General features: G+C 51.3%; 8 protein-coding genes and 1 pseudogene across 15 annotated transcripts; 5 read left to right on the top strand and 4 right to left on the bottom strand.

The window, feature by feature from the left end:
• The first annotated feature begins 435 nt into the window (after positions 1-435).
• LZTS3 (leucine zipper tumor suppressor family member 3) lies at positions 436-6,039 on the top strand. 5 transcript variants are annotated; one of them, XM_053926008.2, is made up of 4 exons: positions 436-773; positions 1,534-2,003; positions 2,315-3,181; positions 3,521-6,039. In XM_053926008.2, the coding sequence occupies exons 2-4, from the start codon at positions 1,545-1,547 to the stop codon at positions 4,217-4,219; spliced, it is 2,025 nt and encodes a 674-aa protein (XP_053781983.1). In that variant the 5' UTR covers positions 436-773; positions 1,534-1,544; the 3' UTR covers positions 4,220-6,039. The 5 variants fall into 5 exon arrangements, with proteins under 5 accessions (XP_053781983.1, XP_053781982.1, XP_053781984.1 ...); XM_053926007.2 differs by lacking the exon at positions 436-773 and adding an exon at positions 888-985; XM_053926009.2 differs by lacking the exon at positions 436-773 and adding an exon at positions 888-1,026 and having other exon boundaries at positions 2,315-3,118.
• Positions 6,040-7,537: 1,498 nt separating this feature from the next.
• On the top strand, positions 7,538-39,112 carry UBOX5 (U-box domain containing 5). 3 transcript variants are annotated; one of them, XM_071221777.1, is made up of 6 exons: positions 7,538-7,653; positions 27,104-27,264; positions 30,610-30,704; positions 31,857-33,054; positions 35,812-35,973; positions 38,418-39,112. In XM_071221777.1, the coding sequence occupies exons 3-6, from the start codon at positions 30,651-30,653 to the stop codon at positions 38,624-38,626; spliced, it is 1,623 nt and encodes a 540-aa protein (XP_071077878.1). In that variant the 5' UTR covers positions 7,538-7,653; positions 27,104-27,264; positions 30,610-30,650; the 3' UTR covers positions 38,627-39,112. The 3 variants fall into 3 exon arrangements, with proteins under 3 accessions (XP_071077878.1, XP_053782584.1, XP_053782585.1); XM_053926609.1 differs by having other exon boundaries at positions 38,351-39,112; XM_053926610.2 differs by having other exon boundaries at positions 38,356-38,628.
• Positions 7,548-17,760, top strand: FASTKD5 (FAST kinase domains 5). 2 transcript variants are annotated; one of them, XM_053926608.1, is made up of 2 exons: positions 7,548-7,653; positions 15,030-17,760. In XM_053926608.1, the coding sequence occupies exon 2, from the start codon at positions 15,067-15,069 to the stop codon at positions 17,515-17,517; it is 2,451 nt and encodes an 816-aa protein (XP_053782583.1). In that variant the 5' UTR covers positions 7,548-7,653; positions 15,030-15,066; the 3' UTR covers positions 17,518-17,760. The 2 variants fall into 2 exon arrangements, with proteins under 2 accessions (XP_053782583.1, XP_024415309.2); XM_024559541.4 differs by lacking the exon at positions 7,548-7,653 and adding an exon at positions 13,648-14,174.
• Positions 39,113-57,880: 18,768 nt separating the features above from the next.
• LOC112303673 (vasopressin-neurophysin 2) lies at positions 57,881-59,914 on the top strand. The gene is made up of 3 exons (XM_053926723.2): positions 57,881-58,045; positions 59,360-59,561; positions 59,710-59,914. The coding sequence occupies exons 1-3, from the start codon at positions 57,926-57,928 to the stop codon at positions 59,877-59,879; spliced, it is 492 nt and encodes a 163-aa protein (XP_053782698.1). The 5' UTR covers positions 57,881-57,925; the 3' UTR covers positions 59,880-59,914.
• Positions 59,915-64,763: 4,849 nt separating this feature from the next.
• Positions 64,764-65,770, bottom strand: LOC128781209 (oxytocin-neurophysin 1-like). The gene is made up of 3 exons (XM_053926773.2): positions 65,441-65,770; positions 64,944-65,145; positions 64,764-64,819 (listed from the first exon to the last, which is right to left on the bottom strand). The coding sequence occupies exons 1-3, from the start codon at positions 65,558-65,560 to the stop codon at positions 64,764-64,766; spliced, it is 378 nt and encodes a 125-aa protein (XP_053782748.1). The 5' UTR covers positions 65,561-65,770.
• A 14,580-nt stretch (positions 65,771-80,350) lies between these two features.
• AVP (arginine vasopressin) lies at positions 80,351-82,396 on the top strand. The gene is made up of 3 exons (XM_045194523.3): positions 80,351-80,531; positions 81,844-82,045; positions 82,194-82,396. The coding sequence occupies exons 1-3, from the start codon at positions 80,412-80,414 to the stop codon at positions 82,361-82,363; spliced, it is 492 nt and encodes a 163-aa protein (XP_045050458.2). The 5' UTR covers positions 80,351-80,411; the 3' UTR covers positions 82,364-82,396.
• Positions 82,397-87,160: 4,764 nt separating this feature from the next.
• Positions 87,161-88,041, bottom strand: LOC112303674 (oxytocin-neurophysin 1). The gene is made up of 3 exons (XM_053926775.1): positions 87,910-88,041; positions 87,413-87,614; positions 87,161-87,286 (listed from the first exon to the last, which is right to left on the bottom strand). Exons 1-3 carry the CDS (start codon positions 88,027-88,029, stop codon positions 87,231-87,233), a joined length of 378 nt encoding a protein of 125 aa, XP_053782750.1. The 5' UTR covers positions 88,030-88,041; the 3' UTR covers positions 87,161-87,230.
• An 8,578-nt stretch (positions 88,042-96,619) lies between these two features.
• On the bottom strand, positions 96,620-99,119 carry LOC112303676 (ATP synthase F(0) complex subunit C2, mitochondrial pseudogene; annotated as a pseudogene).
• Positions 99,120-99,894: 775 nt separating this feature from the next.
• Positions 99,895-101,752, bottom strand: MRPS26 (mitochondrial ribosomal protein S26). Its single transcript, XM_024559551.4, has 4 exons — positions 101,500-101,752; positions 101,264-101,410; positions 101,060-101,183; positions 99,895-100,396 (listed from the first exon to the last, which is right to left on the bottom strand). The coding sequence occupies exons 1-4, from the start codon at positions 101,709-101,711 to the stop codon at positions 100,262-100,264; spliced, it is 618 nt and encodes a 205-aa protein (XP_024415319.1). The 5' UTR covers positions 101,712-101,752; the 3' UTR covers positions 99,895-100,261.
• Between the last annotated feature and the right edge of the window lie 1,742 nt (positions 101,753-103,494).

The following is a 103,494-nucleotide window of genomic DNA, read 5'->3' as shown; positions in this document are numbered from 1 at the left end:
CCCCTGCCATCTCTGGCACACGTGTCTGAGCGTTTACACCAGGGTAGGCACTGCCTGCTGCCCCTGCCAGGCTGGATTATTCAGATCTCTGAGGCAGGTGTACCCAGGTGCAGGCGAGACAAAGGAACCAGGAAGCAGGGCCTCCCTGAGCACAGGTAACCCGAGGCCCTGCTCGCCCTGCTGGCCCTGTTCCTGTGGGCTGGCCTTAGGGGGTGGGGGCGCACACCCACTGAGGGGCGCCGAGGACTTCGTGGTGCACTGAGAAGGGTCAAGGTCCAAAGGGAGTGGGAAAGGGAAGTAATCCAGGAAGTCTTCCCGGAGGCAGTGAATTCTCACCGGGGGTTGGAGGGGGGTGCTGCTGTTGGAGTTAGGCCGGCGCAGAATCTTCCCTCGGGCGCCGCTGGGTGCGCAGGCCCCGCCCATCCCCGCCCACCTGTGGGAAAGGCAGGCCCCAAGGGAGGCTCGGCGGGCGCGGGCTGCTAAGCGGCATTGCGTCCTCAGCGGGCTCGGGGGCCTCTGCCGAGGTACCGGCCGCGGGGAGGGGGCCCTCCGTGCCGGGTCCCCCATGCTGCCCACTTGAGAAGACATCCAGGAGGGCTCCTTGGTCACGCGCCGCAGCCGCGGTCCCAGGCGGGCCGCGGGGACCGAGGCGTGCCCGTGGTGGCCCTGAGGCGCGCTGCAAAAGCAGCTCCTGCCCCTGCCGCCCAAGACTACCAGTCCGCTGCTTGGCACCTTTCGCCTGAGAGCGCCTGGCATCGTGGCAGCTCCGCGAGGTAGGTCCTTCATTCCTCCCATTTCACAGAGAAGAAAACTCAGTCCGAGATGGCCCTGTTGGCCCTTCCAAAGTCGCGAAGCTGGTTCGGGCCGAGCCCCGACTGCGAGAATGAGGCACCTGGCCCCTGCAGACCGGGCCCCGGAGGGTCCCAGGCTTGAGGACCTTCGGTCCCCCACCCCCTTGGAAAAGCAAGGAGAGGAGCCTGCGCTGGTAGTGAGCCACCACTTCTGCCCTTGACTGCAACATCTTAGGTTAGGGCGCTGGGAAGGACCCCATCCACAATTTTTGGGTAGGGGTTGGTTTCACTCCCGACTTTAACTTCTGAGGGTCCCTCTTGGATTCAGATATTACTGTCTCCTTCCAACCCCATCTCCCTGCCCATGAGGTTGGGATGTTGGGGCCCAGACTCAGGGTAAAGAACCCTAAGTTCTGGAGGCTGCAGTGAAGAATTGAGGGGGCCACTGAGTCTGGAAGGCCCATGGGGGAGGTGGTGTTAAGGAGGGGAGTGCAGAGCCGAGCAAAGCTGGGAGGGTCTGATGTGCCTGCTGTCCTGGGCTTGGGCTGTGTCAGGTGGGCCACAGGCAGCCCCCATTACCAAGTTACCACTTTTACCCCAGCCCCATTCCTTCACTTTGGGTGTCTGGGAATTCTTGTATCAGTTGTAGGGTACGGGTGGTGCTGGGGCTGGCTTGCCGGGTGTGGTGTGGTGGGCACAGGTCTGACCCATCTGATCTCTGCTTTCGCACCTATGCCCACAGTGACCTTAGTCATGGCGAAGCTGGAGACGCTGCCTGTGCGCGCTGACTCGGGGCGGGATCCCCTCCTGGCCTTTGCCCCGCGGCCCTCTGAGCTCGGACCCCCTGACCCTCGCCTGGCCATGGGAAGTGTGGGCAGTGGGGTGGCCCATGCCCAGGAGTTCGCCATGAAGAGCGTGGGCACCCGCACAGGGGGTGGGGGCAGCCAGGGCAGTTTTCCCGGCCCCCGAGCTGGTGGCAGTGGGGGCAGCAGGGAGAGGCCAGGCCGCTACCCCTCTGAGGACAAAGCTCTCGCCAACTCCCTCTACCTCAATGGCGAGCTGCGGGGCAGTGACCACACGGATGTCTGTGGCAACGTGGTGGGCAGCAGTGGTGGCAGCAGCAGTAGCGGTGGCAGTGACAAGGCCCCACCACAGTATCGTGAGCCCAGCCACCCCCCTAAGCTCCTGGCCACCTCTGGCAAGCTAGACCAGGTCAGTCCCCAGGGCCTTTTTCTGGGGATGGGAGGTAGTCCAGGGAGGAAGACGAAGTGGGCTTCTTGGAATTTGGGTTTTAGGTACCAGGATGGAGGCTTGGCTTGGGGGCCAAGTCCAGCTGGTGGGTCCAGGGCAAAGACTTGGCTTGGGTGGGCCATGAGGTAGAGACCCTGCCCTGAGTGACTCCTGGGATGGAGATCAATGGACATGGGAGGTGGGGCTGAAAAGTCTTGGCCAAAGGGAAGAGGCTGGGGTCAAGGCTAAGGCCCCATCCTGATGGCCATTTCCCCTTCCTTGCTTTTACACAGTGCTCAGAGCCACTAGTTCGGCCTTCAGCCTTCAAGCCTGTTGTACCCAAGAACTTCCACTCCATGCAGAACTTGTGTCCCCCACAGACCAGCGGGACCCCTGAGGGCCGACAGGGACCTGGTGGCCTCAAGGGTGGACTGGACAAGTCTCGGACCATGACCCCAGCGGGCGGGGGTGGGGGCGGCCTCTCAGACTCAGGCCGGAACTCACTCACAAGCTTGCCCACCTACAGCTCTAGCTATAGCCAGCACCTGGCACCCCTCAGTGCCTCCACCAGCCACATCAACCGCATTGGCACTGCCAGCTATGGTAGTGGCAGTGGCAGTGGCAGCAGCGGTGGTGGGTCGGGCTACCAGGACCTGGCGACCTCTGACAGTGGGCGGGCCTCCAGCAAGAGCGGGTCATCCTCATCCATGGGGCGGCCTAGCCACCTGGGGTCGGGAGAGGGTGGAGGTGGAGGCCTGCCTTTTGCGGCCTGCTCACCACCCTCGCCCAGTGCTCTGATCCAGGATCTAGAGGAGCGGCTGTGGGAGAAGGAGCAGGAGGTGGCAGCTCTGCGACGGAGCTTGGAGCAGAGCGAGGTGGCGGTGGCCCAGGTGCTAGAGGAGCGGCAGAAGGCTTGGGAGCGGGAGCTGGCTGAGCTGCGGCAGGGCTGCAGCGGGAAGCTGCAGCAGGTGGCCCGCCGTGCCCAGCGTGCCCAGCAGGGCCTGCAGCTGCAAGTGCTGCGGCTGCAGCAGGACAAGAAGCAGCTGCAGGAGGAGGCAGCCCGGCTGATGCGACAGCGGGAAGAGCTCGAGGACAAGGTGGCCGCCTGTCAGAAGGAGCAGGCCGACTTTCTGCCCCGGATGGAGGAAACGAAGTGGGAGGTGCGGGTTGGGGGCTTGGGCCTTCTCCCTGTCTCCTCTTCCTTCTGTCCCTCTGGAGAAACCCAGCGCAGTAGGCCACCATTCTCACAAGGGGAGTGAAAGTTGTGGGGGGGCGGGGAGGCACAAGACTGATTAGGAGTGTCTGTGAGGACTGGAGCTGCCCCTGCGCTGGGTAGGGTTGGCCATATATGCCCTGAGTCTGAGAGGGCCCTGTGTGTCGCTTCTGCCCAGTCTGATGCCCTGGAGAAGCTTGGTGCCTCTGGGGCTGGATATGGGGGCTGGGCTGGCGTGAGCAGAGCTCTGCCTTCACCCTGGCTTCTCCCACCCAACCCTACCCAGGTGTGCCAGAAGGCTGGAGAGATTTCACTCCTGAAGCAGCAGCTGAAGGACTCGCAGGCCGATGTGTCCCAGAAGCTGAGTGAGATTGTGGGGCTGCGCTCCCAGCTGAGGGAGGGCCGGGCCTCGCTGCGGGAGAAAGAGGAGCAGCTGCTCAGCCTAAGGGACTCCTTCAGCAGCAAGCAGGCCAGCCTGGAGCTGGCCGAGGGCGAGTTGCCAGCTCCCTGTCTCAAGCCGGCACTGACCCCCGTGGACCCCACTGAGCCACAGGATGCTCTGGCCACCTGCGAGAGTGATGAGGCCAAGATGCGCCGGCAGGCTGGGGTGGCCGCTGCCGCCTCCTTGGTCTCCTTGGATGGGGAGGTGGATGCTGGTGGGGAGAGTGGGACAAGGGCCCTTCGGCGGGAGGTGGGGCGGCTGCAGGCCGAGCTAGCAGCTGAGCGGCGAGCTCGGGAGCGCCAGGGGGCCAGCTTTGCAGAGGAGCGCCGCGTGTGGCTGGAGGAGAAGGAGAAGGTCATCGAGTACCAGAAGCAGCTACAGCTGAGCTATGTGGAGATGTACCAGCGCAACCAGCAGCTGGAGCGGCGGCTGCGGGAGCGTGGGGCCGCAGGGGGTGCCAGCACACCCACCCCCCAACATGGCGAGGAGAAGAAAGCCTGGACCCCCTCCCGTCTTGAGCGCATTGAGTCTACAGAAATCTGATTCCTGACCTGGGCATTCGGACTTTTGACAAATGCCCTGTCAAAGGCCAGAGTCCCCAGTACTCCCTCCCACCATCTCTCTTCCCCACCGTTCCCATATCCCCAGACCAAAGAGGTTCTCAAAGCAGCTGTGACCAGGTCCCTACCCTCCCTGCACTGAGTGCCCTCCTAGCTCTACCGCTGCCCCTTTGGGCAGCCCACTCCCAAGGAGGGAATGGGAGGGCAGAGCTAGTGGGGCCCAGGTTCCCTTTGTTGGCGCTCCCTGTTGGAGATAGAGGCAGCAGGTCTGCAGTGCCATGAGGTGGCCCAGCCCCTCAAAGAGTCTGGGCTGCTACTGTTGGTGTGTCCAGTGATGCTCTCGTGCTCTCCTAGGCCATGTAGCCTGAGGGGACCTGCGTGGGGTCTACTGAAACTGATAAGACCTTGGGCTCCTGGCCTCTCTCCTTCCTGCACTATTCTCCCTCCCTGGGCAGATTGGCAGGACAAGTGGGAGCAGATGGCCTGGCTGTGGTTGAGAGGGCTACCTGCCCAGCCCCTCCCCGCAAGGTCTCTTGGGTTCAGGCCTCAGAGCCTGACTCAATCCTGAGTGTGTGCCCATATGTACGTGTTGGGGGAAGGAGGGGCTGGGGCTGGAGGCTCAGTGCCCAGGAAAGATTTGCCCTCCTGTTTCTGGGAAGGATCACCTGGAGGCTTCTAAGCTCCCCCCACCCCCCACACACAAACACCCTCTTTTCTGGCCAGGATCCAAGGGCAATAGCCTCATCTGCCTGGCTGACCCCACACCCAGGGCCACTATCTGGTTCTAACTACAGCTATTAAGTGCTACCTGCCTCTCAGGCACTCCCCTCACGTGTTCCTGAGGTCATGAGTGTCTGTGATGTCTTCCCCACTCCATCCCCCCAACCTCCTGCTTTCAGCTCATTGTCCCAGGCCACCTCTCCCCCCAAACCTCACCTTTTCTTCTGATAGAAAATTCTGCTTGATATTTGGTGCACTGCCCACTTCTAAGCTCCACTGGCCCCAAGCCTGAGCCCAAGGCCCTTGTTTTGGGGGGTACAGGGTGGGGGAGGCTTGTGATTGCCCTTGAAGGACAAGACTGACCTGAGAGGAACACTGGCTCTTGGGTTCCCCAGGGCCCTAAGGTAGCTCACTGTTTGCCCAGGGGAGGCCTGGCATGGCCATCAGTGGGGGTTGGGACAGCCGATGTGACTTCCTCCTCTGTGGGCCCTCTCAGAGTCCATCTCCCCAAGATAGGAAGGGAAAGGCAAATTTCTAATTCACCAGCAATAAAAATTGGAGGAGGCTTGGCACTTAGTCCTCATATTTCTCTCTTCACTCTCTTCCTCCCACCCCCAAGAATAGGTTTGGGGGCAGGGCAGAGAGAGCTGGCAACTACTGTGAGCAAGTCCCCTAACCCCTGGCCAGCCTCCTCCCATGACTGGTGACTGTTTCACAAGCTGTGCGTCCCCCCATGAAAACAGAAGTGTCCCCCTGTGTGGCCTCTATCTCTTTGCACAGCCCCTTCCGGTGGCCCTCACCAGGTCTCTGAACTGGGTTGGGGGGGCCATCGTGGCAATCACTGCCCATTCCACTCGCCCCTTAGTGCACCTGCCCCAGGACGTGGGCCTGGGCCAGAGGGGCAGGGGGAAGAGAAGGCATTAGTAGGAAAAAAAGGAGAAAAACAAAAAATATGAACAGACTCAGCTTTGGGACTTCCCACCACAAAAGAAATTATATATAAATATATATATAAATATATATCTCTACCATATGTGATGGAAAGACTTTGTTTTCTTTTCCCAAAGAAATAAAATTGAGAAAGCCTCTCAAGTGGCATTCTTTGGCCTGTTTGTGTCTGCAGGTGAGGGAGGTGTGGAGGGCAAAGCTGGAGTAAACATTTCCCAGAGGAGGCATGACCCTGGAGGTGCTCATTGGGCCGTGCCCGGAGGTTGGCTCAAAGCCCAAGCTCCTCCATGTTACCCTGGAGGAGTCACGCTTCCACATTTCTGCCTAGCGGGGCCTTCTCTTCTGAATGTCGCCCAAAGTGTTTCAAGCTGGTTCCAGCTCAGAATCTAGACTCCAGGCTGCTGGCCAGAAGACAGGTGATGCAGGGCAGCTAGATGCAGCCTGCAGTGGCCTGAGCCACCTTACAGCAATAGGCTGATGTTTGTGAGAAGAACACATAGTAATGAAGACTGAGAACTGGTTTGTAATTAGTGGTGAGGCTGAAAAGGCAGAAAGCTGCAAGCAAGGAGCCATCCTTTGGGGGTAATTGCTGTCCTTTATGATAGTTTCTTCTGTCATCCTTACAAAGCCCCCAATCAAGAATGTATTCTGCTACAAGTAACACAACCTCATTTACAGGACCTTGAAGAGTGGCTTCTTTTTTTCCTCACCTGACAAGTCTGGTAGGCATCCTAAGTGTCATAGGTGTTGGTTCATCAAGGACCTAGACTGTTCATCCTCCTGCTTTCCCATTCTTAGCATGTTGTCCCCACCATGCCACAAGGTGGCTGCCACAGCTCCATGAAGACATTGAGGCAGCACTACTTTATCGTGAAAGTAAAAGCTTTCCGAGAACCCTATCAGCACGTTTCCCTTTAAATTTCGTTGGCCAGAACTGAGTCACATGTTCTTCCCACTTCAAGGGAGACTAGGACACTGAGTATTTGACAAAGAAAAACAGGATTGCCATGGATGCCTAGGTGCAAAGTGATCCACCCCCTGGGGATGGGCCCTCTCCTACCGGGCTCGTCCTATCACTAACTCCTGGCTACACTTTATGATTACATCTCTATTTTTATTATTTATTTATTATTTTTAAAGATTGTATTTATTTACTTTTAGAGAGAGGGGAAGGAAGGGAGAAAGAGAGGCAGAGAAACATCAATATGTGGTTGCTTCTCGCCACCCTCCTACCGGGGACCTGGTCCCCAACCCAGGCATGTGCCCTGACTGGGAATCTAACTGGTAACCTTTCGGTTTGGTTCGCAGGTCGGCGCTCAATCCACTGAGCCACACTAGCCAGGACACATCTCTATTTTTAAAAGCTTATTACTTTTATTATACAGATGAGAAACTGTTTCTGTGATTTCCCAAGGCCATAAAAACCCTGACTGGGGGTTGGGGTTCGAACCTGTGACTTGGCTATCCAATTACTTCCAGAGGACCGTGTCCGTGGCGGTTTTTCCCCTCCGCAGGTCCTAGATTCCCCCCGACTCTTCAACATTATCCTTTAGTGGAAGACGTCCTTGAAAAACGCTGACAGAGTCTTTTGAGCCTCGGCCGCACCCGTCATTCGCGCAGCAGCCGGAAGTAGCCGGCGGATGGCCGGAAGTGTGGCCGTGAGCTCCTGGTGTAGCTGGAATTGAGGTGGCGTGGCGAACCGCGAGATCCGAGGTCGCCCGAAGCGGTGCCGGCGCGGGTCCGGCTCAGGTGAGTGACAGCAGCGGGGGAGAAGGTCGCCCCGGCCGCTCCGTGCCGACCTGGGCCGTGGCCTGCACGTGCTGGCCCGCCGAGGGCCCGCGCGCACCGAGGTCCGGCGCTGCGCTTTCCGGTCCGGGTGGCGGGCGCCTCTGGCAAGTCCGGCTCTAGGGAGAGCCTCGGCGACCCCACTCCGGAGTCCTGTGACCTTGGGCGAGCGGCTTATCTGAACCTTGATTTTTCAGCTGTGAGACAGCTGTCGTGAGAACATAGCGAGACGCACCCCGTCACGCTCTAATGTGCATATGAATCACCCAGGCATCTCGGAGATTCGGATTCTGTAGGTCTGGGGTGGGGCCTCAGGTTCTTCGTTTTTTAACCAGCTTCCAGGTCAGGCCGATGCCGCTGTTCTCAGGCCACCCTCCGAGCAGCAAGGCCTTACAGTAGTTTGCTTCGTACCTGGGATGGGGTGAGATTTAAGTAAATATTAATACGATATCTTTTAACAGTTTCTGGCGTCGCAAGCCTAAGGGTAGTAGTATTGATGTTCCCCTTTTCTCTCTCTCTAGGAATAAGAGGAATATTTGCCTTTTCTCTGTATGTACAAATCATGACACAGCTCTTCTGTCCTGACCCAGGAAGCTTTGGGCCCTCTTATACCAGTTCGGTTAATCGACCTCCTGAGATAATATTTTCGCTGCCCACTCACTGTAGACCCTTGGAGAGTGCTGCGTCTGGTGGAGCTGGTAGCTGAGTGCTTTAGCACCAAATGGCTCCTGTTTGGTGCTGCAGTAGTTTGTGGCTGTGGTCATCAGAATTCATGTTTTCTGCACTTAGGACACATTTTGAACAGTTACCAGATTCTGCAACTCACTGCTCCGAATGGCTTCGGGAAAGCTCTGGGGTGAATTTACCACTGCCTCCCAGACCAAAGTAAAACCTGAACACTCAGGGCCGCATAATACAACTGGGAAAGTGAGGCCTTTGGCAATTACGCAGGTCTAATTTGTCGGTTTGGTTTTCTTCCCGGTTCATTGGTTTATTTTTCTGTTTCCCAGTAAGGCTTTGTCATTCATCATGCAAAGAAGTCATCTTTGATGTCAAAAGAATTTTGAAGTCCTCCCTTCCCTTGTCTGAAGTATATTGTGTGGCCTTGCAAATCTAGGAAAACAGATTTAAAACCAAGTGTTTTGTGGAGTTAACAGTGGTAGGTACTTGGACCATTTATTTGGGGATTTTTCCACATGACTGTGGGTACAGATACTTCTCCTTACCTGCCTGGATTTTGTCAGTCCTCCAGTAGTCCCATTTAGACTACTGGGTTAACAGGACACGAGTTTCTGCTGTTCCCTGTAGTCAGAGACTTTCTAACGACAGAGTCTTACCAGACCCTTTAAGAGCAGTGGCTGTAACAGAATCACCCGTGGGGCTCTGTCAGACTGTATCTACCCAGGCCCTCTTGCCATTTTGATAGAGGAAAAGCAGAGTCTTAGAAGGGGAGGAGAGGGCTATGGAAGCTAAAAAAAATTCCCCAGGTGATTGTAATGGTCTGTTGTCTCTCCCATACACATGGAAATTAGGACGAAGTAGAGGGAATGGGCCATCAGACTTGATTTTGGTTTGACTTAGCTCTCTGGGCAGTACTTATCTTGACCTAGACACCTTTAGGCCAGTGCTTTTCTCGTAGGCTGTGCTCCTTTGTGGGAATAAACAGACGAGTCTAGCCCAGCCAGCATCTGTATTAACATCCAGGGGTTCATGCTGTCAGCCTCTAAACCCTCACCCTGGGCTTTAAAGCTTACTAGGGTCTTGTCAGGAGACTCCAGCACCTAGAGAAAGGTAGGGGTTTGTTTGTTTGTTTTTTAATTTTTAGAGTTGCCCAATAAATTATTTGCCAAAATAAGAATAGGTTTTGAAGTATCTATTTGTGGTAATTTTGTCAGGACACAAGAGGGTGAAACCTTTCTAGTAGAAAGATCAGAAATCAGAATTACATACGATGAAATGGGGTGAAATCTGGTCACTGGTAAATCGCAAATGCTGAGGGTATTATATACTTAATCTACAGTTAGCATGGCTGCCTTCCTCCACCTGGCTCTTCTCTAACTTCTGGGCTGTAGTTTAAAACGAAGCTATTCCATCTTGCTCAGACCTGTGCCTAGAAGGTAGAAAGGTAAGATTCCTCACTCCTGTGAAAGCACATGATTCAGGGTGGTTTGGGCAGTGTCTTTCAGTACAGCCAAGCTCCAGGGGTCTCAGAGGTTCTACCCTGCTTCGTAAAGACCCCTAAAGAGGAGGGGGGAGCAGGGTATACTCGGGGCACTTAAACTAGGAAAGGGGCACCCTGGCTGGTGTGGCTCAGTGGATTGAGTGCTGGCCTGCAACGGGAAAGGCTGTTGGTTTGATTCCTGGTCAGGGCACATGCTGGGGTTGCAGACCAGGTCCCCGGTTGGGTACGTGTAAGAGCCAATGGATCTCTGTATCTTAGAGCCAGTGGATCCCTGTATCTCTCACACATTGATGTTTCTCTCCCTCTCTTTCTCCCTCCCTTCCCCCCTCTCTGAAAATAAATAAGTTAAATCTTAAAAAACTAGGAAAGGGCTTTGTGAAATGATGCCACATATCTTTGAACCTTTATGGAAGGCATCAGGAGTTACTGGGCATCTCAGAGTGTTCTCAGCTGTCTTACAGGTTTTCTGGGAGTCCTTAACTAAGGAGGAATGAACTCTCTCTCAGCTGTGTTTTCTCTACCCGGGCATCATATCCTTTCCTCCTTTTCTTCCCACTTTTTGCTTTATTGGTTGTGTATCTCGTGTTTCTTTCCTTTCCTTTTCCACAGTATTTAAGACCCAACTTCTGAAGTGGTTATATTTAATGATGTGGTGTATGTTTATGTAACACTAAAAGATCCATGATGAAAAAGTAAGTAGCTCCTGTTTGCTCTTCGCAGTTTGGTTCTGCCTGTGTCTAAGATTGTTTTCGTCATCCTTTTTGCCCACTCTGGGGCATTCATAAAGCAGCCCTCCTGCAGTTGGAAGTACTTGCACTGGGAATAGCTTTTTAACTTTTTTTTTGAATATTAAGGTTAATTCTCTATTCACTGATTGTCTTCTTGAAGAATACCTGAATTTCCTGTTACATTTTGTAAATTTAATTTTTATCAAAGTTACACCCAAATAGAGTTTGCACAGGTAAACAGTTTGATAGAGCTTATAACACTAAATATTAATTTCCTCTCTTTTCTCCCTCTTGGTTCCCTGGAGGCACTTTCAACTGTTTGTTTCTTTTGGCATTTATGAGTATATTTCTGAATAATATATTTCTGTTGGTATTTTTTGATTTCTGGGAGATAGCGATATCAGTATCTGTAAAAGTCTTGTGACCTCCCTATTGTGGCTTTCACGCTCTAGGTCTCTTCTTGTATTACTACCCCAGATCCCCTACTGTCTTCACCTCCCTTCATCCTTCTAATATAGTTGCTGATAATTTTGGGGTAGGTTGATAGTCGAGGTTTATGTTAATAAGATTATGTACAGGGATTAATAAGATTATTCACAGAGACTGTAATACCACATTATTTGTCTGTACAACTTAATTTGTTTTTCTGGAGTTAATAATTTTTGTAATTATTCTTGGCTTGGTTTTCTGACTACCTTACCCCAGATTATCCATTAGAAGTGTAAATCTCTCCCAGGTAATAACTATCTCCTCCAGCATGCACTGGTTACTCTTTTTTTAAAAAAAAATTATTGATTGGATTTTAAAGAGAGAGAGGAAGAGGTTGGGGAGAGAAGCATCGATCTGTTGTGCCACTATTTATGCATTCATTCGTTGACCCCTGCATGTGCCCTGACCAGGATCGAACCCACAGCCCTGGTGCACTGGGCCGATGCTCCAACCAACTGAGCTGGCCAGGGCTGAACTGGTTACTCTCTCTGTCTGCTCACGGCTCTAGTTCTGTGATATTCCTTTGTCATTATCCTGGGATTTCCCCCTCGCTTCCCTCCTATGTTGAACCCTAAATTCTGGGTCCCATATCTCTCTTCCCAGCTTTCAGGTTTGCAAATGTGATAGATCTCTTTACCTTGATACTGGGGCACCCACTCCTTTATGTAGATTTCCCTCTTTGAGGTCTTCTCTTTGTTCTTCCTTTTTAAGTAGTATAAGCTAACCACAGTGATAGTTAGGATCCCTGACTATTAGAGGTGGGTGGGGCTTTTGACTTCATCAGGTTCTAACCCTCCAGCTCCTTGGCACCCTGTGGGTTGTTCACTGTCTTCCCCGTTTCCCTGTCTGGGATCTGACTCCCCTTGTCTCTCCAGTATATCAGCAGTGTTAGTTTTGGAATGAATCAGACAATCCTCATGTCAGACCCCACTTTGTGCCTTGGCTGTGTAACCTTTAGCAGGTTTCTTAATCTTGTGAAGTCCTTTATTCCTCATCAGCCGTAGGGAGATAGTAAAACCCACCCATGTCATAGAAATGTTGTAGGGATTGGAACTAACACAGATAAAATAGCTCATACAAGGCTTGGTACAGAGGAGGCCCGACAACAATTGTAGCTCTTGTTATTCCCATTTTGGGACTTGGCCTGCATTTTTACAAATGAAAAAGAGCCACATTAATTCAAAACGTGGGATCTACACCAGTCTGACATTGATTTTCTAGGAAATGATTCTTATTAATTTTAAGACCATGCATAGTAATTTTAGTAAGTATTGTTAGCTGGTGTTCATTGAAGTACTGGCAGTTTAACTACACTCTTAAAATTACATAATTTATAAAGGTATTTGTTAAACTAATCCATATATTCTTCTGTATTAACACTTTTAGCCCCAATTAAAATGGGAATAAAGTTAATTTATCAAAGATATAACAAAGTCTCCTCCACAAAGAAGCTATATAGCTACCTCCCTTCTGTGTAAGTGCTTTTTAGGTGATGTCACTCATTTGTGTTCTGTTTGTTGCACTGGTATTTGTGTGCACTTTTTCACGTGTTGGTGCCCGCTACACACTTACTCTGTACACCAGCCGCCTCCTTGTGGATGAACATTTTGTTTTTGTTTTCTGGCTTTTGTTGTTTACATAGCACAGCTATTTTGGTAAAAGCATTATTTTTTTCTCTCTGTTTTGAAGCTGTTTCTTCAGATCTAGTTCCCAAGATGAGATGAAGGGCGGCAGATCTGAGTAGTTTATGGCTGCAGCTGCACGTCGGGCTGGACTAAGTCTGCATTCCAGGGTGCGACCCTGTTCTGTCAGCTGGAGAGTCCCATTATTTGCTCTGTCTTTTGTCTCCACCCTGCCTGTGCTGCAGTATTAACTGCGATTCAGTTATCATCTAAACATTAAACAGTAAAATTTAAGCATTATTTTCTTAGTGTTTTCTAACTTCTTAAAGTTGGCCATGTGCATTCACAGGAGTAAACAAATGGTGTATAATAAACTTTCCTTAAAGGGCGAGATAGCACCGCATTTTTCAGACTATAAGACGCACCTAGGTTTTAGAGGAGGAAAATGGGGGGGGGCGGGGAGAACACCCCACTCCGCCGCACCCCCCAGCTAGGTTAGCTACGTTTGGACTATAAGACGCACCCCCCCCATTTCCTCCCAAACGTGGTGGGGGGGTGTGTCTTATACTCCAAAAATACAGTAAATATTTTATTCTTTGCAGGCCATATATTTTCTGCCACAATTGCTCAATTTTGCTTCTCTGACAAGAAAGCAGCTAAAAACAATAGTAATGAATGGCCTGGCAGTGTTCCGATAGTACTTTACTTACAAACACAGGTGGAGGGCTAGATTTGGGCCATAGTTTGCTGATAGCTGGTCTGTGGCATCTGGACCCATGGATCGCAACTTGGTGTGCAGGATGGGTCCGCAGGCCATAGTGAGAACCAGGTGTATAATGATTTCATGTGAAAAAAATTCTGCTCTAGTGCACAAAGAAAATGGGGTACACATTCCTGCCATCCAAGAAGCCTTACTAGCTGAGTGACCAGAACGAAGTCACTAACCTGCCCTGCGGTCCCCTGGTTCTTATGCTGTGGGCTCCAGAAGGAAGGGACTGATGGGAGGTGGGCAGGCATTTCAGAAAGTCACTCTGCTTCCCTCAGAACCCTCAAGGGATTTTCTGTAGCACCAGCCCTATCTGGTTCATATCTTGGCACCTCAAGTCTCCCTGGACTTTGCTTGTCAGATTTCGGCATTTCTCAAGTGGAAGGAAAGACAAAAAGCATTTATAGAAAGCCAGGGTACAGCAGAGTCCATTTAATAACCTCTCATTCCTTCTACCATGGGAGAAAAAATGGGACTTGTGCTGCTCACAGGCAGGAGAATCAGCACCTGACTCACGGGGAAGCATTGCTAATCCGCTGCCGCTGGAGGAACGCTGTGCTGCTCGTCTCGCATGTCAGCAGGGCGGTCGTGAGCGTTGATACTCCCTGCACCCTGAACCCGGCTTTGAGAACCATTTTGCTTTCCACCCATGAATTGACAGTGAACGGGGCCTTGGCCTTCTGCCCTCTCACACCAAAGTGAGTGAGTCTTTGAATATGCTTCCCAATTGCATGACTGCTCTGCAGTAGTGGTCCAAACTCTTGTAAGCCTCCTGGAGAGGAGACTAGGCATCTTCTCACAGGTATAGGAACAGCATTAGAGAGACAATGGTGCAATCAAAGTTGTGTATTTGGGGAATAAGGAGGATTATGTTGAGGACAATGAATTAAAATTTACACCAAACTCCACTTTTTAGTTTGGGTGTTAGCATGGCAGCTTTTACCAGCTTTCTCACTCTCCACGTGGTCCTTTATGTGTTCATAGATATCACAGAGATGGAATAGGTTGCTCACTTTTGTTTCCAGCTTTCTTGTTTTTTTTTTTTTTTAATTTCTTTATTTACTGATTTTAGAGACAGGGAGAGAAAAAGAGAGAAACACCGATTCGTTACACTTATGTATGCATTCATTGGTGGATTCTTGTGTGTGCAGGATCGAACTCGCAACCTCAGTGTATTGGAACAACCCTTGAACCAACTGAACTACGCAGCCAGGGCCCCAGCTTTCTTTTTGAAAATCTGCCTTCCTTTCCTGTTGGAAGTTAGCAGAGCAACTGTCTCTTCTCTAACCATCACTGCTTTCCTGCTACCGTAAAGGAAGGCCATGCAGAGGTCAGAGGAAATCCAGAAGGGAGTCTGGTTTTGAGGTTTTCTTGTGTCTTTATGCAAGTCACCTGGAGTTTATCCTCCATGTACGCTGTCTTATGGTTTGGGCATTCACTAGTGTTGAACTTAATTGAGTGGACAGTAGAGTTTTAATCCATTTCTTATAATATGTAAATTGTGGTATTGTGATAGGTGGAAGCCACTTATTCTTCATCTACCCTTTTTTCAGTATCTGGCACCAATTCTGGCCCAGTCATTTGTGATCCATGGCTCTTGTGGTATGCCGAAGATTTCCAGGCAGTTTCTGTGGAACGCCTCCCCGTCCAGCTCTAAGCAAGCACCATATAAACAAGAAATTGCCTGGTCAGACCTGTGAGGACTGTGTCCTGACTGCCAGAGCGATCTGTACTGACACCAGAATGGCAGCCACTCTCAAGTTCCTAAACCCTTTAGGATATCGAGCGTTTTGCCGTCCTTTTGTCTGCAGTGCACCCCAAAGTGTGACATGTTGGAATGTGGGAAGCTGTACACGGCACAGGGGACAAGACCCTTCAGAACACAGTAGTCTCTGCCATCCTGCCAAAAAAGTTGAGAACATTCGTAGCGCCTCCTCTTCTCAGAGGGTCCTGACAACCAGCGGTGCCCTTCTGAGTTTGGAATTCAGCAGGGCTTCTGCCTCTAACGCCGGCACGTTGAAGCTGGGCTCACCCAGGGCCATGAAGGTTGATGAAGAGAATGTAGAAGTTTTTGATTCCTTTGAAGATCCCCGAGTTTTCCTACAGCTAAGACCAGAGTACCAGCTTCACAGCTATAACAGATCTGAGCCTTGTGAGCCCCTGTCAGTGTCAGAAGGTAAACTAGTCTTGCACAAAGTCGCAGTTTATCAAGATAGCCTCCAGCCCCAGGTCATCGCCGACTGTTTCTGTAAGCTGAGCTCTGTGCCTGCAGAGCAGCACCCTGTTTTGCTTTCTAGTGCCAGCTTTTCTGTGCTCTGCCAGCTGAGTGTGAAAAACATACAGCTCTTCGATACCCCGGATCTGATCAGTATTTTGAAAGCCTTTGTCAGCTTAGGAATCCCTCATTCCCATTCAATGCTAGATGTGTATGAAGCCAGGTTTTGCCATAAGGTATGGGATATGAGTCTGGATCAACTACTTTTGGTGGCTGACCTCTGGCGGTGCTTGGGCCGCAGAGTCCCTCGGTTTTTAAAAATCTTCTTTAGTTACCTTAATTTGCACTGGAAAGACCTGTCCTTGTCCCAGCTGATTCACTTGATTTATATTATAGGTGAAAGCCGTCAGGCACCCCAAGACCTAATGCAAAAACTGGAGTCGTTGATCCTCAAGCATATAGATTGTATCATGTTGGAGGAAGCTGGTACAATCTGTTTGGGGTTCTTTAAATCAAGTAGTAGTCTCTCAGAATTTGTCATGCGGAAGATCGGAGACTTGGTGTGTGCTGACATGCAGCATCTGAGTAGCTACGCCTTAGTGAATATTCTTAAAATGTTCCGTTTCACTCACGTGGATCATGTAAATTTCATGAAGCAATTTGGGCAGATCGCTCCTCAGCGAATTCCTTCCCTGGGCGTTCAAGGCGTCATGCACCTGACTCTTGCCTGCTCTGCCTTACGCTTCCTGGATGAAGGGGTGATGAATGCTGTGGCTGCTGCTTTGCCTCCTAGGGTGGCACACTGTCGAAGTAAAGATGTTGCCAAGTTTCTGTGGTCATTTGGAACTCTGAATTACAAGCCACCCAATGCTGAAGAGTTTTATTCTAGCCTGATCAATGAGATTCACAGAAAGATGCCTGAGTTCGACCGATACCCAGAACACCTGCTCACTTGCCTGCTAGGCCTGGCATTTTCTGAGTACTTTCCAGTAGAGCTCATCAATTTCACTTTAAGTCCAGGGTTCATCAGGTTAGCTCAGGAGAGAAGCAAGTTTGAACTCACTAAGGAGCTGTATACACTTGATGGTTCGGTTGGCATTGAGTGTCCAGAATACAGAGGCAATCGTCTTAGTTCTCACCTTCAGCAAGAGGGATCAGAAATACTGTGGAATTTAGCTAGGAAGGATATGATCTCAAAGCCTGAATTCCTAGAAGCTCTCTTTTTACTTGAGACCATGTTGGGTGGGCCCCAGTACGTCAAACACCATATGATTTTGCCTCATACCCGATCTTCTGACTTGGAGGTCCAGCTTGATGTTAATATGAAGCCATTACCATTTAACAGAGAAGCCACACCCACTGAAGATGTAGCCAAATTAAGGCTCAAGCATGTGGGAATCAGTCTTACAGATGACTTGATGAATCAGCTCCTAAAGGGGAAATCAGGAGGGCATTTCCAAGGGGAAATTGAGTCAAAGACTGGGCAGCAGCCCATGGAATTAGAGAAGAAGGCAGCCGTACCTTTGGGGGCCTCCCTTTACAGTGTGGCAGACAGATTGGGGGCCATGGAGATGGCTGGCCTGTGCTCGCCAGCCTGCATGCAGGCACCACAAGTGAAGCTGGCTATTCAGTTGACAAACAAGAACCAGTATTGCTATGGTTCCAGGGATCTGCTTGGACTGCACAATATGAAGAGGCGGCAGCTGAATCGGCTTGGGTACCGTGTGGTAGAGTTATTCTACTGGGAATGGCTCCCACTACTGAAGCGGACTCGCTTAGAAAAGCTTGCGTACCTCCATGAGAAGGTGTTCACCTCTGCTCTCTGAAGGGCCTTGGGGCATTTCTGCTCACGAATGCTATAGGTACCAGGTGTTGTGAAACAGTTACAAAAGCCAGAATGTAGGTTTGTGATAAAATGATCTGCTGAGGAGACTTGTACTCTTGTTTGTGGCAGATTAAGGTAGTGTATGCTATTGTGAATTAATTGTAACCTGGTCCAGTTGTATTAGTTGCTGCTGATGTGTACAGGTAAATAAAAAAACATCTTAAAATGTCCTATTTTCAAATAATTTCTGTCTCATTTTTTTCTCTGTTTACCAGACCTACCTCACAGTTATTTTGAATTTTTAAGATAAAAGTAGAGTCAGACATTGTCTAAAGGCAGTTTTTAAAGATCGGTTTTCATATACTTTGTTATAAAATAAGAATCTTGTACAACCTCATTTACATTTCAGGATTTTCCCCCATGCATGTTTTTTCTTCACACCCTCCAAAATTAAAGTCTTTATTACTCTTTATTTTTACTTTTTAAATCCTCACCCAAGGACATGCTTATTGGTTTTAGAGAGAGAGGGAAGAGAAAGAGAAACATCGATTGGTTGCCTCTTAGGCATGCCCCAACTGGGGACCATACCAGCAACCTAGGCATGGGAATTGAACCTGCGACCCTTCAGTTTCCAGGATGATTCGCCAACCAACTGAGCCACACTGGCCAGGGCAAGTCCTGGTTTACATTTGGTTGGTTGTCCTCAGTTGCTGATGCTTCCTGCTTTAAAAAGCCATTTCAGAGTTAGTGAGCTTAATATCTTCCTCTTAGCCCCCTCTCTTCTGCATTTCTGCTTCTTTTGCACCCCTGGTGTATTTTCTCCCTAAAGTTGAACTTAGAGAAGAATAATTATAGGAGTGCCTGTTGGGCCAGTGGTTCTCAAAAATATGATGACCAGGCAGAATGGTTTTCATAGCAAGTAACTCAGATGAGAAGGAAACTTACTACTGCCCATACAGGAGGTCTAGTGGGCTTCAGGTTTGGTTGTATTAGAGCCACAGGTATAAGAGGATTGTATATACGTCACCTAGAAGTAGCACTGTAAGTATCTGGGCGTCCATGGGAGTTTATTTAGAAAAGGATCCCTCCCACCATTATCTAGGTCTATTCTGAAAGGTCACTTTTGAAGAGAGGACTTCCCCATCCATGCTAACTAAAACAGTGCCCTGTTGACCTTTGGTCATGCTCTGTCACTCTCTCCAGCTTCACTTTCTTCACTGTCCTCAGCAGTACTAGAAATTACTCTTTATTTGTTTACTTACTGTTTTCTCTTTTGGAAAGTAGCTTTTGAGTTAACTTTGTCTAACTAGTTTATTTCCAGTGCCTAGAATGGGTCCCATAACAGACAATGTTTAGTGAGGGTGGTTGGGCATTGTGGGAGGGCTGGGGGTAGAAGGAAGGCAGAGGGTGCTTCTAGAGAGGTAGAGTATCTGGGCCACAAAGGCCTATGACCTTGCCTAACAGCTTAAGTTTGCAGGGCTGGGGTGGCTCTAAAGGGATCTAAGTCAGGGCCTAATTGGGCGGAGTGGTGTTTTAGAAATGTTAGGTGAAACGCAGGGTAGAACTAGATTTGGGAGAGGGGGTGCGTGAGATGAGTTGGAGGATATTTCACGTATATGTGAGAGCTCGTGTGGGAGATGAGGGCTAGAGCTATAGCGATGGAAGATTTGAATTCTAGAGATGTTTGGAACGGGGAAAGACAGGACTTGGTGGCTGATTCAATTGGGGAATGAAGATTCTGGTCCCTATAGTGATAGAGGTCAGCAACTAAAATAGGAATCAAAGCAGAAAGGAATTTTGGGTAAAGGGTTAATGAGTCTGCCTGGGCCATGCTGAGATGGCCTTCAGGCCCAAAGGGTCAGGCTGGGCCTCACATGGGGATGAGGACAGGTGGCAGTTCCTGTTTTGCTAACACTTGTTATTTTCTCTGTGTGTGTGTGTATGTGTGTGTGTGTAATAGCCATCCTGGTGGATGTGACATGGTTTTGATTTGCATTTCCCTAGTGACTAATGGTATTTAGCATCTTTCAGTCCTAACAATATTAAGTCACCAGCCCATGAACACAGGATGTCTTTCCGTTTACTTAGCTCTTTTTTAATTTCTTCCATCTACATTTTGTAGTTTTCAGTGTCCAAGTCTTACACATCCTCAAATTTATTCCTAAGTATTTTATTTTTTTAAAGGTTTATTTATTTATTAATAGAGAGAGAGGAAGGGAGGGAGAGAGGGAGAGAAACATCCATGTATGAGAGAAACATCAGTTGGTTGCCTCTTGCGTGCCCCCAACCAGGGACCTGGCCCGCAACCTCAGGCATGTACCCTGATGGGGAATTGAACCAGCAACCTTTGGATTTGCAGGCCTACGCCCAATCCACTGAACCACACCAGCCAGGGTGTATTTTATTCTTTTTGATGCTCTTATAAATGAGGTCGTCTTAAATTTCTCTTTGTTAATGTATAGAAATACAACATTTATCCTGCACTTTTGCATAATTCTTTTAATAGCTCTAATTGTTTTTTGTATGTGTGTGGATTCTTTGGGATTTTCTATATGTAAGATCATGTCGTTTGTGGATAGAGATAGTTTTACGTCTTCTGTTCCACTTTGGATTCCCTTTATTTTTCTTGCCTAGTTGCTCTAGCTAGAACTTCTAGTGTGGAATTGAATAGCAGTGAGGAAAGTGGGCATCCTTGTTTTGTTCCTTATCTCAGGGGAATGCTTTCAGTCTTTCACCATTGAGTTTTTAAGCTGTGGGGTTTTTCTAATAAATGCCCTTTACTGTGTTGAGGAAGTTCCTTTCTGTTCCTAGTTTACTGAATGCAATAATTTTTTTAGTGTATGTCCCAAATAGTACCTGGAACATTCTTATACTAAATGAAAAAAAAGTCTCTTTTTTATCCAATTTTCAGATATAAGTGGGCATTAAATTTTTTTTTTTTTTTTTTGCTACGTTGGCAACCCTGGAAGAAGACAGCACCAAGGTAGGGTTTTTGACAGGGCCGTCAGGGACAGAAGAGTCTTGAATGTTGATCCATGTCGAGGAAAGGACCCAGGAGTCAGATAAGTTGAGGATTCAGGAGAGAGGCAAGAACAGATAGAATAAGGCCTGAGCGGAGGAACGGAGTTAGGTTTGTACGGGAGAGCCTGGCTGCCTCAGCTGGGTTCGCCTCGCATTTTGCTGACAGCGCTACTAAGGCACTGATTAAATGGTGTTAAGACTCTGTCCATGGCCTTATTTTGAGTTTCTGGGTCTCTTAAAAGTAAAAATTATACCCATATATGTCTTGTTCTGAGTCTCAGAATTGTTAAAATGTGTCTGTCTGTGCCTAGCATAGTGTCTTGCACACATTAAGCCCTTGAAGGGTAAGTTGGCTCCAGGTGTGTGAGGTTGCGAGCTGCTTTGGGGCCCACACCTATGTTCTGGTCTCCTGTGCTCCTCTGACTGTGAAAAAGCTGGGACAGCTGTCTTTCATTCTAACCAACTCTAAGAAGAATGCACATAAGTCACATTTTTTTCAGGGATGGACAAGTAACTCAATTTAGAAATTATAAGAAGTATTGTACTCCTTTAAAAGCTGAAGTGCCCAATTTATAAAATCGCTCAGTGCATTGGTATTCCACCTACTCTTTGAGGTTAAATGCTTTTCTCTTATTTGACAGGTAATCTTTTCTTCTTCTTTTTCTTCCCTCTGTAACCCGTTTGAGCCTAGTCTTTAAAATATGTGGAACTGCCAGAATTACTCTCCATAATACATTTTCGTGAGACTCAGAATCAGATTGTGTAGCTCTAGTTATGGCACCTTCTTTGTAGGCCAAATGGAGGTGAATACTCAGGTGTTCAGAAAGTGCCATGGTCACCTTATTCTCTTCTAAATTATCCCCCCATGCTTCCTCACCCCAGGTTCTGAGTCCTCGACAACAAAAAGGTTTGCTTGGCTGCTTCAGGCTCCAAAGAAGCACAGACAGAAACCTTCCAGGGAGGATGACCAGCTTGTCCCAGTTTGCCTGGGACTTTTACCTTTAGCACTCAGAGTTCCACATTCTGGAAAATACCCCAGTCACGGGTAGACCATATGGTTGGTCACTCTGCCTTTGAATCTCTTCTTAGCCTTTCTCTTGCTCTTGTCTATACTTAGCCTGAGTACAGGGAGGCAAAGGAGAAAGGTCCGTCTCTTCTCTGTCTGGACATCCAGTTCTGTGGGGCTGTCAGCTGCAGGAAATACAATGAGCATGCATGTAGAGCCTCGTTCCTCCTGGCGTCAGCCTTGGACCGCGAAGGGTCCCATCCAGCCCTTTAACTACTTATGTCAACTTTAAACATATGAAAAGAAAAAACAACTTACCACACTACTCTAATACATTGCATATTTTAAATTTCTGCTTGTCCACCATTACCTTCCAAACTCTTCACGAGTACATATTCCTAATACAGGTTTTCAACAAATTGTGGTCACAATTCTTCTATTTTGTGTTCTTCTTACATATACTTTTGCATTTATTTTACATAGTCATATTTATTGGTTAAGTGACAGATACACCAAGGATAAATGTGTCACTCAAGTTTGTTTCTTACAGTATGGGTAGTGGAATTAACTGGAGTCTTCAGCTGAGGGACTTATAACTTTGAGACTTGTGTGGTAATAAGAATATTTGGACTTATAAAATAGAAGGCTTTTTTTTTTTAAGATTTTAAAAAATTTATTTTTAGACAGAGGGGCAGAGAGGGAGAGAAACATCAATGTGTGGTTGCTTCTCATGCGCCCCACACTGGGGGAACCTGGCCTGCAACCCAGGCATGTGCCCTAACTGGGAATCAAACCAGCGACCTTAAAATAGAAGGCTTCTTAAAGCGCAGTGCAAGGCATTCTTGTGAGAGAACTGTTTTGTATCTGGACTGTGGTGGTGATTACACAAATCTGTGCATAGAGTACAATTGCAAAGAACTAAATACATAGGCACACAAAGGAGTGTGTGTAAAACTTAGGAAATTTGTCCATCTCCTGGTTGTGACGTTATACTATAGCTCTGCAAGGTGTTAACTTTGAGGGAAACTGGTTAAGGATACATGGAATCTCTATTGTACGACTGTACGTGAACCTACAGTGATCTTAAAAAGTTCATTAAAATTTTGAAAAAGAAAAGATTTTTTTCTAAGGTAGCTTTGAAATCCTTGTGAGAGACTCAGTAATATGTCATACATAGTCTATTTTTCTCCTTTCTCATCTTAAAAAAAAGTAAAGGAAGAAAAGGTCAGGAAAAACTGAAACTGCTAGTTTATTTCTAAGTAGTTTGTACTTGGATACTCATTTGATGTCTTCAGGAAGTCATTTGCAAGACAGCCCCTCCTGTAGTGCGAACAAAAGATGGTAGGAACTCATCAGCTAGAGGAAAGGGAAACCCCTTGAAGGGCGAATTGCCTCTTAAGTGGTTCAGAATTACTGTTATCTAGGAGGTTAATGACAGACTTTTTATTAGTGTCATCTCTTTTCCTGGTTATAAGCCTTCTAGGACTTCCCTCTGATCAGTAGCTTTCATTTTTTTTTTTTTTTTTTTTTTACGACACCCTTAGGAAGAAAGACCTTTTACATCAAAACCCAGGAAGGAAGGTAGGAAGAAAGATTCAGATACCTATATGTATTTCTGCAACAAAAGCTTCACAAAACACTGTTCGTTCTCATGTGGGCTGTACTCTGACATTTTCTGTTTTTAATTTTTTTAAATGCTGATTATGGCTCAGTAACTGGAGTGCACGGTTCTTTTTTAAAAAATATTTTATTTATTTTTAGAGAGGGGGGGAAGGGAAGAAGAGAGGGAGAGAAACATCAGTGTGCGGTTGCCTCTCCCATGCCCCCTAGTGGGAGCCTGACCTGGCCAGCAACCCAGGCATGTGCCCTGACTGGGAATCCAAACAGCGACCCTGTGGTTCGCAGGCTGGCACTCAGTCCACTGAGCCACACCAGCCAGGGCTGGAGTTCATGATTCTTGATCTGTGGTTTGGGAATCACTCCCTCAGCCCACCCAGGACAGTATCCTGAAGCCCCAGGGCATAACTTTCGAGGCCCTCTGCCTGGTTCCACCTGCCTTTCCAGCCCCGCCTCCTCCTCCCTCTCCAATTAAGTGGGATATTCGCATTTCCTGAACCTTCTTCCCCTTGTCCCATCCCTCTGCCTTGATTCTTAACTGTCCCTCTCCCTAGTAACCTCCCCTTCCTGTTCTTTCTTGGGTCTTGGCGCCTATACTCAAACACGTATCATCCATTGTACTGTCAGTATGTAATATCTGTCACTTCACGATCGCCCGTGAGGTCAGGCATGTGTCCTAGTTGTCCCCGTTCAAATGTTACTCCTGTGAATTCTTCCTGACTTCTGGATATACTTTCGGCCAGTGCTTTTCAAATTTTTTCCTCGAGAGTCACAGTAAGAAACAGATTTTATATTGGATCTGGTATAGGCATTTGTTTACGTATTTGTGTGAAATGGAAACAAAAGTTTCATGACATGATGCTGTGTGCAATTTGATATTTTATATTCTCTTTTATTTCTTTTCTTCAACCCATGACTTGATTTCAAAACCACAAATTAAAAAACACTGATTTAAGCCATCCTTCCCTACTCTGAATGCCATCCGCAGAAAGCTCCATTAGAACCCTTTATATTCCATAATCACCATTACAAGTTAAAATGAATAAACTGGACACACACATTTCAACATAGAACACCTTAAAATAATAATGCTTAATAGAAAAGCAAGGTATAAAACTATGGTATAGTATCATTAAGGTATATTAAAAATACATAAAACTACGTTGTCTATGGAAACATATACCTATACTGATTTGAATGAGAGACACTTTAGATACTGCTTCTTGGTAAGAAGGGAGAAGAAAGAGAATTGGAGTTGGTTTTTATTTATGTCTTACAAATTTTGCTCTTAACACTGAAATGAAAAGCAAACATGGCAGAATGTTAACATTTGCTAAGTCCAGTTGGGGAGTATAAGAGTATCTACTATATTATAATCTTTTATCTGAAATATTTTGTATTAAAAAGAAAAATCTAATGAAAACTTACATATCTACTTATAAACCTCTGTTATCTTGCTACGTTATAATGCCTTTATTACCTGTCTCCAAGCTACTTCACTGAACTGCAGGGCATTTTAGCCGTGATCCGCGGTCCCCAATTTATAGTCAGACCTAGTCCTTCTTGTATTTAGACCCCAAATTTGGAGGAAGAGGCTGTGATTTGTAAGTTTATTGGACAGTGTTTGCAAAGAGTTCAGTTAGCCCTTGGCCATTTCCTAGGCTGGACTGGAGAGGTGGCCTTCCTGTGCCAGGCTGTTTGCATTTTCATATGGTGAGCTTCCCCCCGCACCCTGGATTAAGCATAGGCAGGAGGCACTTAACCTTTAAAGTTCCAGGGGTGTTGGCACCCAAAGCGCAGTAATAGCACACGGAAACCCAGATGGCAACCAGCCCCATAGACCCCTGCGGTGTTTGGGCATGACTGTTTCCCAAAGAAAGATACGTCATCATTTGTGAGATATTTTTAAAACGGTCTGCCACACTTGTTCTGTAATGGCACGGTCACTGTTTCAATTTGATCTCCGGTCCTAATTTGTTTTCAGTCACCTTTTCCCCAATTATTCTTTGTTGTTGTTATTACTGTTATTATCATACTCTTTTTTTTTTTTTTTTTAGAGTGGTTTTAGGTTTACAGAAACATTGAGCGGAGCGTTCCCATCTTCCTCTTCTCCCTTGCCCACAGTTTCTGCTCTTAACGAACACCTTGCCTTACCTTGGCACATTCGTCACGATTGAGGGGCTGGTACTGATGCATTGTTACTAACTGAGGTCCTTAGTCTACAGTAAGGTTCACTCTTTGTTGTATGGTTCTGTGGGCCTTGACAAATACATAGTGTCAATGTAGACATCACTGTGGTACCTACAGAATAGTTTCACCGTCTGACCATTTCTTCTTTATGCTCCTGTGTCTAGCACAGGGCTTGTAAATGTGCGGTAATATTTCATCTAAAATTAAATATGAGCAATCAGATTTAGTACAATTTGAAAAACATTTAAAGCCCTTTCGCCATGTGAGGACATAGCAGAAGGACGGCCTTCTATGAACCAGAAAGTGGGCCCTTACCAGACGCTAAATCTTGGGCTTTTCTGCCTCCAGAACTCTAAGAAATAAATGTTTGTTCCTTAAAAAAGAAGGACATTTAAAAATAAAATCTGCCTATCCTAGGAATAAAAGTAAGGCTTAAAATTAGAAAAATGTGTTATATCTCATTAGTCTGTTAGATAAGAAAAGTAATAAAAGTCAACATATAGACAAAAGCAGAGTACAAAACAGTTTTTTCCTAAGAAACTGAAAATTAGAATACTTTGTTAACATAAGAGTATTTCAATCTAACGGTCAGCATGTTCAAAGATGAAGCACTAGAGGCATCTTCTAATGGGAACAAAACAAGCAAAGCAACTTCATGTAATTCTGGAAGTTCTAGCTATGTAATAAGAGGAGAGACAAGTCAGAGTTACCTTTTTAAGAAAGGGCTCATTTATTACTGAGATTGTGGAATCCTCCAAAAAAAGCCATTGAAAATCTGTTCAACAAGAGGGGGGTGGAAATGGGGGAGGGAGGCAGGGAAGGCTGAGGTGGTGGAGAGGGGTGGGGGGAAAAGACAGAAAACTGTACTTGAACAACAATAAAAAAAAAGAAAAGTTAAAGTCAATTAGTTCAGTGAGACAATGGAACACATAATAAAAATATCAACATGAAAAGCTTTCCTATATGTAGGAATAACTTTATAAAAATTAATGGGATAAAAGGATCCTATTCATAAAGAGCAAGCTTAACAAGAAACATGTAGGACCCCTTAAGAAGAAAAAGTCAAAAATTGTACTAAGACAAAAATCTAGTTAAAATTTCTATCTTAATATACTAGTGTAAAATCTCAAACAACCTAAATGTCCACCAAAAGGAAAATGGCTTATTATTTATACCCTATCCTGTTCCAAAATTATTTTAAGATAATTTTCACAATATACATTCTGACATAAAAATTAGTGAAGAATTTAGGCAAAGATAAATTTGAGGGATGGACCACAGATTTTATCCTGAGCTTTTAGCAGCCTAAGTAAAGAAATGATATGATCAATAATATCATTCATATCCATACCATACAGTACTGAGTTGATTGGAGGAAACAGCTGCTTTCAGTACTGAGACCAAAGTGAGTTTATCACAGATCTACAAAAGAAGAGACGGTGTTGAGCAGAGAGTGATCGTTTTGATAACATGATGAAAACACCCAGTTTTATGGAGATGTTTCTTACTAAATTCTTTACTGATGGGCCACACAGAACCGGTGAACAGTTTGGTGAAGTGTGTTTGCGGAGGATCGAGGAGTGTGTGACGGTTGTGGCTAGAGTAAGCCTGCGGGCAGCTCAGCGCACTACTCTGAGGGGCCGCTCTGTGGAATAACACGCTTCAGAGACTAAAATCGTGTCACCCTGGTGTCCTGTAAATCTCAGAATGACCACTGAATTTTATCAACATGTTACATTTATTTTTGCTACAGCTGAGGATCCATTCTGCAAAGAAGTTTGGCACATGGTCGTGTGGAATATGAACGCAGCGGCCACCAGGGATGCCAGGCAAGGAGGCACGAGGTGCCACGTAGGTGGGCACTAAAAAGAATTAACGTGGATGGACTGCACACTCTCCTTCAATTAGATTTTGGTAAGTGCTGTGAAGAACAAGTAGGCTGTTTCTGTCAGGTAGAGGTCCGTATGCTTTAATAGTTGACCAATGGAATTAACCTGTGATGAGGTGAGATACTAGAAGGCTAGCTTACCTGAAGATTTTCCCCAAAAGACAATTGGAGGTTTGATCCAATACATATTGGAAAGGGCAGTCAAAGTTTCCAAATCTCTGCATAGTAGAGCATAGCCACGTTCATTTTAAGTTTGGAATAATTGAGTTTTAAGAAATGAGTGATACCGAACCTTGACCTAAGTAACAGGGAGAAAAAGAAGTTGTAAGATATTCATATAACTTCCTGGTAAATCCTCAAGGTAAATGGTGACCAAGTAGACAGTAACCAGGGTGGTTTGGGAAGGTCTGGAATGTGATTCCCAGCTTAATCTCTCTTAGAGCCTCGGTTTCTTCATCTGCAAAATAAGGATATTAGTACCTGCTTTAGGGCCCACCAGTTGGTAAGATTTAAATAGCATAAAATCCCTGCTCGTCTCCTCTAAGTCAATTTGTGTATGTGCCTCCCCTGGCCAGTGGTATGGGGGGGTTTTTGTTTGTTTGTTTGTTTTTGTTTTTACTACTAGACGGTCCTTGTCCGTCGACTCAGTAGAAGAGTGAGCGCCGTGCTTGCTGAGACACGGTGTAGATAAGACCTTTTAAATGATCACGTTGTTTAGTGGAGCAGTCAGATTCTTTCAGGTATTTGAGGTGGAATTTTTAAAAGTTAAGAGATGACAAAAGTTTGAAAGCCTTTGTTCAGCCTTGCCCCCTCATCCTGGCCATGCCTCGGGTCCAGCCACGGAGGCAGGCATCAGCTGTCCTGAGGGCAGTGACCGCTGGGCCCCTCCGTCTCATTGACTGTTGAGTTGGGTACGCTGGTAAGTCTTAGAGGCTTTTCCATCTGACTTTGTTACACTCACAGGAAAGCTCTTTGTCATGTCTGCAAGAAGACCCTGCCAGGCTTGCTCTGGTCTTGGCATTTAGATTCTCAGAGAAATTAATTTCTTGACATGTAGAATACATTAAAAGACCACGGTGTGAAATGTCCAAGAAAATAGCAAGGAGATTGGAAGAAAGTAAATGTTGGTAAAATCAGCGCCCACCACTCGGAAATCAAATCAGTACTTCAAGGAATTGGCATTGCTACCTCTGCCAGGGTTTGTTTTTTCCCCTGAAAGAGAGAAAAAAGGCCTAAGATGAGGGCTGTGGAGATAGAGACGACTGCAGACTAGGGGTCCTTTATCTTACTAACGTTAACCACCTCTCAGCATTTTGATATTATAACAAAGTTTGTGTCTCTTTTTTTCTTACCGAAGTCCTGCCCATCAAGGCAGAGAGGGGAAGAGCGAGCTCCCTGTGGCAGTGCGTGCGCACACAGCGTGGGTTCAGAGTGGGTTTACAGTTGTGAGCATGCAGAACACAGAGTTTGTTCTTGTCGTGTGTTTATTAGTTACTGTGTTACTTTCCATACGGACAACTGTAAACCCGCTTTTGCCCCAGCCTGACTGTTCAGGTACACATAAACACACGTGCGCACACACACACAGATGCCAGAATAGATGGTAATGTACAGGAGACATTTTGAATTGTGATGATAAAATTTATTTTTATCTGTGAATGTTTGGGTAGGACCGTACTGGGAGGTCTAAAGTAATCAGAAGCTTTTGCCAACATGCAGAATCACGGGAACGTAGGCAGGTGCAGACTGTCAAGTGTTCGCATTACTCTCGCTGATGCCGCTTTCAGAAATGGTGAACACCTCCTGGTACAGAGCTGAACAAAACAGAGTATGATCTTTCTTCCCTTCCTGGGGAGTTCAGCATATATTAAAACCACGTTAAATTTACCTGGTGTTTATGGATAAAATGGTGTTAGGGACTAGGCTGAGATGATAAATGTTTAAAGGCCCCGTGGCAGGTCTTCACAGTGCAGAAACCGCGCCCCAAGGTGTTACAGGACACCCGGCATGCCTGCCTCTGCCAGTGGCACCGACGGATCGTGACAACACAGATCTCAGAAGGTGGCCCTGTCCCTGTCGGGCTGACGGAAGCTTTTAATAGTCTTGTTGGCCAGATGGAAAAGTGTGGAATGGCTGGCGGGCCTCACCCAAGGAGTCCAGATCCACTGGACAGGCTTGGCTGCAAGGGATGCTTCTAGTGGCTGCCCTGAGTCTCACAGGGAGCCCCAGAGGCCATGAGACGTCAGTGGTTTTTTCTCCCAACTTTATTGCACTGTAATGACATGTAACGCTGTAAAAGTTCAACACGTACAACATGCTTTGATTTGTGTATGCTCGTATACTGCAAAATAATTCCTGTGATAAATGAGTAACATCCATCACCTCATGCCGTTTTTTTTCTGGTGATGAGAACTTTTAAGATCTACTCTCAGCAGTTTTCAAATGTATAGTTCGGTGTCGTTAACACTAGTCATCATACTGCACATTATATCTTTAGAACGTGTTTCTCTTACAACTGGAAATTTGTACCTTTCGACCGCTCTTACCTGTTTCTCCTGCCCTGGGCAGTTGTCATTAAAATGACTGTTTGGATTAGGTGTCCTTTTAAGGTGCTTTCCAACCCTAAGATTTTCTATTTCTCAATTACGTTGTTTCTGACTTTCCTTGTTTTTGTTTTAATAAGAAAGTGTAATTGCACCGACGAGTATTAAATAACAAAGATGCTTAGTACCACCATGGTTATTTTCTGTGATGACCCTTCCCGTTATGAACCCTCTGGGTAGGCAGGCCTGTTCCTTCTCGGAGCTCAGCCACTGTTGGGCCTCCCTTTTCCGTGGGGAGCCCTCCTCAGAGCTGACCCCTTGCTGCCGCTAGGTCTCTAGAACAGCTGCCAGCCAGAGGACTAGCAGCTTTTGCCGTCCTGCCCCGTCTGCAGTAGGAATCTCCTCTGCAATTTTGCAGTGACCGATTTCCTCCCAGCATTACGTGTAAGCCAAAGAGAGTGAGTGTAGGCCGTAAGAGTGTGTGTGTGTGAAAGTTTTTTTTAATCCTCACTTGAGGGCATACCTTTTGATTTTAGGAGTGGGGAAGGGAGAGAGAGGAAGAGAAACATGAATTTGAGAGAGAAACATTGATCGGTCGCCTCTAATATGTGCCCCAACCAGGGACTGAACTCGCAGCCTAGGCACGTGCCCTGGCTGGAAATCGAACCTGAGACCCTTTGGCTTACATTCAGCCAACCGAGCCACGCTGGTCAGGGCCGAGAGTTTTTACTGTCACCCTCTTTGAGTCTCTTCTCTTAGGAATCAGCTCCTAAAGGTTTAAAATGGAATTTTCACTTGTCTAATACCAAGTTTTATTTTTTGTTTAAGGCTGTTTCTGATGCTTGGAAGCTATCCTTGCAGCCACAAAGATGGTAATAAACCTTTGCCTCCCACAGTTCAGACCAAGAATTTGCTGCAACAAGGTAAACAAAACAAGCACACACACATAAATGAATGCACTGTATCTATTTTTCATGGTTTTCCCCACTTCCTACGTCCTGTAGCGAACTTAAGTCGGGTTCAACGTGCTTTCACCCTCGTTGCTGTAGATCCCACCAGGCGCTACGTAGACAAGCGTGGGTCGGGCTGCACCTGTAGAGTCGGCTCCACCGCAAGGTGGGCTGTGGCTCATTCTGTGGAAGGCTGTCTTCGGTGTGCTTTTCCTTCTGGTGATAAGTTTAATTTCACTCAAAGTCACAGTGAAGGTAGAAATACTCTTTCTGCCCCTAGTTCTTGTAAGTTCAAATGCTAGGGATAATGGCTTATATTTGTAATTGGTATTTCTTCTGTATGTGAATTAAGCTGCCTCCCCTTTTGTGTAGGGAGGGTATCTCTACAGCTCAGAGCAGGGAGTAAGAAAGCTCTGAGGGGAGGACTGGACCCCTCCCCTCATTTGGAGCTTCTGCACTCAGCGTACTGTTTCGGGTACCCAGATTGTGAAGCTGACTCCTTCACAGATACCTTAAAATTTCCATTGGTTTTAACAAGTATGAAAAATATTAAAAGGGGAAGAAGTTATTTACAATCACATCTTCTAGCACATTCGCTTTTAAATTGCCCATCATTTTTTTTGTGATCCCTGTTCCTCTATACACATTTTTTTAAAAACCAAGTTTCATCATTCACAGATTTACAAGAAGCCTGTTATGCCTTCCTAGGGAACTTGTTATGACGCTTAGTCCAAATACAAAATTGAGAACTTTAATGTTCATTTAATGTTTAGTGGTGTTCTTTGTTTTTCCCTAAATATGCATGTTTTCATCTTCCGAAATAAAAAGCCACCAGTATATCTGCCCCCTTGTCACAGAGATGTGCTGGGCAGAGTTTTCTTGCTCATATTTTTAAAGAACGGACAGTACTTGGGGCCACCGCTGCCCTCAGCTTTGACCTGATCTCGGGGGCCTGCAAACCAACAACAACAAATAGGAGAATTTGAGGCACTGGAGGAAATGTTAAATGAGGAACTTCAGATTTTCGTTAAAGAATTGTCCCAGAAGGGGCAAACTCTGGAAAACTAGCTGTCTTCATTTGGATGTCGTCACACCAGTTTGTCTTATGTTTGTCACCCATTCTAGATATCGGCTGATGGCTATGAAGTAGAGAATCTGGTGTCTGAAGACCTCACGAAGAGGAGCCGTGGTTTTAGGACAGAGTATTTTATTAAGCCGCCAGTCCACGTGACAGTTTCCTTTCCCTTTGATGTGGAAATCTGTAGGGTTAACGTAGACCTCACAGCTCGGGGAGGCCAAAATGTCACCGGCCTGGAAATGTACACGTCGGCCTCGTCCAGCAGAGCATCTTGGAATGCCCCAGAGTGCTGGACCCTGGGGCCAGCCGAGCCGTCCATCCCCGACAAGGAGGCGTTCACCTTGGTAGGCAAAGTCTTGCTGAAAAACCAGAGCCAGGTGGTGTTTAGCCACAGGGGCTTCAAGGCCAGGCCACCATTTGCCTCTGTGGAAGCTACACTCCCCTCTCCTGCTGTTGTAGCCCAGGAGCTCTGGAATAAAGGGACTCTATCCCTTAACCACGTGGCCCACCTCAAGATCTGTATCACCCACGTGACAGGCAGTGGTATCCCTTGCATCAAGAGGTTGGAAGTGTGGGGTCAGCCAGCCAAAACCTGCTCCCAGGAGGTGATGGACAGTGTCTTGCTGGTTGCCTCAGAGAGCCTCCCTCAGGACTTGGCTCTGCAGGCTCCGACCTTGCCCATGGAGAGTGACTGTGACCCTGGGGCCCAGCCTGAGGGCCAGCAGGCTCCCTGCAGCCTGCAGGAGCTGGCTGAGGTAATTCCAGATGTGCCTGAGGAGTTCCTGGATCCCATCACTCTGGAGATCATGCCTTGCCCCATGCTGCTGCCCTCCGGCAAGGTTATCGACCAGAGCACGTTGGAGAAGTGTAACCGCAGTGAAGCCACGTGGGGCCGAGTGCCCAGTGACCCCTTCACAGGGGTAGCCTTTACTCCGCACTCCCAGCCCCTGCCTCACCCCTCCCTGAAGGCCCGGATTGACCATTTCCTGCTCCAGCACTCCATCCCTGGCTGCCACCTGCTTGGGAGAGCACAGACTGCGTTGGCAGTGACCCCTTCTTCCATTGCTCTGCCATCCCGGAAAAGGAAGATGGAGCAGGCAGAACCCGCCCCCGATGGTAGCGTTGGTGTGAATGCTTCCTGTTTTTCTACAGTCCTTCCGGTCTCACCCACTACCTCAGAGCACACCCCTAAGAAACTGAAAGCTGCCAGTGAGCTCGGTCCAACACACATGGACTGCTCAGCAGGTAACCCACTGCCCTGTGTCCGTGCCTGTTGCATCTGTACTCCTCCCAGGTGACACTTGGCACTGTTGCCCTTTGTTTTATGCTTTGCCAGCTTAAGTTACCCCGAAACTTACTGGCTTAAAGCACTATCCATTCATTACCTCATAGCTTCTCTAGTCAGGAATCAAGTTGTTGGATGGATCATCTGCTTCAGGCCCTTCCGAGGGGCTGTGGTCATCTCAAGGCTTGATTGGGGAAGGATTCACTTCCAAGCTCACTCACGTGGTTGTTGCAAGATTGAGTTTCTTGCTGAATTGTTGAACTGAAGGCTTCACTTGTTGGTTGGTGGCTGGAGTCTGGACTCACTTCCTTGCCATGTGGGCCTCTCAGAGGCAGCATACAACATGGTAAGCTGTGTGCACGAGAGTGGGCAGAGGAGGTGGAAGTCGGCTTTGTATGCTCTAATCATAGGCGTGGCATCCCATCCCTTTTGCTCTGCTCTGTGGGGAGCAAATCACTAAAGTCCAGTCCACTCTCAAGGGGACGGGCACTCACGGGTACAAGTATCAGGAGGTGGGGTTCATCGGGACCCATTTCAGATACCTTGACACCATTTCTTCCTGTTTTATTGACTTTGTTTATCTAAGATCGGTGGTTGAATTTTGTCTAATTCCTTTTCAGTATCAACAGAAATGAATGATTTTTCATCCCTGGGTCTTTTTTTATTTTATTTTGTTTTATTCTATTTTATTTCATCCTTGGGTCTTTTAATGTGAAGGAAGTGCATGAATAGACTTCTTCATGTTGAACCATTACTACATTCCTAGAGTGAACTCCATTTGGTCATGCTTCTCTTAATGGGCTTTGTGATTCTGTGTGCTGGTGTTTTATTTAGGACTTCTGCACTCATCAGTGGGATTAAATTGGGGGGTGTGTGTGTGTGTGTGTGTGTGTGTGTGTGTGTGAGAGAGAGAGAGTACCCACCATATATGGTCAGGTTTGGTATGGGTGATTTATTTGCTTCATAAGACAAATTAGTATCTTTTTCTAAACTCTGAAACAATTTAACAGTATTAGCATCATTTAACTCTTTATATATTTGGTATTACTCCCTGGGATTGTCAGTGCCTGGTGCTTTTGGAGCTAGCTCTTTGAAACCGGAAAAGTCAGTGTTTGTGCTGCCCATTACTGCCAGAACCAGTAAGTAGAGACAAGGATTGAGTCGTTACGGCGCTTTATTTAGAGGGTCAGTGATCTGAGAAGACGGCAGGTTATGTGCCCTAAACCCTGAAGACTTGTGTTTATGTGTCTCCAGCCAGCCTTTTTTATAAGGGGATGAAGAGGGTAGTAAGGATTTTGGAATTCAGGGAAAAAATAGGTAAGGGGTTTGGAATTCAGGGAAAATGGTTGATCGGATAAAAGTGGCAGTCCAGCGGATTTTCTAGCATCCTTTCATCTGCTGACCAGCGGTGGTTCTCTCCCTGGAGAACAGTGGCTCCGAGACCATCTTGATCGCTTGCAGTCCTCCCGGAGCACAAAGGTTGGATTGCTTGCCGGCCTCCTGGAGTCAGGGTAGGTCTGGTGATGCATTCCAGTTCCTGGAACCACAGCTTTCTACATGCATTAATCACTCAGCCTATTAACTGTAACTTAAAGCTAAAAATTTTTTAAAAGATTTTATTTATTTTTAGAGGGGAAGGGAGGGAGAAAGAGAGGGAGAGAAATATCAATGTGTGGTTGCCTCTCTAGCACCCCCTACTGGGGACCCGGCCATATGCCCTAGACTGGGAATCAAACTGGCAACCCTTTGGTTTGCAGGCTGGTAATCAACCCCTGAGCCACACCAGCCAGGGCTAAAAATATATATATAATTTAAGAAAAGGGTTACATCTGTGCCTTCCCTGGTTTTGAGTGTAAATTATAGTTAACATGACCCCCAGAGACTCCTGGAAGCACTGAGGTATGCTGGGTGAGACCAGGAGAAAGGTATTTAGACCTGGATGTCTGGAGAGGTTTTCGTTGGTGTTGGCCTTGATAGATATGTTGGTGACACAGGAGCATGCTGACGAGTGGTCCTTCAAGGGTCCAAGCTGATGTCCTGTGTCCAATAGACTGTAGAAAAATATTCCACTCCCCACCACAGGCATTTTGTGAACCAGGCAAATCTCTGGGTCCTTCCTTGGGCAGCTATCTCCCTCCCCCATTGCCTTCAACCTGAGCCCATTGTTTGGCTTTCTGCAGCCCCTCCAAAGTGAAGTGGGTAGAGTGCTTGTTCCACTCAGTGATAACTGCTTTGCTGTACCCAACAGGAGAGGACACAAATGCCTAGAGAGTGCTGGCCATCCCAGTGGTGGGATCTCTCCAGAAGGGAGGAGATGGAAAGAGTGATCAAGGCTGCTGGGGAGGGAATGGGAATGGGGGCAGGGAGCAGGGGCCCAGGGCTGGATGTTTGCCTGCGCAGGCATTTCCTTGGCCTGCAGGGAGGCCTTTAGAAAGTAGGGTGCAGTTCTGCAGATGAGCCACAAGGTGGCCCCTGAGTGCCAGGAGGAGGAGAGCTAGTGCAGAGCCCAGAGAGCAGTGCATGGGTAGCAACTGCCAGGGTCCCCAGCCTTTAACTCTGGTATTCTGTCATCACAGTCCACTAGTAGATATTGAGAAGGACTTTACATTTGTGTTTATTTAAAGTTGGAAGTGCCATTTTTGCATTCCTCCAATGGCGTTCATGGTCTTTTCTTTGTCAGACTTCTCTCTGGATATTGTCTGTGCATCTCTTGACAGGTCCAGTGTCCCATGAGCAGAAGCTGTCACAAAGCTTGGAAATTGCCTTGACATCAACCCTTGGCTCCTTGCCCTCCTTCACAGCGCGACTGACCAGGGGACAGCTCCAGCACGTAGGCACGAGAGAGACCAGCGCTTCCTGGCGGGCAGGCACGGGGTCAGGTAATGTGGGTCCTGCCCACCTCCTTGGAGTCCTTGAACGGGATGCTGGGCCATCCTCTGGGGCTCTCTGGACCTTCACGCCCAGCTCCTTGGCTCCAGCACCCAGGCCTGGGGGAGAACCGATCTCTTTCCTTTTTCACGGGGAGCTGAGGGGCTACCTGGGAAGTTTGACTTCAGAAGAAAGGCTTTATTTACTTTATTTAGTAATTCTGTGGACTTAGGGCTTGGCTCCCCCTGCTGTGGGTTTTTGTTGTTTTTTTGATAAGATCTAATGTTAATTGTTCCGTCCTGAGGACTTTCGTTTTTCCTCTGTAGTTTATTTTTCTCATCTAGCCTGTCTGCCACCTGACATCTGGGGTCCTTTATGTAAGTGTGAAGTTTGGGTTGAGTATGTCATCTTCATCTCTTCCTGTTAACATTTTCTTAGGCTTAGAAAAGAACAGTGGTAGCTTACTGAGCCTGTTTTTCCGTAAAATGAACTTGGGGCCACACCGGATGATGGAATCGCCTAGGATACAAAGGGAGAGGACCTGACTGGAAAGCTGGGGCATCTGCCCCAGGATGAAGCCTGGCAGAGCTAATGATAAGGCATAGCTTCTTCTCCTGCCTCTCCAGAGTCAGGCCCTCCTCTGGTCTGGGGCACGGGCCATCTCTTCTTCTCCATCCCCACCTCTGTGTCTCTGATTGTTTCCATCCTGGCCATTCCCAAGAGCTTGTTCAAGTGGCCAGCGATTTCCATGGCCATAAATACAATGGTCATGGTGGCTCTGAAGTGGCTGACCAGCCCCTCCTTCCTGAAAACCTTCTCTCTTGGCTTTCCAGGTGTTAGGCTCTTTTTCTCCCCATTTGCAGTGGTCCCACAGCAGTTTCCCTTGCTGACTCTTTCTTCTCTTTCAAACTATGGTCCTGGACCCTCTTCTCTCTGTCCTCTTTGTCACCTAAGTGAGAGTCCACTTGGCCAGTGACTGCCCATGTTCACCTATAGCTCCCACTTCTCAGAATTCAGACCCCAACCTCCCTGACAGCTGCTTGGCACCTCCATGAGTGGAAAATTCATGGATATCCTGAGTGTACTTTCTAACTCAGAACTGGTCCAGAGGCCCAGTCCCCGCTCCCCATCACACCACTGAGGATAAAGGGCAGCATCTTCTACTGTTTGGTCGGGCCTCTAATGTGCAGGTCGTCCTTAGTTTTCCTCCAGTTGTCCTTACATGAACATTCTGTTCGTCATCGAATCCTATTCCTACTCTGCCAGCGCAGATCTCAGAGAGGTCCTCCAGCGCCCTTCCTGCTGCGCTCCCCAGACTCCTCTAGCAGCCCCTGCTGCTTCCTAACAGCCACGCTTTCCTTAGCACAGCCCCTCCTCCCCACAGGAGCCAGAGACCTCACACAGTGAGCTACGTCATGGTCCTCCACTTCTTAGAATTCCCGCATCGCATCCCATTGCACTTGGAACAAAATCGAAACTCCTGTTGCCTGTGAGGTCCTGCAGCTCCAGCCTTGCCCTCCCTCCTCTGCCATCTCGTCTGGGGCCACAGTGTCACGTGTGACACCTCTGGGTCTTCTTTCTTTAATGGACCAGCCATTCTTTGTACTTGCTGTCCCTTTCACTCTTTGCAGGGCTGACCCCTTTTCATTCTTACGGCTCTTCCCCAGGAAGCTGTCCTGCCCTCTCCAGAGGGGTGTGGATTGGAAGAGGAAGAGCAGCCTCCTTAGGCAAGGGCCACCAGAGAAGGAAGAGCAGGTGCAGCTTGGGAGGGGGCTGGACCTGCCCACCGTGGCCCTCATTCAGGAGGCCCTTTGGGAAGTGTGGGCGGAGAGGGAGCTGGCAGCCCAGGAAGGGGATTGACAGCTGGGATGGGGAGCTGCCAAAGAGAAGCAGGCCCAGGCTCTGCCAGCAGGTCTGCTCAGCCCGGCCTCAGCCCTGCCCCCAGTGACCACCCTACGCCCTTGGCCCACCCTACCCTGATACACCAGGCCATTTTCTGCTCTTCCTTTTCTTGTCGAATCGTACCTTTCTTACCATTTCTTATAATTACCAGGGTGAGCCTGTCCCAGAGGAAAGTACGTCTTGTTGGGAGACTGAGAGGAAAGGCCCAGTGCTCTCTGGCTGCCTTCAGAAACCAGCTGTCTCTGAGCATTTATGAGAGTACTGATGATGGAGAGGGGACCTTTGAGGTTTCCAGGCTCCCTGGTACCTCTGCTCCCAGCTCAGCCAGAGGCGGCCTAGGGAGGGATGTAGCCTGGCTGAGGCAGGGTGGAGGGTGGGGCAGCTTCTGTCCCACTCCAGGTGTGAGCCCTGCCTCCAGGATGGAGCCTGGACAGGGGCAGCTTTCCCTAACTCTGACCTCTTTTTCTTTCCTCCCTGATTTACCAGAGCAGCCTGGGAGCGTCCTGGGCCCCGAGTGTGCCTCCTGCAAAAGAGTCTTTTCTTCCTACTTCAGAAAGGAGCCCGTGTACCAGCTTCCCTGTGGCCACCTCCTCTGCCGGCCCTGCCTGGGTGAGAAGCAGCACTGCCTGCCTGTGGCGTGCACAGCCTGCCAGCAGCCGTTCGCCAGCCAGGACGTGCTGCGGGTCCACCTCTGAGGGACTGGCCTGGATCCAAGGAGACCTGTTGTTGGGAAGAGCAAAAGTGGGGGTCCTAGCTCCCTGAGGTCTGGCCAGGTCGCAGGCACAGAGGGGCCTCTTCTTTCCCAAGGGCTTTGCCTTTATTGCCTCCCACAGTGCAGTGCAGCCGGGAGTGAGGGTGAGGGAGGGGCACTCCACTCCAGCTCAAGTGGCAACAGGATAACAAAGCCATAGTTTGGGCCGGGAGGAGTGGGGGAGATGTCCCTGTCCTCCTGCACCTCCCTGCCACCCCATCCCAGCCCTGCCAGAGCCCAGGGCCTGCTAGAGCCAGCCCCATCCTGCTGAGGGCCCCCAAGTTATCTGCATAACCCCGCACCCCCAGTCTGCAGGGTGGGTGTGTGTGGAGCACACACCCACGGTAGACTGTGGCTCCGGGTCTTACAGAGAGCCTCTGCCTTCAGTGTCGGCCCCGGGGGCCGTGGCAGGGGTCTGCGCAGTGAATGACTCAGACCCGGCTGGCAAGCCATAATAAAGCGTAAAGTGATGGTTGACGTCTGCTGTGGACTTCCTCCTGGTGGGTTGCCTCTGTGTCGTCATACTCCTGTCCCCAGCCGCACCCATTCAAAGTGGGGCTGTCACAGGGCAGCCGCGAGCAGTCGCTGCAGCCCCGTCAGGGTCAGATGCCTGCTGTGTGAGGGTTTGCAGGCGGGGGTGCTTGGGGGTGGGGGTCCGGTGAGCGCCTTCCTTGGCTGGCAGTGCAGGCCTTTTCTGCCTGGGGCCCATTTCAGGAAAACTACTTGTTTGTAGGCTGCATTCTTTTTCATTCAAAATTTAGTTTTATGGAGTCCCAGAGGGGAAATACGTGTTCTTAGAATTGTTTACTGTGTGGATGGATCCTAATCACTACGAGAACTTCGTTAGTGAGAAACTACACCCTGCTTTTGCCTCTTACCTTCGGAGCATGTCTGGGGAGGAGCAGCCCAGAGAGGCTTCATGTTTTATCTTTGAGATTCCATCACAGGCCCCTGTGGACAGGCTGTGGGGACCCTCTAGCCACCCAGGGTTCTGAGCTGCCTGCTCTCCCTCCCCTCCCACAGGTCTGCTGCCTTGCTCCAGAAGGGGTCCCTCAGGGGTGGAAGCTGGCGTTCTCTGTCCCCACATGGGGCAGAGAGAACTGCAGTCCTTACCCTGAATTATTAAAAATTCACCTTCTTGGACTCCAGTCCAGACCCAAGAATTTAGAGATCTGGGGCTGGGATTCAGGAATCTGCATTTTAGAGTCCCTAGGGGATGTGTATGTCCCAAAGGTGGCCGAGCCTTTCCCTCTGCCTCCTGGTGGCGCTTCCTTTGATGTAGCCTCACAAGAGACTTCCGGGTCTGCACTGGTGGGCTTTCCTCTCTGCTGATGAGGCTCCCTTGTGCCCTTGGCTTTAAATGTCTAGGGCGTTCCAGATTCTTGCCTGAGCCTCCTTGCATGCTTATGTTCTAGGAAAAGCCCAGCATTTGTAGCAGAGTCACGGGGTGGGGACGATTCCTAGCTTCATCCTGTCATGGCATCAGGGTAACAGCCTAGTTCCCACCAGTGGGTCAATGGCCTCAGGTAGCCCTTCCCTCTGGGGTTGCCCTGTTTGCTCCATCCCTGGGAGCCAGAGAAGCCACCAGCATGGGGTCAGCATAAAGCATGCCCAGATGAGGGCTGAGCTGCCTCCCCTCCTGCAGGGGGCCTGGTGATCTGCATTTCAAACAGGTTCCTGCTTCCTAGGTGTCGCTTGTGGAAATCAGGCAGTGGGAGCACTAGGATGGACAGTTCCTGTTCTCTGACCAGGTAGAGCCATGGCTACCTCCTTGGAGATCCATCCGTCCTTACCTCATTTTAAAAAGCCCTCAAAAGGATCCCTGGCCGGTGTGGCTCAGTGGATTGAGTGCCAGCCTGTGAACCAAAGGGTCGCTGGTTTGATTCCCAGTCAGGGCACATGCCTGGGTTGGGCCAGGTCCCCAGTGCAGGGCATGCAAGAGGCAACCACAGGTTGATGTTTCTTTCCCTGTCTTTCCCTGTCCCTTCCCCTCTCTCTAAAATAAATAAAATCTTAAAAATAAATAAAGCCCTAGATGGAAGTGGTTGTTGCACCACCCTTGCTGGAAACACACTGAGCACTGCTGGGCTCCATTTCTCTCCCCTAGAAGATGGGAATAACTTTTCCCTTGGTGCCAACGAGGGTCAGAGACAGTTTATTTCTTGGTCTCAGTGGAACCCGGAGCCAGGCACAAAGCAGTGAACACATGGACTCCACCGACGGAGACACAGGACTGCAGTCTCGACGTGGCCGTGCTCCCTTGACCCACCACAGGTTCTGTGGGACACCTGCTTCCTCTGTCCTGCATCATTTACTCATCACGAAGCCTGTTTGGGGCATGCAGCCCTGGGCCCTCCACAAGTAGGAGGCTGGCCCTGGCACCCGAGGCACCTGAGACTTTGTGAGGCAGGGCCCTGGTTCTCGTCTCCAAGGTGCAGGGTGAGACCTTGTCTGTGTCCTAGCCACCCTCTGGTGGGCAAAGGCCCCAGTCCTTGACCACTGTCTGTCCTCGTTAACGGGCTGGGCCACACTCATGCTGTCTGCTGTCGCTCTCCAGCCTGGAGCAGGTGGGAGGGCGGCCAGGCTGGCGGCTCAGAAGTAGTCCTGGAGATAGAAGACGTAGAAGAACCAAATTGCAAGGAAGAAGATGAGCAGCTGCTCAGTGCTCACAGAGGATTCCGCCTCCTGGCAGTCAGGCTGCAGGGCCCTATAGTACCTGGGCCCTGGGGATGGTGGGCCATCCCCATGCTTTCCCTGCTTCCTCCTGTGGGTCTCCAGCTTGAGGCTGCTCAGCTGCTAGGTGCTTTTTCATTCCCCAAGAACCAGCCCTCTACCACCTGGGTTGCTGTAAGTAGGTCTGCAGACAAAGACCTGCCCTAGGAGGAAACTGCCTGCCAGGCCACTGCTCACCTCCTGCCTGCGGTATTGTGATGCCGGGCTGGCGGCCATTGTGATGGCCCTTGGGTGGGGTGGGGCTGCCTCAGGCTGGCCCCCTCCTGCAGAGCTGGCCCCTCTGCCCTCCCTCAGCTTCCTACTCAGCCCTCTCCTCAGCCTGTTCTCCCATCCTAGGAAGGGGAATGGCTGGGTTGGGAATTAGCCAAAGATGCGCTAGTCCATATAGTAACCTTATGTGGCCTCATGTGACTGTTTTAATTAGTTAAAAACCTTAGTTCCTGAGGCACACCAGCCACATTTCAAATACTTAAGAGCCACGTGTGCTAGTGGCTATTCTATTGGACAGCACATAGAAAGTGTGTCCATCGGTGTGGCTCAGTTGGGCATTGTCCTGCAGAGCAAAAGCTAACCAGATTGATTGCAGGTCAGGGCACAGGCCTGGGCTGCGGGTTCGTGACCCGGACGCCATGCATACAAGAGGCAACTGATTGATGTTTCTCTCCCTTTCGCCCTCCCTTCCCCTCCAAATAAATAAATTAATAAATAGCTCTGTTGGACAGTGCTGGGCCGAAGTAGGAACTTGGTGAGACAAGCCCTTGGTGTCCCCTTGCCTCTCAGGAACCTGACTGCTGACAGAGGCCATCACCCTCGTCCACCTTACCGTAATGCATTGCCTCTCTCACAAAGAGGTGCCATGACCCGGAAGGGTGACAAGGTCTCCAGGGTGGCACGGGGATGAGGTTAAAGAGGAAGAGGCAGCCTGGGGCAGTTGGTATCTTTTTTTTCATCACGGTTTGCACCAATAGCAAGATGATGCTACCCACCTATCGCTGCACTATCGAGAGAGAACCACACAAACGTTCAGGGTCTTTCCCAATATTGAATTATAAGGGAAAACGTATGTATGCCGTGTGGTTCTGGTGCCTGCCAGTTCCCTTAACATGGGCCCTTTGTTATTTTGGCTTGTTCTTCAAAGATATCTTTATAATAATTACTATAAATAAATAAAATTATTCTATTATAAATAAAAATTATAAAGATCATTTTGAAGAACAAGCCAAAGTAATGAGGAAAACTCTAAAAATGAGCAGTTTAGATTGGGGGTAGAACTAACTCATGAATACACAGACCAGCGAAACAATTGAAAACTCAGAGAGGTCCGACTGCACATGGAAATTCAGGGTGCTGTGCCAGTGGCCCTGGCAGTGAGCAGGGGAAAGGTGGGCCTGTCATGAGTGCTGCTGGAGTCACTGGGGGAATGAAACCATCTAAGAACCAGAAGAAAGTGTAAAATAAGGGAATTCCTAAGAGGAAAACTTCCCTCATTCAAAATCCAGATACACTAGTAAAAGATATAAATTTGACTATGTACAAATTCAAAATGAAATGACCCTCTATGTTGATAGAAAGAAAAGCAACCATTAGCAAAGTACATACATAAGTTACTAGCTGGGAAAATGTACTTGTAACTTGTTCTGCAGCAGTTAATATCCCTAATACAAGAAAGATGCACAAATGCACTTGGCCTTTTCAACATGTCAAAAGGTGCTCAACTTCGCTCATGATAGGATGGAATAAAACCCCTGAGATCCCAAGTTTGGCCACGGTGTGCTGGGGAGGCCGTGGACTCGCAGGTGCTGTCTATGCTGCTGGGAATACAGGGGGTGCACCCTTTGCGAAGGGGAGTGTGACAATATCCAGCGAGGTGGCATATGCTTGTACCCTCTGACCCGGCCTCCCACTTAAAGGATTCCAGCCTGAAGATTCTCCGGTGAAAATGTGAAGAGAACAATTCTGGCCCGACCAGCCAGCAATCTAAACAGCCAGGGCTGGTCCTTTGGGGGCTGAGGAGCCACAGCAGCCCCCTGTGGAGAGGCCAGCTGTGCCCAGAGGATGGGCACAGGAACAAGTGCTGCTCACATACGTGATTCTGCTTATGTTATCAAGGAGATTGTGGAGACTTAGAAGGCCATCCCTACGTGTTAAAAACTGTTGCATTCAAAAGGTTTTTTTTAAGTTTCTATGTATTGAGCACGCTGTCCCAGGCATTGTGCTATGTGAAATATGTATTATCTTCTTTTAAAAATATATATATATAGTTTATTGATTATGCTATTACAGTTGTCCCAATTTCTCCCTCTTCGTCCCCTTCACCTGGTACGTCCCTGCCCTCCATCAATCCCTCCCCTTAGTTCATGTCCATGAATTGTGCATGTAAGTTGTTTGTCTTCTCCATTTCCTATACTGTTCTTAGCAACAACTCCCCCCCATGTATTTTGTACCTATCAATTATGCTTCTTAATTCCTGCACCTTTTCCCCCATTCTCTCCCCGCCCCAATACCCGCCAAATGATCTCCATATCTGTGATTCTGATCCTGTTTGCTTAGTTTGTTTTTTGTTTTATTTTAAATTTTTATTTATTTTTTATTTTTTAGAGAAGGGAAGGAAGAGAGAAAGAGGAGAGAAACATCAATGTGCCTCTCGAGTGCCCCCCAATGGGGACCTGGTCCACAACCCAGGCATGTGCCCTAGACTGGGAATTGAACCAGTGATGCTTTGATTTGCAGGCCGGCACTCAACCACTGAGCCACACCAGCCAGGGCAGTTTGGTTTTTTAGATTCAGTTGCTCATAGTTGTGAATTTGTTGCCATTTTAATGTTCATAGTTTTGATCTTCCTCTTTTCCTTAAATAGGTCCCTTTAACATTTCATGTAATAATGGCTTGGTGATGATGAACTCCTTTAGCTTTACCTTGTCTGGGAATCTCTTTATCTGCCCTTCCATTCTAAATGATAGCTTTGCTGGATAGAGTAATCTAGGTTGTAGGTCCTCGCTTTTCATCACTTTGAATACTTCTTACCAGTCTTTTCTTGCCTGTAAGGTCTCTTTTGAGAAATCCACTGACAGTCTTATGGGAACTCCTTTATAGGTAACTGTTCCCTTTTCTCTTGCTGCTTTTCAGATTCTCTCTTTATCTTTAACCTTTGGCATTTTTTAAAGATTTTCTTTATTTCTTTTTAGAGAGAGGGGAAGGGAGGGAGAAAAGAGAGAAAGAAATAATCAATGTGTGGTTGCCTCTCGTGCACCCCCTACTGGGGTCCTGGCCCACAACCCAGGGATGTGCCCTGACTGGGACTCGAACCAGCAACCCTTTGGTTCACAGCCCATGTTCAATCCACTAAGCTACACCAGCCAGGGCAACCTTTGGCATTTTAATTATGATGTGTTTTGATGTGGTCCTCCTTGGGTCCAAGTTTTTTGAGACTCTCAGTGCTTCCTGGACTTTTATATCTATTTCCTTCACCAAATTACAGAAGTTTTCTTTCATTATTTTTCCAAATAAGTTTTCAATTTCTTGCTCTTCTTCTTTTCCATCTGACATCCACTATGATTTGGATATTGGCACATTTGGAGATTTCCCAGAGGCTTCTTATATTATCTGAGTTTTTTTGAATTCTTGTTTCTTCTTGCTGTTCTGGTTAAATGTTTATTTCTTCCTTATATTCTAAATCATTGATGTGAATCCCGGTTTCCTCCCCTTCACTGTTGGTTCCCTGTAGATTTTTCTTTATTTCTCTTTGTGTAACCTTCATTTCTTCCTTTATTTTGTTGCCATACTCAATGAGTTCTCTGAGCATCCTGATTGCCAGTGTTTTGAAATCTGCATCTGAAAGGTTGGTTATCTCTGTTTCGCTTAGTTCTTTTTCTGGGATTTTGTTCTGTTCTTTCATTTGGGCCATATTTCTTTGTCTCCTCAATTTAGCAGCCTCCCTGTGTTTGTTTCTGTGTATTAGGAAGAGCTGCTTTGGCTCCCTGTCTCAGTAGTGTATCCCACTGTAGAAAAGCACATGTAAGTTGTGTGGGGCAGAGCCAGGGCGGGGCAACCCTGTTCACTGCTTTCTGGCTCTGTGTGCGGGGAGGAGGCTGAGAGGGGACAGCGTTGCTGCCTGGCTTCTGGAGGGTTGCCCGGCACTTTCTCAATTTCCAGGCACTCCACCCACTCCCTGTATGCGGCTGGTGCCCTTCCTGCTGTTGCCCTGGTGCTGGATCCCAGAGTGGGTGGGTTCTAAGACTGTGCAGCCTCACTAAGCAGAGTCTCCTGAAAATCTGGCAGTTTCTTTTGCTGCCCCAACCCCCACTAGATTTTACAGCCAGAAGTTACAGGGATTTATCTTCCCAATGCTGGACCCCTGGGCTGTGTGGTCTGGCCTAGAGCGTGGATCACTTGCTCCCAAGGTACCCTTCCGGATTTTTATCCACCACACGTGAATGGGGGACTTCCCATTCCGCCACTGCCGCCTCTCCATGCCACACTGCATCTCCTCACCTCTCCGCCTGTCTGCTTCTCCACCCTGGATGCCTGTGTGGATGAATTTGGCTTCTTTAAATCCTTGGTTGTTGGACATCCCTACAGTTTGATTTTCTGACAGTTCTGGGTGTTATTTGTTTTGAGGTTTAGTTACGATTCTCTCCGTGGTTGCATGAGGAGGTGAAGCCTGACTACCGACGTCTCCATCTGGACCAGAAATTCTGAAGTATGTATTATCTTCTTTCATCCTCACAACTCTTGGAGGAAGGAAGAAGCTGAGTCTCAGTTGCATGAAAAGCTCATCTGACTGACTCCAAGGCCACCAGCTCTTAACTCCCGAGAGGCTCTGTAGGAGCAGAGGCTGGCAAAGAGCTGTCTTCAGTAACCCCTATGGGGTAGCCTGGACACTGTCACCGCAGGGCCTGTAAGGACCCCTCCATGGAGCTGAGGCCTTGTGCAGGGCGCAGGGGCGCTGATAGCACTGATCTTGCGGGGGACCACCCATCTCCCATGACCTACAGGAACCTGTCCACTAGGGTCCAAGCTCACCATACAACCCAGAACCGGAGGCACAAAAAATCTAATTATGGAATAACTCATGACTAAGCTTTTGAAAACTCAATGATATTACACCTCTGGGCACAAATATAAAAGATGTTCCCTTAATAAAGGCTCAGCAGAGTTAACTTCATGTAAATGGATATTAATCCTGGTTGAATGTCAGTGGAAAAGTACCCGTCACATGCAGTTACTGGGAGAGGAGGGTGTGGGAAGGAGCAGGTGCAGAGTGGCTCCGTCCACGGTGGTCTTGGGTGGGCTCTGGCCAAGGGCAGTGGGTGCCCGGATCCTACCAGGTGTGGCTGCCATACTGCAGATAGTGACCCCAGCAGTGTGATGGGGTGGCTGAGGGAGATTCAGTTGGAAAGAAAAATTGGGTGTTGGGAAACAGTGTGGTCCTGGTGGGTTGGGATGATGTGAAGGATGGACAGACTGGGGGCAGTCCCAGGACGGTGTCAAGAAGCAGAAGCAAGACTAGGGAGGAAGGGGGGGGGGGTCTGTCGACACTAAACCAATAGGGAGAGCTGGGTTTGAACAGACGGAGTAGAGAATCAGGGTGGGGGAGACAGCACAGGAGTCCTGATACCCTCCCCTTGAGCCCAGGGCCCAGACATCAACTGTGACTCAGCTGATGAAATGCAACGCCATGGCTCATTAATCAGGAAGCCTGTAATTAGCCTGTCTCAGGAACCAGGATCCCCGAGAGAGCGCCCCTCTCACCTGCCTTCCTCTCCCTCCCACCCAAGGCATGAGATCAGGCTGCGGGGGGCGAGCCCCTGGGAATGAGGAGGGGCCAGAAGCATGACTACCAGGGGAAATGAGATGCTGGGACACGCGTTTATGCATGAGGTGGCCTTGGTAAATTGACCTTCTATAATGAGATGACGGAAATGATGGCAAGCGCCTCAAACCTTAAAAGTTTCCTCACTGAAAAACCCGGGGGGCGGGCTGGGGCGCAGCCTGCCTGCAGCTGTGGAGTTCGGTCTGTACAAAACCACGCAGTTCAGTCTTAGAGTGATTTGGAGCAAAAGAAACGCAGATGCCATTTCACACTGCGATGTCACTTGGCGGCACTTCTTCAAATTCCCCTTTTATCCTCCCATCTACCTCTTGCCTTACTTTCCTGCGGCTCTCCCGCACCTCTTGCAAAGCCCCTTGGAAAAATCTGTCCCCAAACTTAGTCTTTCCTTCTGACTTCACACCACTGTGACTATTCAGGAATCAGTTGCCAATTATTTGACACTCATTCCATCCAAAAGGGCCCTCTGTTCCTCCTCTGGACTCTGGATGGGCTCGTTCGTGGTGGCTTAGACACGTAGAGTGTGACAGCAATGACCCTATGTGATTTCTGAGGCCGTCATAGAATGCCACATGACTTCTGACCCATTTCCTGGAACTTGCAAAAAGTCCAGCTATCCCACCAAGCTGTGAAAAGCCACACAGAGAGGCCACAGGTGGACAGGAGCTCTAGGTGGCAGTCCTGGCTGAGCCTAGCTCTCGGGTCATCCCAGCCCAGGTGCCAGGGCACGTGAGTAAAGAAGTCTCCAGAGGATTCCAGCCCCTGGCCATTCACTCTTACCCGCAGACGTTGCAGAGCGGAGAAAAGGCGTCCTTGCCGTGCCCTGTTTGGACTCCTGACCTTCGGAATCGACGGGCATAATGAGTTGGTGGTTGCGTGGTGCATTGTGTTTTGGAGTTGTTTGTTACACAGCAAGTAGTAACTAGAACAACCGTCAAATCCGACTCCTACAGAGGGGCAAAGCCAGAATCCTCTTAGCAGGGAGGGGAAGGGGAGCCTGAAAATGTTCCTGCGCTAATACTTCGTGTCCTGAGAGAGGTCTGGCTGCAGGCGGGAGCCACAGGCAGAGAAACTGAGGCTCATCGGAGCTGGCCAGCATGCTAACTCACTTACTGAAGACCCAGTGTGGGGCCCATTGCAGGGTCTTGGGGACACAGTGACGAGAGAAAATCTGTCTCCTAGGGCAGACAGACCGGGAAACACAAATAAATCTGTTCTAAGTCAACCACATCGACCTGCAGGAGGAAAATGGGACTCTGGTTCTGATTTCAGAAAAATTATAGAGGATTTTGCGGGGCGGGGGGGCACTTAGCTCCACTGCACCCGTTGTCCCTTTAAAATATCACCCTGACTTTCTTTTAAGGCACTGCCCTTTCTCCACTGGCTACAATCTGAGGAAGCTTTATTCAGATGCTTAGGGGTTGGTGTATGACCCAAGCTAAGCCAAATAGACAGCCCCCCTTGGAATGGGAATCTGGACACAGGGACAAGGCCGATGGCACTTGAAGCTATCCCTAGAATGGAAGCTCTTCATTCTGCCCATTGTGCCCCAGATGCCGTGGGTACTGGTCGCTGATGGCTTATAGCTAGCCTGTCGCCAGAGACTTGCCCTCAGCTCACGGGAGCCACCTCACCAAGAAAATGTCCAGGAAGGTCCCTTTCCCCAACCTCTTTGATCAATGACTGAGTAATGCAAATGTATACATACATGTATAATTAACTTCTTGCCTCTTGGCAAGGTGACTCTGTGGTGCCACCCACACTGCAGAGTCCTGTGGCCTCAGGCTGAGGCTAGAGGCCAGCTGAAACCCCATCTTTACCTGGCTTCTTCCCCGTCCGTCCAGCTTCCCTCACTCCTGAGAGCCTCCCTCATAAATCGCGGGTGCAAGAGGCCCGACCTCAGGCCCTGCTCCTGGGGGATCTGACACATCCTTTCCATGAAACTTCATGGGGTCCTGTTCCGGGGCCCTCCAGAACCACAGTTTCCAGCCTTTTCTCTTGCCTTCCCTTAAATTGTGAGCTCTTCTACTAAATTCCTCCTGCTCGAATTTCCCAAAACAGGGCACAGAACCAGGAGCAGGGGGCTGACGACAGGCTCTTGAGTACACAGGGGTCGTGTAGGGTTGTCCAGGAGGGTCCGGGAGGCAGTGAAGCTCATGTTCATCTTCTGCTTTGGACCCATGTCCTATGGCAGGTGGGAATGAAGCGGCTGAGTCGCTGCAGCCATGTGCCTCTGAGGGCCCGGTGCTGGAAGTCTCAAGGACCAGTAATGCCTAAGACCCAGACAAGAAAGGCCCTGGTCCCCTGCCTTAGAGGGGCCGCTCTGGCCCTCTTTAGGGTGAGGCCCAGTGATAGCCCACCCAGAACCTGTAGCCTGTGGGCTGTGGCATGGAACACCTCGCCTAACTTTCCCACGACTATTTCTACGGCTGGAAGAGTCCTCTCCCCTACGTTTGTGCCCAAGGTGGACCACACCTCAGTGTGCAAATGTGCCTTCATGGTGGGAAGGGGAGGCAGGGTGTGAGGTGCATCGGTACAGCCTAAACCTGCAGCCTGGAATGTCCGTGTCCCTTGGAATTTGAGACAGAACAAAGCTCTAGGGAGACACCAGCTCCTCCCAGCTGCCAAGTTTAGACTGCAGAACGCCCAAGAGCATGAGAATTCCAAACTTGAATCTGGGCTTCAGGTCATCACAAATGTGTTTTTTCAAGATAGGAGGAGAGAACGTGTTTTATTTAACGTTTTGTTAGCTTGACTGACAACTTCTAAACATGTCGGATTTTCCACCAGGGGCCACAAAAGGTGAGGCTAATACTTCAAGAAACATATTTTACTATGGAGCATTTCACACATATACAAAAACACAGATTAGTTGAATAAACTCTCATTAACCATCATCCAGTTCCAACAATTCCTAACTCGTGGCTAGTCTTGTTTCTTTCGTACTGACCCTCACCCAATTTGCCCCTCTCACGTTATTTTGAAGCAAGTTAGGGCACTGGATTAACCATTTTTAGCGCATGATGGTGGGCGCTCCCAGAGTGTCGTTTTCTGAGGAAAAAGACAAATCACAGCCTGGGCAAACCCATCAGAGTGTCGATCCCCTTCCAGCCTGCCCTGGCATTAGGGTGCTAGGTGGGGGTCCTGCACCTGCTCTTTGCCACCTATGGCTCTTGGGGAAATTTGCTTAACCCCCTTGTGCCTCAGTTTCCACATCGATAAAATGGCGATAAACACATCTCATGACGTCGTTGTATGACTTGTAGTGTACGTGCTGAGAACACTGTCAGCGCGCTGCGAATGTTAGCTACTTGACATCCTCTCCGTCTGTGCATTTTCTCTCTCTGGTGCAGAAGATGGGGAGGTCTTGGAAAATGAGAGGATTTCTCTCTCTTTTTTTTCTGAGAAAAACTAACACCAAGAAAACAGGTTTTTTTCTAAGATTTTATTTATTTATTTTTAGACAGAGCGGAAGGGAGGGAGAAATAGAGGGAGAGAAACATTAATGTGTGGTTGCCTCTCATGCACCCCCTACTGGGGTCCTGGTCCGAATGCAACCCAGGTATATGCCCTGACCGGGAATCGAACTGGCGACCATTTGGTTTGTAGGCCGGCACTCAATCCACTGAGTCACACCAACTAGGGCTGAAAATGTTTTAATTAAACTATAGAAACAATGGTTATAGTACACAATATTCATGAGCAAAAAAGATATACCATATTTTAAGTACTTACAAAGTTACAAGCCATTTGCTTCCTTGCCATTTTTCATATTTTAAAGATGATCATTTTTACCAATTGGTGGAGGGGAGGTAGGGAAAAAAAGAGGTATTTATCCTCAGCTACACGTGCTCACTGTGTGCGGCGTTATTTACATGCAAGGCCTGGTGACTGGGAATGCAGTTCTCAGGCCTTAATAAACTGGGCAGCCATTTGTTTCTGCACAACGAAAGCACCTCTTTGGAGAGGATGTTTCCAAATTGAACCTGGAGGCATCTACAGATAGCACTTCCAAATACAGTCTTCCCCCTGGAGAAATCAGCACAGCCCCTGGGCTTCATAGGCGCTATACTGATCCCGGCGGGGCTGGAGACAGGGGTGGGGATGTTTTTCTTTCCTCCATCAAGAGATACAGAGTATCTAGTTGTCAAAGGGAAGGTGCATAGAGCTTTAATAATAATGAGCAGTGAGGGGTTTCAAAAACAAGGTAAAACTAAAATATTAACAACAATATAAAAGATGAAAGCGAAGGAATTCCATGGTAAAACTTTATAAGGAATTCATCTTGCTCTGGAGGAGGATAGACATTAAATTTACCTCAGATATTATTTGGTTAAACTGCTGAAATAAATGTGAAGGTAATTTAGTAGGAGACAGGAAAGCAGGAAGGCAGGAAAAGGAAGCGAGGGCACTATAGTAAATAGAAACACGGAGGCTGGATCTATGCAGATGAGTACAAGTAGCTCATCCGCCATCACAAATGGAAACAGTAAGCTTGTCTTGTTGAAACAGGAACACTCATGTCAGATAAACAAAATCAGATCCAGCCATGTACAGTTTTTTTCTTTCTTCTTCCTTCCTTTCAAGATTTTATTTACTTATTTTTAGAGAGAGGGGAAGAGACGGAGAGAGAAGGAGAGAAACATCGATGTGAGACGGAAACATCCATCGATTGCCTCTCTTATATGCCCCAACCAACCAGGGAACCTGCAACCCAGGCATGTGCCCTGACCGGGAATCGAACTACCAACCTTTGCTTTGTGGGATGAATGCCCAACCAACTGAGCCACACCAGTCAGGGCATGCCATGTACTGTTTCAACAGACATAAATAAAGCACAGGGACACCAAAAGGTGGATAACAAAAGATTTTTAAAAACAGAACAAATGTAGAATATTAATACTAGGTAAGTAGATTTAAGGCAAAAATAATAAGCATAAAGTTTTTTTAATGATAAATGGAATTACCATCAAGAGCACATAACAGTCAGAAACCTGTATGCGCCGAACAACATACCTTTAAAGCAGCAGAAAAACCCACACCCACAGTGCGGGGCAGAGGAGGCATGCACTTCATAATCTTACTCAACTCGTTCTTGAACAACACAATTATGTCTCAAGGACCAAGGTGACACTGCCAAACATATGAAATCACCCAACAGGACCACCCACTTAGCCACAGTGCAAACCTCGACACATTCCAGAGAACCAATAGACCACAGCTACAAAAATGTTAAAGATCAGAAATAAAATAACACTCATGCATCTGGTAAATAAAAACAGCAAAACAAAGCAAAAACCCAGCATTCATTTAAATAATTGAATGGGAAGATGATTAATCACTGTGGATTTCACAACATGTTTAGAACCAAATACCAATAAGGGGAATACAAATCAGAACTGATGAAACAAAGGAAGTTTTATAGCCTTAAAACATACATATTTTAAATAGAGGCCCTGGCTTGTGTGGCTCAGTGGATTGAGAACCAGCCTGTGAACCAAAAGGTCGCTGGTTCGATTCCCAGTCAGGGCACACGTCTGGGCTGCGGGCCAGGTCCCCTGTTGGGGATGTGTGAGAGGCAACCGATCAGTGTACCTATCACATACTGATGTTTCTCTCCTTCTCTTTCTCCATCCCTTCCCCTCTCTCTAAAAGTAAATAAATAAAATATTTTTTAAAGGAGAAAGATAAAATATACATATTTAAAAAGAAGAAAGATTGAAAATTTATGAGTCAAGCATATGACCCGAGAAGTCAAAGCAGAAGTATAGAATCAAGTCGAAGAAAGCAGATAAAGTGAAGTAACAAAGATAAGGGTATAAATTCATGAAACAAACTGGAGTTTCAATAAGATCAAAGGTGGTTTTTTTGCAAAATAAAAAAATAAAAAAAGACATCAAGAGAAAAGTCCTGAGTCCCTGGCCAGAAAAATAAGCTTGGGGCTTGGGGACACCTATGTGTCCCCACCTATAATCATGGGGGAATGGACAGGTGAGGGTCGGAAGCCCAGACAAGCAGACCCCTTGGATGTGCTGAAATGCCTGGGAGTGGTCCAGAGGGCACCGGGGAGTCAGGACAGTTTGGGACAAGGAAGTGATGCGGTGGGTCTAGGACACAGAAGGGGAGCAGAGCCCAGGCTCTGGAGGTGACTCTGCCAGAGCTGAGACCAGGTGTGTGTCTTAGGCCAACAGCCTGGGGAACCAGGTGGAGGCTGGACGCATGGGAGGTGGCAGGAACTGGGGACTGTGAGTTCCTTGCCCCGCAGCTCTGTTGCTGCCAGGCTGAGCGAGCCTGGACAGGCCGCTGGTCTGCTGTGCACCACAGGGTCCTCCCGCGTAAAGTCGCCTGTGGGGTCTACAAGCCCCCGCCGGCCTGGGGCCTGGGACAAACACTGGTTACTGAAGGGGCAGCCACTCCTCCCTCTTCCTCACCAACAGAAACAGATTTTGGCAGAGCTCTGTGAGCTCACCCAGCCCTGGGGGTGAACCTCAGGTGGCCCCACACCTGGGACACAGAGCCAGGTTCTTGCTCAAGACTGCAGAGCTTGGGTGTGGGGACCCCGCCAAGTTCCTCCTCCCACAGACTCAGAGGCTGCCCGTTTTGGGCCCGCCTGTTGTCCTGAGGAGAGATACTCAGACATGTGGAAGGTGCCAGAAGCAGGTAGGAAGGCCCAGGGTGACATCCCTGAACCTGGAGCCAGGCCAGGACCACCAGCCCCCAACCGCGAATCCTCGTGGGTTACAAATGTCCCCCCGGAGGGGCACTGGCAGTGGGCTGGGGCGGTGGGTGGGGAAGACCTCTGACTCTGGGGCCTGTTGGGATCCCTGCTCTGCTGTTCACCCCTGTGCGTCCTGGGCAAGTCCCTCCACCTGACTGTCCCTGAGTTTCTTGTCTGCAACTGGGGATAAAAGAATACTTCGAATACTTCCTTCTTATTGGGGGTTTGTGCTGATGGGAGGAAGAATGTACCCACACAGTCAGTGCGAACAAGGGAAGTCTGTGGCGCTGCCCTGGGTTCACCACGCTGGACACCCGCTCGTCCTGGGTTGTGTCGCGCGCGCGCGCGCGCGCGCACACACACACACACACACACACACACACTCACACACGCGCTGGGATCCTGCTCCTTCACACCTTTGCACACAGAAGCTGCTGATCCTGCCAGCTGTGCCGCACTGCGCCCCTCTTCCCGGAACTCCCCATTCAACCTGCGGTCCCCAAACTACAGCCCCCTATTGAAAATACACCTGGAAGACTTCACCGCGCGCTGGTCTCCCGCGCCCCTCGCCCGCAGGGTGAGCCGCTGGCCCTCGGACGGAGGTGCAGACCCAAGCGCAGCCGAGAGCGCTCACCCAGCTCCAAGAGCTCCCGGCCCCCAGGACGCCGGGACCCAGGCGCCCAGCAGAGCGGCCGCCCTGCGCCCATTTCTCGGACCCGAGCGCGGACGCCTCCCCGAGGACACCGCTGATCGCGACAAGTGAGGTGGACGCCGCGCTCCCGACCCTCAGCAGTCGGGGCGCAGCTCCGCCGCGTCCCGGGCTCACGGGCGCCGCAGGCGAGGGGCGGGCCCCCAGCAGAGCCGTCTTATCTGTGCTCGACCCCAGAAGTGTATCCACCGGTACGGACGACATACAGGCTTTTATTATGGAAAAGAGTCTGTCAAAACACTTTTTCTTGTAAGTTTGCTTTTTATACAGTTACTTTTTGGCAATAAGAATTTGCACGATTTCTTTTTATTTCCAATTTCTTTTAAGGTTCATGTACCCCTATCTAGAGATCTGATAAAGATCCACGTTTAGCTCCCTCGACTTGACTAAGATGTGAAGTTTTTTCCTCTTACTCTGGGTACAAATCCAACTGAGTTTCATGCCTGTCCAGCTAAGGCCCCAGCATTTTTCTTTTCTCTAAAAGACTTTTATTTAGCCCTGGCTGGTGTGGCTCAGTGGATTGAGGGTGGGCCTCTGAACCAAAAGGTTGCTGGTTCTATTCCCAGTCAGGGCACATGCCTGGGTTGCAGGCCAGGTCTCCAGCAGGAGATGCACAAGAGACAACCACACATCGATGTTTCTCTCCCACTCGCTAAAAGTAAATAAATAAATCTTTAAAAGAAAAACTTTTTATGTATTAATTTTTTGAGACAGAAACATCGATTTGTTGTTCCACTTCCTTATGCATTCATTGGTTGTTTTGGGTCTGTACCCTGACTGGGGATCGACTCTGCGTGTGCTCAACCGTGTAGAAGGCTGCTAGCAGATCACGTAAACAGAGAACATAGACGTGACCTCTGAATTTGGCAACATGGAGGGAATTTATGACCTTGACCATAGAAGATTCAGTAGATTGCTTTGGGCACCGGCATGAGAGGAGAGAGTTGAAAAGAAAAGACTGACTTCTAAAAATGGCAGATGGACCACAATGGAAAACGTAGGCAATCCTTAACTCCAGGGAACATAAAAGGTTGCTCAGTGAAGAAAAGATCATCATGATACACCGCATGGATTAGCTAGGAGGCATATTTGAGTCTGACTCATAACGCTGACTTCACCACTATGTCATCCTCATAACAAGAACACAGTGAGTGTGGAGGGGACATGTGGGGGGAGAGAAAGGGAAGAAAGAGAGAAAGGGAAGACTGGAAGGACCTGAATCCTCCCGTTCAAAGTGATGGGTGAGTCAAGATCCTGAGCTGAGTGAGGTGGAGGAGACCTGAGGACGGAGGTGTGAAAAAGTAGCTTTGGGAAGGGAACACAGGAGAGGATTGTAGAAGGGGGCGGGGCTACTCCAAGGGCCCATGTGGCGTGTGAGAGGACATATTTCCAAAGCAGCCAGTCAGCACAGTAATGAGACTTTTCCCAGCTCGTGCAGGTTCCAAGAAGGCGGTGCTGGGGGCAGCAGGCCCTCTGGCATCTGTGCAGAGGCGGTGTTCCCTTTCTTCCAGGGGCTACGGCAGGGGCGGCAAGTCTTAGAATGATGAGACTCGCTGGTGGACACGACTGGCTGCCCCAAGGCCTGAGCTCTGCAGTTAGTGTAGCCCCACCCATGTTTAGAGGGTAACTGGGGCCTGAAGTTCAGAGAGGGTCAGGCGCTGGGTGTAGGCCACCCAGCTGGCCTAAGCCAGACCTCTGACCTCCTGGCTTAGCCTGTCCTCCAACCCACAGAGTCTCAGGATGGCAACAGCTCAGATCAAACCTCACTCCAGGGCCGGAATAATAGAGAATGTTCCTCCTGGGTCAACCCAGGGAGGTACTATCTGGAAAAATCTCTTCAGCTGTTGATAAGATTAATGACATTAATGATGCTATACTCATAATTACAGGCTCAGGCCCTCTTCTAAAGCTCTCACATATTCCCATGTCTCAGTCCTCACTGGGGCCTGTGAGGAGGGCACCAGTACCCACCCGACTTCACACGGGACAAGAGTGAGGCTCAGTCGGGAGCGTGACCTGCCCAGGTCACGACGTTTCCCACAACAGTGGCCAGATTGCAATGGGCCATGGGGCCCCAGTGTCCTCGCAGCCCCTAAGGAGACGTCCCTGCAAAGCTTCACATCGGATTCTGAGCGTGAAAGGCCCCTCCCTGGGACACTGGCCCCTCCTCATGGCACTTGGTGGGGAGGAGGCAGCTCTGTCCTCCAGAGCTTCTTTGCAGGACACTTGAGAGGAGGCCCAGAGCCTCGGGGCTGGAGGAGCTGGGACCAGAAGGTACTCTGGTGGCGCAAAGGCTCCCTCCTCTAGCTGGGCCTATTTGGCTATGGCTCCTCCACTCCTTTGCTTCCAAAGCACCTGTGCACCCTCCCCCATCCCAGTCCTAGGAGGTTACCTGCCCTGGTCCCCATGAATAGGGTCCTAGTAAGGGTAGCAATTGGGGCAGACTGGCTGTCAGATTCCATGGGGCTCTCCCCAGGCCTCTGACCCTCCCTGGGTCCCCTACCCCCATGTTCCTGCCTGGGAGGGGAGAGATGGTCACATGTCAAGAAGCTGCCCCCAAGGTCCCTGTTTTCTGAGTCTCTGGGCCCTGTTCTGGGTGGGTACCTGGAAAGAGAGCATCCCCCAGCTCCCCCAGGAGCCTGGCCACCCTCTGTGGGAACAGCCCCCAGGACCCAGTCCCTGGCCTCCATGGCTGCGGCTGCCTGGTCCATGGGCTGCAGGCCGCCGTCTCCTCTCTTGGTGCAGCCAGTACACAGACGGCCCTTCACTCCACCTTGATTGTGTGCTGGTCTCGGTCACCTGTCCTCTCCCAGTGCCAGCCCTCCTGATGGGGTCCTGCACACCTGCAGCCCCCTTTCTACCATTTCGGGGCTGGGCAGAACCCTGTTCCTGACACACCAGCCCCTTGGGTTCCACTCACCCCTTCACAGAGGGCTATGTGGGGAGACAGGGCCCATAGACGCCTGAAAGTTTGGACACAGTCCCAAGCGACCCCTGTCTGTCCCTCTTCCCCAAGTCCTGAGACCTGCGATGGCAGCCTCGGCAGCTCCTGCCGCACTGCTGCCACTGACAGTAGTGAGGCCGGCAGCCCTCCCCCACCATCCCCTGCACAGTCAGGCACACGTGTGTCCCCAGGCGCCTGAATCACTGCTGACGGCTTGGGACCTGGTGGCCAAGGGCTCCTGGGGAGCCATTGGGGAAGGGGGGGTGGCGGCCACGTCACCTCAGAGGAAACACCTGTGGCCATAAATAGGCAGCCAGGGAGGCGGCAGAGCACAGCCCCCAGAGCAGCACTGCACGCTGTGCCCACCTGCACCAGGATGCCTGAGGCCATGCTGCCCGCCTGCTTCCTCGGCCTGCTGGCCTTCACCTCTGCCTGCTACTTCCAGAACTGCCCCAGGGGCGGAAAGAGAGACCTGTTGGACCTGGAGCTGAGACAGGTATGACCATTGCCCATCTTGGGGCTACTGGGAAGGGCAGAGCCCCAGGGCTGGCACCACAGGCAGGGGCTGGGAAGGAGGAATGCCCTGGGACAGTCGGGCTTCAGGGGAGTGCCCAGAAGAAGTGGGGCTTGGAGTGGATGGGCAGATAGGCCCAGGCTGCCAGGCAGGCAAGGACAGGCTGAAAGGCTTCCTGGATACTGTGCCAATCCACACAGGGATGCGGTAGGAGGGGTGTCCCCAGGACCTGGGCTTGGGGCTGGGTCAGGGAGAACTGGGCGGTAAGGCCTCTTGTGTGCCTGTGGGGGCCTCTCAGCCAGCAGTGGCTGGAGCAGCAGAGGCTCGGTCCTTCCCAGCCCCTGAGGCCTTCCCCACCCAGCTCCCAGCCTCTCCTACACAGAGGCCTGGGCCTCCACACAGACACTGGCCACTGCCCGAGCTTGCCTGAGTGGGAGCTGCCACCCGAGCCTCCTCTAAGGAAGTTCTGCTAGGCATCTGACCCACTTCTCTCCTGCTGCATGTCCTGTCGATTCCCTACTCTTCCCTTTTCACTAGAGCTGAAGGAAATCCAGGCACCATGCTCAGTGTGAATTCTGCTCAGGTACAGGAAGCTCAGTTTGCAGCTGTGGAATAAACTAAAGTGGGTGGGCCAGCAGACTACACGTGACCCTTCCCCCTGTTGGTGGCTTTGGAGCCTGGGTCACCTGGGGGCCGCCTGCTCTTTTCTAGGGCTCAGGCCCCAGCCACCTACCTGGTGAGTGCACAGGCAGGTGAGCAGAGGCCCACCAGCAGGAGGAGGGGTGAGTGTGTAAGTGTAGGTGAGTTGGGGTGGCAGGTCAATCCCAGAGAGGGGACAGGAAATGGGAGGAAGGGGCTGGAGGTCTAGGGCAGGGGGCCGTGGCCTGTCTGCATGAGGTGTGACCTAGAGATCAAGCTTGAGAAATGGGGGCAGGAGAGATAGGTCTGATTTTGGAGACAGTGGTGGGCAGCTGAGAGAGGGGTGCACACCACCACGGAGGTCCCAGAGCTGAGGAGGAAGGTCCCCCCTATGCTGTACCTCTGGGTGACACTCACCTTGTGAGGGGGTGGGTGTGGGGGAGGACGTTCAGTGTTGCCACTGAGAGTCACTCTGAGTCACCTGTAAATCAAGGGACCTTAGTAGATGTGGGCTCTGCTCCTTTGACCCCATTTGGGGCCAAAGTACTGCCAGGGCGACCCGGAACCTGGGGTCCATGCCCGCCCTCCCTACACACAGGGGCTCTGACCCTCCACCCCCGGCTCAGGCCTGGACTGGCTCACCCCTTCCCTCTGCAGTGTCTCCCCTGCGGCCCCGGGGGCAAAGGGCGCTGCTTCGGGCCCAGCATCTGCTGCGGGGACGAGCTGGGCTGCTTCCTGGGCACGGCCGAGGCCCTGCGCTGCCAGGAGGAGACCTACCTGCCATCGCCCTGCCAGTCGGGCCAGAAGCCCTGCGGAAACCGGGGCCGCTGCGCCTCCAACAGCATCTGCTGCGATGAAGGTGCGCGGCGGCGGTCGAGGCGGTCCGTAGACCGTCTCTGGGTCCCACGGGCGCGGGCGAGTGTGACCCGGGGGTGTGAGCGGGCGGGTGGGGAGATCTGGGTCTGGTCCCGGGAGCCGCAGGCGAGCTCAGCCCCTTCTCCCCGCAGAGAGCTGCGCCTACGAGCCCGAGTGCCGGGATGGCACGGGCTTCCACCGCCGCACGCGCTCCGCCGACCAGAGCAACGCCACCCAGCTGGACGGGCCGACCGGTGCCTTGCTGCTGCGGCTGGTGCAGCTGGCGCGGGCCCCCGAGCCCGCCCCGCCCCGCGTCTACTGAGCCCCTGCCTGTCCGTGGTCCACCCCACCCTTCAAGCTCACAAAATAAACTTTTAAAATGCACTGGCTGGTGTCTGTCTGCGTCTCTGGGGATGGGGAGGGGAGAGGTCGGTGAGTGGGGGCTAAACTCTCCCCAAAACACACACCCGCCCGACCTGTTCCTGGACCCCAAGTAGTGTGCAGATCCACCTAAGAGAAGGGACAGAGCCCTGGTGATAGCGGTCCGGGGCCAGCAGGGTTGCTGGAACTAGGGACAGGCTACCTGGGGTTGAGGTGGGGAGGGCCAAGGCCCAGAGGAAGCCTGCACAGGCTGGGTGGGGGTCCTCAGGCAGAGGGCAGAAGTGAAGGGAGCAGGGTGGGAAGAAGACAGTGGTGGACAATGTAGGGAGAGATGTGGAGACAGAGACAGAGATGAGATAGAGGGAGAGAGAGATAGAGGGAGAGAGAGAGAGAAGGAGAGAGAGAGGAGACAGGAAGAGAAGGAGAGGGAGAGAGAAGGCAGACACTGAGAGTGACAGAGAGAAAGGCAGAAGGGACAAACCAGGAAGGGACCAAGAGTTGCTGTTCCCATTGACATCCCAGGAGACTGAGGGACAAGCAGCTTCGGGGACCCTTCCAGGATCCCAGATCCCCAAAGCAATGTCTATTTCACCCAAGGTTGTGCCATGTTTGTGTATGGCTGTGGGCGTGCAGACGTGCAAGGGGTGGGGCGGTGGGACCAACATCCCCATCCCAGCACCGGGCCAGGTGCTGTCTGTCCTGGAGGAAACCAGGCCCCCAGTTGGCTTCGCAGCCAGCCTGACAGACAGACCTGGCTGAGACCCTGGCCACACGTCTCCATCACGTACAGCCATGGGAACCACACACACACACACACACACACAGAGCGATGAAAATAATTGTTAGTGACATGCCCCGTGAATCGTGACCAGAGTCACAGACACACCGTAGGCCCTGGATACACGTTCGGAACCACAGACACACTCACAGGAGCAGACACAACACAGTCCAGGAGAGACAGGCACACGTACACACACACTCACACACACACACACACACTCACATTAGCTCCCGGACACAAGTATGTTCCACTCTCTGAAACATGCTTCTTCAGGTCAAAGATGTCACTTCAAGTGAGGCCGATGCTGTTCTCTGTCCCTCTGTCCTATTTTGTCCTTTTTCTCCCCTCTGCTCTTTACCCCCTTTCCTCTCACTCGCCTCCCTTTCCTTCACCCCCAACTCCTGGGTCCTTTCTTGCTTCTCTCTTTGTCCCCCTACACCCCTCCCTTTGTCTTCTGCTCCTCCAGACCTCGGTGATATCCCATCTTCCTTTCCCTACCATCTCTGTCCTCTGCGGCCTCTCCTTGGATGTCTTGCTCCAGGTCTTGGGGCCACAAGAGGCTCCCTCTCCTCCAGAATCCTCTGCTGACTGGAGGCCAGCATGGACTGCAGCTGAGAGAAGGCACTCTGAGCTGTGACCCCAATAAGCTGCCTTGGGGTACAGCCTCATGACAGCCTCAGTCAGTCCTGGGTGGTGGGGCAGGGACAGGTTCAGTCACCAAGCCAAGGTCAAGTTCTCTTATGGCCTTAGACATCAGCTTTGCTGTCACCTCTGAGCCAGCTGAGTTGAAGGGTGGGGCCAGGGGTCGTGAGGGCTTCGAGCCCTACTCCCGTAGGCTGATGCGGTCTCTCTCCTTGCCTGTGTACTTTGCCTTTTGGGGTCAATTCTGTGGTCCTGGTCTCTCAAGAACCCCTGTGCTGCAGGGTCCCCCAGTGTTGACAGTGTGACAGAAAGAGGAATCCCAGCAGTGAGTGCTCACTGACGCAGCGGGTGTTTCTAGTTTTCAGACCAGACGCTCTGGCCTGAAGGCTCACACAGCCGTGCGGGGCTCACCTTTGTAGCCCATTCCCCTGGGTGTGCACAGAATCAGTTTTGTTTTACAAATTAGTGTTATTTCATAGTCCACATGTACTGATTTGCACCATTTTTAAAGAAGATTTTATTTATTTGTTTTTTAGAGGGAGGGGAAGGGATGGAGAAAGAGAGGGAGAAAGAGGGGGAGTGAAGCATCAATATGTGGTTGCCTCTCACACACCCCCTACTGGAGATCTGGCCTGCAAATCAGGCATGTGTCCTGGCTGGGAATCAAACCAGCAACGCTTTGGTTCACAGGCCTGCGCTCAATCCACCGTGTTACACCAGGCAGGGCTGTACCATTTTTAACAAAGTAAATTTGGAGCATCTTTTCATAGAACATTTACCCCTCCTAACACCTTTTGGTTTTGTAGCTCTTATTATGAGAAATTTCAAGCATACCAATAAGTGGAGCCAATAGATTAAAACCTCTCAGGCCCCCACCCCCTCAGCTGTGACAACTATCAGCACATGCTGGCTCCTTTCATCTCCGCCTGGACGCCCCTCCCACCCCCAAGGGACCTCAAGGTCAATCCCACTGACGTACCATTTCACCTGCGAACATTCCAGGCACTTCACAGACACGGGCTCTTCCTGTAGCCACGATCGCAGACTACTAGCCCACACAGCAAATCTCAACCGCAGGTTACCACACGCACGCCTGGGAGACCTGGCGGGTTCGGTCCCAGACCAGCGCAGTGACATGAGTGTGGCAGCACAGCGAGCTGTGACCTTTTTGCTGGTGGAGGGTCTTGCCTTCAGTTTGTAAAAGATGCATCATCTGTGAAGCTACTGAACTGAAAGACAGTGAAACGCTGCCTGTATCATCCACTACTCAGGCGTTATTGAATACCCCCAATGCCCCATGAATCCATCTTTGCGACTCATTGATATCCGAGTCCCTTTTCCCTAGGGCGAAGAGAGAATACGAATCCTCGGGACCCTTCCACCTCCTATCGTCCTGAACTTTGTGGAGAGAACGGCTTCCAGTCTTGTACTGTGTTCCTTACAAGCAGGTGTAATCCTCTGGCTTGCCTGTGTGTATGTCACCTAGAGTCACCTCGCCTGTTTAGTTCCACATTAACATAAAACTCTCCTGTCATTTGTTACCCTCCTTTTCTCTGTATTACTGCCAGGACCTTTGTATGTTCCTGAGAGGTGTGCAGGGAGGCATATTACCTGGGAATGTCATTTCTGGGCAGTGAGTGGGTTCACACTGTAGCAGTTAAAGGAAGGGAGGGTTGGGAACCTCTGCCCTGGACAAGCCCCAGCACTTTGAGGGTCTGCAGGGTCCTTCCTACGCGGGACCAGAGGCCCTGGGACCGAGCCAGGAAGAAGAGTAAAGAGTGAGAGCAAGCTCACCCTGGGCATCACGGTCCAGAGTGAGGCCCCGGGGGGAGATCCCGAGTTTTCTGCTGATGTGTTGGGGGGACACGCAGGCTTGGAAAAGGACAGACCCGTGACTGCATGTCTCTCTAGTTGAGGAGCGTGGAGTCCTGCATGCTTTCTGAGGGGCCACAGAACTCCCAGGACTTTCCTCAGATTCCCACGCGTGTGCATGCCGGCGTCTCCGTGGTGATGTGAACGGGACTTTGCTCCGAGTCCTCTCCTGCTCCTTTCCTGAGTAACCCTCACCACACCCCCAGGCGCAGGCCACAGCGGGGACCCGCTCCCGCAGCCTCAGCAGCAGCCCTGGTCTAGGATTCTGCTGGCCCCCGGGCTTTCAAAAGCCTCATCTCTATTCTCCTCATACTTCTTAGTACGGATCTTTTTCTCATTTTTAAAAGCTTTTACCAGGGGTATCATACACACAAGTGAGTGAATGGCATGTGCAGTCGGATGAATTTTCATAAACTGGGCACAGTTGTTCACTAGCTCCCAGGCCAAGACACAGACAGGACCGGCGCCTCAGAAGAGGCCACACTCCTTCCTTCACTGCCCCGCCCAAGAGGTCCAGCACCACAGCGGAGCTTCGCCTGTTTTTCAAATTTGTATAGAGACTCTCACAGATCTCCTGGGTGAGTCTTTCCCTTTCCGCTCTGGCTGCGATGTGCTCATGCTGCTGGGTTGGGTGGAGCGAGGCTCTGCAGTTGTCCAGAGTGACAAGGCCCCACAAGTGACCTTTTCCATCACCCACGGGTCGAGCTGCGTTCCTGTTTCCTCTGGGATCCGGCCTTCTGGAACGGCTGGCCCAAAGCCTGGAGTGTGTTCCCAGGGAGAAGGGCTGGGCTTTTATTGATTCCCAAAAGGGATTTTGGTGCAGGAATAGAGGAGAATTAGGTGAGGTTCTCCCTGTTGATTGGTGTTTTTTGTGTTTTAGGGTCATTTCTGTGTCCGTGGGTTCTCAGTAATCCCTGTTTCATGGGGTCCCCAGCTTGGCCACATCTTCTGAGTAGCAGGGGCCTCCTGTGGCCTGAGACTCCAGCTCCTGGAGGGTGGGGGTGTCCTGCCCCCAGCCTTCAGATGTGACTCCACCTTCCTTCCGAAGTCAGGAAGTTATTCCCTGTCCACTGCTGGCCTGTGAGGCCCGTTTTGTAGCCGAAAGAGCCCTGTCTCTGGACCTTTGATGGTTCCTCTCAAGTCCTGCCTGCTGTAGGTCCCGCTCTGTTTGGAGGGGAGAGCTGCAAGCTGTTTCCATGTCTCTCACCTGCCCTGACTTTCCACACCAGCCCTCCAACCCACCCCACTGCAACCCTGCACACCCACACTCCAGTAACCCCGCAAAACTGCGCTGCCTCCCCTCCCTGGAGCAGCAGGCCAGACTGCTCCCCTGCCGCGGGAACCGCCTTCATCCTCTGAGTTCCCCCGTGCGCCCTTCACCCCCCACACCCCGTATGCCCACCCCCCCAGAGCTGACACTGAGACGCAGGGCGAGTTGCAAGGGGGCAAGCGCTTTATTTGGTTTTCATTGTCTGGGGTGCTTGTGGAGGGAGCGAGGGTGCCGCCCGACTGTGTCCAGGGCCCAGGCGCTCAGCGCTGCGGGAAAGCGTCCTGGGGGTCGCAGGCGGGGTCGGTGCGGCAGCCGTCTGTGAGGAGAGACGCGGAGCTCAGGGCGGTCGCGCGTGGCGGTCCCGCCCCTGGGTCCGCAGTGCCGACCCCTGCCCCTGGCCCCCGCGTCCCCGAGCCCGCCCCGGGCCGGGCCCCGCTCACCCGGGCTGCAGCAGATGCCCTGGGCGGCGCAGCGGCCCTCGTCCCCGCACAGCTTCTGGCCCGACTGGCAGGGCGACGGCAGGTAGGCCTCCTCCTGGCAGCGCAGCGCCTCGGCCGTGCCCACGAAGCAACCCAGCTCGTCCCCGCAGCAGATGCTGGGCCCGAAGCAGCGCCCTTTGCCCCCGGGGCCGCAGCGGAGACACTGGCGGGACAGCGGGGGATGAGCCAGCCCGGGGGCCGAGCCGGGGCTGCGGGGTCTGGGTCTTCTGGGCGGGGAGCGCGGCACGGGGAGCGCAGGGGTTTCGGCTCCCCCTGGCTCAGCTGTGGCCGCAAAGGCGGACCCAGGAGGTGAACCCACACCTAGGACCTGCCTGGGGTCCCGGGCCGGGCTGCGGGGGGCTCGGCGCGGGTCCGCGAGGCCAAGGAAAGAGAGGGGGGACCGTGTGCCTCGGGTCCCCCCGGCCCCAGCTCCGAGGAGCGAGGGTGTGGGAGCTCACCTCGCGGACGTCGAAGTCCAGCACCGCCCTCTTGCCGCCCACGGGGCAGTTGGTGATGTAGCAGGCGGAGGTCAGCGCCAGCAGGCCGAGCAGGCAGCAGGCGAGGCTGGGGAGCGCCATGGCGCGGGTTCGGGGTCCGATGTGGGCGGCCGTGGCTGGGTGTGCGATGCGGTCCTTTTATGGCCGGGGCCGCGTGGCCGAGCGAGCGCTGTCTAAGAGGGCGGGCGAATGTCTGGTCACGGCCGGGCGCTGCGGGTCAGGCCCTGGGCCTCGGGCGCGCCCTCTCATTTGCAGGGGCCAGTGGGGTGGAGGTCACTGCGTTGGCTGATGTCGGCGAGGGGGGAAAGGGAGACTGTGAGGTGGCCTGGATCTGTGCGAGAGGGAGGCAGAGAGAAGTGGGGGAGAGAGAGGGAGAATGGAGCTGCGGCCCATCTGAGGACTATGTAGCTGCACTCCCAGTACCCTGGGGGTGCAGGAGGGCCCTGGACGCCTGCAGGCCACAAGAGGCTGTGGCAGGACTTGGCAGGACTCCCCCACCGTCCTCTTCTCCCCCACTCATGCATCCTTGTCCACTCTCCTGGGAAACTCTGTTCCTGTACCCCAATTTCCTGGGCCCCTCCCCCCACCCTCTCCCACACCAGTGTTTACTTTCTCTGCACCTGGCGCCTGCATAAGAGGAGTCCTTTATTTTTCTTTAACTTCCTACCCAAATTCAGCCTTTCCTTCAGCTAGGAGGGAGGAGCAAACCACAGGGAGTTGGCAATACCCGGGGCTTTGTCAACCTCCAAATGCCAGCTGCCCTCCTGCACTGTACAGCTGTGGCAAAGGTCTCTCCACGCAGCTGGGGCCCACCCTCACGTGGCGCTGAGGACACTCCCTGCACCTGCCACTGGGTCCTGTCATCTAGCGCTTTGTAAGTAGCAGGCTGGCGAGTATCACAGATTTGCTTTAACATTTTGAACATGCATATAAATAAGATTTGTTTCCTTTGTAATCTCACGTCTCTGTGTTACGCATTTAAGAACAGGGCTTGCATTTTTAGCATATGTGAGACTGAAAATGATTGAGCACTAGAGCAAGACATTCTGCCTCAGTGGAAGGGGTGGAGTCCGTGTGCTGAACAGGGTGATGCGCAGCCTGGATGCTGTTGAAGGAGCGACTTGTAACCCATGATGGCAGTGTGGTCAGCAGAATGGTCTTTGGTCCAGGGTCTGCCTCAGCTCCAGAAAATCACCTGGCCCATGGCCACCCCTTCCCAGGTGGCCCACAACCCATGACTGGGCCACTTTCACACAGTGCTGGGCCACTCTGTCGCCAGCAGAAGGGTTCTCCCTCTGGCCAATCCTGTGTCCACCCCCTTGTTCCCACAGGTGAGGATCCCTAGTACTCTCTGTGATAAACATCCTGCTCCTTCAGCTCCATGTCAGTCTGCTTCCTGGGGAGCCCACGTGCGTGCGAAGGAATGGATGAGGTGAGGCCAGTGTTGGGAAGAATGCACTCAAGCAGAACCGCCCCTGATGTGAACCCAGGGGCGAGGAGCCTGGGACGGCCCCAGTCAGTCATGCACTCTTGACACTCCCAGAGGAGGGTGCTGAGGCCATCAGGTCACAGGGCCTGCTTGTCCCCCAGCCACTGGTGTGAGCTCTCCCGCACTGGGGAGCTGGTCAGCCCACCCTGGACAGTCAGCAGCCAAGCTTGTTTTCCAGCCACATGAGCTCACGGCCTGCGGGGCTGGAAGGCCCACAGTCTGACGCTAGAAGTGGCCCCAGAAAAGCCTCCCACCCCCCTGTGAGCACAGCGACCTCACTGAGCGAACACTGCCCACAGATTACTGCACATGATGACCCCCACAGGGCCGCCTGCCTGCATCTGCTCCACACTGCCCGTCTGAAGATGCACCGGGGCCCAGCACAGCTGCTTGGAAACCCCAGAGAACTGGTGTCTGAGATTCTGGGGGTCAAGGGGGCGGCATTAAGTATAAAGCTATTTCAGCAGGTGGAGGCACTGAGTGCTATGGAGAGAAGGGTGGGGCATGTCACAATTTCCCCAGGGTGCTTAGTGTTGGTCTCTTTGTCCAGGTGACTTGTGACCCTTGAAGGAGGTGAGGAGAGAAGCCCTGTGGATATCTGAGGGCAGACTCATTTTCTCTTGCTGTGTACTGATTACCACAAACTGAGTGGATTAAAAAAATACCCACTCACCATCCCGCTGTGTCTGTGGGTCTGGGCAAGGCCAGCTGGGCCCCCTACTCTGGGTGTCCCAGGGCTGCAGTCCAGATGGCAGCCAGGCTGATTCCCCCCTGGAGCCCACGAGACTGTTGGCCAGGCTCACTCTCTCCCGGCTGTGGGAGTGACGGGGGCTTGCTTCTTTAAGGCTAGAAGCAGGCAGTCCTTGGTGTTTTCAGCTTCTGAGCACAGGGAAGCCTCTTTCAGAGTCTCCTGATGAGGCCTCCCAGCCCGCCAGGATTGCCATCTTCTTAACTCAGTCAAAGGGATTAATTTGGATCATTGGGGCCTTAATTACATCTGCAAATCCCTTCATCATTATCACATAATGCAGGGTATTCGTGGGGTGTACACCCGTTTTTTTTGATGCATTCTTCTAATGGTTAGAGAAAGTTATGGTCCTACCTCCATGCAACAGGGGATTAACAAAGGGCTGGATGCCAGGGGCAGGAGTCACAGGGGCCATTTTACGGTTCTGCCTACGACGGTATTCCAGGCAGAGGACACAGCAAGTGCAAAGGTCCTGAGGTGGTTGTATGTCTGGCATGTTGAAGAAACTGCAAGACACCAGAAGGGCTGGAGCAGAGTGACCTAGGGTCAGAATGGTCACGTGGGACTGGGTCACGTAGGACTACAGGAAGTGGGGAACCAGAGAGAGTTCTCAGTGGAGGAGCGACATAATTGGATTGACAGGTTGTAAGGACAACTTTGGTTATCATGTGGTGAAACGTCCATGGGGAAGGTGGACGTAGGGGAGCCACCCCGGAGGCCACAGCAGCAGTCCCTGTGAGTAACGATGGCCACTGCATGAGGGGCTGGGCTGCCTCTGGGGAGAATTGATCCCAATCTTTGCAAGGACTGTTGGGGTTGGCTGGTAGGTGGGATATAGGTAGGAGAGAGAAAGAGGAGTGAGACATGAGTCCGAGGCTTTTGGCCTGAACCATGGGAAGGATGGAGCTGCCGTCCACTGGGATGCGGACTCTGAGGGCGGCACAGATTTGGGCTGGGAAGGGCAGAAGAAGCCCAGTGAGGACTTCTGACACTAGAGATGCCCGTTACACACCAGAAGGTGGCTTTGGACAGGCATTTGGGTAAGAGCCCGAAATTCAGGTGAGAGGGCTAGGCTGGGGATACAGAAATTTGGGAGCCAGCAGTACCAATATTTGAAGGCACAGGCCTGGGTGAGATCACTGGGGGAGCAGAGGTGGGAAGGGGACTGAGGGTTGAACTGTAAGGTTGGAGAAAACAAGAGTAGGAAGTGAAGACAGAAGGAGCAAGTGGTCAGCTGTGCCCAACGCTGCTGACGTGAATGTGGAACTTCTTCATTTGAACGATTCCAATAAGGTGTAACGTACACACCATAGAATTCACCATCTGAAAGTGCGCAGTTTGGGGCTTTCAGTAAACAGTTGTGCCACCACCCACAATCCGGTTTTAGAACACTTCCATCTCGGGAAACAGGTCCCTCGCGCCTCTGTGCCATTACTGCCCGCTTCCACCCCCGTCCCAGGGCACCGCTGGTGTGGATTCACCTTCTCTGCAAACCTCACGGAGAGGCCACCGTGCAGCAGGTACTGTTTCGTGTTGGCTTCTTTCCCTCCCCGTCGTGTTGGGAGGCTGACCCCAGTGACCGTGGGGGTCAGTGGGTCCTTTGTCTGTATTGCTGAGATGTAGTCCAGGCAGGGAGCACATGCTGTCGTCCGTCCAGCAGCTAATGAACATGTAATTGCTTCCAATTAGGCCACGATCGGAACCTTGCTATGAATACTTATGTACCAGTCTGTGCCTGGCCATATGTTTTCATTTCTCTTGAGTGGTGACCTAGGAGGATTTCTGAGTCATATAGTAAGTGTCTGATTAGCTTTTTAAGAGGTGAGCCATATCACCTGCACTTGAGGGGAAGTGCTCCCTGTGGCCCTGGTGCGGAGCCAGGTGAAACCCTGTGGATGGGCCCCCAGCGGCGGTGTCAGGGACAGTAGGCTGAGAGGACTTGGAGATGCTGCATGAAGCTGTCCCGCACAACCTCGGGTTTTAATGCTGAAGCCGCCCTCTCTATCCTCATGCCAGCGAGGCTGGGAGTGCCCATGGTGATGTCATAGCTACAAGGAGCGTCACCTGTCCCAGCCAGCAGTATCTCACTCAACTAGGCTTTCAGGACTGTTGAAGAGTTACTTTTCTCTGCTGGGGCCCACCAGTCTCCCCCATGCCACCGGGCTGGGGAGAGACCCCAGCACCAGGTGCAGATTTGTGACATAAAGCACCCAGTGGGACCTGTGAGTGGGCCCCGTGCTCAGCCTTCACCAGGCTGCCCGACTGGGCTTGGGGCCAGGTGCTCCTGATGTGTGGTGCACACTGGGACCAGAGAACCCACTGCCCTCCTCCTTTTCCTGTGGAGGTAGTGCCTCGATCCAAGGCAGTTTGGCAGGGTGGCCGTCATGCAGGGTGAGGCATTCCGAGTGTCCATGACCATGGACAGTGGCCGGCTGGGCCCCAGGCAGTGGTGTCCACCTTTGGTCTCTGCTATTGGAGAGTTCGGCTCTCAGCAGTGGCGGCAGCCAGGTGGGCTTTGGTGAAGTGAAGTCCCTGTCGTGGAGCCCACGCACAGCCTCCATCCCTGCCACCGCAACCACATTGTTCAACAGTCCCAAGGGCAGGGACTGGGGTGGAGGGGATAGAGGAAGTCTGGTGACCCACCTTGTGCAGTGAGTCTTTTGGGGGAGCTTCCAAAAGGGACACAAACTTCTCCACTTAGGTCCATTCTGAGAGGTCCGTCCCTCTACTCTTCCACACGCCCCAGGTCAGCATCCCCCAACATATTCCTGCTAAGTCCCCAGCCCCTTATCCCCGGCCAAATCATTAGCCACTTGTCTATCTCTAAGGTCTCTCTCGCTCCAGGAAAGTGGTTGTGATGTAGGGTTGCAGGGACAACCAACTGGAGAAACTCGTCTCCTCACTGTCCTTCAGGGCTGCTCACGCACAAGACAGGAACACTGCAGCCGCCTGCCATTGGGATAGGAATTGTCTCAAAACTGGACTCCGTTTTTTGCCTCTTTGGTCAACTGGATATTTAAGATGCGCTATGAGATCACACTTATGATTTAAGGCAGGAGCGTGAGTTCAGGAAGAGTCCATCTGCCTGAACAGCTTATCTGACCCACAGCTGCCCACACATGCATGAATGAACCCAACCGAGAGAAGGAGGACCATCCAGCTGACCCCTAGTCTCACGAGCAGTAGGAAGAATTAACTGTCTCAGACCAGGAAGGTTGGGGTGGTTTGTTGTACAGAATAAGCTAACTGATGCGCAGACACTCTCTGACGGGGCTAGGGGATAGGGAAGAGCTGTTTTCAGAAGGAGTAGTGATGTGTCAAAGAGGGTTCTGGCTTTGTTCTAAACCCCTCGGGACTTCTGATGTGCGATCCCACTGGCTCCTCCCAGCATTCTGATGTGCTCTGGACACCTTGAGCAGGAGAGGACCCCCTGGGTCATAAGGCCTGAAAGGCAGAGCTGCCTGTCCTCCAGCGGGATCTCCTTTTTGTTCTCTTGCCCTGGATGACCCTCAAAGCCCGCTGCCCTTCTGGTCCTGCTAAATGATCAGAGCAGCCCCTTCAGATAGATGTGACCAATGGGCTCCCAATGCAGAGGCACCCAATGCAGTGCACCTCTTTTTTAGGGACAAAGTGTGAAAGGTAAGTTAATCCTCTTTTTAAATATATTTCATTGATTATGCTATTACAATTGTCCCATTTTCCCCCTTAATTCCTCTCCTCCCCACACACCGCCTCTCACACGAATCCCCACATTTAGTGCATGTCCATGATCCATACATACAAGTTCTTTGGCTTCTCCATTTCCTATACTATTTTTAACTTCCCCCCTGTCTATTTTCTAACTACCATTTATATTTCTTATTCCCTGTACCTTTTCCCCCCTCTCCACCTCCCACTCCCCCACTGAAAATCCTCCATGTGAACTCCATTTCCGGTTTTCTGTTCCTGTTCTAGGTGTTTGCTTACCTTGTTTTTGTTTTTTAGGTTCAGTTGTTGATAGTTGTGAGTTTGTTGTCATTTTACTGTTCATATTTTTGATCTTCTTTTTCTTAGATAAATCCCTTTAACATTTCATATAATAAGGGCTTGGTGATGATGAACTCCTGTACCTTGACCTTATCTGGGAAGCACTGTATCTGTACTTCCATTCTAAACAATAGCTTTGCTGAATAGAGTCATCTTGGATGTAGGTCCTTGCCTTTCATGACTTTGAATACTTCTTTCCAGCCCCTTCTCGGCTGAAAGGTTTCTTTTGAGAAGTCAGCTGATAGTTTTATGGGAACCTCTTTGTAGGTAACTGTCTCCTTTTCTCTTGCTGCTCTTAAGATTCTCTCCTTATCTTTAATCTTGGGTAATGGAATTATGATGTGCCCTGGTATGTTCCTCTTTGGGTCCAACTTCTTTGGGACTCTCTGAGGTTCCTGGACTTCCTAAAAGTCTATTTCCTTTGCCAGATTGGGGAAGTTCTCCTTCATTATTTGTTCAAATAAGTTTTCCATTTCTTGCTCTTCCTCTTCTCCTTCTGGCACCCCTATGACTTGGATGTTTGAATGTTTAAAGTTGTCCTGGAGGTTCCTAAGCCTCTCTTCATTTCTTCGAATTCTTGTTTCTTCATTCTCTTCAGCTTGAATGTTTATTTCTTCCTTCTCCTCTAAATTGTTGATGTGGGTCCCAGTTTCCTTCCTGTCGCTTTTGGTTCCCTGTACATTTTGCTTTATTTCACTTTGCATAACGTTTGTTTTTCCCTCTTTTGTGACCATACTCAACCAATTCTGTCATCATCCTGATTACCAGTGTTTTGAACTGTGCACCTGATAAGTTGGCTATCTCTTTGTCCCTTAGTTGTATGTTTTCTGGAACTTTGATCTGTTCTTTCATTGGGGCCTTTTTTTTTTTTTTTGTCTGGTGTATAAGGGGCAGAGGCTTAGGAGTTCACTAGGGCAAGGCAACCCACGTCACTGGGTCATCATACTGTTTGTGGGGATGGTGTCTGAGAGGGAACAATGGCACCTCCTCAGCTCTCCTCCAGCTTTCAGTCACTTCCCCTACTATCCAGAGCACCTTAGACCCTTCTGGAGCTGATTCCCAATGGGTGCGCTTGTGTATGTGTAGGACTGTGTGGGTCTCTCCAACGAACTGTCCTGAAAGGCAGGGAGTTTCTCCCACCACCTCAACCTCCACAGGTTTTTTCAGTCAGAGGTTTTTGAAACTTTACTACCCTGTGCTGGAATCCTGGGTTGCGTGGTCTGTCCTGCTCCCCAGTTGTTGCTCCTGATTTGTCCGCACACAAATGTGGGACCAAAGCCGTGCCAGTCACTGCCTTGCCATGAGTCCTCTGCACCCTGGCTGCCCATCTCTGCCCCTCCTACCAGTCTGGATGAAGGTTTGTCTTTAACTCCTAGGTTGTCCTACTTCAATACAGTTCGATTTTCTGTCAGTTCTGGGTGTCCTTTGTGTGTTTAAATTTGTTGTTGTCCTTTATAGTTGTGCGAGGAGGCACAGTGTGTCTACTAATGCCTCCATCTTGGCCGGAACTCTGGTATAGCAACTCTTGATTTTTTTCATGAGCCAGCACAGTGACACTCCCATCTGCCCTTCTGGCTCCTGCAGATTGGTACCGGGTCCACAGCTGGCTCTTTGAGCAGGCCTTTGGAATGCCCAGCTGCCTGACTGATTGATGTGCGTGGTGGATCCAGCACCATCCTTGGTCTACGTGGGCCCTCGGACCACAGCCCCTGGAGATTCTCCTACTTCTCCCACACCAGGCCGGCCTGCCTACAGCCACACTCACCCAGCAATGTAGCAGGGGCGTCTCCGTTGCTGAGATCAGGCAGTTGGCTCCTGTCCTGGACATCAACCACTTCGCCCACAAGGAGCTCATGGTCAAGACCAAGAACAGCGTGGTGATTGATCACAGGCAAGCACAAAGATAGGCAGGATGAGCTCGGCTGCATTTCCCAGTGCTTCACTCAAAAACACATGCTTGCCCCTGCTGTGGACCCCACCCTGGTGTCTTCCTCCCTGTCCCCCGAGGGCATGCTCACCAAGGAGGCCCCTTGCCCGAGCCAGCCAACCAGTCAGCAGAACTCACCATCCTGTCAACCATGAGGCTCATGTCCAGCTCAGGAGCCTGGAAGCTGGAAGTCAGAGCAGCCTGGAGTCAAGCAGAGGCCTAAGCCCTGCTGGGAAACCCCGTGAGCACCCTGCCCGTGCCCGCCTGTTGTCTTGTGTGCTCTTCTGATATATTTACATTGAGTTTCTCAAAGTTCACAACAACAGAGAAGAAAATGTGTAACATCTTGTGCATCACTGTGGAGAACATGGACAGTCTGTTCTCTCATTACTATAGAAGCAACAGCAATCACAGATACTACCTAGTTATACGTGTTTACCCATTATTCTTTGGTGGACTTTTGGTTGTTTCCAGCTTTTGGCTATTACCTTTTGATGGACATAAGCATCACTTCTCTTGGGTGGAATTACCAGACTCAAGAGTGTTTGAACATTTAGCTTTTCCTACCAGCACAGCGTGAGAATTCCCTTTCACTTTGACAGGACATCCCAGCAGGCCCCACGGCACCGGGCTCAAAAGTTTCACGGACGTGCAAGGCTCTGTGTGTTCACAGGACTTATCTCCCACTCTCCAACCCACATGTTTTATAAGGAATGATGTTGCCTCCTGCGTCCTGCTCATCTCCTGACGAGTGGGCTCTGCTTGGTGGACCAGAGTGGAACTCTGGGTCCCCGGGGATTCCTGGGCCTCCAGTCTTTCCAGGCATTTCTGGGTGTTTCTCCCTCCCCAGTGCATTTGCACAGGTCACAAACTCCTTGACAAATTCTAGGAGGAAGATTCATAGTAAAATATATAATATTATTGCAGGGGTCTTCCTTCATCTGGTGGTCTGGTTACTGGGTAGACAACTGGGCTCTATATTATGGTGGGTCAGGTTAGGCCAGACTCACCACAGAGAGAGCATTTTGGACACTCAGAACAAGGGGACCTTCATGGGCTTCTGACAGTTTCAGCCCTGGGAGGCCCGTGACCACTTAGTACTTCTCACAGACCCCTGTGCATCAAACCATTCTTGTTAGCACAGCATATATACTCAGCCAAGGGCCCATAGTTGACATATCAAGTGAACTCCAGAATCAATTTAAAAAGACAAATGAGACAGGCCCTGCAGATGTGGTTCACTTGGATGGATCATCATCCCTTACACCCGAAGGTTGAGTGCTCGAACCCCGGTCACGGAGCCTACTGGAGGCAGCTAATTGATGATTCTCTCTCATGTCAATGTCTGTGTCTTGTGCACGCTCTCTCTTTCCTGTCCTTTCCCTCTAAAACCAATAAACATATCCTCAGGAGAGGATTAAAAAAAGAAGAGGAAAAGACAGCCCTGTCTGGTGTGGCTCAGTGGGCTGTGCATTCTCCCCACAACAATACCGTTGCTGATTGATTCCTGGTGAAGGCACATGCCTGGGTGGTGGGCCAGGTACCCGGTGGGGGGCCTGGGAGAAGCAGCCGATGAATGTTTCTCTCACACATTGATATTTCTCTCCCTCTTTCTCCCTGCCTTTCCCTCTGGCTAAAAATAAATGAAATCTTTATTGAAAAAAAAATAGACAAAATCTGGAGAAAACCACAAAATAAGCTATGCAATTGTCCAATAAAAACAAAAGGTAATTATCCTGTTCGTTATATAGGAAAATAAAATTAAAATCATAATGAGATACACACCCCCTAGATCAGCTAACAGTAGAAAGGCTGGCTTCACCGCGGGCACACACCGCAATGGGAACCTCCGTCCACTGCCGGGGAGGATGCTTTGCTACAACTGCTTGGGAAAGCTGTTCGGCAGCATTACGAAGGCTGATCGTATACACAGGGTGTGATCCAGCCGTTCCAGTCCAGTCATACGTGCGCATGAGCATCCAAAGACACATCCAAGGATGTTGAACACAGCGGCACCATTCGTAAGAGTCCCAAAGTGGAAAGAGCCTGGACGCCCCCAACAGAAGAACGACGGAATTTACACAATAGAGTACAGCAGCCCCCCTTGTCTGCCGTGTTGCTTTCTGTCGAGTCAGTTACCCACGGTCAACCACAGTCTAGAAAGAGTAAAGGAAAAATTCCAGAAACGAATAATTCCTAGGTCTTAAACTGTGTGCTGTGCTGAGCAGTATGAGGAAACTCGGGCCGGCCTGCTGGTTCTGTCTGGGACGCGCGTCACCCCGCGTCCGCATCTCCACGCTGTGTGTGCTGCCCGCCGTGGTCAGTCAGTCGCCGTCCGGGTGACCGGATCCACTGCCACGGCCTCACGGAGCTTGTGTTCAGGTAGCCCCTCTGCTATGTAACAACGGCCCCAAAGCACGAGAGTAGTGATGCTGCCAGTTCAGATGTGCCACAGAGAAGCCATGAAGTGCGCCTTTAAGCGAAAAGGGGTGTGTGTATGAAAAACTCAGTATACATAGGGTTTGGAACTCTCCACGTTTCAGCCATCCACGTGGAGTCCTACAATATATTCCCAAATCAAGGACGGACTTTAGTCAGATTCGCCCATCTGACCTTTTACATTTTCAAGGCCCCTGTCACTGTCTTCAGAGACTGCCCTCTGCTGGAGTTAAGAGGAGCTGCAGGGCAGATCCTGGCCTCCAGCAATTCATTCCCAGTGTGGCTGTATTTGGCACACAATTCTTAGGCTGTGGTATGAGTTTGAGGCCGTTCTTTAGTTTCATTGAAATAATAACAACGACAACAACAACAACAGGCAGAAAAAGGAACAAAAAGATAAAAGAATAAGAATTATAGCGTACCGTGTATCGAGCAATCACTATCTTCCCAGCACTGAATTCAGGTTGACGTGAATGTCTTAGTGAAGTGCCACAACGATCTCAGAGGTTAATACCAGTATTTTACCAATTTTATCTTCCAGGAAACCGGCACACTGACAGGCTAGCAAATGCTCCCAAGGACACTCACGGAGGAAGAGAGCAGTGCACTTGGGTGGGAAAGGGACTGGTGCGGCCACTACGGAAGACAGCGTAGAGGGTTCTCCAAACTGAAAAGTGGAACTGCCTTATGACCCGGCAATTCCTCTTCTGGGCGCATGCCCACAGAAACCCCAAACACTGATTCGAGAGAAAACACACACCTTATGGTTATTACAGCGTTTCTCACAATCGCCAAGATATGGAAGCAACCCAAGTGCCCCCACAGAGGAGGGATAAAAAGCTGTGGTGCAGGTGGACACTGGAATGTTACTTGGCCATAAAAAGAAGAAATCTTACCATTGACAAGTGTGAATGGGCCTACAGGGTGTTGTGCTAAGCAAAGTCAGTCAGACACAGACAGACTAGTACCCTGTGATCTCACTTACAGGTGGAATCTGAAGAGCAAAATGAGCAAAAAGCCAAAGAGAAACCAGCTCACAGACACAGAGGACTGTCTGATGGTTGCCAGAGGAGAGGGGTGAGGGGCTGGCTGAAAGGTAAAGGGATCAAGAACTACAGATTGGTAGTCACAAGTAGTCCCATGGAGGTAAAGTACTACATGTGGAATATCGCCAGTAGCATTGTAATAAATATGGTGCCAGGCGGGTATTTGAAATATGGGGGGAGCATTTCGTAGAGTATGATTGTCTAACCACTATGCTGTACACCTAAAACTAATACAAACTAATACTGTGAGTAAACTGTAATTGAAAAATAACATTTTTTAAAAACTGAAGAGGGAAAGTTGCGATTCAAACGCAGGCAGATGGCACCAGGCTCCTAACCACCAGCCAAGGTGCTTTCTCCATTGTCCATTTCTTCCTGTGTATTTCTGGACTGAAGCAGGGAGTGGGGCAGTCACGCAAACACTCCTACATCTCTTGGAGATTTTTCTGACAAAGTCTTATTTTATTTCTATCATAAACTCACAGAAGGGCCCAGGAAGTCATGAGGGATGCCTCAATCAGCTCCACTCACCCCAAATCGGTTTCCCTTGTAAGAGAAGTTAGTGTACTTGCAACGAGCATCAACCTCAAAACCCAGCCTTAAATTTCACCAGGTCTGGAAGTAACGAAATCCTGGAAATTTGTTATTTAATTTTTTCCCCTAGGTGCTGAATGTCACAGGCAGAAATAAAACATTCAGAGGAAAAAATCACATGTCTCACACAAGGAAGTGGCATGATATCTCCATCTGATATGTAGAAAAAGGGTACAGAACAGCGTATAAACTGCTGTTCAGAAATGTACATTAAAATAGATAGTTTTCTTTATTTTCATTGTTGACACTGTTGCAGAGGTCCCCATATTCTTCCCCTTTGCTCCGTCCCCCCAGTCCCCAGCCCCCTCCCCTCCAGGCATCACCACCTGTGGTCTGGTCCATGGGTTACAGCTACCCGAGCTTTAGCTGGCCCTTCTCCTTCTGGTGACTTTTTCCAACTTTTACTGGGAGGTATTTCACATGAAACCCTCCTTGACAAATACAATTTGTCAAGTATTAAAAGTTGGGCTTAAACTATATTTGTTTTTAGACAAAATTACATTTAAAAGAATTGGATTGTTTTCAAGTTGAAAGACAAGCTAGTGATATGCTGTTTGTCATTACAGATAACTTTGGCAGAATTTCAGAAAGTATAAACTCCTAATTGTCAAACTATGTTATTGTCTCAAATATCATTTCACCTTCTTATTTTTAAAAAGTCCTCATAAAGCAATTCTGCCTACCACTCTCTAAATACTGTAAATTGTGGGAAACCGTGCTTCTAAGAACTTGGTTTACACGGGCTGTTCATGCAAAGCCCGCAGCCCCACAGGAGGCTGGAGGCCTGCCCAGCCGGTGTCCCAGACTTCCCTGCCAGCTGGCTCCATTAGGGCAATGACCTCGGAGTCCCCGGTGAAAGACTTGTGAAGGGCAGAGGAAGAGCAAGACCAGGGATCCCTCTGCCTCTGGGGCACCTCTGGCAATGGCTGCGGGGCAGCAGCGAGTGAGTGTGTCTTGGTGGGTCAGCCAGCACGTGCACTTGTAGGCTGGGCAGTGACAGGCAAAGGTGTGGGAGCCAGGTTGAAGTTTATACCTCAGCTATGAATTTCCCACACAGAAAATCCCTCTCCCTTCCATAGGTGGGGGTCCCAAGGACCCTCGGTAATAAACAACCTGCTCCTAAACTCCACCTCAGTCTGCTTCCTGGGAACCCAACCTGCACAGGCATGGGTGACATGAGGGCAGTCTCAGAACAAACAAACCCACCAAGACCGGGCAGCCAGGGGGACAGGACACTGGGATGGTCACAGCTTGTCCTGCATTCTTGTTGACTCTGGCAGACGAGGGTACTGAGGCCCCCAGGTCCAGCCTGTTTGACCCCCAGCCACTGGCGTGAGCTCTCCAGCACTGAGGAGCTGGTCAGGCCACCCTGGAGCACCAGTCAGCAGGCCTCTGGGACATGCTGAAATATTAGGGTTTGTCCAGAGGACAGTTTGGGACAAGCAAGTGATCTCATCGGTCTAGGACACAGAAGGGGAGCAGAGCCCAGGCTCTGGAGGTGACTCTGCCAGAGCTGAGACCAGGTGTGTGTCTTAGGCCAACAGCCTGGGGAACCAGGTGGAGGCTGGACGCATGGGAGGTGGCAGGAACTCGGGACTGTGAGTTCCTTGCCCCGCAGCTCTGTTGCTGCCAGGCTGAGCGAGCCTGGACAGGCCGCTGGTCTGCTGTGCCCCACGGGGTCCTTCCGCGTAAAATCGCCTGTGGGGTCTACAAGCCTCTGCCTGCCGGCTACAGACCCCCAGCCTGTGCTGCTCCGGAAGAGCTGAGGGGTGTGAGCGCCCACCACCAGGGAGAATGGCTCCCAGGACAGGGGTTTGGTGAGAAAAAGGAAAGGGGTGTATTTAAAGGTTGTACAGATTCAGAATAATGGCCGATTTCTGCGGGTAAGTCCCACTCCTTTTAAAACACCCCAAAACACACAGTCCTCCACCCCTTTGTCACACCAGGTCGGTGTCAGAATACGCCGCCAGTCAGAGGTAGCATCTTTCGGAAACAGCCGAAGTCTGCGGCTCAGCATTCCCGGCCACAGTTCAGCATTCCAGGCATCTCCCACTAACCCGTGCTTGGTTGGGCAGGTTCCTGCAATTTCCAATTCCATGAGCCCTGCCTCCGTGTTCGCCAGCATGTCTTGGTCACCTGTCCTCTCACAGTGCCAGCCCTCCTGATAGGGTCCTGCACACCTGCAGCACCCTTTTTACCATTTTGGAGCCGGGCAGGAACCCTGTTCCTGACACACCAGCCCCTTCGGTTCCACTAACCCCTTCACAGGGGGCTACGTGGGGAGACGGCCCAGATGCCTGAAAGTTTGGACACAGTCCTACGAGACTCCATCTGTCCCTCACCCTATGTCCTGAGAGCTGCAATGGCAGCCTCAGCATTTTCTGCCACACCCTGGCCACACCTGGATGCAGTGACAATAATGAAGCCAGCAGTCCTCCCCTACCATCCCCTGCACAGACAGGCCCACCTGTGCCCCAGGCGCTTGAATCACTGCTGACCGATTGGGACCGGGTGGCCAAGGGCTCCTGGTGAGCCATTGGGGAAGGGGTGGTGGCAGCCACGTCACCTCAGAGGAAATACCGGTGGCCATATTTAGGCAGCCAGGGAGGCGACAGAGCACAGCCCCCAGGGCAGCACAGCATGAGGTGTCCACCTGCACCAGGATGCCCGAGGCCATGCTGCCCGCCTGCTTCCTCGGCCTGCTGGCCTTCACCTCTGCCTGCTACTTCCAGAACTGCCCCAGGGGCGGAAAGAGAGACCTGTTGGACCTGGAGCTGAGACAGGTATGACCATTGCCCATCTCAGGGCTGCTGGGAAGGGCAGAGCCCCAGGGCTGGGCCACAGGCAGGGGCTGGGAAGGAGGAATGCCCTGGGACAGGCAGGCTTCAGGGGAGTGCCCAGAAGAGGTGAGGCTTGGAGTGGATGGGCAGAGGGGCCCAGGCTGCCAGGCAGGTGAGGACAGGCTGAAAGGCTTCCTGGATACTGTGCCAATCCACACAGGGATGCGGTAGGAGGGGTGTCCCCAGGACCTGGGCTTGGGGCTGGGTCAGGGAGAACTGGGCGGTAAGGCCTCTTGTGTGCCTGTGGGGGCCTCTCAGCCAGCAGTGGCTGGAGCAGCAGAGGCTCGGTCCTTCCCAGCCCCTGAGGCCTTCCCCACCCAGCTCCCAGCCTCTCCTAGACAGAGGCCTGGGCCTCCACACAGACACTGGCCACTGCCCGAGCTTGCCTGAGTGGGAGCTGCTACCCGAGCCTCCTCTAAGGAAGTTCTGCTAGGCATCTGACCCACTTCTCTCCTGCTGCATGTCCTGTCGATTCCCTACTCTTCCCTTTTCACTAGAGCTGAAGGAAATCCAGGCACCATGCTCAGTGTCAATTCTGCTCAGGTACAGGAAGCTCAGTTTGCAGCTGTGGAATAAACTAAAGTGGGTGGGCCAGCAGACTACACGTGACCCTTCCCCCTGTTGGTGGCTTTGGAGCCTGGGTCACCTGGGGGCCGCCTGCTCTTTTCTAGGGCTCAGGCCCCAGCCACCTACCTGGTGAGTGCATAGGCAGGTGAGCAGAGGCCCACCAGCAGGAGGAGGGGTGAGTGTGTAAGTGTAGGTGAGTTGGGGTGGCAGGTCAATCCCAGAGAGGGGACAGGAAATGGGAGGAAGGGGCTGGAGGTCTAGGGCAGGGGGCCATGGCCTGTCTGCATGAGGTGTGACCTAGAGATCAAGCTTGAGAAATGGGGGCAGGAGAGATAGGTCTGATTTTGGAGACAGTGGTGGGCAGCTGAGAGAGGGGTGCACACCACCACGGAGGCTCCAGAGCTGAGGAGGAAGGTCCCCCCTTGCTGTACCTCTGGGTGACACTCACCTTGTGAGGGGGTGGGTGTGGAGGAGGACGTTCAGTGTTGCCACTGAGAGTCACTCTGAGTCACCTGTAAATCAAGGGACCTTAGTAGATGTGGGCTCTGCTCCTTTGACCCCATTTGGGGCCAAAGTACTGCCAGGGCGACCCGGAACCTGGGGTCCATGCCCTCCCTCCCTACACACAGGGGCTCTGACCCTCCACCCCCAGCTCAGGCCCGGACTGGCTCACCCCTTCCCTCTGCAGTGTCTCCCCTGCGGCCCCGGGGGCAAAGGGCGCTGCTTCGGGCCCAGCATCTGCTGCGGGGACGAGCTGGGCTGCTTCGTGGGCACGGCCGAGGCCCTGCGCTGCCAGGAGGAGACCTACCTGCCATCGCCCTGCCAGTCGGGCCAGAAGCCCTGCGGAAACCGGGGCCGCTGCGCCTCCAACAGCATCTGCTGCGATGAAGGTGCGCGGCGGCGGTCGAGGCGGTCCGTAGACCGTCTCTGGGTCCCACGGGCGCGGGCGAGTGTGACCCGGGGGTGTGAGCGGGCGGGTGGGGAGATCTGGGTCTGGTCCCGGGAGCCGCAGGCGAGCTCAGCCCCTTCTCCCCGCAGAGAGCTGCGCCTACGAGCCCGAGTGCCGGGATGGCACGGGCTTCCACCGCCGCACGCGCTCCGCCGACCAGAGCAACGCCACCCAGCTGGACGGGCCGACCGGTGCCTTGCTGCTGCGGCTGGTGCAGCTGGCGCGGGCCCCCGAGCCCGCCCCGCCCCGCGTCTACTGAGCCCCTGCCTGTCCGTGGTCCACCCCACCCTTCAAGCTCACAAAATAAACTTTTAAAATGCACTGGCTGGTGTCTGTCTGCGTCTCTGGGGATGGGGAGGGGAGAGGTCGGTGAGTGAGGGCTAAACTCTCCCAAAACACACACCCGCCCGACCTGTTCCTGGACCCCAAGTAGTGTGCAGATCCACCTAAGAGAAGGGACAGAGCCCTGGTGATAGCGGTCCGGGGCCAGCAGGGTTGCTGGAACTAGGGACAGGCTACCTGGGGTTGAGGTGGGGAGGGCCAAGGCCCAGAGGAAGCCTGCACAGGCTGGGTGGGGGTCCTCAGGCAGAGGGCAGAAGTGAAGGGAGCAGGGTGGGAAGAAGACAGTGGTGGACAATGTAGGGAGAGATGTGGAGACAGAGACAGAGATGAGATAGAGGGAGAGAGAGATAGAGGGAGAGAGAGAGGAGACAGGAAGAGAAGGAGAGGGAGAGAGAAGGCAGACACTGAGAGTGACAGAGAGAAAGGCAGAAGGGACAAACCAGGAAGGGACCAAGAGTTGCTGTTCCCATTGACATCCCAGGAGACTGAGGGACAAGCAGCTTCGGGGACCCTTCCAGGATCCCAGATCCCCAAAGCAATGTCTATTTCACCCAAGGTTGTGCCATGTTTGTGTGTGGCTGTGGGCGTGCAGACGTGCAAGGGGTGGGGCGGTGGGACCAACATCCCCATCCCAGCACGGGGCCAGGTGCTGTCTGTCCTGGAGGAAACCAGGCCCCCAGTTGGCTTCACAGCCAGCCTGACAGACAGACCTGGCTGAGACCCTGGCCACACGTCTCCATCACATACAGCCATGGGAACCACACACACACACACACACAGAGCGATGAAAATAATTGTTAGTGACATGCCCTGTGAATCGTGACCACAGTCACAGACACACCGTAGTCCCTGGATACACGTTCGGAACCACAGACATACTCACAGGAGCAGACACAACACAGTCCAGGAGAGACAGGCACACGTACACACACACACACACACACACACACGCACGCACTCACATTAGCTCCCGGACACAAGTATGTTCCACTCTTTGAAACATGCTTCTTCAGGTCAAAGATGTCACTTCAAGTGAGGCCGATGCTGTTCTCTGTCCCTCTGTCCTATTTTGTCCTTTTTCTCCCCTCTGCTCTTTACCCCCTTTCCTCTCACTCGCCTCCCTTTCCTTCACCCCCAACTCCTGGGTCCTTTCTTGCTTCTCTCTTTGTCCCCCTACACCCCTCCCTTTGTCTTCTGCTCCTCCAGACCTCGGTGATATCCCATCTTCCTTTCCCTACCATCTCTGTCCTCTGCGGCCTCTCCTTGGATGTCTTGCTCCAGGTCTTGGGGCCACAAGAGGCTCCCTCTCCTCCAGAATCCTCTGCTGACTGGAGGCCAGCATGGACTGCAGCTGAGAGAAGGCACTCTGAGCTGTGACCCCAATAAGCTGCCTTGGGGTGCAGCCTCATGACAGCCTCAGTCAGTCCTGGGTGGTGGGGCAGGGACAGGTTCAGGCACCAAGCCAAGGTCAAGTTCTCTTATGGCCTTAGACATCAGCTTTGCTGTCACCCCTGAGCCAGCTGAGTTGAAGGGTGGGGCCAGGGGTCGTGAGGGCTTCGAGCCCTACTCCCGTAGGCTGATGCGGTCTCTCTCCTTGCCTGTGCACTTTGCCTTTTGGGGTCAATTCTGTGGTCCTGGTCTCTCAAGAACCCCTGTGCTGCAGGGTCCCCCAGTGTTGACAGTGTGACAGAAAGAGGAATCCCAGCAGTGAGTGCTCACTGACGCAGCAGGTGTTTCTAGTTTTCAGACCAGACACTCTGGCCTGAAGGCTCACACAGCCGTGCGGGGCTCACCTTTGTAGCCCATTCCCCTGGGTGTGCACAGAATCAGTTTTGTTTTACAAATTAGTGTTATTTCATAGTCCACGTGTACTGATTTGCACCATTTTTAAAGAAGATTTTATTTATTTGTTTTTAGAGGGAGGGGAAGGGATGGAGAAAGAGAGGGAGAAAGAGGGGGAGTGAAGCATCAATATGTGGTTGCCTCTCACACACCCCCTACTGGAGATCTGGCCTGCAAATCAGGCATGTGTCCTGGCTGGGAATCAAACCAGCAACGCTTTGGTTCGCAGGCCTGCGCTCAATCCACCGTGTTACACCAGGCAGGGCTGTACCATTTTTAACAAAGTAAATTTGGAGCATCTTTTCATAGAACATTTACCCCTCCTAACACCTTTTGGTTTTGTAGCTCTTATTATGAGAAATTTCAAGCATACCAATAAGTGGAGCCAATAGATTAAAACCTCTCAGGCCCCCACCCCCTCAGCTGTGACAACTATCAGCACGTGCTGGCTCCTTTCATCTCCGCCTGGACGCCCCTCCCACCCCCAAGGGACCTCAAGGTCAATCCCACTGTCGTACCATTTCACCTGCGAACATTCCAGGCACTTCACAGACACGGGCTTTTCCTGTAGCCACGATCGCAGACTACTAGCCCACACAGCAAATCTCAACCACAGGTTACCACACACACGCCTGGGAGACCTGGCGGGTTCGGTCCCAGACCAGCGCAGTGACATGAGTGTGGCAGCACAGCGAGCTGTGACCTTTTTGCTGATGGAGGGTCTTGCCTTCAGTTTGTAAAAGATGCATCATCTGTGAAGCTACTGAACTGAAAGACAGTGAAACGCTGCCTGTATCATCCACTACTCAGGCATTATTGAATACCCCCGATGCCCCATGAATCCATCTTTGCGACTCATTGATATCCGAGTCCCTTTTCCCTAGGGCGAAGAGAGAATACGAATCCTCGGGACCCTTCCACCTCCTATCGTCCTGAACTTTGTGGAGAGAACGGCTTCCAGTCTTGTACTGTGTTCCTTACAAGCAGGTGTAATCCTCTGGCTTGCCTGTGTGTGTGTCACCTAGAGTCACCTCGCCTGTTTAGTTCCACATTAACATAAAACTCTCCTGTCATTTGTTACCCTCCTTTTCTCTGTACTACTGCCAGGACCTTTGTATGTTCCTGAGAGGTGTGCAGGGAGGCATATTACCTGGGAATGTCATTTCTGGGCAGTGAGTGGGTTCACACCGTAGCAGTTAAAGGAAGGGAGGGTTGGGAACCTCTGCCCTGGACAAGCCCCAGCACTTTGAGGGTCTGCAGGGTCCTTCCTACACGGGACCAGAGGCCCTGGGACCGAGCCAGGAAGAAGAGTAAAGAGTGAGAGCAAGCTCGCCCTGGGCATCACGGTCCAGAGTGAGGCCCCGGGGGGAGATCCCGAGTTTTCTGCTGATGTGTTGGGGGGACACGCAGGCTTGGAAAAGGACAGACCCGTGACTGCATGTCTCTCTAGTTGAGGAGCGTGGAGTCCTGCGTGCTTTCTGAGGGGCCACAGAACTCCCAGGACTTTCCTCAGATTCCCACGCATGTGCATGCCGGCGTCTCCGTGGTGATGTGAACGGGACTTTGCTCTGAGTCCTCTCCTGCTCCTTTCCTGAGTAACCCTCACCACACCCCCAGGCGCAGGCCACAGCGGGGACCCGCTCCCGCAGCCTCAGCAGCAGCCCTGGTCTAGGATTCTGCTGGCCCCCGGGGCTTTCAAAAGCCTCATCTCTATTCTCCTCATACTTCTTAGTACGGACCTTTTTCTCATTTTTAAAAGCTTTTACCAGGGGTATCATACACACAAGTGAGTGAATGGCATGTGCAGTCGGATGAATTTTCATAAACTGGGCACAGCTGTTCACTAGCTCCCAGGCCAAGACACAGACAGGACCGGTGCCTCAGAAGAGGCCACACTCCTTCCTTCACTGCCCCGCCCAAGAGGTCCAGCACCACAGCGGAGCTTCGCCTGTTTTTCACATTTGTATAGAGACTCTCGCAGATCTCCTGGGTGAGTCTTTCCCTTTCCGCTCTGGCTGCGATGTGCTCATGCTGCTGGGTTGGGTGGAGCGAGGCTCTGCAGTCGTCCAGAGTGACAAGGCCCCACAAGTGACCTTTTCCATCACCCACGGGTCGAGCTGCGTTCCTGTTTCCTCTGGGATCCGGCCTTCTGGAACGGCTGGCCCAAAGCGTGGAGTGTGTTCCCAGGGAGAAGGGCTGGGCTTTTGTTGATTCCCAAAAGGGATTTTGGTGCAGGAATAGAGGAGAATTAGGTGAGGTTCTCCCTGTTGATTGGTGTTTTTTGTGTTTTAGGGTCATTTCTGTGTCCGTGGGTTCTCAGTAATCCCTGTTTCATGGGGTCCCCAGCTTGGCCACATCTTCTGAGTAGCAGGGGCCTCCTGTGGCCTGAGACTCCAGCTCCTGGAGGGTGGGGGTGTCCTGCCCCCAGCCTTCAGATGTGACTCCACCTTCCTTCCGAAGTCAGGAAGTTATTCCCTGTCCACTGCTGGCCTGTGAGGCCCGTTTTGTAGCCAAAAGAACCCTGTCTCTGGACCTTTGATGGTTCCTCTCAAGTCCTGCCTGCTGTAGGTCCCGCTCTGTTTGGAGGGGAGAGCTGCAAGCTGTTTCCATGTCTCTCACCTGCCCTGACTTTCCACACCAGCCCTCCAACCCACCCCACTGCAGCCCTGCACACCCACACTCCAGAAACCCCGCAAAACTGCGCTGCCTCCCCTCGCTGGAGCAGCAGGCCAGACTGCTCCCCTGCCGCGGGACCCCCCTTCCCCCTCTGAGTTCCCCCGTGCGCCCTTCACCCCCCACACCCCGTATGCCCGCCCCCCCAGAGCTGACACTGAGACGCAGGGCGAGTTGCAAGGGGGCAAGCGCTTTATTTGGTTTTCATTGTCTGGGGTGCTTGTGGAGGGAGCGAGGGTGCGGCCCGACTGTGTCCAGGGCCCAGGCGCTCAGCGCTGCGGGAAAGCGTCCTGGGGGTCGCAGGCGGGGTCGGTGCGGCAGCCGTCTGTGAGGAGAGACGCGGAGCTCAGGGCGGTCGCGCGTGGCGGTCTCGCCCCTGGGTCCGCAGTGACGACCCCTGCCCCTGGCCCCCCGCGTCCCCGAGCCCGCCCCGGGCCCGGGCCCCGCTCACCCGGGCTGCAGCAGATGCCCTGGGCGGCGCAGCGGCCCTCGTCCCCGCACGGCTTCTGGCCCGACTGGCAGGGCGACGGCAGGTAGGCCTCCTCCTGGCAGCGCAGCGCCTCGGCCGTGCCCACGAAGCAGCCCAGCTCGTCCCCGCAGCAGATGCTGGGCCCGAAGCAGCGCCCTTTGCCCCCGGGGCCGCAGCGGAGACACTGGCGGGACAGCGGGGGATGAGCCAGCCCGGGGGCCGAGCCGGGGCTGCGGGGTCTGGGTCTTCTGGGCGGGGAGCGCGGCACGGGGAGCGCAGGGGCTTCGGCTCCCCCTGGCTCAGCTGTGGCCGCAAAGGCGGACCCAGGAGGTGAACCCACACCTAGGACCTGCCTGGGGTCCCGGGCCGGGCTGCGGGGGGCTCGGCGCGGGTCCGCGAGGCCAAGGAAAGAGAGGGGGGACCGTGTGCCTCGGGTCCCCCCGGCCCCAGCTCCGAGGAGCGAGGGTGTGGGAGCTCACCTCGCGGACGTCGAAGTCCAGCACCGCCCTCTTGCCGCCCACGGGGCAGTTGGTGATGTAGCAGGCGGAGGTCAGCGCCAGCAGGCCGAGCAGGCAGCAGGCGAGGCTGGGGAGCGCCATGGCGCGGGTTCGGGGTCCGATGTGGGCGGCAGTGGCTGGGTGTGCGATGCGGTCCTTTTATGGCTGGGGCCGCGTGGCCGAGCGAACGCTGTCTAAGAGGGCGCGCGAATGTCTGGTCACGGCCGGGCACTGCGGGTCAGGCCCTGGGCCTCGGGCGCGCCCTCTCATTTGCAGGGGCCAGTGGGGTGGAGGTCACTGCGTTGGCTGATGTCGGCGAGGGGGGAAAGGGAGACTGTGAGGTGGCCTGGATCTGTGGGAGAGGGAGGCAGAGAGGCAGAGAGAAGTGGGGGAGAGAGAGTGAGAGGAGAGAGAGAGGGAGAATGGAGCTGCGGCCCATCTGAGGACTATGTAGCTGCACTCCCAGTACCCTGGGGGTGCAGGAGGGCCCTGGACGCCTGCAGGCCACAAGAGGCTGTGGCAGGACTTGGCAGGACTCCCCCACCGTCCTCTTCTCCCCCACTCATGCATCCTTGTCCACTCTCCTGGGAAACTCTGTTCCTGAACCCCAATTTCCTGGGCCCCTCCCCCCACCCTCTCCCACACCAGTGTTTACTTTCTCTGCACCTGGCGCCTGCATAAGAGGAGTCCTTTATTTTTCTTTAACTTCCTACCCAAATTCAGCCTTTCCTTCAGCTAGGAGGGAGGAGCAAACCACAGGGAGTTGGCAATACCCGGGGCTTTGTCAACCTCCAAATGCCAGCTGCCCTCCTGCACTGTACAGCTGTGGCAAAGGTCTCTCCACGCAGCTGGGGCCCACCCTCACGTGGCGCTGAGGACACTCCCTGCACCTGCCACTGGGTCCTGTCATCTAGCGCTTTGTAAGTAGCAGGCTGGCGAGTATCACAGATTTGCTTTAACATTTTGAACATGCATATAAATAAGATTTGTTTCCTTTGTAATCTCACGTCTCTGTGTTACGCATTTAAGAACAGGGCTTGCATTTTTAGCATATGTGAGACTGAAAATGATTGAGCACAAGAGCAAGACATTCTGCCTCAGTGGAAGGGGTGGAGTCCGTGTGCTGAACAGGGTGATGCGCAGCCTGGATGCTGTTGAAGGAGCGACTTGTAACCCATGATGGCAGTGTGGTCAGCAGAATGGTCTTTGGTCCAGGGTCTGCCTCAGCTCCAGAAAATCACCTGGCCCATGGCCACCCCTTCCCAGGTGGCCCACAACCCATGACTGGGCCACTTTCACACAGTGCTGGGCCACTCTGTCGCCAGCAGAAGGGTTCTCCCTCTGAGCAGTCCTGTGTCCACCCCCTTGTTTCCACAGGTGAGGGTCCCTGGTGCCCTCTGTGATAAACATCCTGCTCCTTCAGCTCCATGTCAGTCTGCTTCCTGGGGAGCCCACGTGCAAAGGAATGGATGAGGTGAGGCCAGTGTTGGGAAGAATGCACTCAAGCAGAACCGCCCCTGATGTGAACCCAGGGGCGAGGAGCCTGGGAGGCCCCAGTCAGTCATGCACTCTTGTTGACACTCCCAGAGGAGGGTGCTGAGGCCATCAGGTCACAGGGCCTGCTTGTCCCCCAGCCACTGGTGTGAGCTCTCCCGCACTGGGGAGCTGGTCAGCCCACCCTGGACAGTCAGCAGCCAAGCTTGTTTTCCAGCCAGAGGAGCTCACGGCCTGCGGGGCTGGAGGGCCCACAGTCTGATGCTAGAGATGGCCCCAGAAAGGCCTCCCATCACCCTGTGAGCACAGCAACCTCACCGAGCGAACACTGCCCACAGATTACTGCGCATGATGACCCCCACAGGGCCGCCAGCCTGCATCTGCTCCACGCTGCCCATCTGAAGATGCACCGGGGCCCAGCACAGCTGCTTGGAAACCCCAGAGAACCGGGGGCTCAGATTCTGGGGCTCAAGGGGGCGGAATTAAATATAAAGCTATTTCAGCAGGTTGGGAGGCGGTGAGTTCTAAAGTGTAACTTACATACCATAGAATTCACCATCTGAAAGTGCGCAGTTTGGGGCTTTCAGTAAACAGTGTGCGACCACCCACAATCCGGTTTTAGAACACTTCCATCTCGGGAAACAGGTCCCTCGCGCCTCTGTGCCATTACTGCCTGCTTCCACCCCCGTCCCAGGGCACCGCTGGTGTGGATTCACCTTCTCTGCAAACCTCACGGAGAGGCCACCGTGCAGCAGGTACTGTTTCGTGTTGGCTTCTTTCCCTCCCCGTCGTGTTGGGAGGCTGACCCCAGTGACCGTGGGGGTCAGTGGGTCCTTTGTCTGTATTGCTGAGATGTAGTCTGGGCAGGGAGCACATGCTGTCGTCTGTCCAGCAGCTAATGAACATGTAATTGCTTCCAATTAGGCCACGATCGGAACCTTGCTATGAATACTTATGTACCAGTCTGTGCCTGGCCATATGTTTTCATTTCTCTTGAGTGGTGACCTAGGAGGATTGCTGAGTCATATAGTAAGTGTCTAATTAGCTTTTTAAGAGGTGAGCCATATCACCTGCACTTGAGGGGAAGTGCTCCCTGTGGCCCTGGTGCGGAGCCAGGTGAACCCCTGTGAACGGGTCCCCCAGCGGCAGGGACTGGGATGGAGGGGACAGAGGATGTCTGGTGACCCACCTTGTGCAGTGGGTCTTTTGGAGGAGCTTCCAAAAGGGACACAAATAATCTCTTACTGTAGGTCTGTTCTGAGAGGCTCATCCTCCTACTCTTCCACATGCCCCCATGTCAGTGTCCCCCAAACTTATTCCCGCTAAGTACCCAGTCCTTTATCCCTGGCCAAATCATTAGCCACTTGTCCGTCTCTAAGGTTCTCTCTCGCGCCAGGGAAAGTGGTTGTGACGTAGCATTTTGGGGGCCGGCCAGCTGGAGAAACTCATCTTCTCACTGTCCTTCACGGCTGCTCACGCACAAGACAGGAACACCGCAGCCGTCTGCTGTCGGTATAGGAATTGTCTGAAAACTGGACTCCATTTTTTGTCTCTTTGGTCAACTGGATATTTAAGACACGCTATTTTTATCAGAATTATGAGTTAAGGAAGTCAAGTATGAGTTCAGGATGAATCCATTGGCCTGAACAGCTTATCTGACCCACAGCTGCCCACACATGCATGAATGAGCCCAACCGAGAGCAGGAGGACCATCCAGCTGACCCCTAGTCTCACGAGCAGTAGTAAGAATTAACTGTCTCAGACCAGGAAGGTTGGGGGTGGTTTGTTGTACAGAATAAGCTAACTGATGCGCAGACACTCTCTGACGGGGCTGGGGGATAGGGAAGAGCTGTTTTCAGAAGGAGTAGTGATGTGTCAAAGAGGGTTCTGGCTTTGTTCTAAACCCCTCGGGACTTCTGATGTGCGATCCCACTGGCTCCTCCCAGCATTCTGATGTGCTCTGGACACCTTGAGCAGGAGAGGACCCCCTGGGTCATAAGGCCTGAAAGGCAGAGCTGCCTGTCCTCCAGCGGGATCTCCTTTTTGTTCTCTTGCCCTGGATGACCCTCAAAGCCCGCTGCCCTTCTGGTCCTGCTAAATGATCAGAGCAGCCCCTTCAGATGTGACCAGTGGCTCCAAATGCTCTCTCTAGTCTTGGAGCCAATCAATTTATGCCATCACTTCTGACTACATCATCTTGTCTCTGTGATGGGAAATATCTCTCCTTCACTTACTTTTATCAGAGTAACGCTAACACGAATGCGCAAACCTAAGTGTGCAGCGCGATGGATTTTATTTATCTGTACACTGTGTAAAACACAACAACGATCAGCGCCCAGAAGGTTACCTGTGCTGTCTCCCGTCAGTGTCCTGTCAGCAACAGCCGCTTTCTACTCGTCATTACAGTCGATCAGTTTTGCCTGGTTTTGAACTTCATATAGATGTAATCGTCGAGTATGCACTCTTTTATATCTGACTTGGTTCTACATAATCTCATTGAGAATCATTCGTGCCGTTGAACACATCAGTGGTTTCTGACTTTTTCCTGCTGTGCAGAATCCAGTTGTAAGAATATACTATAATGTGTTTACCCATTATTCTTTGGTGGACTCTTGGTTGTTTCCAGCTTTTGGCTATTACCTTTTGATGGACATAAGCATCACTTCTCTTGGGTGGAATTACCAGACTCAAGAGTGTTTGAACATTTAGCTTTTCCTACCAGCACAGCGTGAGAATTCCCTTTCACTTTGACAGGACATCCCAGCAGGCCCCACGGCACCGGGCTCAAAAGTTTCACGGACACGCAAGGCTCTGTGTGTTCACAGGACTTATCTCCCACTCTCCAACCCACATGTTTTATAAAGAATGATGTTGCCTCCTGCGTCCTGCTCATCTCCTGATGAGCTTCGGTTCTGCTCGGTGGACCAGAGTGGAACTCTGGGCCCCGGGGTATCCTGGGCCCCCAGTACTTCCAGGCAGGTCTGGGCATTTCTCCCTCCCCAGCGCATTTGCACAGGTCACAAACTCCTTGACAAATTCTAGGAGGAAGATTCATAGTAAAATATATAATGTTATTGCAGAGTTCTTCCTTCATCTGGTGGTCTGGTTACTGGGTAGAGAACTGGGCTCTATATTATGGTGGGTCAGGTTAGGCCAGACTCACCACAGAGAGAGCATTTTTGGACACGCAGAACAAGGGGACCTTCATGGGCTTCCTGACTATTTCAGCCCTGGGAGGCCCGTGACCACTTAGTACTTCTCACAGACTCCTGTGCATCAAAGCATTCTTTTCTTTTTCCTTTTATTTATTCCAGAAGGGAAGGAAGGGTGAAAAAGAGGGAGAGGAACATTGATGTGAGAGAAACATCGATTGGTTGCCTCTTGCACGTGCCCTAACTGGAGACCAAACCCACAACACAGGGATGTGCCCTGACTGGTAATCAAACCTATAATCTTTCAGTTTGCGGGACGGTGCCCAAACAACTAAGCCACAGCGGCCAGGGTGGGTCAAACATTCTTATTAGCTCAACATATATATTCAACAAAGGGCTCATTATTGATATATAAAATGTATTCTGGCAAATCAATTTTAAAAAGATGAATGAGCCAGGAGGAAACCACAAAATAAGCTATGCAATTGTCCAATAAAAACAAAAGGTAATTATCCTGTTCGTTATATAGGAAAATAAAATTAAAACCATAATGAGATACACACCCCCTAGATCAGCTAACAGTAGAAAGGCTGGCTTCACCGCGGGCACACACCGCAATGGGAACCTCCGTCCACTGCCGGGGAGGATGCTTTGCTACAACTGCTTGGGAAAGCTGTTCGGCAGCATTACGAAGGCTGATCGTATACACAGGGTGTGATCCAGCCGTTCCAGTCCAGTCATACGTGCGCATGAGCATCCAAAGACACATCCAAGGATGTTGAACACAGCGGCACCATTCGTAAGAGTCCCAAAGTGGAAAGAGCCTGGACGCCCCCAACAGAAGAACGACGGAATTTACACAATAGAGTACAGCAGCCCCCCTTGTCTGCCGTGTTGCTTTCTGTCGAGTCAGTTACCCACGGTCAACCACAGTCTAGAAAGAGTAAAGGAAAAATTCCAGAAGTGAACAGTTCCTAAGTCTTAAACTGTGTGCTGTTCTGAGCAGTATGAGGAAACTCGGGCCGGCCTGCTGGTTCTGTCTGGGACGCGCGTCACCCCGCGTCCGCATCTCCACGCTGTGTGTGCTGCCCGCCGTGGTCAGTCAGTCGCTGTCCGGGTGACCGGACCGACTGCCACGGCCTCACGGAGCTTGTGTTCAGGTAGCCCCTCTGCTATGTAACAACGGCCCCAAAGCACAAGAGTAGTGATGCTGCCAGCTCAGATGTGCCACAGAGGAGCCATGAAGTGCGCCTTTAAGCGAAAAGGGGTGTGTGCATGAAAAACTCAGTATACATAGGTTAGGGTGCTATCCGCGGTTTCAGGCATTCACTGAGGGTCTTACAGTATATTCCCAAATGAGGGATGGCCTTATTCTAGTGAAATTTGCCCATCTGACCTTTTACATTTTCAAGGCCCCTGTCACTGTCTTCATGAGACTGCCCTCTGCTGGAGTTAAGAGGAGCTGCAGGGCAGATCTTGGCCTCCAGCAATTCATTCCCAGTGTGGCTGTATTTGGCAAATAATTCTTAGTCCGTGGCATGAGTTTGAGGCCGTTCTTTAGTTTCATTAAAAGAATAAGAATAAGAATAAAAGAATAAGAATAAGAACCTTTGCCTTGGCTGGTGTGGCTTTGCTGGTTGCAGCACGTACCCATAACCTAAGTATTACAGGTTCAATTCTTAAAAAAAAAAAAAAAAAAATCTTATTTATTTAGAGAGAGAGGGGAAGAGAGAAGGAGAGGGAGAGAAACATCAATGTGTGGTTGTCTCTCACATGCCCCCTACTGGGGACCTGGCCTGAAACCCAGGCATGTGCCCTGACCCGGAATTGAACCACAACCCTTTGGTTCGCAGGCCGGCACTCAATCCACTGAGCCACACCTGCCAGGGCTGCAGGTTCAATTCTTAATCGGGACACATACCTAGGTTGTAGGTTCCATCCCCCATCCTGCGAGTATTATTTCTCGTCTGAGTGATCCCTGGTCTGGATCCCCGGTCTGGGCACCTACGGGAGGGAACCAATCGATGTTTCTCTCTCTCTCTCTTCCTCTGTCTTTAAAAGCAATGAAAAAATGTCCTCAGGTAAGGATAAAAAGTAAAAAATTAAAAAAAAAAAAGAATAACAGTCTTTAACACATATTGAGCAATTACTATCTCCCAGGCCCTCAGCTTTACATAAATGTCTCGCTGAATCGCCACGACAATCTTATAGGTAGTTACCACTATTTTACCTATTTTACTTTCAAGGAAACTGAGGCACAAACAAAGAAATGACCCAAGGACACTCAAGAAAAAGAGAGCAGCGCACTGTTGGTGGGAACGCAGACTGGTGCAGCCATTATGGAGAACAGTCTGGAGGGTCCTCAAAAACTTAAAAATGGAGCTGCCTTGTGACCCAGCAACTCCCCTTCTGGGTATATGAGTACTCAGGTATATGAGTATGTCTGAAGAAACCCAAAAACACTAATTCGAAAGAATATATGCACCCCTATATTTACTGAAGCATTATTTACAATAGCCAAGATATGGAAGCAACCGAAGTGCCCATCAATAGATGAGCAGATAAAAAAATTGGGGTGCATATATACAGTGGAATACTACTCATCCATAAAAAGAATGAAATCTGCCCGGGCTGCTGTGGCTCGGTGGATGGAGCACCATCCTGTGAACCAAAAGTTCACGGGTTCAATTATTGGCCAGGGCACATGCCTGGATCCCCAGTTGGGACTTGTGAAAAGCAATCATGCTTCTCTCCCTCACTTTCTCCCTTCCTTCCCATCTCTCTAAAAAGAAATAAAATCTTAAAAAAGAACATCGACACGGATGGACCTATGGAGCAAAATGAACAAAATAGAAACAGGGTCGTAGATACAGAGAACAAACTGATGGTTGCCAGACAGGAGGGGGTTTGGGGACTGGGTGAAAAGGTAAAGGGATTAAGAACTACAGATTGGTGTCACAAAGTAGTGTAAGGATGTAAAGTCCAGAGTGAATACAGTCAATAATATTATAGTAACTATGTGTGGTGCCAGGTGCGTAATTAAAAGGACCACTTTGTAAAGTATGATTGTCTAACCACTACACTGTACACCTAACACTAATACAAAATAATAATGAATGTAAACTGTACTTGAAAAATAAAATCTTTTTTAAAAAACGGAAGACAGGAAGCTGGGAGTCAAACGCAGGTAAATCACACCAGGCTCCTAACCACCAGCCAAGGTGCTTTCTCCATTGTCCATTTCTTCCTGTGTATTTCTGGACTGAAGCAGGGAGTGGGGCAGTCACGCAAACACTCCTACATCTCTTGGAGATTTTTCTGACAATGTCTTATTTTATTTCTATCATAAACTCACAGAAGGGCCCAGGAAGTCATGAGGGATGCCTCAATCAGCTCCACTCACCCCAAATCGGTTTCCCTTGTAAGAGAAGTTAGTGTACTTGCAACGAGCATCAACCTCAAAACCCAGCCTTAAATTTCACCAGGTCCAGGAAGTAACGAAATCCTGGAAATTTGTTATTTTTCCCCTAGGTGCTGAATATCACAGCTAGCAATAAAATACTCAGAGGAAAAAATCATGTGTCTCACAAAAGGAAGTGGCAATCCTGATAAGTGACGATAAAAGGGATATAGAACAGCTTATAAGCTGTTGTTTAAAAAATATAAATATAAATATATATATATATATATATTTTAATGGTTACTTTTGCCAAATGTTAACTTGGAGGTATTTTACATGAAACCCTCCTTGACAAATACAGTTTATCTACTGTTGAAAGTTGGAATTAAACTATTTGTTTTTAGACTAAAATTTCATTTAAAAGAATTGGATTTTTTTCAAGTTGAAAGACAAGCTACTGAAATGCTGTTTGTCATTACAGATAACTTTGGCAGAATTTCAGAAAGTATAAACTCCTAATTGTCAAACTATATTACTGTCTCAAATATCATTTCACCTTATTTTTAAAAATTCCCCATAAAGCAATTCTGCCTACCCCCTTCTAAATACTGTAAATCGTGGGAAACAGTGCTTCTAAGAACTCGGTTTACACGGGCTGTTCATGCAAAGCCCGCAGCCCCGCAGGAGGCTGGAGGCCTGCCCAGCCGGTGTCCCAGACTTCCCTGCCAGCTGGCTCCATTAGGGCAATGACCTCGGAGTCCCCGGTGAAAGACTTGTGAAGGGCAGAGGAAGAGTGAGACCAGGGATCCCTCTGCCTCTGGGGCACCTCTGGCAATGGCCGCGGGGCAGCTGCGAGTGTGTCTTGGTGGGTCAGCCAGCAAGTGCACTTGTAGGCTGGGCAGTGACAGGCAAAGGTGTGGGAGCCAGGTTGACGTTTATACCTCAGCTATGAATTTCCCAGACACAAAACTGCGCTCCCAGACCAGGTCTCTCCCTCAGTAGCTAGCCTTTAAAAGGGGAAATGAAAGAATGTGAAATATTGTAGTGGGTGACACACCTCCCCCCAAATGGCAGAGGGTTTGAGCTGCACACGTGGGACTGGAGGCTGCGCCCCCTTGCTAAAAGCTGTTCCAGAAGAGGGGCAACAGCAAACATGGCTGACGCCAGCTGCCATTGGTTGGAAGGCTGGACACTCCCACTGACTCTCCACACGCATGGGATCCTGGGAGAGGACTTTTGAAAGCAGTTCTCCCCACGAAGCGAAAGTCAGTTGGTTCTTTTCCCTAGTGAGGCGGGGATCAAAGGTCACCAGTGCGCCTACCAATGGTGGCCAGTGCGGGCCTGTGAGCCGAGGCCTGGGGTCACAGACTCTGAAAGACGCCTGAAGCTGGACAGCGACTGGGGACCAGCTAAGCCACCCACGTTTGTGACACTTCTGGGTGGGAAAAGGGGTTCCTGGCGCAACCTGAACTGAGCTGGCAGAGGGCAACAGGGTGATGTTTCTTTGGGTGATAACAGTCAGCACTGTGCACAGATTTTTTGTTCTTGTGTTATTTTCAGTTCTGAACCTATGTGGTTCAATAACAAACATTTAAATAGCTATTTTTGATATCACCTTCTGGCTCTTCCTTTCCCCTTACTTTTGATACCCAGATATTTTAGGCAGAAACATGCCATTAAATAAAAGATTCCTCTCCTTTCCACCGAACTTGTTTGGAGATTTGCCCGGGAGGTGGTGAGAGGTAGGACGCTGCCCCACTACTGGTTGGATTTGGTAACAGAAAACAGAACACACCTTTCCAGAGACTTTCAGCCATTCACCTGTGTTTCTGTCCTTGGCAAGGGGAAATGCCACCCGATGTGTCTGTCAGCTCTCACCCCAGAAGTTACACTCAGCACCTGAAAGCAAGGGATCCGCTGTGCTGCACCCAAGTTCAGTGCCAGGGGAAAGGGCCATCACCAGCCTGAGGAGACAGGCCATTGCTCTCAGGGGTGCAGGGCACTATGATAACCACCTGCTTTCTGCTTGTACCTCTGTCACCTGCTTCCTCACCTGAATGTGGGGGATTGCTCATATTCCCTAAAATGTTTTCATTTCACCCTGGCTGGTGTGGCTCAGTGGACTAAGCACTGGCCTGTAAACTGAAAGGTCACCACTTTGATTCCCAGTCAGGGCAGGTGCCTGGGTTGGGGGCCAGGTTCCTAGATGGGGGGTGTGCGAGAGGTAACCGGTCAATGTATCACTTGCATATCGATGTTTCTCTCCCTTTCTCTCTCCCTTCCCACCTCTCTAAACACAAATAAATAAATACAATCTTTAAAAAAAATGTTTTCATTTGTTGGTGTTTCCCAGACTCTCTACAACGTGGGAGATCAGGAAAGAAGCTAGGATTCTGTTATATATATATTTATTTTTTCATTTTTATTATTAATAGTATTTGTCTTTCCTCTGCCAAATCCTGAGCCAGCCACTTTCCCCAGGCTGCCTGGGGAGGTACAGGAAAAGGAACATACAGAGCAGACAAGACACGTGGAGAAAGAACTCTGGGAGGTGGTGACGGCTCCTTGACATGGCAAAGAGGATGAGAGAAGCCACCATCAAGCAAGAGCCCCCATGGCCTCGAAGCCCACAATGGCGTAGAAGAGCTGCTGCTTCAGAGAAGGGTTCTGGGCATAACCAATGACAAGGCTCCAAAACACAGCCCCAATTCCAGCCCAAGCCTGCTACCCCTACTGTGTAGCCTCAACCCCAGTGAACTTCACTGCGTGCCCATGTCCCTCGAAATGGTCCTGGTTTGGAAGCTGCTAGAAATAAGTGAGGTCAGAGGACATGGGGCTACCAAGCTGCTGAGGCTCTCATCTGTCTCTGTTCATTTCAGCACCACCACAGACAGTGACCTGCTCTGCAGCTGAGAGGTGCTCCTGAGGGGTCGGGGGGAGGGGGGAGACAAACTTGGAGCAGGTGTACACTTCCAGGGGGTGAGGAGCCATGGCATGAGAGCTGCTCCCAAAGACAGAAAGGTGTGGGAGGCGGGCTGTGTGTGTGCATATACATTTTTTTTTTTTTTTAACTTTTCCCCCCTCTTCTGGTATCTGGGCAAGTTCAAGTCAATAGTGACAAAGGGCAGCAGCTCTGGCTAAGAGAAACATGTCTCTTCAACCTCCACCCAGATGATGCTTGACGGCCTGTCTAAACAGGGGCCACGGATCTGTGTGTTCACTTATTCAATCCTGTGAACTTTTTAAAAAAGATTTTCTTTCCAGACAGAGAAGAGGGGAAGGAGAGAGGGAGAGAGAAACATCAGTGCGTGGTTGCCTCTCGCACACCCCACACTGGGAACCTGGCCCACAACCCAGGCATGTGCTCCAACCGGGAATTGAACCAGTGACTGTTTGGTTTGCAGGCCAGCGCTCAATCCACTGAGCCAGCCAGGGCAATCTTGTGAACTTGAATCACAGTATTTCTGGTAGCCACAGGGTTTGATTTAAGTGCTTGACAAACTACACTGACCTTGTAAAGCCTGAGTCAACCAGGCCTCCCCTGCCAGCACCCATCTGCTGGGTGGTCTGAGGCTGGCAGTGCCAGGGCACATGTAGGTCACTGAGGCCATGGGTGGAAAGGGCTACCAGAAGAAATGGGGTCTCCATCTTGCCTTCTGTGTCTTCCGCACACCAGATCCTGGCCAGCAAAGCCCATGGTCAGGCAGAAACAGGTCTTCGGCCAATGGTTAGCTTGTGCCTCATATACCAGGTGATAGCTGCTCCTGGCTGGAGCCCTAAAACCCTAGATCAGGGGTCAGCAAACTTCTATAAAAGCCATATAACAGATATTTTAGACTTTGCAAGTCATATATGGCCCCTGTTGCAACTAATCATCTCTGTCATCTTAGCAACCAAGTAGTCAATGAATGGGTGTGGACGTATTCCAACAAAACTTTATTTACAAAACCATGTAGTAGGCCAGATCTGGCCCACGGGCTCTATAACCTGCCAACCACTGACTGCCCTCGATGATACTCAGGAGGTGACCTGGAGACGAGGGTCCAGTCTGCTCCTCTGTAAGATGGGCACCTCTAGGGTCCGACAGTTTTACATGGGGCAGAAAAGGGCACTGAATGTGGGAGTTCCTGACCAAGTGGTAGGTGCAGAGGCCAGAACGTGAGGGCCACACTGGAATAGGTTGAGCTTCCTTCTTCATAAGAAACACCACTGTTTTATTCCAGGTCAGACTCAACCCTCATACGCCTATACACACAGTCCCTGTGCAGGCACTGTCCTTGAAGGGCCCTTAGGAGCCCTTGTGCTGTGGCCTGGCCACCAGCCCCTCCCTGGTGATGGCCCAGTTGTAGCTCTTCGGGGAGTCCAGAGCTTCTTCTATTCGAGCATCCAGGTTCTCTCGGGTGATGAAGGTTTTTGCTTCCTCCTATCGGGAGAAAGAAGGCCAGCTGAACGGGAGCCCCCAGCACACGCCACACTGCCCACACAGCCTGCTGGCCTCCAGCCCACTGCCAGAGAGGCTCCAGCTCTCCCCTGGGAGGGATGCTTGCAGCCCAGGTCCTCTCTGAGTGCCCTGCTGACCTTCTAGCAGCCCTGCCACATTCCTCTTTCTTAATCATCCACTGGACACCTCTGTCAGAACCACAGCACGTCAGCTGTGACAATCTCGTGTCCTGCCGGGTGACATAGCTCCCTCGATGTTACCTCTTAAATCCCTCCTCCTCTATTTAATTCAACGAGCCTCATTCATTCTTGCTGGATCACTCCCGCCAACCTAGCCCACATAATTAACCCTTCAGGGACTTTACTGCCCATTAGGCAAAACACAAACTGTGGATTGTGGGGGTCCTTCCCTCAGACACCAGCTTGCCACCCACCAGCTACCTGAACCCCTTACAATGTCAACCGTGACTTCCATCTCTTTACGCTTGTCACACACTCTCTTGGCTCTCTTCTTCCAAATCCCCACCTGCTAACTATTCTCAAGACTGCTCTCTCTATCTGCACAGAGCCGCTGCACCCAGGACTCCAACAGCCTCCCAGGCTGAGATCTCGCCCTCCAGCCCCACCCCCCGGAGACACCGCCCACCTGCAGCTGCAGCAGTTCTTGCTCCTTGAGCTGCACCCAGGCCTGTGTCTCTCGGGCCTTACGGGCCTTCTCCTCCGCCTGCCGCTGCTCCTGCTCCCGCGCCTCCTGCCGCAGCCTCTCTATCCTGGTAGGAGCAAGAGGCTGAGACTGAGCTGGCTAGGTTCCCCGCGAGCCAGCCAGGTGTCCCCGTCCTGCCCGGCTCACCGCAGCTCGTGCAGCCGCCGGTTCTCCGCCTGGTTCCAGGCCATCAGGTTCCGGTGTTCAGTGGCCTCCTCCAGCGCCTTGCGCTCTGCCAGGACCCCGGTCCGGGCCTCTGTTATCTTCCTCCGCACCTCGGTCACGAACTCCGTCCTGCGTAGAGACGCGCCCAAACACACCCTCTTAGCCCACCCGCCCCCACGCACACTCCCGGCGGCCGCCGCCTCCTCCGCCACACACACCTGAGGGCGCGCACGATTTGGCGGTACTGCCGGTAACGCTCCGTCAGCACGTAGAACTCCACAGGATCCACCGCGGGCGGGGTCGCCAAGCGCCCGATCTTGGACTTGGCCGGCGGGTCGTGACGGGTCTTGCGGCCCCGCGCGGGTAGCAGCAGCGGGGCCGGGGGCCCGCACCGGGGCCGTACACCTAGGTGGTTCAACACGCGCAGCATGACCCAGGCCGCCTCGCGTCCGGAACGCCGCGGGGCATCACGGAATCCCGGAAGTGGCCGCGGGGCACCATGGGACTTAGAGTCCCGGGTCTATCCTCACTCCGTCCTGGTTCCCTGGAGCCCGCTCCCGGCAACCTAGCCTGCAGATGTCTGCCGGGCCCGCGTCCCTCCAGACCCCGCGCGGGCAAGGGTCTCCGCGTAGTGGGAGAGGAAGAGGATGAAGGAGAGAATTCGATGCAGCAGCGCCGGGGATCTCACATCTTTATTGGGCGGCAGGGCTCAGCGCTCCGAGTCCAGTCTACGGGGAAAGGGGACGGTCATTCCAGCGGAAACTGGTCACCTGGCGGCAGAGCTGCGGCCTGGCCCTTAGCGCTCGCCCCCATCCCGACCCAGCTTCGCCGAGCAGGATGAGGCCGCCGGCGTACAGACAGGCTCCTTCGCCTAGAGGACCCAGCTTGCGGGACTGCCACCTCCGTGGGCATGCGGCTACCCCTAAACAAGCCTGATTTGTAAAAACCTGAGCTCATACGGATTTACATTGACAGAAAGTTTTGGCTTATAGGAATCTACTGCTTTCTCCTTTAGTTACTGGTGCATTTTAAAACACAATGTGCAAAATAGTAACACTCCATCTCCACACACCTGTGTTCTGATATGCCCTTGGGGAGCTCTGCAATCACTGTCATTTCTAGTGCCCTGACAGTGATCTCAGTGTGAGATCGCATCGCTCACCTCTTTCCATAGACGGGGCGGGGGTGGGGCACACTGGCTTCTCTAGACAAGAAAGAAGGCTGGGAGACCCCCACTGCGGTCACTGTCTTATTTATGGAGGTTTTGTTAGTACAATTATTTCCTACTCCACTAGTGACTTCTAATCTGTAACTTTAATTTAACGTAATTATCTTATAAATTGTCCAGAATTCTGGGAAATAGGAAGAATAGCAGGCCAGGCCTCACTTATGTGCAGCAAGGGCACCAAGGGCTGGGGTGCTGCGCAGAGGGTGTCTCAGTGTTGTCTTCTATCCCCTCTTCTACCCAGAGCCCCCAGTCCTTAGTCTCCACGGCCCCTCTCACCCTACCTACCAGCAGTGTCTGCACCTAACCAGGTGCTGCTTCCCACGGAGTGTTCATGCGCCTATGGTCCTGCCCTCCCAGGTACACTTTCCTCACGGTGGGGAGTGGGGGAGCCAGGGCATCGCCATGGAGGCTACAGGCAATCTGGTCTGCGCTGCCTGCACCAGTGCCCAGAACCCTTTCTCAGAAGGGAGCAGAGCCCTGGCCCTCATGGCTGTTGGTTGGGCTTCATCCCGGGAGGCAAAGGATTGCAGGTTTGATTCCTGGTGGGGGCACATGCCAGGACTGTGGGCCCCATCCCCAGTTGGGATGCATGTGAGAGGCAACCCATCGATGTCTTTCTCATATTGATGTTTCTCTCTCACATTGATGTTTCTCTCCCTCTTTCTCCCTCCCTCCTCTTTAAAACATCTTGAAAAAGTAGGGAGCAGAGACTTTAGCCTGCCCTCACTACCCACCACCCAAGGCTCAAGGTAGGTGAAGGAGCCCCAGCCAGTACCTTTTTCCTCCACTCAGGCTAAGGGGACCCATCACCCACCTGAAGGCCTTGGGGAGGCCTTGGGGCATGCTGGCAGTGCAGGGGTGAGCTGGAGGTTTGCTTTCCTCCGTGGGCCGTCTTTGAAAGTCCAGGAGTGGTGGCAGAGCAGCAGGAGAAGGCCTAGCTTGGAGATGGCCATGGTAGGGCTGTTCCCATGGACAGTGGACAGCA

This window comes from Desmodus rotundus, chromosome 6, assembly GCF_022682495.2.
Source record: "Desmodus rotundus isolate HL8 chromosome 6, HLdesRot8A.1, whole genome shotgun sequence".
NCBI classification, from domain to species: Eukaryota; Metazoa; Chordata; class Mammalia; order Chiroptera; family Phyllostomidae; genus Desmodus; species Desmodus rotundus.
This window is presented reverse-complemented; position numbering and strand designations above follow the sequence as displayed.

Coding starts and splice junctions, on each gene's coding strand:
- LZTS3 (XM_053926008.2), top strand. CDS start 1,545: ATGGCGAAGCTGGAGACGCTGCCTGTGCGCGCTGACTCGGGGCGGGAT. Junction 2,004..2,314: donor CCTCTGGCAAGCTAGACCAG/GTCAGTCCCCAG, acceptor GCTTTTACACAG/TGCTCAGAGCCACTAGTTCG. Junction 3,182..3,520: donor TGGAGGAAACGAAGTGGGAG/GTGCGGGTTGGG, acceptor AACCCTACCCAG/GTGTGCCAGAAGGCTGGAGA.
- FASTKD5 (XM_053926608.1), top strand. CDS start 15,067: ATGGCTCTTGTGGTATGCCGAAGATTTCCAGGCAGTTTCTGTGGAACG.
- UBOX5 (XM_071221777.1), top strand. CDS start 30,651: ATGGTAATAAACCTTTGCCTCCCACAGTTCAGACCAAGAATTTGCTGC. Junction 33,055..35,811: donor ACACATGGACTGCTCAGCAG/GTAACCCACTGC, acceptor ATCTCTTGACAG/GTCCAGTGTCCCATGAGCAG. Junction 35,974..38,417: donor GCGGGCAGGCACGGGGTCAG/GTAATGTGGGTC, acceptor TTCCTACTTCAG/AAAGGAGCCCGTGTACCAGC.
- LOC112303673 (XM_053926723.2), top strand. CDS start 57,926: ATGCCTGAGGCCATGCTGCCCGCCTGCTTCCTCGGCCTGCTGGCCTTC. Junction 58,046..59,359: donor TGGACCTGGAGCTGAGACAG/GTATGACCATTG, acceptor TTCCCTCTGCAG/TGTCTCCCCTGCGGCCCCGG. Junction 59,562..59,709: donor CAGCATCTGCTGCGATGAAG/GTGCGCGGCGGC, acceptor TTCTCCCCGCAG/AGAGCTGCGCCTACGAGCCC.
- LOC128781209 (XM_053926773.2), bottom strand. CDS start 65,560: ATGGCGCTCCCCAGCCTCGCCTGCTGCCTGCTCGGCCTGCTGGCGCTG. Junction 65,146..65,440: donor TGGACTTCGACGTCCGCGAG/GTGAGCTCCCAC, acceptor CTGTCCCGCCAG/TGTCTCCGCTGCGGCCCCGG. Junction 64,820..64,943: donor GGGCATCTGCTGCAGCCCGG/GTGAGCGGGGCC, acceptor CTCTCCTCACAG/ACGGCTGCCGCACCGACCCC.
- AVP (XM_045194523.3), top strand. CDS start 80,412: ATGCCCGAGGCCATGCTGCCCGCCTGCTTCCTCGGCCTGCTGGCCTTC. Junction 80,532..81,843: donor TGGACCTGGAGCTGAGACAG/GTATGACCATTG, acceptor TTCCCTCTGCAG/TGTCTCCCCTGCGGCCCCGG. Junction 82,046..82,193: donor CAGCATCTGCTGCGATGAAG/GTGCGCGGCGGC, acceptor TTCTCCCCGCAG/AGAGCTGCGCCTACGAGCCC.
- LOC112303674 (XM_053926775.1), bottom strand. CDS start 88,029: ATGGCGCTCCCCAGCCTCGCCTGCTGCCTGCTCGGCCTGCTGGCGCTG. Junction 87,615..87,909: donor TGGACTTCGACGTCCGCGAG/GTGAGCTCCCAC, acceptor CTGTCCCGCCAG/TGTCTCCGCTGCGGCCCCGG. Junction 87,287..87,412: donor GGGCATCTGCTGCAGCCCGG/GTGAGCGGGGCC, acceptor CTCTCCTCACAG/ACGGCTGCCGCACCGACCCC.
- MRPS26 (XM_024559551.4), bottom strand. CDS start 101,711: ATGCTGCGCGTGTTGAACCACCTAGGTGTACGGCCCCGGTGCGGGCCC. Junction 101,184..101,263: donor CGGCGGCTGCACGAGCTGCG/GTGAGCCGGGCA, acceptor TGCTCCTACCAG/GATAGAGAGGCTGCGGCAGG. Junction 100,397..101,059: donor AAGAACTGCTGCAGCTGCAG/GTGGGCGGTGTC, acceptor TTCTCCCGATAG/GAGGAAGCAAAAACCTTCAT.